The sequence below is a fragment of the Oryctolagus cuniculus genome, chromosome 11, assembly GCF_964237555.1.
Source record: "Oryctolagus cuniculus chromosome 11, mOryCun1.1, whole genome shotgun sequence".
Classification (NCBI taxonomy): domain Eukaryota; kingdom Metazoa; phylum Chordata; class Mammalia; order Lagomorpha; family Leporidae; genus Oryctolagus; species Oryctolagus cuniculus.
In genome coordinates, this window is record NC_091442.1 from 71,848,126 (window position 1) to 71,991,609 (window position 143,484).

The following is a 143,484-nucleotide window of genomic DNA, read 5'->3' on the forward strand; positions in this document are numbered from 1 at the left end:
GTTCTTCAGAGACTTGACTTGGGCAGTATTAGTGTGGTGATGAGAAGAAAGTGATTCAGGTGAATTCAGAAGGGACTGAGGGGGGAGGAAATAGCCTTTCAAAGGAGTATTGTTGTAATCTGTCAGCAGGCCAACAGAACGGTCTTAACCTCTGAGAAATCCTGAAGCCAGTCTTGTACCGCAGGTGAGTCTGAGCCACCTCACTGAAGTCAGGCAGGAACATTCAGAACACTCTGTCAGAGCCTCCTGCTGCCACCACACCCTCTATGCGTGGCATCGTTGGGAGGAAGGCTCCCAACTTTGGTCTTCTCCCTGGGAAGAGAAAGAAGTAGAACACGTGTCCTGCCCTTGGGACTGGTTTGTGTCCTGCTTCAAACCAAACACTGACAGGAACAGGGTGTGAAGTAGTTAAGACAATTCCAGCACACTGAAGCCTGTGGTACCGCAGATGGACATGAGGGGGAGCTCTAGCACAGCAATTACTACAGCACCAGAGAGGCTACCATATCACAAACACCAGGGGGAGCTCCTGAGTACACACTGGCAAATCTCAGTTTGCTCTCAAAGGATGGTAGAGAACGTGCATTCCATGAAAAAGCCTCAGAGGCCTCCAGGGTCTCTAGCCAAGCAGATTGGAGAAATCTTTCTCTGTATAACACCAGGCCATAAAATTGGAGACGTGCTGGAATCCTAACAAAAAATAAGACCTGCAAAACAACTGGACACATGGCACATTTAAAGGGACAAATCTCCAGAAACCACCCCGAATGAAATGGAGTTATATGAGTTGCCAAAGCATTCAAAAGTACAACTATGGAGGTAACAATTGCATTGCATTAGGAATTAGAAATAGGGGCACAAAAGGTGATCAGTATCATTAACCGTTAGAAAAACACATTAAAACTCACCCGAGAGAGCCAGTGCTGTGGGGTAGCAGGCTAAGCCTCCAGCTGCTCCTCTTCCAATCCAGCTCTCTGCTATGGCCTGGGAAAGCAGTGGAAGATGGCCCCAGTGCGTGGGCTCCTGCACCTGTGTGGGAGACCTGCAAGAAGCTCCTGGCTCCTGGCTTCAGACCGGCACAGCTCCAGCTGTTGTGGCCATTTTGGAAGTGAATCAGTGGATGGAAGACCTCTCTTACTCTCTTTAAATTTAAATAAATCTTTTTTAAAAGAAGTAATCTAGAGATGATTTAAAATACATAGAAGTTTGTGCATAGATTATATGTAAATACTGTTTCATAAAAAGAATTTAAGCATCTGGATTTTGGTATCTGCAGGGGGCTTGGAACCAATCCTCCATGGTTATGGACAATTATATAGACATATTGATAAGCAGAGTCCTATAACGGAAGTGGGCCTGAAAATAACTTTTAAATCTTAGGTGGAACTTTTTTCCCTTTTTCTAAAAAAATTATTTGAAAGGCACAGTTAGAGAAGAGAAGGAGAGAGAGATCTTCCATCTGCTGGTTCACTTCCAGTTGGTTGCAATGGTTGAGGCTGTGCCAGGCAGAAGCCAGGAGCCCAGAGCTTCCAAGTTTCCCACATGCTTGGGCCATGTTCCACTGCTTTCCCAGGCACATTAGCAGGGAGCAGGATTGGAAGGGGAGTAGCTGGGTCTTGAACCAGCATTCATATGGGATGCCAGTGCTACAAAGGAGGCTTAATCTGCTATGGCAAAACACTGGCCCCCAGCATAGACTTTCTTTTTCCTCCAGAAACCTTTTATTTAAAGTATAAAAACTTCATGCATTTCAAGAATACACTTTAGAAATACGGTGATTTTTCCCACCATACCTGTGATCCCACCCTTCTTGCTCCTCCCTCTCCTATTCTTCATTCTTATTTTTCACTAAGATCTATTTTTGATTAACTTTATACACATAAAATTACTAAGTAAAGAGTTCAACAAATATTAAAAATAAAACTTCCTCAACAGTCAAGATAAGGGGTGTTCAAAGTTATCACATCTCAAAGTGCCAATTTCACTTCTATAGATTACCTTTTAGGTGCTCTATTAGTTATCACAGAACAGGGAGACCTATGGTGTTTGTCTTTTTGTGACTGGCTTATTTCACTAAGTGCAATGTTTTCCAGTTGCATCCATTTTGTAGCAAATGACATGCTCACTCCCTCCATCCCACCCTCCCTCTCTCCCTCCTTCTCCCCCCTTCCTCCCTCCCTCCCTTCCTTCCTCCCTCCCTTCCTTTGTCTGTCTGTCTGTCAGTATTCCATGGTGTCCATATCCCATAATTTCTTTACCGAATTTTCAGTTGATGGACATTTGGGTTGATTCCATTTCTTAGCTACTGTGAATTGAGCTGAATAAATACGGGAATACAAACAATTCTCATAAGCTGATTACATTTCCCAGTAAATTCCCGGGAGTGGAATGGCTGGGTCGTATGATAGGTCTATATTCAGATTTCCTCCTTGTTGACTTCTGTATGAAAGCCATTCCAACAGGAGTGAGGTGAAACCTCATTGTGGTTTTGATTTGCATTTCCCTGATGACTAGTAATCCTGAGCATTTCTTCATGTGTCTGTTGGCCATTTGGATTTCTTCTTTCAAACAATGCCTGTTTAAGTCCTTTGCCTATTTCTTCACTGTGCTTTTTATTGTTGTTGAGTTTCTTCATCTCTTTATATATTCTGGTAATTTATCAGTTGCATAGTTTGCAAATAATTTCTCCCATTCTGTTGGTTGCCTCTTTCACTGTGCTGAGTGTTTATTTTGCTGTACAGAAGCTTCTCAACTGATGTAATAATCCCACTTGTCAATTTTGGCTTTGATTGCCTGTGCCTCTGGGATCTTTTCCAAGGACTCTTTGCCTATAGCAATGTCTGGCAGGGTTTCCCCAATGTTCTCTAACAATTTGATGGGATTGGGCCATAATTTGGGGTCTTTAAGCGATTTTGGTATAAGGTGTAAGGTAAGGGTCTTGCTTCATACTTCTACATATGGAGATCCAGTTTTCCCAGCACCATTTGTTGAAGAGACTGTCCTTGCTGCAGGGATTGATTTTAGCTCCTTTGTCAAAGGTAAATTGGTTGTAGATGCATGGGTTGATTTCTGGCGTTTCCATCTATTTTTGTAACAGTTTTGATTTTAAGCTGTTTTGATTATAACTGCCTTATAGTATATCTTGAAATGTGGTACTGTAATGCCTCTGGCTTTGTTTTTATTGAATAAGATTGCTTTAGCTATTCGGGGCCTCCTGTGTTTCCATATGAATTTCAGCATCATTTTTTCTAGATCTGAGAAGAATGTCCTTGGTATTTGGATTAGTATTGCATTGAATCTGTAAATTGCTTTTGGAAGTATGGATATTTTGATGATATTGGTTCCATGAACATGGAAGATTTTTCCTGGTTTTTTTTTTTTTTTGGTGTCTTCTATTTCTTTAATGTTTTGTGATTCTCATCATAGAAGTCTTTGATGTCTTTGGTTATATTACTCCAAAGTATTTGATTTTTGTAGCTATTGTGAATGGGATTGATCTTGCAAATTCTTTCTCAGCCATGGCATTGTCTGTGTATTCAAAGGCTATTGATTTTTGTGTGTTGATTTCATATCCTGCCACTTTACCAAACTCTTCTATGAGTTCCAAAAGGCTCTTAATGGAGTCTTTTGGGTCCCCTATTTATAGAATCAGGGTAGTTTTTCTTCTTCCTTCCTAATTTTTATCCCTTTGATTTCTTTTTCTTGCCTAATGGCTCTGGCTAAAACTTCCAGGACTGTATTGAATAGCAGTGGTGAGAGTGGGCATCCTTGTCTGGTTCTCGATCTTAGTAGGAGTGCTTCCAACTTTTCCCCATTCAGTAGGACACTGGCCAAGGGTTTGTCGTAAATTGCCTTGATTTTGTGTTGAGGAATGTTCCTTCTATACTCAATTTGCATAAAGTTTTTATCATGAAAGGATGTTGTATTTTGACAAATGTTTTCTCTGCATCTCTTGAGATAATCATGTGGTTTTTGTCCCTCAATTTGTTAATGTGATGTTAATTGATTTACAAATATTAAACCATCCTTGTGTACCAGGGGTAAATCCCAGTTGATCTGGGTGAATTATCTTTCTGATAGGTTGTTGGCTTCAGTTGGCTAGTATTTTGCTGAGGATTTTTGCATCTATGTTCATCAGGGTAATTGGCCTGTAGTTCTCTTTCTCTGTTGAATCTGTTTCAGTTTTCAGAATTAAGGTGATGCTGAAAGTTTAGGAGGATTCCTTTCCTGTCAATTGTTTGGAATAGCTTGAGAAGAATTGGAGTTAATTCTTCTTTCAATGTCTGGTAGTATTGAGCAGTGAAGCCACTGGTCCTGGGCTTTTCTTTGCTAGGAGGGTCTTTATTACTGATTCAGTTTCCATCTTGATTATTGTTCTGTTCAGGTTTTCTGTGTCTTCATGGCTCAATGTAGCTAGGTTATATGTGTCCAGGAATCTGTCTGTTTCTTCCAGGTGTCCTGAATTGTTGATACACAGCTCTTTGTAGTAATTTCTGATTATTCTCTTTATTTCTGTGGTATCAGTTGTTACCTTGACTTTTTCATCTGTAATTTTATTGATTTAGGGATTTAGGTCTTTGTCCTCTTTTTTTTTTTTTTTTTTTTTTCATTTTTTGGTTAGTTGGGCCAGCGGTGTATCAGTTTTGTTTAAAAACCAGTTCTTCATTTTGCTGATCTTTTATTTTTTTGTTTCAGTTTTGCTTGTTCTCTAATTTTAGATATTTTTTCTCCAACTAATTTTGGGTTTAATTTCCTGTTTTTCTAGATCCTTGAGATGCATTGATAACTCATTTTTTGGTGCCTTTCCAGTTCCTTGATATATCAGGCACCAATTGCTATAAACTTTTCTCTTAACACTTCTTTTGCTGTATCTCATAAATTTTGATATGTTGTTGTTGTCTTCATTCATTTCCAGAATTTTTTTTATTTCTCTTTTGATTTCTTCTGTGAGCCACTTTCTTTCAGGAGCATGTTGTTCAGTCTCCATGAGTTTGCATATGTTCCAGAGATTCTTTTTTATTATTATTATTGATAATCTGTGTCTGTCTTTAAGTTGGTCTGGAATCATTTTGTGTCAAATTAGAATGTTTGGCATGGGGTTAAGTTCCTTTTCTTTTTTTAAAAAACAGGCAGAGTTAGACAATGAGAGAGAGACAGAGAGAAAGGTTTTCCTTCCGTTGGTTCACCCCCAAAATGGCCGCTATGGGCAGCGCACTGCGCCGATCCGAAGCCAGGAACCAGGTGCTTCCTCCTGGTCCCCCATGCAGGTGCAGGGCCCAAGCACTTGGGCCATCCTCCACTGCCCTCCTGAGCCACAGCAGAGAGCTGGACTGGAAGAGGAGCAACCGGGACAGAACCGGCGCCCCAACTGGGACTAGAACCCGGGGAGCTGGCACTGCAGGTGGAGGCTTAGCCAAGTGAGCTGTTGCCCTGGCCCCAGAGATTCTTGAGTTGTTGATTTCCAGTTTCATTCCTTTTGGTTAGAGAAGATGCATGGTATAATTTTGATTTTTTTTGAATTTGCTGAGACTTTCTTTATGGTCTAGCATATGTTCTATCCTAGAGAAAGTTCCATGTGCTTGTAAGAAGAATGTTTATTCTGTGACTGTAGGATGAAAGTTCAGTAAATATCTGTTAGGTCCATTTGGTCTATAGTGTCAATTAACTTGTTTCCTTGCTGATTTTCTGTCTGGTTGATCTATCTGTTGTTGAAAGTGGGGTATTGAAGTCCACCGTTACTATTGTGTTGGAGTCTTTGTCTCCCTTTAGATCCATTAGCATTTCTTTTAAATAGCCAGGTGCCCTGTAATTAGGTACATATATGTTTATAGTCACATCTTCCTGATGAATTGATCCCTTTAATCATTACGTAGTACCCTTCTTTGTCTGTTTTAAAGTTTTTGTGTTAAAGTCTATTTTGTCTGATACATGGAATATCTTTTTCCACTGGGTAGAATTTTTAAAACAAAAGCATCATAAGTAATTATAGGCTTATGTTCATGGGTACTCATAGAAATACATGATTTGTGTCATCAGTAACAAAGTGAAGAGTGGGCAGAGGTATAAGGGAGTGGTTTTATACACAAATGAAGTTTAAATTGTTACCAGTTTAATATTGATTTGTTATAACTTTAAGATGCTTAATGTAATTGCAGTGGTAACTGCAGAATAAGGAAAGGAAAATTAATGGGAAACCAAAGCATGGCTTCTGTTGTGTTTTGTGTAGTGACAGCAAGGGAAGAAAGGAGGAACACAAAAGCTACCACACATACAGAACAGAGCAAAATTGCAATAGTCCACTGTCAGTATTTTAAATGTGCATGGTTTATGTGAACCAACTGGAATTCAAAAATTGGTTAATGAAAAAAAATCTGAGTATTCATAATTGCGTGCCTGGGGGATAAGTTTTGAGAAATACTTCATTAGGCGGTTTTGTAGTTGTGCAAACATAGAGTATGTTCATGAATTAAAGTACAATATAACTAAGTGATAGAAATAATCTTATGAGACTACTGTCACTTATGCATTTGTTAACCAAAACATTATGTAGGGGGCCAGTGCTATGGTTCACTTGGTTAATCCTCCACCTGCAGCGCTAGCATCCCAAATGGGCACTGGGTTCTAGTCCCGGTTGCTCCTCTTCCAGTCCAGCTCTCTGCTGTGGCCCGGGAGGGCAGTGGAGGATGGCCCAAGTGCTTGGTCCCCTGCACCCGCATGGGATACCAGGAAGAAGCATCTGGCTTCCATCTTTAGATCGGCGCATCACCACCTGTAGCAGGCATTTGGGGAGTGAACCAACGGAAGGAAGACCTCTCTCTCTCTCTCCCTCTCACTCTCTGTAGCTCTACCTGTCAAATAAAAAAAAATCTGTTAAAAAAGAAAGCATTATGTAGTGGATGACTAAATATGCTGTCTAGAAGACCACCTGTATCTAAGGACATAACTAAGCTAAATGTGAGAAGTTGGAAAAACAGGCCATGTAAATGGAAACCTAAATAAAGCAAGAGTGGCCGTTCTTAATATCAGATACAATAGAATTTAAGACTGCAACTGACATTATGTAATGATAAAAGGGCCAATTCACTAGGAACACGTTTAGCAATTATATATGCATTTAGCATTAGAGCTCTCAAATATATAAAGGAAATGAAATCAGAAATTAGCTGCAACACCATAGTAGGAGGCATCAGTGTTCCTCTGGGTGTGTACAGAACCAGACAGGATCATTAAGGAATAGAGGACTCCATATGGACCAGTTGGCCAATACAAGCATTTTCACACACACAACACTGCACCCAACAACAGCAGAATCCAGACTCTGCATATGGAGCATTCTCCAAGAGATACCACATGTTAGGCCATAAGGAAAGGCCTCACAAATTTAAGAAGATTGAAATCAGAAAACATCTCGCCAAACGTGAAAACAGAAATCAACAGCAGAAGGAAAAGAGGAAAGTCCACAAACATGTGGGAATTAAACAGTGCACTTTTTTTAAAAAAAGATTTATTTATTGACTTGAAAGTCAGAGTTACACAGAGAGAGAAGGAGAGGCAGAGAGAGAGAGAGGTCTTCCATCTGCTGGTTCACTCCCCAGATGTCCACAACGGCCGGAGCTGTGCCGATCTGAAGCTAGGAGCAAGGAGCTTCTTCCAGGTCTCCCACAAGGAAGCAGGGGCCTAAGCACTTGGGCCATCTTCTACCGCTTTCCCAGGACACAGCAGAGAGCTGGATCAAAATTGGAGCAGCCAAGACTCAAACTGGCACCCTTATGGCATGCTGACACTGAAGACCGCGGCTTTACTCATTATGCCTCAGTGCCAGCCCCTAAACAGTGCACTTTTTTTTTTTTTTTTTTAATTTATTTGACAGGTAGAGTTATAGACAGTGAGAGGGAGAGAGACAGAGAAAGGTCTTCCTGCTGTTGGTTCACTCCTCAAATGGCCGCCACGGCCGGTGCTGCGCCGATCCAAAGAGGGGAGCCACGTGCTTCATCCTGGTCTCCCATGCGGGTGCAAGGGCCCAAGCACTTGGGCCATCCTCCACTGCCTTCCCGGGCCACAGCAGAGAGCTGGACTGGAAGAGAAGCAACTGGGACTAGAACCTGGCATTCATATGGGATACTGGTGCCGCAGGTGGAGGATTAACCAAGTGAGCCACAGTGTCGGCCCAGCAGTGCACTTTTAAACAACCAATGAGCCAAAGGAAAAAACACAAAAGAGAATTGAGAAAATACCTGGAAACAAAAGAAAATAGAACCACAACATACCAAACTTGTGGAATGCATTGAAAGTACAATTCAGGGGGATGTTAATTTAAATAAAAGGTTTTTGTTTTTTTGTTTGTTTGTTTGTTTTTTGTTTTTTTTTTTTTTTTTCCAAATCAGCAACCTAGCTTCACACCTCAAAGAACTAGAAAAGAACAAACCACACTCAACTTCTGAACTAACTCCTAGTATGCCCTGGGAGGCAGCAGATGATGGTTCAAATAGTTGAGTCCCTGTCATATCCTTGGGAGACTTGGATTGAGTTCTTGTCTCCAGGCTTTGGCTTGACCTAGCCCTGGCTATTGCAGGTGTTTAGGGAGTGAAATGCAGATGAAAGATTCTTTCTCTTCGTCTGTGTTTGACTTTCAAATAAAATTAGTAAGACTCCTCCTCAGACTTTTTCACAGAATTGCAGAGGAGGAAACACTACCAAGTGCATTTTACGAGGCCAGCATTACCCTGATCCAAAACCGAAAACATAAGAAAACTATAGACCAGTCTCTCTGATGAATATGGATGCAACAAGTTGGGTATTTGAGGGATTTACTCTAACATAATAAGGGTCAGAACAGTAGAATCATAATCGCGAATAATATACAGTTGTGTATACAAGTGGGTATACGGTTTCAGTTTTGCAAGATAAATGTTTTAGAGATCTATTTCACAACTATGTGAATATACTTAACACTACTGAGCAGTTAAAATTGATTCAGATGATAAAATGCTTTGTGTTCTTACCTGAATGATACGAGTATTATTGTAAAGAAAAACAAGATCAGACGGGGATGTCCCGTTTTAGCAATGATGTTTGGGACATTGCACAAGCCAACTGTCATGATGTTGTAGACATATGCTGTCTAGACGACCTCCTGTATCGAAGGACATAACTAAGCTAAATGTGAGAAGTTGGAAAAACAGGCCATGTAAATGGAAACCTAAGAAAGCAAGAGTGGTCATGACTAAGATGACTAAGCCACAGAATGACTAAGCCACATTTCAAAGGCCATCTTCCCACCTTTACTGATACAAAGTTGAAGCCCTAGGTGGTCATTTGGCCTAGTGGTTACAATGCCTGTGTCCCATATCGTAGTACCCTGAGTTTGATTCCCAGCTCTACCTCCAAATTCCAGACACTGCAGATGCAGACCCTGAGAAGCAGTGGTGACGGCCCAAGCAACTGGGTACCTGCCACATAGGTGGGAGATCTGGAATTAGGTCTCATCTCCAAGGTCCAGCCTCCAAAGCTTTGCAGGCATTTGAGTGAGCTTGCCAAATTACCTCTGTGTTTCAAATTTAAAAAAACTGAAGCCTCAAAAAGTACATATCATTAAAAAATGTTCATCCTCCAGTGAGCCCTTTAGGCAGGGAATTGTAAAAATATAGAGAGTTCTGGAATAGTGACTACATTGAGGTCTTCATGCTTAACAATGTAGAGCCCCATTTTTGTGATACTGCAGTTTGTGTCCTCATATGGAAAGGGAAGGTGTAATGAACTTTTACCATAACTTGGAATGTATCTGTTTACAGTGCCCATTTCTAAGATGCAAACAAGACACAAACTCACAGTAACTCAAAGGCTGTATATATTGAAGAAACAGTGGTGATATGGAGACATTCATTTGGCCGCTTGTGTGAAAATACTCTTTGAATATACTTATCTGTTCGGAATCCTTTGTGTGCAGATGGAATGGAAACCTGTTCCTTATGTGCAATCATGTAGGCGATTCCACTGATAGAATTCTGTGTCAACATGGGAAATAGTGAACAGTGTGAACTTGGTGAGTGTTCAGATCCAAGGTCTCACCTCCCAGAAACCGCATGAAAGCAATAAGGACAGTAAAACAGCTTGTATATTAGTTTCCTAGTGCTGCCATAACAAAGTACACCCCCCCACCCAACAACAACAGGAAGTCCTGGTTTCTCAGATCTGGGACCTAGAAGTTCAAAATCAATATATAAGCAGCAGGTGTTCCCTGTGAAAACTGTAATGAAGTCCTTCCTGTCCTCTTCCTATCTTCAAATGATTGGCTGGCAGTCTTCATATTCTTTGGCTTGAAGTCACCCAATTCCAGTTCTGCCTTTGTCATCAAATGCCCCTCTTGGTCTGTCTCTGACTTCCCATGACTACTTCTTAGAAGGACACTATTCGTATAGCATGAGGGTCCCAGTCCAGTATGACCTCATCCTAAACCAGTTACATCCACCATGAACCTGGTTCCAAATAAGAGATACTAGGTGGTTAGGATGTGAACATGTCTTCCATAGAACTCAAACAAGATTAGGTTTCAAATCAAAATCCTCAAGTGCCCAGATATGTGAGTAGTGTGGAAACCAGGTGTGGACAGAGAGCTGCTGGAGCTGTAGGGAAGGAGAGTTGGGTAGCCGTTCCTGGAAAGACTGTATGGTCTGAAATGCACTGTACCTATACAAAGGCACCAAAGGAAATATGTGTAAGAGCAGTAAAACTTGACATCAAAGTAACCAGAAAAACATTTCGCAGGAAAGATGAGAAGTGTAAGCAAATATCAATGCCCCCTTTTGACCCAGACAAAATGGGGAACTGCTCTGGGTTCTATATTTCAGAGGGATCCAGATGTGTATTACAAACATAGAAATTGATTAACGAGTACTTAGGTAATTCTGTCACTTCTGATCTGCTGTTCAGTGCCAGCACAGGGCAAGTCATAGCTGTAAACGTCTGTTGTAACACCATTCAGGCCCCAGGGAAATCCTCCTTAAATCCTTTGTGTGTCTTCAGAATGAAGGGTAATTATGTCCCAATACCACTCAGCTTTGTAGGTGGTACTTTCACTGACTCAATGTTATGTTTGAGTAGAGCTTGTCTCCCTGAAACTCATGTGGATGTTTAATGTCTTAACAGTTGATAGGTGAAGAGTGGAGACTTGATCTAGTTATAGCATCTAAGAGGTGGCTCTATAAGAGGCCTTTTGGTCACTGAGGTTGTACCTGCAGAGGGTGGTTCTCACAACAAGGCTGATGACTTGAGTTCAAGTCTAGTTGTTCCCTGGGCTTCCTGGCTCACCATGTCATCAATCCTCCACACTGCCATGGCTAGCTTCCACCAGAGATGCTCTATGGGACCACCCCGTCCTGACCTTAATATCCAAACTTGGCTGAAGTAAACCTTTTCCTTCCCAGGAAGCTCCTCTTGGGTATTTTGGGTAAAGTAATGAAAAATGGATGAATACACATGGCTACATAGAGCAAGGAGAATTTAATCTTTATGTTTTAAGAAATGGAAACGGCATTAATGTTTTTATTAATTTGAAAGGCTGAATTACAGAGGGAGGGAAAAGGAGGGAGAGAAGTGTCTGCCATCTGCTGGCAGAATAATACCAATTGCAAAAATACCTTTTAGAGACTAGAATAGGGTTCCCTACCTCGCCTAAAGAAAATGTAGAGGAAGTCCATGTGGGAAGCTAGCCCAGCACGTGGTGGAAGGGTCCACACCTGGTGATGAGGCTGCCTTCACAGGACAGTCATACCAAAGCTGTCAGAGCCCAAAGGGGATGAGGAGGGTCCATGAGGAAGGGTAGCCTGGGCTGGGAGTGAAGTCAGAGTCCAAGTGGGCAGGAGCCCCCGGTATGGACGGAGAACCAGTCTTGTGGTGTAGTGCAGCCCACGTGTCTGGGATTGGGTGCAGGTTGGCATGGATGTCAGAGCCTGGGGAAGGGGAAGAATGAGTGTGAGTTGCCATAGTCTGTTGGGCAAGGAGGGCATCATTACAGGGGGCTGGCCTGGTGTGGGCTGTTAGAGCCCAAGCACGGAGAGAAAGAAGATGATGGTGTTGCAAATGGAGATGACCAAATATGAAAGAGGAAAGTGGAAGTCTGGTTCCTCATTGCCTAACAATGAGAAAAATACAGAAAGGGTGGAAATTAGAATGAGCCCCATAGTTTGAGTTGGGGTTGTAGATATATCAGGGGGCTTCAAAAAGATCTGGAAATGTGTACTACAAAAACTGCACATGGCTTTAACATAATTGGCACCAAAATAAACTACCTTTAATTCCATTTTCCCATGAACTTCTTGGAGTATAATTTTGAAGATAATTTTCCATTTCTTTTTTTTAAAATGATTGATTTATTTATTTGAGAGGCAGAGTTACAGAGGGAGAGACAGATTTTTGCATCTGCTGGTTCTCTCCCCAAATGGCCGCAACGGCCACTGCTGGGCCAATCTGAAGCCTGGACCTGGGGGCTTCTTTGGGTCTTACATGTGGGTGCAGGGACCCAAGAACTTCAGCCATCTTCTTCTGCTTTCCCAGGCCATCTGAAGTGGAGCAGCTGAGACATGAACCAGAGCCCACATGGGATGATGCCAGCACCACAGGTGGAGGCTTGACCTACTATCCCACAGCACTGGCCCTGATAATTTTCCATTTCTTTCCACTTAGACTTAAGGAACCAGTGAAATTTCAAAATCATGAATTTACCTAGCAACAGATCTTGGCTTCTTAATGTCATATCCACTAAAAGGAATCAGGGATCTCTAGAAAAATGGCTGGTTTTGAGGCTCCTTGAGGGAAAGTGAGGGATGAGAATGTAGCATCTTGTGCCAGAAGGCACAGAGTGGGGGAGCAACATCCACAGGACCAGAACTAGCCACATGGGTGCTCCCCTAACCAAATTAAGGGTATTTAGCTAATAAAGGTGTGATCACACACACATATCGATGGGTCAGAATACACAGCCCCCAGAAAACCCTAGCAGACATGGGCAGATGATCTTCCACACTGCCTACACCAGCCTCTTCCAACAAGTGGTGTTGGGAGGGGCCGGTGATCTTTGCAATGCTGACATTCCCCATTGGAGCCCTGGTTCAAATCTCTGCTGCTCTGCTTTCAATCCAGCTTCCTGCTAATCAGCCTGAGAAGGCAGCAGAAGGTGTCCCAAGTGTTTGGGTCCTTTCTAGCCATCTGGGAGACCAGGATGGAGTTCCTGGCTCCTGGATTCAGGCTGTCTCAGACCTGGCTATAACAGCCATTTAGGGAATGAACCAATGGTTGGAAGATTTCTCTCCCACTGTCACTCTGCCTTTCAAATAAGTAAATAACAAATGGTATTGGAAAGACAATATCCACATGCAAAAAATGAAGTTGGTTTCTTAACACCACATAGAAAAATTAATTCAAAACAGATTAAAGGTCTGACTGTAAGAGGTAGATCTCTAAATACCTAAGGAAAAATAGATAGAGGGAAAAGTTTCAGGACACTGAGCGTGGTAAAGACTTTTTGAATGTGGCAAAAGACTCGAACAGACATTATTCCCCAAGAAGGTATCCAGATGGCCAATAAGCACATGGAAAGATGTGCGACATCACCAATCATAAAAGAAATGTGGGTCAAATCCATGGTGAGATATCACCTCACAGCCATCAGCCATCAGTTTTATAAAATGAAGAGTTCTGGAGATGGATGGTGATATGGTTGTACAATATTCGATACCAGTGAGCTGTGCACTTAAAAATGGATAAGATGGGGCCGGTGCTGAACTAGACAACTACTTTCATTTTTTAATTTTTATTTATTTGAAAGGTACAGAGACGGAGAGAACAGGCAGATGGAGAGAGGGCTTTACCCACAACAGCCAGAATTGGACCAGAGCTGAAGCAAGCAGCCAGAAACAAAGCCCAGGTTTCTCATTGGGTATCAAGAAACCAGTCACTTGGGTCATTGCTGTTGCTTCCTAGGGTCTACATAGGCAAGCAGCTGGACTCAGAAGCTGGAGCTAGGAATCAAACCCAGGTGAAGGCATCTTAACTGCAAGGCTAAGTACCCACTCCCTAAGAGACTTGCTGTATCTATTTACCAAGCATATACCAGTTATTCCTCTGATCTGCATATTGTACAGGAATAGAGTCAGGATATGTGGTCTTTTGTGACTGGCTTCTTTATCACTTAGCATAAGGTTTTCAAGGTTTTATATATATATATATATATATATATATATATTTAAAGAAACTTTTTTGACAGGCAGATATATATTTTAAGATTTATTTATTTATTTACTTATTTGAAATTCAGAGTGACAGAGAGATAGACATCTCCCATTTGCTGAATCACTCTCCAAATGGCCACAACAGCTAAGGCTGTTTGTTCTAAACAAAACCAGTAGCCAAGAACTCCATCCTGGTCTCCCACCTGGGTGGCAGGGGTCCTAGTAGATTAACAAGAAGCTGGCCTGGAAGTGGAGCACAGGATCTCAAGCTGGCACTCCTGTATGGGATGCCAGCATTGCAAGTGGCAGCTTCACCCACTGCACCACAAGGCTGGCCCTCAAGGTTTATAGCATGTATCAGCACTTAGTGATTTGTGTCTTCCCTCTTGCTCCTGATTAACCTAGTAGAGGTTTGTCGATCATAGGATCTTTTTCAAGACTAGGTTCTGTTTTCAGTGATTTCTCTCCACTGCTTCGCATTTCCAGTTTCATACATTTAGGCTCTTCGTTTTATTATTTCTTTTCTTCTATTTGCTTTCAACTTAAATTATTCCTGTTACTCTAGTTTCCAAAGGGGAAAGCTTAGATTCCTGATTTTAAAGCTTCTTTTCTTTGAATTTATATATTTAATGCTATGTATTTCTAAATACTGCTTTTGCTAACTCCCACAAAATTTGATGTCGATTTTTAATTTTCATTTCATTCAAAGTATTTTTTCATTGCTCTTGAGATATTATCTTTGATGCAAGTGTTCTGTAGAAGTGTGTTTCATGATCATCTTGAGAGACATTTTTCCAGGTATTGAGTACTAGGTTGGCAGTTTTTGCCTTTAAGCATTTTAAAGATGTTGCTCCAGTGTCTTTATGTTTGTACTGTTTCTGAAAAGAATGCCACTGTCCTCTTTTGTTCCTCTGTATGCATTTTTCTTGGCTGTTTGGAAAAATGTAATAGCTTTATTGAAATTTAATTACTCTGTCACGCAATAGACCCACTTAAACTGTACAGCTCAGTAGAAGTTAATATCTACACAGATGGTAGGTGCAGCCATCACAATTTTAGAACATTTCATCACACTTTAGCAGCCCCTTCCCATTTCTCTCCAACATCCCTAATCTTGGGCAATCGCTAATATATTTCTGTCCCTATAGAATTTCCTGTTTGGCAGGTCATATCAACAGAATCATACAATATGTGATATTTTGTGATTGGCTTCTGTAACTCAGCATAATGTTTCTTTATTTATTTGAAGGGCAGAGTTATAGAGCATCAGAGAGAGAGGGAGCAAGGTCTATCTTCCATCTGCTGGTTCACTCCTCAGATGGCTGCAATAGCCGGAGCTGTGCCAATCTGAAGCCAGGAGCCAGGAGCTTCCTTTAGGTCTCCCACGTGGGTGCAGGGCCCTAAACATTTGGCCCATCCTCTACTGCCCTCCCATGTCACTGCAGAGAGCTGGATCGGAAGTGGAGCAGCCGGGACTTGAACCGGTGCCCATATGGGATGCAGGCACTGCAGGCAGCAGCTTTACCCACTATGCCACAGCTCCAGCCCCCAGCATAATGTTTCAAGCTTTTTTCACACATTGTAGCATGTATCAGTTGTTTGGTTTTTTAATTTTTAAGAGGTAAATAATCTTCCATTGTATGTATTCCATTAAATGCATATACAACATTTTATTTATCCATTTTATTTCCCTCTTAAATCCATTTTTGTTTTCAGTTGATGGATGTTTGAGTTGTTATGGATATTGCTTCTGTGAACATTTGTATGCAAGTTTTTGCGTGACTGTGTTTTCATTTCTCTTTTGAAGTAAAATTTCTGGATCAGGCAATAACTCAGTACCTGACTATTTTCTGAAATAACTGTACCATTGTACATGTGGCCCAGCAGTGTACAAGATTCCAGTTTCTCTACACCCTTACCAGTGCTTGTTAATATCTTTTTAATTCTATGCATCCTAGCCAGTACCTTGATTACTGTTGCACTGTAGAAAGTTTTGAAATTGAGGAGTGTGAATCCTTCAACTTACTCTTTTCCAGGTCCTTTACAATTGCAGGTTCTTGACAATTCCTTCGGGTTTTAGAATTAGCTTGTCAGTTTCCACAAGGAAGCTAGCTGGGATTCGGATTGCAGTTTGGTTGAGTCTGTAGATCAGTTTGGAGAGTATTGCTATTTTTTAAAAAACATGTATTTATTTATTTGAGAGCAGAGTAACAGAGAGACCTTCCATCCACTGGTTCACTCCCCAAATGGCTGCAACAGCTGGAGCTGGGCCAGTCTGAAGCCAGGAGCCAGGAGCTTCTTCTGGGTCTCCCACATGGGTGCAGGGGCCTAAGCACATGGGCCATCTTCTGCTTTCCTAGAACATCAGCCGGGAGGTGGATCAGAAGTGGAGCAGTGGGACTTGAACTGGTGCCCATATGGGATGCTGGCACTGTAGGTGGAGGCTTAACCTGCTATGCCACAGCACCAGCCCTGAGAGAATATTGTTATCTTAATGATGGAAATGACCTATGAACATGTGACAATTTTTAACTATGTATTTTAATTCTACCTATTATGGGCCATTGATGTTTTGATATATATACACATTGTATAATGTTCAAATCAGGGTAAGCATATCTATCTAATCAAACTTTTATCAGTTCTCTGTGGTGAAAACATTGAGAATCCAGCCTCCAGCCTCCTACTTTTTTTTTGCTCAAGAAACATCTTGAGCAAACGCAGGCATGCGAGGTGGCGTGCGTGGGTGTGAGTGTGGGGTGCCCGACGCCTCCTGGCTACTCAGAGTTTTTTGTTTGGTTTTGTTTTTTTTGGGGGTGGCTTAGTGCTTTTTTTTTTTTTTTTTTTTTTTTTGACAGACAGAGTGGTCAGTGAGAGAGAGAGACAGAGAGAAAGCTCTTCCTTTGCTGTTGGTCCACCCTCCAATGGCCGCCGTGGCTGGTGCTCTGCGGCCGGCGCACCGCACTGATTCGAAGCCAGGAGCCAGGTGCTTCTCCTGGTCTCCCATGGGGTGCAGGGTCCAAGTACTTGGGCCATCCTCTACTGCACTCCCAGGCCACAGCAGAGAGCTGGCCTGGAAGAGGGGCAACCGGGACAGAATCCGGCGCCCTGACCGGAACCAGAACCCGGTGTGCTGTCACCGCAAGGTGGATTAGCCTATTGAGCCGCGGCGCTGGCTGCTTAGTGCTTTTTAAAAATGTATTTATTTACTTCTTTAAAAGGCTGAGACAGACAGAGATTTCCCATTCCCTGGTTTACTTCCCAAGTACCAACAAGAGTTAAGGCTGAGCCAAGCCAAATTCAGGAAGTCAAAACTCAAATCTGGGGGCTGGCACTGTGGCTTAGCAATTAAGGCCACCACCTGCAGTGCTGGCATCCCATGTGGGTGCCAGTTTAAGTCCCAGCTGCTCTACTTCCAAACCAGCTCTCTGCTATGGCCTGGGAAAGCAGTAGAAGATGGCCCAAGTGCATGGGCCCCTAGAGCCACATGGGAGACCTGGAGGAAGCGCCTGGCTCCTGGCTTCGGATTGGCACAGCTTCCACCGTGTGGTCAATTGGGAAGTGAACCAGTGGATGGAGGACCCCTCTCTCTCTCTGCCTTTCCTTCTCTCTAAGTGTAACTCTGACTTTCCTATAAATGGGTAAATCTTAAAAAAAAAAAAAAAAAAAAAAAAACAACAACAACAACTCAGTCTAGTCTCCCACACTGGGATGGATCCAGCTACTTAACCGTCACCTGCTGCCAGCCAGAACAGAGTAGGAAGCTGCAACGGAGAGTGGATCAGGGACTTGAACCCAAGACTGCACTATGGGATGTGGACGTCTCAAGCGGTTGCTTCAACCCACTGCAGCTAATGCCTGCCTCAGGGTAGTAGCATTTTTTCTACTCCTGTGAAGAATGTCATTGGGATTTGGATAAGGATTGTACTGAATGTGTAGATGGCTTGGCTGAGTATGGACATTTTATTTATTTATTTATTTATTCTACAGGCAGAGTGGACAGTGAGAGAAAGAGAGAGACAGAGAGAAAGGTCTTCCTTTACCGTTGGTTCACCCTCCAATGGCCGCTGCGGCGGGCGCGCTGTGGCCGGCACGCCGCACTGATCTGAGCCAGGAGCCAGGTGCTTATCCTGGTCTCCCATGGTCTGCAGGGTCCAAGGACTTGGGCCATCCTCCACTGCACTCCCGGGCCACATCAGAGAGCTGGCCTGGAAGAGGGGCAACCGGGACAGAATCTGACGCCCCAACCGGGACTAGAACCCGGTGTGCCAGTGCAGCAAGGCGGAGGATTAGCCTATTGAGTCGCGGCGCCGGCCCAGTATGGACATTTTAATATTGATTCTTCTAATATTTGACACAAGATGTCTCCATTTTTGTGCTTTAATTTTTTTCAGCAATGTTTTAGAGTTTTCAGTTATTTAGATATTTAACTTATTTCAACAATAGTTTGTTGTTTTCAGAGGGCAAGTTTTGAGCTTTTTTAAAAAAATTATTTTATTTATTTGAAAGAATTACAGAGAGGGAGATATATAGAGAGAGGTTTCCCATCCACTGGCAATGGGCAGGGCTGAGCCAGGCTGAAGCCAGGAGCCAGGAGCTTCTTCCAGGTCTCCCACACAGGTGGCAGGGCCCAAGCACTTGGGCCAACCTCTGCTGCTTTCCCAGGTACATTAGCAGGGAGGTGGATAAGAAGTGGAGTAGCCAGGACTTGAACTGTTCCAATATGGGATGCTGGTATTGCAGGCAGCAGCTTTACCCACTGCACCAACAATGCAAGCTCCTGAGCTTTTTTGGTTAACTTATTCCTAAGTGTTTTATTCTTTCTTGTGCTATTGTAAAAGGAATTATTTTCTTATATTTGCTTTTGAATTGCTCATTGGAAATGTATAGAAATATAACTGAATTTTATATATTGATTCTGTGTGCTGCAACTTTGCTGAATTCATTTATAATTCCAAGAGTTTTAAGTGGATTCTCCAGGATTTTCTTCTTTTGATTTTTTTGTTTGCTTTATAGATTTATTCATTTATTTTCAGAGTCAGAATTACAGAGAGACAGAAAGAGGTCTTCCATCTCTTGTTTACTCCCCCAGATGGCTGCAGTGGCCATGGCTGGGCCAGACCAGAGCCAGGAGCTTCATACAGGTCTCCCACATGAGTGCAAGGGCCCAGGCACTTGGACCTCGATCTGCTGCTTTCCCAGGCACATTAGCAGGGAGCTGGATCAGAAGTGGAGCAGCTGGGTCTTGAACCAGCACCCATATGGGAAGCCAGCATTCCAAGGAGCAGCTTAACCCACTACGCCACAACGCTGGCCCCTAGAATTTTCTACATACAAAATCATGCCATTCACGGTTAGAGGTGGTTTTGCTTCTTTCTCTCTAATCTGGATGCCTTTTCTTTCTTTCTCTTGCCTAATTGGGCTGGCTAGCACCTTAGTACAATACTGGCTAGAAGGGGTGAGAAGGAACATCCTTGTTCTGTTCCTGGTCTTGGGGGGAAGCATCTAGTCTTTCTTCATGAAGTGTGACAGTATCTGTGAGTTTTTGTGGGTGTCCTTTATCAGACTGAAGATGTTTCTTTCAATTCCTAGGAAAACCCTTGGATGTTTTCATCATGAAAGTGGTTTGGATTTATTTTTCAAATGCTTTTTCTGAATCTATGGCGTTTACCATGTAATTTTAAAATCTGTACATTTTATTTATATTCTGATATTAACCCAAATTTACATTTCTAGGTTACATCCCACTGGGTCATAGTCTATATTTTTTTTAATTTTTGCATATTTGTTTGCATTGTATTTGAAAGATAGGCAGAGAAAGAAACAGATAGACAGGTCTTTTATCTACTGGTTCACTACCCCAGATGCTCACAACAGCTGTATCTGGGATGACAGGAAGACAAGTGCTTGAGCCGTCACCTACTGCCTCCCAGCGTGCCTTTTAGCAGCAAGCTGGAAGGACCAGCAGAGCCAGAACCTGACCTGGGCACTCCACTGTCGGATACGGGTGTCCCAAGCCGTGTCCTGACTGCTGCACCAAACACTGCCCTGAGATTATTCTTCCTGTGTTGCTGCATTCAGTGTGCTGGTATTTTTAGAGGAATTTTATATCAATTTCTATAAGAAATATTGGTCCGTGGCTTTCTTTTTTTAAAAACTTTTATTTAGTAAATATAAATTTCCAAAGTACAATTTATGGATTACAATGGCTTTCCCCCCCATAACTTCCCTCCCACCCACAACCCTCCCCTCTCCCGCTCCCTCTCCCCTTCCATTCACATCGATTCATTTTCAATTATCTTTATATACAGAAGATTGATTTAGTGTATATTAAGTAAAGATTTCATCAGTTTGCACCCACACAGAACATAAAGTGAAAAATAGTTTCAGTACTAGTTATAGCATTAATTCACATTGAACAACACATTAAGGACAGAGATCCTAATGAGGAGTAAGTGCACAGTGACTCCTGTTGTTGACTTAACAAGTTGACACTCCTGTTTATGGCGTCAGTAATCACCCTAGGCTCTAGTCATGAGTTGCCAAGGCTAAGGAAGCCTTTTGAGTTCACCGACTCCAATCTTAGTTAGACAAGGTCCTAGTCAAAGTGGAAGTTCTCTCCTCCCTTCAGAGAAAGGCTCCCTTCAGAGAAAGGTACCTCCTTCTTTGATGACCCGTTCTTTCCCACTGGGATCTCACTCGCAGAGATCTTTCATTTAAGTTTTTTTGTTTGTTTGTTTTTTGCCAGAGTGTCTTGGCTTTCCATGCCTAAAATACTCTCATGGGCTCTTCAGCCAGATCCGCATGCCTTAAGGGCTGATTCTGAGGCCAGAGTGCTGTTTAGGACATCTGCCATTCTGTGAGTCTGCTGTGTATCCCGCTTCCCATGTTGGATCGTTCTCTCCCTTTCTGATTGTATCAGTTAGTATTAGCAGACACTAGTCTTGTTTTGTGATCCCTTTGACTCTCAGACCTATCATTATGATCAGTTGTGAACTGAAATTGATCGCTTGGACTAGTGAGATGGCATTGGTACATGCCACCTTGATGGGAGTGTATTGGAATCCCCTGGCACATTTCTAACTCCACCATTTGGGACAAGTCCGATTGAGCATGTCCCAAATTGTACATCTCTTCCCTCTCTTATTCCCACTCTTATATTTAACAGGGATCACTTTTCAGTTAAATTTAAACACCTAAGAATAATTGTGTGTTAATTACAGAGTTCAACCAATATATAGTATTAACCAGAACAAAAAAAATACTAAAAGGGATAAAGTATTAAATTGTGCATGAACAATCGAACAAGGGCTGATCAAGTCACTGTTTCTCATAGTGTCCATTTCACTTCAACAGGTTTCCTTTTTGGTGTTTGGTTAGTTGTCGCCGATCAGGGAGAACATATGATATTTGTCCCTTTGGGACTGGCTTAATTTACTCAGCATGATGTTTTCCAGATTCCTCCATTTTGTTGCAGATGACCAGATTTCATTGTTTTTGACTGCTGTATAGTATTCTATAGAGTGCATGTCCCATAATTTCTTTCTCCAGTCTACTGTTGATGGGCATTCTTACATAGCTCTGTCCCACCCCCACTTTGATTTGAGGTATTGTTATAATACATGTTACATCTCATTCAACCCTAATGATGCATAACTAAAACAGTTACTTTACTGTTGAACTTTACCTTTGTTCAGTGAAACTTTGCTCCCACACTTCCTTGCTGTGTCATATGTTTGGCAATTTTTTTGAAATGAGGCATTGTAGACTGTCTATTATACAGGCAGACCTCAGAGACATTGCAGATCTGGTTCCAGACCACTGCAGTGGAGTTAACATCACAATAAAGCAACTGACACAAATTGATTTCTCAAAACATGTAAAGTTACATTTAAATTATACCAAGGTCTACAGCATATGTAAGACCATGTGTGTCTTAATTTGAAAACATTTTATTGATTTAGGATGCTGGCAATCCACAGAGCCTTCAGTGAGTTGTAATCTTGCTGGTGGAGGGTCTTGCTTTGATGGTGATGGATGTTGATTGATCAGAGTAGTATTGTTGAAGCTTGAAGTGGCTGCGACAATGTCTTAAAATAAGAGAGTGGCAGTTTGTGGAATTGGTTGACTCTTCCCTTCATGAAGGATTTCTCTGTAGCATGTGATGCTGTTTGATAGCATCTTATCCAGAGTCGAACTTCTTTCAAAATATGAGTCAGCAGTGAGCACAGCAGTTGTGATGCTGCTTGGAATGCCTGCCTCCCAAATTAGAGCGCCTGGGTTCAAGTGCTGGCTCCACCTCTTATTACAGCTTCCTGCTAATGCACACACTGGGAGACAGCAGGTCAAGTACTTGGGTCCCTGATACCTACTTGGGAGACCCAAATTGAGTTCTCAGCTCCGGCTTCAGCCTGGCCCAGCCCCAGCTGTTATAGGGACGATGATCTAGCAGATGGGAGATCTCTGTCTGTTTCTCTGTCTCTCTGCCTTTCAAATAAGTCAAATAAATAAATATTAAAAGGAAATTTGTGGCAGTTCTCTTAAACTGACACTGTTCTTTTCTTTTCTAAGATTTTATTTATTTATTTGAGAGGTAGAGTTACAGACAGTGAAAGGGAGAGGAGACAGAGAGAGGTCTTCTTTCTGCTGGTTCATGCCCCAAATGGCTGCAACAGCCAGAGCTGGGCTGATCCAAACCAAGGAGTCAGGAGCTTCTTCCAGGTCTCCCACGTGGGTGCAGGGACCCAAGCACTTGGGCCATCTTCTACTGCTTTCCCAGGCCATAGCAGAAAGCTGGATTGGAAGAGGAGCAACTGGGACTCAAACCAGTGCCCGTATGGGATGCCAGTGCCACAGGCAGAGGATTAACCTGCACCACAGTTCCGGCCTCGACACTGCTCTTTAAATATATATATAATGTTCTAAATACTTTGTTGTCATTTCAGCAATATTTGCAGCATCTACACCAGTAGATTCCATTTCAAGAAACCACTTTTTTGCTCATTCATAAGAAGCAACTCCTCATTAAGGTTTTAATCATCAGATTGAAAGTCAAACTTACTCTTTGACCCGTGGACTACAGAATGGGTGTTGTATTAACAACCATGAAAACAATATCAATCTTGTTATACATCTATAACAATTCTTAAGTAACCAGGTACATTATCAAGGACTAGTAATATTTTGGAAGGAATGGTTTTTTTCTCAGCAATAAGTCCCAACAGTAGAGTTAAAATATTCAGGCAACCATGTTGTATACCAGGGATGAGGGATGTGTAGCCCACAGAATGTATAAGGCCTGAGAAATCATTTGGACTGTGTCTCCCAAAGCAACCACAGGTGTGACTCAAAATTCAATAAATCTGTAGCAGGCTAATTTTTTTTTTTTTTTTTTTAACAGGCAGAGTGGACAGTGAGAGAGAGAGACAGAGAGAAAGGTCTTCCTTTTGCCGTTGGTTCACCCTCCAATGGCCGCCGCGGCCGGCGCGCTACGGCCGGCGCACTGCGCTGATCCGATGGCAGGAGCCAGGAGTCAGGTGCTTTTCCTGGTCTCCCATGGGGTGCAGGGCCCAAGCACCTGGGCCATCCTCCACTGCACTCCCTGGCCACAGCAGAGGGCTGGCCTGTAGCAGGCTAATTTTAAAGATTTATTTATTTACTTGAAAGTCAGAATTACACAGAGAGAGAGAATGAGAGGGAGAGAAAGAGAGAGAGCGTCCTCCATCCTCTGGTTCACTCCCTAGTCGGCTACAATGGCTGGAGCTGTTCCAATCTGAAGCCAGGAGCCATGAGCCTCTTTCGGGTCTCCGACATGGGTGCAGGATCTCAAGGGCTTGGGCCACCCTCCACTGCTTTCCCAGGCCATAGCAGAGAGCTGAATGGGAAGTGGAGCAGCCGAGAATCCAACCGGTGCCTATGTGGGATGCCAGCCCTGCAGGCGGCAGCCTTCCCCGCTACGCCACAGCGCTGGACCCCAAGCACGCTAATTTTCAAGTTGATAATTTTATATGGCCGACGACTAATGTTATAAATACGCAAATGGTCCCTGCTGGTAAAAAGGTTCCTCACCTCTGTAAGTAAATGTGCTGTCATACAGGCTCTGTTGTTCCATTTGTATAGCACAAGAATAGAGTTACTGTAATTCTTAAGGACTCTATGACATCTGTAATGGTAGGTGAACATTGACTTTAAGCTAAAGTCACCAACTGCTTTAGCCCCTAACAAGAGAGTCAGTCTGTCCTTGGGAGCCTCCAAGCCAGGTCTGACTTCTCTCCAGCCATGAAAGTCCTAGGTGGCATCTTCTTCCAGTAGAAGGCTGTATCATCAACATTGAGATCTGTTTAAAGCAACCGCTGCCATCAGGGATCTTAGCAAGATCTTGTGCATAACCTGCTGCCTGTGGTACATCAGCACTTGCTGCTTCACTTTGCACTTTGAAGTTGTGAGACGGTATCTTTTCTTAAACCTCATGATTCAAGCTCTGCTAACTTCAGACTTTTCTTCTGCAGCTACCCCCACCTGTCTCAGCCCCCATGAAACTAAGGACAGTCCAAGCCTTGCTCTGGAATCAGCTTTGACTTTAAGGAATGTTGTGGTTGGACTGATTGTCTGTCTAGACCACTAAGACTTTCTTCATATCAGCAGTATGCTTTCATAAGTATGATGCTTTCTTATCATTCCTGTGTTCACTGGGATGGCATCTTTAATTTCTTGAAGAACTTTTCCTTTGCATTGAAAGCTTGCTGTTTGGAACAAGAGGCATAGATTTTAGTCTGTATCAGCTTTCAACATGACTTCTTCACTAAATTTAATCCTTATTTTAAAGATTTATCTTATTTAATTCAGAAGCAGAGTTACAGAGAGAGAGGGAGAGAGAGACAGAGACAGAGAAAGAAAGAGAGGTATTCCATCCTCTGGTTCCCTCCCCAAATGGCTGCAATGGCTGGAGCTGGGCTGATCCAAAGTCAGGAGCCAGGAACTTCTTTCGGGTCTCCCACATTGGTGCAAGGGCCCAAGCACTTGGGCCATCTTCCACTGCTGTCCCAGGCCATTAGCAGGGAGCTAGATTGAAAGTGGAGCAGCTGGGACTTGAGCCAGCACCTATATGGGATGCTGGCACTGCAGGCGACGGCTTTACCCTCTACGCCACAGCACCAGCCCCAGTTTAACCCTTTTTAACTTTAATATTTAAAGCAAGACATGTGTCTTGTGAAATTTACCATCTTCTATGCATGCAGTTCATGGCACCCCAATACAATTACAGTAGGGAAGTCTAATCTCAGATCAGCATAATAAAATGAAAAAGCTTGAAATGATCTGAGAGTTACCTAAATGGGACATGGGACACAGGGACATGAAGTGATCACAAACCATTGGGAAAATGGGACTGGTAGACCTATTCTGTGCAGGATTGCCACATGCCTTCACTTTGTGAAAAAGCAGTAAAATGAAGGGCCATAAAACCTACCTATATATTTTTCCTATACATGTGTACATATCCTAAAGTTTAATTTATAAACTAAGCACAGAACAAGATTAACAACAAATAATAGAATAACTATAACAATATATTGTCATAAAAGTTATGTGAATGTGGTCTCTCTGAAAATATTTAATTGTGCTAAACTCACCTTTCTTCTTCCTGTGATGATGTAAAATGATACAATGCTCACATGATGAAATGAAGGGAGAATAGCAAGCATAATGACGTAACATTAGGCTACTCTGTAAGAATTACTTAAGCACAAGCACTGTGGTATCAAAACATTTGATCTGATAACTGAGTGGACAAAGTGACTAACGGACAGGTAGCATATACAGTGTGGCTACACTGGACAGAGGGACAGGTCACATCCTGGGTAGAATAAACCAAAATAGCATGAGATTTCATCGCATTATTCAGAATGGTACCCAGTTTAAAAGTACTGAATTGTTTATTTCTGGAATCTTCCTTTGAATATTATTGGAACATGATCAACTTTTTTTTTTTTTTTTTTTTTGCTTGAGAGTCAGAGTTACACAGAGAGATGAGAGGCAGAGAGAGAGAGGTCTTCCATCCGATGGTTTACTCCCCAGTTGGCTGCAACGGCCAGAACTGCGCTGATCTGAAGCCAGGAGCCAGGAGCCAGGAGCTTCTTCTGGATCTTCCACACGGGTGCAGGGGCCCAAGGACTTGGGCCATCCTCTACTGCTATCCCAGGCCATAGCAGAGAGCTGGATGGGAAGTGGAGCAGCCAGGACTCAAACTAGTGCCCATATGGGTTGCCAGCTTCACAGGCAGCAGCTTTACCCACTGTGCCACAACATCAGTTCCAAAAAATGACATTTCTATCCTTAGTTCATTGACCAGAACTAGTTACATAGCTCTGCCAGACCACTCAAGACTGAGGAAGTATGGTCCTCTTTGTGCCGGGAAGGACACAGAACCGAACATGCAAGAGTACTTGAAGTTTCTACCATAAGTCTTCTATCTCAGCTGCTCACCAAACAGAATCCTGTTCTGCCTCTAGTTCTCAGTCAGCTGGAAACCTGTGAGGCCTTCACTGTCTCTTCTGAATAGACTTTAGGTTCTCTCTCTGCTCCATCAGCACGCTATGCATCAGCAAAAAGACAGCATCTTACTGCATTACGGTTGTTTGCCTGTCCTTTAGAAGCAAACGGCCGTTCTTTCTGACTTTGGCATACTTCACACCAGTTTAGCACCTCTCCCATTGAAAATATTCAACCAACATTTATTATTTATTGAATTACGAATGGATGCATCCTTAAACTTTATAACCAAATATTACACTGTAGTCTTTTCTATAATAAAATTACACATAATTCCTTGACAGTATAGATTAATGTTTTACCCTTGTGAACTTTACTTTTTTAAAAAAGATTTATTTATTTGGAAGGCAGAATTACAGAGAGCAGAGGCAGAGAGAGAGAGAGAGAAAGAGAGAGAGGTCTTCTATCCACTGGTACACTCCCCAAATGACAGCAATGGCCAGAGCAGAGCCCACGTCTTCATTTTTGTTTTTTTAAGATTTATTTATTAGTGAGAAGACAGAGAGTTACAGAGAGGCAGAGGCAGAGAGAGGTCTTCCATCCACTTGTTCACTCCCCAGATGGCTGCAACAGCCAGAGCTGCGCTGATCTGAAGCCAGGATTCAGGAGCTTCTTCCGGGTCTCCCACACGGGCGCAGGGATGCCCTTGGGCCATCTTCTGCTGCTTTCCCAGGCCATAGCAGAGAGCTGCATTGTAAGAGGAGCATCCGGGACTCGAACCAACACCCATACGGGGTGCCGGCACTGCAGGCGGTAGCTTTACCTGGTATGCCACAGCGTTGGCCCCAGTGATCCACCTCTGATCCAGCTCCTTGCTTATGGCCTTGAAAAGCAGCAGAAGATGGCCCAAGTGATTGGGCCCCTGCCACCCACGTGGGACACCTGGCAAGAGCTCCTGGCTCTAGCCTGTCTCAGCCCTGGCCACTGCAGCCATTTGGAGAGTGAACTAGTGGATAGAAGATCTCTTTCTCTCTATCTGCCTCTATCTCTGTAACTCTGACTTTCAAATAAGTAAATGTCTTTTAAAAATAATAAAATACCTCAGTCTGAGCATAGAAGTTGACTATTACAGGTGGGGAGGAGTGGAAGGAATGGAAAGAGTTTGGAAAAATAGAGATGTGGTTTATTAATTGTGACAAATATACTCTACAAGCTGCTAATAATAGAGGAAGCTCAGTTCTATAAATCAGGCATGGATTACGATCCAGGCCGTAGCAGCAAAGCTCTGGATCATGGTATCCTGCTGGTTGGCTGCTATGGCTTTGAAGGAACACATCGGAATATCACTAAACATTGGCTTGTGAAGAACAGCTGGGGTCCAGAGTGGGGCAGCAATGGCTATGTAAAAATCTTTAAAGACAAAGACAATCACTGTGTCATTTCCAGGAGAGCCAGCTCCCCCACTGAGTAAGTGGAGGGATGGCAGTATGGAGGACTTGAGGATGCATGTCTGGAGGGATTTTTATCTTAAAACAGATAAACCCTTATTGTGCAAGGTGGGACACTTGAATTATTGAGAATCCAACTTGTGATTTGAATTCTGTGACATATTTAAAAAGAGTAAAATGTGAGCACTACTTTACTATTATTAACAGCTTTATGATATTGCAGACTTGTTGCTTAACTCTAAAAAACCAGGAAGCTAGACATGGCTTATTGATTATGGCATATACATCGCATTAATGTATTCATGGGGAGGCTGAGTGTGGGTATATGGGCACTTTGTACTGCTTCACAATTTCTATTTTGTGAATCAAACTATTTTGAAATTAAAAAGTTTCTGAAATTATTCTTTTTTTTTTAAACTCCAGGCTGTCTTTTATAATGAGTAATGATTTTCTAATGTTCAAGAAGGATGTCCTTCAGCAGTTTGTGGTTGGTTTTTGTTTGTTCGTTCATGTTACTTCATTTCATTACTTGTAATGTCCGAATCCTGTTTTTTTTTGTTTTTTGTTTTTTGTTTTTTTTTATTCTTTTGGCAGGCAGAGTGGACAGTGAGAGAGAGAGAGACAGAGAGAAAGGTCTTCCTTTTGCCATTGGTTCACCCTCCAATGGCCACTACAGCTGGCACACTGCGCTGATCCGAAGCCAGGAGCCAGGTGCTTCTCCTGGTCTCCCATGGGGTGCAGGGCCCAAGCACTTGGGCCAGCCTCCACTGCCTTACTGGGCCACAGCAGAGAGCTGGCCTAGAAGAGGGGCAACTGGGACAGAATCCGGTGCCCCAACCGGGAATAGAACCTGGTGTGCCGGCGCCGCTAGGCGGAGGATTACCCTATTGAGCCGCGGCGCCAGCCTGGAATCCTGTTTTAACATATGGTGGTCAGAAGACAAGAGCAACACTTCCATGGCAGGTAGAGTGCATTTTTGATACAGTGACTTTACACAAGTAACTGTGCACCTCAGTGGGAATGCGCAGGACAAGCCTTCAAGGAGTGTAAGTCCTCAAAGAGCACATGGTGGCAGGTATGAATTTGTGATAATAAATGTCAATCACAGATGACGTGTGATTGACGTGTACGTGCTATAAGTGCTGAGTCCTCTGAGCTCAGAGATGGCGTGCTCAGGGAGTAGAGTGGGTCAGAGGGAGAGACTGGAGTTAAGGAGATGAGGTAGAAGGCCATGTTGATGGTCCAGTCAGGAAATTCAGGTCTGAATCAATCCACACTCTGAAGTCCACAGAGGATATTTGACTTGCAGTCTGATTTTGAGAGAGATTTTAATTTTAAGGGAGATATTTTAATTTTAAATGTAATCTTTATGGCTTTAGGTTTGTTGTATTCCCATTGTTTTTCTTTTTTACAAAAATTAGTAGTCATGAATGTATACATGTGTAAACCTTTCTTTTAAAAAATACTTGTTTTAAAGGCAGTTAGAAAGATCTTCCATCCACTGATTAACTACCCAAATAGCCACAATGGCCAGGACAGGACCAGACCAAAACCAAGAGTCCTGAACTCTGTCCTGGTTTCCCATGTGAGTGGCAAGGTCCAAAGACTTGGGCTATCATCCACTGACTTTCCAGGAGCATTAGCAGAGAGCTGGATCAAAAGTAGAGTGGCCAGGACTTGAACCAGTGCTCATATGGGATGCTGGTGTCTCAGGCTAAACCACAACACCAGCCCCAACTTTTCTCTTTTAGAAGATAGTACACTTAGGGGAGCAGCTTAAAAATATCTTTGCTTCCCAGTTGTTAAAAATGTCCATGTTTAGGGGCTGGAGCTGTGGCACAGTGGGCTAAGCCTCTGCCTGCAGCACTGGTATCCCATATGGGCGCCAGTTTGAGTCCCGGCTGCTTCACTTCTGATCCAGCACTCTGTTGTGGCCTGGGAAAGCAGTAGAAGATGGCCCAAGTCCTTGGGCCCCTGCACCCACGTGGGAGACCCAGAAGAAGTTCTTGGCCCAGGCCCAGCCATTGCAGCCATTTGGGGAGAAAACCAACGGATGGAAGCACTTTCTCTTTGTGTCTCCCTCTCTCTCTAACTCTGTCTCTTCAGTAAATACATTTTTTTTTAAAAAATCAATTTTAAAGCAGATTGGAGTTTATCATTCTATACATTTTTAATTTACTGACTTTTTAAAAAAAATTATTTATTTGAAAATCAGAGTTAACACAGAAGGAGAGGCGGTGGGGGCGGGGAAGGAGAGTTCTTCGATCTGCTGGTTCATTCCCCAATTGGCTGCAATGGCTGAAGCTGTGCAGATCTGAAGCCAAGAGTCAAGAGCTTCTTCCTAGTTTCCCACATGGGTGCAGGGGCCCAAGGACTTGGACCGTCTTATACTGCTTTCCCAGGCCACAGCAGAGAGCTGGATTGGAAGTGAAGCAGCCAGGACTCCAACTGGCGCCCACGTGGGATGCCAGCACTGCAGGCGGCGGCTTTTCCCGCTATGCCACAGCACCAGTCCCTACTGATTCTTTAATTGAACATCAGTTTGAGTCATCAAATAAGCTGTTTTCCAAGATAGATGTGTGAGATTCTGTCACCAGCCCTCATCATCTTTACGATAAGCTGACTTTGTTACAAGACCTGTGTGTAAATGCAGTGATGTTGGTGGGTTGGAAACAGACTGTTCCAGTACTTCACCGAGGTGTGCTGTTCGGGGGAGGACTGAAGAGTAAAGTAGTGTAGCTGCCGAGGCCAGCGCTGTGTTGCAGCAGGTTAAGCTACTGTCTGCAATGCCAGCTTCCCATGTGAGTGATAGTTGGAATCCCAGCTGCTCTGCTTCTGACCCAGCTTCTGGCTAATGCACCTGGGAAAGCAGCAAAAGATGGTTCAAGTGCTTGGCTCTTGCCACCCATATGGGAGGCCAAATGGAGCTCCTGGCTTTGGCCTGGCCCATCCCTGGCCATTGCCGCCATTTGGGGAGTGAGCCAGCACATGGAAGATCTTTCCATCTCTCTTATCTTGTAATTCTGCTTTTCAAATAAATGAAGTAAATCTTTTTTTTTAAGATTTATGTATTTATTTAAGAGGCAGAGTTACAGACAGGGAGAGACAGTCAACCATCTGCTGGTTGACTCCCCAAATGGCTGCAATGGCCAGAGCTGGATGGATCCCAAGCCAGGAGCTTCTTCCAGGTCTCCAAAGCACTTGTGCCATCTTGCATGCTTTCCTAGGCCATTAACAGAGAGCTCGATCAGAAGAGGAGCAGCCAGGACGCAAACCAGCACCCACATGGGATGCTGGCATTACAGGTGGAGGCTTAGCCTACTATGCCATAGTGCTGGTCCCCCCGCCATTTTTTTTTTTTTAAATAATGTAGCTGCATCCAGAATAACTTAGAGTGATGCCAAAAGAGGGAACAGCATCATTTTCAATTTAATGTACATATAAATTGTTAACAATACAGTAAGCATTTTATCTGATTGGCTTCTAAGAGTTATATAAAATGCTTGTTTGTCAAGGGATGGAAAAATACAACCCAGTTTATGAGCCCACTCCCCTTTCTTGGTGACAATTTCTTCCCACCTTCCCCTGCCATCTGGATTCTCAGGTCTCCAGCAGTTCTTCCTGCATCCCATCTAGGGTGATTTTTTTTTTTTAAGATTTGATCCAGTTACTTTCCCATTTAAATACTCAGGAATAGTCTCCCTTTGTCTCCATCCTAAAGCTCCCAAGCATCAGGGTCTGGCCCTACCCATCCCCTCGTTTTCTTTGCTATTTTTTTTTTTCACCAGACATCCTAGCTGTTCTTTCAGTGTCTACATCGACTCTTCTTGCCTCGTGGCCTCTGAGTTTTCGAACCTGCTGTTTCAGCCTCTCTCTCCCCCAGTTTCCTTACTCTTATTTGGAGAACCACAGCTCATTCATTCAAGTCTCAGCTGGAAACTTCTACACAAGTTTCTCTCTGCTGAGTTCTCCCATACGCACTGCATTCTCCAGTCTGTCATGCCTGTCACACTTAAAATTATGTGCTGTCAATCAGCATGGCTTACTATGCCATAAATTCTCTGTGGGCAAGGATGAGATCTTCATAGTTCCTCTAACGGCCTAAGTTCCGGTGTTTGCTTAGCAGACAATAAAAACAGCTCTAAAGAATACTGTCAAACAGTGTTTCTCACTCAGCTTGCCACCTGGCAAAGACAACCACAATAAAAGACATGGGGAAAGAAACACAGGAGCTGTGAAGTCACGGTAGCTTTTGCTAAACTGTGTCTACACTTCAAGCACACCTCCACGAGTCTTAACTTTACACAAGTGTTCTCTTTCAAAACTACCTTCAGTGACTTCTCCAGGTGAGGCCCACTCCCCGTGCTCCCTGCCTTTGCTCATCCTGCCTCCTCCGTCTAGGACACTGCCCACCTACCCTCAATGCCCTCCAGGCCCCTGGTTTTCTTTGCACTAACTTTTCAACTACTTAAATGGGCCTGACTCTCATCCAGGACTGCCCCGTCTTCCTTGTTCCCTCTGATGTCTTAGAACCCCCTGCACCTGGCACAGAATGGTCTAGTCAGTGCTTAGTTTTTGTTGAGAAGTGAATGAAGTCAGGATTGGCGAAACACTGAGTCCTCCCTGTTAGGGGATTTGTGCTCTGATGATGAAAATAAGACCCATGATTGCAGTTGTGAGATAGAGTGTTATCCACAGCTTACATTTCCTTACACCTCCAATTCAGCCATGGTAGTCACTCTGATAAGTGCTTATTAGAGACCTACCATGTGCCAAGTACAGGGTTAGGTGTCATGGGAAAGGGAGATACATAAAAAGATCTTCAAGTCTAGTAAGAGAGGGAATTAGGTAACCAACTATATGAGACTTCCAGAAAATGCTGTTTAAAATAAAAAGGATGGGCACCAGGTTCTAGTCCCGGTTGCTCCTCTTCCAGTCCAGCTCTCTGCTATGACCTGGGAAGGCAGTGGAGGATGGCCCAAGTGCTTGGGCCCCTGCACCTGCATGGGAGACCAGGAGGAAGCACCTGGCTCTTGGCTTCAGATCGGCGCAGCGCCAGCTGTAGCGGCCATTTAGGGGTAAGCCAACGGAAAGAAGACCTTTCTCTCTGTCTCTCTCTCTCAATGTCTGTGACTCCACCTGTCAAATTAAAAGAAAATAAAAAATTTAAAAAATGAAAGAATAATTGATCCTGATGGAATTTAGTTGAACTTTATAGAATTGGCAGGGTTTCCCTAGGCAGAGTAGATGAGAGAAGAGCATGCAGACTGAAGAAACAGGAGACAAGGCAGAGGAGAGAGCAAGTGCACAACAAACACCAGGAACAGTGTGTTTTCCTCAGTGGCTGGAGGGAACGCGCACAGCTGGGTCTTACTAGCTAGAGTGTGTGTCAGGCTAAATGAGCAGGTGGTGGGTTTCAAGCTCAGGAGCTTGTGGCTCTTGGTAGAGGCTATTTTAGCAGAGTATTGGCACTACATTAGCAATAATTCCTGTTACTCGGTCCTTTGGGTATGTTGAATAGCATTAGTTTCTCCCAGCATTAACTAGTAATTTGGCTCAAAATTCAACAACAGCAAGACCATAGCATAAATCAAAGTTAGGTGAGCGTTTGAGGTGAGCATAGTGGCGCAGTGGGTTGAGCTGCATTCCATATTGAGTGACAGTTCAACTCATGCATCCTGGGAAGCAGCAGACGATGACTCAAGTATCTAGGTCCCTGCCACCCACATGTGAGACTTGGCCCAATCCTGAATGTTGCAGGAATTTGGGGAAATGAACCAGAGGATGGATGGTCTCTGTGTGTATGTGTGTTTATGTCTTACTCTTTCAAATAGATGAAAATAAACTACATGCACACACACACATTTATATATATGATTTTTGGAGTTTTGATGGCATCAGAGAACTGAGGAAAATAATCTACCTTGGTTGATCTATTTTGCAATGAGCAGGAACATAAATTACGAAGATGTTGAGCACTAAAAGAACAGAAAGTGATCACCCATCCTTGGAAAGAAAATGCACTGGTCTGGATTAAACACACTCAAATCATTTGCATTTTTTCCTGGTGACCAGTGCACCTCAGGGGCCAAGCCCTGCTCCTGAGGCAAGGAAGGTCCCTACAAGAAACCACCCCGACCCTCCGCCAGGCTGCTGCCCTTGCAGGAAGCGGCTGCTTGGGGGGCTGGTTCTGTTCCCAGCCAGGACACAGCCAGGCAAAGGCAGCAGCACCACCTGGCTTCACCTTCAGCTTTCAGCCTGAGGGTGTTGTCCGTCCCCAATCCCAGCATCCATGCTGCTGCAGTGAGACAAGTCTAGGTCCTGTGCACCCACGAGCCAAACCCGGCAGGGCAGCATGAGCTGAGTAAGGAGTCAGGTGCAGCTGGCCTGACTGGGCTCCTAAGGTCCCCAACAGCATCAGGGGGTAGTGCTGCTTCACAGGCAAGTGAGGACTTGGACCCTTTGACAGAAACACATGCACCGCTTCCTTCCCTGAATGTGAGCACTGTTTGCCTCCGTCAGTGGTTTTCTGAGGCATTTTTTTAACAGCGTTTCATGTTTCTCTCCCAGTGGCACAAACAGACGGTAATTATTGAACACCAATAGAGAAAATAGGAATGCAGGAACAACAGCAGCAGCAGCAAAGACACCGAAGTAGTAGTGCTGTAAATTACAGTGAAACAGAATTATGAAAGCAGAGGGGACTGTCCCAACAGTCTGAGTCACTGAAAATCAGAATAGCTGGGACTGCCTGTGGGGTTGATGGTGACCCCATTCATGGGAACACAGAGCCATTTCAGGACAAGAGTTAAGCCCTAGGGATCCTAGGAGCCCTCTCGTTGTCCACTCTGCAGTCTTCATGCTACTCAGACCAAGCAAGTCAAGATAATGTGCTGTAGTGGGTATAAATGGGCTCTACCAAAAATGGGTGCAAGAAACATCACTGCTTTTTTCTTTTTTTAAAGATTTTATTTATTTGAGAAGTAGAGTTACAGACAGTGAGAGGGACAGACAGAGAGAAAGGTCTTCCTTCCGTTGGTTCACTCCCCAAATGGGTGCAACGGCCAGAGCTACGCCAATCCGAAGCCAGGAGCCAGGAGCTTCTTCCCGGTCTCCTATGTGGGTGCAGGGGCCCAAGGTCTTGGGCCATCCTCCACTGCCCTCCCAGGCCACAGCAGAGATCTGGACCAGAAGAGGAGCAGCCAACCGGCACTAGAACCGGTACACATATGGGATGCCGGCGCCGCAGGCAGAAGATTAACCTACTGCACCATGGCGCCAGCCCCCACTGATTTTTCTAAATTAAACAAAACTCATGTCCAAGTTCCACCTCTCCATAAATAGTGAAGCAATAATATTTTTTCTTTGATTTTTGATTTGCTTTTTAAAAAATATTTATTTATTGGATGGACAGAATGATAGCAAGAGAGAGGAGAGAGAATGTGAGAGAGCTTCTCTCCACTGGCTCATTTCCTAAATAGCGACAGTGCCTGGGGCTGGGCCAGGCCAAAACCAGGAACCTGGAACTCTGTCTGGATCTCCCACGTGGGTGGCAGGGGCCCATGCACTTGGGCCACCTTCTGCTGCTTTCCCAGGTGCTTTATCAGGGAGTTGGATCAGAGGCAGAACAGCTAAGACTTGAACAGGTGCTCCAATACAGGATGCTGGTGTCGCAAGCAGCCGCTTAACCTGCCGCACCACAACACCACTTTTCTTTCATGTCTGTAGCTGATCCCCGGTGCAGAAGCTTCTCAAGAAACTACAAAGTCCAGAAAAACCTGGTGAAAACATTGAAGCTTCAGTCTGTCGGGATTACGCTGAGCTGTGCAAACTGTGGTTACTGCCCAGGCAGACGTGGCCATTCAAAGACAGGTGGCTCCTGTTCTCAGCTGTGTGACTCCCAAGGCAGGGCAGTAGTGCCCGTTTGTCCCAGAAGCTCTATGTGCCATCCAAGAGGCCTTTAGCATTGCCTCTGGGCCCCACAATAAGTAGGATCCAGGGCATGTGTTAATTCTTCTATGAAATGGGCTATTAAGGTGGTCATATTTTTAAATGCCAAGGGCTCCTTTTAAGAACTTTTTAAAATTTCTTTATTTTCCTTGTATTTAAAAGGCAGATAGATAGAAATGTAACATCTGCTGGTTCACTCCCCCATATGTCCACAACAGCCAGGTTTGGGCCAGGCAGAAGCCAGGAGCCTGGAACTGCATCCAGGTCTCCCACAGGAGTGCCAGGGAGCCTTGTGATGAGCCTTCGCAAGGATGTGTATTAGCAGGGAATTGGAGCAAAAGCAGAGCTACAACTCAAGCAAGGCACCCTGATAGGGGACACAGGCCTCCCAAAGGGCATTTTAACCACTGCACCAAGTGCTTTCCCATAGTGCTTCTTTCTAAATTCTCTAATTATCTCTTTATTATAACATACTTGCTTGTTCTATGGACATGGTATTTCTCTTGTCTCTCTCTTTTTATTTTTTTTTTATTTTATTTTTTTTTTTTTTGACAGGCAGAGTGGACAGTGAGAGAGAGAGACAGAGAGAAAGGTCTTCCTTTGCCGTTGGTTCACCCTCCAATGGCCGCCGCGGCCGGCGCGCTGCGGCCGGCGCACCGCGCTGATCCGATGGCAGGAGCCAGGAGCCAGGTGCTTTTCCTGGTCTCCCATGGGGTGCAGGGCCCAAGCACCTGGGCCATCCTCCACTGCACTCCCTGGCCACAGCAGAGGGCTGGCCTGGAAGAGGGGCAACCGGGACAGAATCCAGCGCCCCGACCGGGACTAGAACCCGGTGTGCCGGCGCCGCTAGGCGGAGGATTAGCCTAGTGAGCCGCGGCGCCGGCCCGTCTCTCTCTTTTTAAAGATTTATTTTTTTTTTTATTTGCTTGAAAGGCAGAGTTACAGTGAGAGCAGGAGAGACAGAGATCTTCCCTCTGCGCGTTCACTCTCCAAATGGCTGTAACAGCTGGGGCTGGGCAGGGCCAAAGCCAGAAGCCCAGAACTTCTTCCAGGTCTGCCACATGGGTGCAGTACTTGGGCCAAGTACTTGGGCCATCTTCTGCTGCTTTCCCAGGCACATTAGCCAGGAACTGGATGGGAAGTAGAGCAGCTGGGTGTCAAGCCAAGACCCATATGGAATGCAGGCATCACAGGCAGAGGCTTAACCCACTATGCCACAGGGCCGGCCCCTGTCTTTTCTCTTTCATATATCCATTACAGTTTTTATTTTATTTTGTGTTGCCATTGTTTCCTCTTCTCTATTTAATTGGATCTGTCATCCACATTAGCAGTTATCATCAAGTCTGTAGTGTTCAGGGGCCGGCACTGTGGCTCAGTGGGTTAACGCCTTAGTCTGACGCCCCGGCATCCCATGTGGGAGCCAGTTCCGGGTGCTCCTCTTCCAATCCAGCTCTCTGCTATGGCCTGGGATAGCAGTAGAAGATGGCCCAAGTGTTTGGGCCCCTGCACCTGTGTGGGAGACCTGGAAGAAGCTCCTGGCTCCTGGCTTCCAATCGGTGCAGCTCCGGCCGTTGCGGCCAGTTGAGGAGTAAAGCATCGGATGGAAGACCTCTTTCTCTCTCTCTCTCTTTTCCTGCTTTTCTTCTCTATGTGTGACTCTGACTCTCAAGTAAAAAACAAATAAATAAATAAATTTCATTGTGGGCCCTAAATATTTGTACCTAGGGGATGTTTCTTCTGGTTCAGGCAGGCATCCCACAAAGGAGTGCTGCTGGATCCTGCCAGGGAGGTCATTTTGCCAGCCAGTTGTGAAGCTCAGTGGGGGCAGGTGGAGAGCTATGGATGGCTTCCTGCTCAGCATGCAGACTTTCAGTTCATTTGCATGTTTCCTTTGTGGTGTCGTACCCCCGCCTTTGGCTGTGCCTTCATCCATCCCAGAGACTGTGGTTCATCATCTCAGAAGGTCATCTTCCCATCCTTCTTTTGTGGGGTTCAGAGGTTCTGTTATCTCCATCATTCAGACCCTGTGACCTCATTAGAGGTGTGTAGTACTGTTATTTTCTTAGTTTGTATTGTTAACGTTTCTTCAGGCCAAGCCATTCTTTTTTTTTTTTTTTTCAAGATTTGTTTTTGTTTGAAAGCAGAGTTAGTTACACAGAGAGAGGGAGAGACAGAGAAAAAGAGATCCCCCATCTGCTGGTTCACACCCAAAATGGCAGCAATGGCCAGAGCTGGGCCAGGTTGAAGCCAAGAACCAGGAACTTCTGGGTCTCCAACCTGAGTGCAGGGGTCCAAACACTTGATCCATCTTCCACTACTTTCCCAGGCACATGAACAGCAAGCTGGATTGGCAGTGGAAAAGCCAGGACTCAAACCAGTGCCCACATGGGGTGTGGTTATCCCAGGTGGTGGCTTTACCTGCTACACCACAATGCTGACCCTAGGCCAAGCTATTTCTACACTGATTACATCGTGAGGAGGTTTGAGGGTGGTATCTCTAGAAGACATAGAGCATTAATCAAAGGAAATATGTTACTTATGAATATATGATAAAGTTTAAATACAGTTCTAATCATTATCAGAACCCTATAAGAGCATATATCAAGGATCATGCTGGATTTCCAAAGGAAAGTCTTCAGTGGCTAAATTAAGACATTCAGGGTCAGTGGAGATATCATATAACAACATACAGGTAAGAAGTTAAAGTTTGTGGTCATCAGTTATCCTGTTTGGCTCATCTTATGTTTGTAAAAGACGAGTCAGTGATGGCTTTCACAGTCCTCATTGGTTTAGGTGTCGAATCAGGTGCAAGCTTGAAGTGTGGATGTGTGTCCAATGATTGACTCCTTTCCGTTTGGCAGTGCAGGAGTTGGTAAGAAGTGCTTGATAGGGTCCTTTCCATCAAGGATGTGGGGACTCCTTTATCTGGTTTCTTTTCCAAAGCAAAAAATCTCCAGGGATATTTTTTTGGAAAGGCCAAAAGATGGAGATACGGGGGGACATTACATCTGCAGATTCACTCCCCCAAATGCCCACAATAGCCAGGACTGGGCCAGGCTGAAGCCAGGAGCCAGAACTAAACTTCAGATCTCCCACATGGGTGACAGGGACCCAAGTACTTGAGCTGTCACCACTGTGTCCAAGCGTGCACATTAGCTGGAAGCTGGAATCAGAAGTGGTGGAGGAACTCTCACGTCTTAAAGCTACTCTTAAATGGGATGTGGGAGTTCCAAGCAGCCTCTTAACAGCTTAAAATGCCAGCCCCACGAAGCCCCAGGGTTCAGTCTGTGGTCTTTGGTGTCTTCATCTCCCAGGAGCTCACTGTGGAAAGACTCAATTAGCGATTTTTTATTTTTCTAACAGAACTTGTTCCTCCAACCCAGAGGACAGGAGGTAATACACAAGGTGGAAATGTTGGCTTATACATTTACAAAGGGTGCTGTTGTTGAACCACAAGTCCTCCTATTTGCACACATTATTACTATTATAAAAAGTGAATTCATCTGAGAAAGGGAACATTTATTATTATTATAGGCCTATAGAAATGAGCAGATCATGTCAAAGCCCCATAAATCTTCCCATTCAAATGGGGTTAGGGAATTGATGAGTTAGAGTAAATGGAGTGTAACTGGGCACAGCAGTGTGACAGAACGTGACAGGTGCAGAGGTGAAGGGTAAGGAAAGTCCTTAAAGCATGCACCTTGATAAATCATGCCCTCACATCGCATGGTTAAACATGGCTGCAGAAACATCATAGCATGTGTGTCACCTACCGTGATAATGAAGCATAAGGTAACTCTCAGGTCAGTCTGAGTCGATCTGCACAGGCTCTGTTTACAATCTTGGCTGCCACAAATTATGTCTAGTCATATCAGGGGTTCTGGAAAGACATGGCAGCAGATTTTTTCTTAATCCCAAAGTATTATGTTACTGTGCAATAGGTGGGCAAATGACTATTGTCAGCTGTTAGTGTGTTATGCAGTGTTGGGAAGCTTGCTGTCCATGGTTTCATTGGGAGCCACTGAAGTCACCCTCATGCAAGGGCATGTTCTTGACCTATAAGGTCTAATTGTTGTGGGGAATTCAGTCCCCAGCTGGACTTGCTCCAAGTTTTTGCTTCCACGTGAGAAAAGAATTTAGGGAGGAGGGCCTAGCATTGTGGTGCAGTGAGTTAAGCCACTGCCTGCAACACCAGCAGCCCATCTGAGCTGGCCTGAGTTCCATCTGCTCCACTTCTGACCCAGTTCCCTGCTAATGCACCAGGAAAGAGTGGAAGATGGCCCAGGTCCTAGGGCCCCTGCTACTCATGTGGGAGTTGAAGCTCCTGGCTCCTGGTTTTGACTTGGCCTTGTCCTGACCATTGCAGTCATTTGGGAAGTGTAGCAGTGGATGGACAATCTCTCTCTGTCTCTTTCTTTGTCTCTCTGTCTCTGTCTCTGTCACTTTGCCTTTCAAATAAATAAATAAATCTTAAAAAAAAAAAGAAATGGAAGAGAAGATGCAAAGGTATAGAGGAGAGCAGGATTTATTGAAAGACATAGCACATGCTCAGATGTGAGTCCGGGCAACCTCTCTTTAGGAGGAGGGCAGTGCTGCTGCCCCCACCAGCAGGTCATCCTTTTATAGGCTAGGGGATGGTGCCCAGGGCAGGGCAGTATTCAATGGTGGTGGGGTTTGGGTGGGACTTGAACACCACTAGCTTTGATGTCGCTTTATTGGGGATCTCAGAAGTATCATGGTGTCTCCATGCAGGGTTGGAGCACACACTGCTCTCTCTAGGAAGGCGTCATGGCAGCTTATGCACCATGGGAAGTGAGGCTCCAGTGCATGATGGGGAATGGGTGTACTGAACCTGCAGTCATGCTGATACTTCCAGCCTGCAGGTGTCACTCACAAAAGGAGACGGGGTTTGGTCTGCTCAGGTGTGCAGTCCTCAGCTTCTCATTCCCTAGCTACCTGCCTGCCCACATCATAACTGTTGGCTACCATAGCTAACAGGCTTGTCCTAGGGCAGGGGCCTATGTCAAGACTTCTTTTTTTTTTTGGACAGGCAGAGTGGACAGTGAGAGAGAGACAGAGAGAAAGGTCTTCCTTTTGCTGTTGGTTCACCCTCCAATGGCCGCCACGGCTGGCGCGCTGCGGCCGGCGCACTGCGCTGATCTGATGGCAGGAGCCAGGTGCTTCTCCTGGTCTCCCATGGGGTGCAGGGCCCAAGGACTTGGGCCATCCTCCACTGCACTCCCTGGCCACAGCAGAGAGCTGGTCTGGAAGAGGGGCAACCGGGACAGAATCCGGCGCCCTGACCGGGACTAGAACCTGGTGTGCCAGCGCCGCAAGGCAGAGGATTAGCCTATTGAGCCACAGCACCGGGTAAGACTTCTTGAGAGTAATTACTTTGAGAAGTAATTTTAAATTCTTTTATAGATCATAGTATGTCTTGCATTGGATCATGAAATCCTGAGACTAAGGCTTTTAACTCTTTTTGTCCAGGGAACATACGTAGTATGTAGTTCCCCACATCCAGTGGGTTTGGTTCTAAAAGATGCAGTTACAAGATTTGTCCCTTCATGTAGGGTTTCCTTCCTTTCCTTAATTACAGGCAAAGGTTCAGCTGCGGGGAGGTGAGCAAACTTGAGATCTAGTGTATGAGGAAACTAGGGGGAGGAAGGACAGGGAGGAACTGCATGTAGAACAAGTGGGTGTGCAGATTCAATGTGGTTGGTTTTCCTGTTGCAGCTCCAGTGGCCCTTTTAAGTTCTGTGACAGTCCAAAAATTTTCTTACTTGCTTCATGTATTGAGATGAATTTATCATCCTCTTTTTTTAAGCTTCAAAGTACCAGTCAAAATAGCTTTTTTATTCTATAGATTTTGTTCAAGAGTCTACCCTTTCTAAGTTTTTAAGAAAAGATTCATTTATTTGAAAGGCAAATTGCTGGGTGGGGTTCAAGAGGGTTCATTCTCCAAACGCCTATAACAACCAAGGTTAGGCCAGAATTAAGCCAGGAATTCCATCCAGGAATCCCACATGGGCGGCTGGGACCCAAGTACTGGAGCCGTCATCCACTGCCTCCCAGGGGCATTAGCAAGAAGCTGGATTTAAATAAGACGCATGGAGTAGCTGGGATGCAGACTGGGCATGCCCACATGGGGTGCAGTCATCCCAAGTGCCTTTCCAATGTTTACCGAAGAAAAACTAATTTCACAATATTAAACATTTCCCATTTTGGAAATGTAAGACTTAAATCACCTTTAATAAAATGTTTTTATTTACTCAGATATTTCCATGCACACCAGAAAGAAGTTGATCTCCTTGTTGTTTAGTTTTTGAAATAGCCAATAGGTAGGATCAAGAAGGAGAGGCCTCTTACATGTGACTTAAGGTACTGAAAAGTGCTCTGAGCAAGAAGGACAAAAAGAAAAAGGGGAAAATGGGCCAGGAATAAACCCAGGACATCAATGACCAGAAGGGATGTCTGGAGGCCCAGGAGTAGTTAGCATTCCACCCAGGGGAGAAGCTTAGGTCAGAGGGGCGCAGCGTCCCATGCTGGTACCAAGTGCTAATCTGGACCTCCAGGGGTCCTGAGTCTTCTCTGGGTCCCACATTGGGCACCAAAATACTGTTGATGGAAATAAGCAAGATCTGTAAAAGGACACATTTAAGGTGTATTCGGGGCAGAAGCCCAATGTCTTTCAGCGAGACTTGGGAAGTGTTCTGAATGGTCAGTTCTTGCAAGAATTTATGATTCATGGATCACACAGTGAGCACACATTGGCTTGGCCTAAAAAGATGGGACTTAGGTAAAGGGGGAAGAATAAATTTCTTACTGGCTGAAGATTGTTTTCTTCATCTTCAGGGACAATGAGAGTTGGAAAGCAGCTATTGAAAAGGTTACTATTGGCCGGCGCTGTAGCTCCCTAGGCTAATCATCTGCCTTGCGGCGCTGGCACACCGGGTTCTAGTCCCGGTCAGGGCACCAGATTCTGTCCTGGTTGCCGCTCTTCCAGACCAGCTCTCTGCTGTGGCCAGGGAGTGCAGTGGAGGATGGCCCAAGTCCTTGGGCCCTGCACCCCATGGGAGACCAGGAAAAGCACCTGGCTCCTGCCATCGGATCAGCGCAGTGTGCCAGCTGCAGCGCGCAAGCCACGGCGGCCATTGGAGGGTGAACCAACAGCATAAGGAAGACCTTTCTCTCTGTCTCTCTCTCTCACTGTCCACTCTGCCTCTCTAAAAAAAAAAGAAAAAGAAAAGGTCCCTATTAACATTAGGGAGAATATTTCTGAGAATAGATAAGAAATGTATTGTCAAAGAACAAAGGATAGCTCAGGGTTGCTCCAGATGTGCACATCACCCACACCAAACTAAGCTAATCAATAATAGTAATAGCTCAGTGCATCCACTCAGATAAGTCTACTGAGTGTTTCTCTTCCATGGGGTTTAGGCCTTTTAGAGGCCCTATAATCTCAGAGTTAAAGGGACTAAAACACCTCTTTAAATAGTTACATATTATTATGCTCTCAGTTTCCAGATATTTGTTTATTCCACTCTAAGAAATTAGACTATAACTCTCCAACATTTGAAAAGAAGAGCGAATCTCATTGTCAGAGGCTGAAACCAGCTTAGGTAATGACTGGATGTTCTTTGCCCTTGAGTTTAGAAGAATATATAAGAGACTAGAGATGAACTCTTTTAGCTCCTTTTTTGTCTCTTTGCGTCCTGAAAAATCTGTCTCACTGTTTCAAAATTAGGCCTGGCCTAATACATAGAGTTATACTTGGTTTTTGGACAGGGTCCAGCAGTCATAGCCAATACTGACAGTCTGTAAAGGCCAAAGAGAAAGAGACTGTCGCTGATGAAAAATAAGGATAGCTACGAAGTGATGGTATTCTTGTGTGGCTCAGAATCTGTCTTCATAGGTTGATCTGGAAGGACAGTTCCTCTGGAGTGCTGATTGCATCATTTTTAAAAATGTACAGAAGGAGCACTATTTGCTGCAAGCACAGGTGGTAGAGGCCGGGGCCTGGGCTTAGGAGGCAGCATGTTTCTTGGTGCTGGGGTCGGGGAGCTGGCATGTCCTCCTGCTGGAGAACACTGATAGGCAAGTGTAGGGACTGAAGGAGCGCTAGGTTCTCAGGCAATGCTTTGTTGCAAATCCTGGAAGAGTGCCCCTCTTCCTGTCTTCCGTGCATATACTGTATGATTGCATTTGTTTTGGAACTTGACCAGGATTTCAGCAGTAGCTCATTGTAAAACTTGGCACCCTCTTTCAAAATAGCTATTCATCTGGCTCCTGTAGGAACTGGGATCTTGCACCAGCTGTCACATAAACCCCTGGCTCAGCCCCTCCTCCACAGGCCCAGCATCCACCGCATCCAGGATATCCTGGATGTTGCCAAACTTCCATGCCCATGGACTATAATCTTTTCACCCTCAGCAGGTATAACGTGCTGTTTCCTCCAGCGTATCACCCAGGACCCCAGCAACCTTCATGTCCCTTCCCTGAGCCCCCACAGCAGTCTTACTCTCCATAGCAGCAATCTGTCTGCTCAGAAGCTCAGCTGGTTCAGTTTAGAGGGAAAGATACAGCAACAATGCATTAAGTTTACTAAACTCCTTGCGCTTGTTAATATAGTGTACTCTACTGTACTGAATGTGGTATATAATTTCTGTATGTGGCTAAAAGCTAAAAGCTGTGCTCTTGTTCCATGTGAAATCTGCTGCTGTTGCAATATAAACACTAAGTGTAATGGGATTTGAAGTAAACTACATTACACTTCCTAAAATTTGAAAACTAGGAACTAAGCCTGGAAGTGAAACATGTGAGATTACTCTTCTTTTTACATGAGACATGGTTGGATGTCAGATACTTATAAAGATGGCTTCAGTGCTGATAGTCAAAAACTCAACTTTCTTTTGTCTGTTGATGTGCTTTGATTTCCAATATGCTATTTTGAGTAATCAAATCATTATAAATCTTTTTTTTTTTTTTTTGACAGGCAGAGTTAGACAGTGAGAGAGAGAGAGAGAGAGAGACAGAGAGAAAGGTCTTCCTTCCATTGGTTCACCCCCCAAATGGCCGCTATGGCCGGCGTGCTGTGCCGATCCGAAGCCAGGAGCCAGGTGCTTCCTCCTGGTCTCCCATGCGGGTGCAGGACCCAAGCACTTGGGCCATCCTCCATTGCCTTCCCAGGCCACAGCAGACAGCTGGACTGGAAGAGGAGCAACCGGGACAGAAACCCTCGCCCCAACCGGGACTAGAAACCGGGGTGCCGGCGCCGCAAGCGGAGGATTAGTCTAGTATGCTGTGTCACTGGTCTACAAATCTTATAATTTAAAAATAAATTGCTTACAAGCTGGGGCTGGCATCATGGCAGAGTAGGTTAATCCTCCACCTGTGGCACCGGCATCCCATATGGGCACCGGTTCTGGTCCCGGCTGCTCCACTTCCAATCTTGCTCTCTGCTGTGGCCTGAGAAAGCAGTAGAAGATGGTCCAAATGCTTGGGCCCCTGCACCCACGTGGGAGACTTGGAAGAGGCAACTGGCTCCTGGCTTTGGATCGGCACAGCTCCAGTCATTGCAGCTACTTAGGGGGTGAACCGATGGAAGGAAGACCTTTCTCTCTCTCTCCCTCTCACTGTCTGTAACGCTACTTCTCAAATGAATAAATAAAATCTTAAAAAAAAATTACTTACAAGCCAAAAAAATGTGCAAAGCCTCCTCAGATGGGTATTTTAAAAGGTAACACTTAGTTGAATAAAGTCCTATTGCCTTAAAATGACCTCTTTGGGGGCCAGTGCAGTGGTATAGCAAGTAAAGCCGCAGCCTGCAGTGCTGGCATCCCCTATGGGCACTGGTTCGGGTCCTGACTGCTGCACTTCTGATCCAGCTCTCTGCTATGGCCTGGGAAAGCAGTGGAAGATGGCCCAAGTCCTCGGGTCTTGTTGCCCATGTGGGAGACCTGGAAGAAGCTTCTGGCTCCTGGATTTGGATCTACCTAGCCTGGCCATTGCGGCCATCTGGAGAGTGAACCACCAACTGGAAAACCTCTTTCTCTCTCTCTGCTTTTGCCTCTCTGTAACTCTGCCTTTCAAATAAATAAATGAATCTTTTTTTAAAAAAGTGACCTATTCCATTCTGACATAAAACTGGGAGGCCAGTCACTATGGAAAAGGAGTTAGGAAAGTTGTTCATATGACCCTTGTTTGTAACTGTAAAACACTGTTTTATAATAATAAAATATATACAACCAGTCTAAAGTAGAAAACCAGCTGAACATTGGGATGCCATGATTGGACTGGGCTCTCCCTGCCTGCCCCCACAAAAAAAAAAAAAAAAAAAAAAAAAGCTTTGAGTGCAGAGGCTAGATACCATCAGGCCTCACTCAGTCCTCTGGAAATTCTGTCTTGGCTTAACTCACTGAACTGAGGGAGTGGTACAGCTGGCCCTCCAAGATTCCAGTCTCTAAGCTCATGAGGTCATTTGCTTCTTCAGTGGGTAACATGTGGGTGGCCAGTATTTTCTCCAGGGGTTCCATTAGGGGAAATCCCGGATCCGTGCCGGGGAATCCCAGGTCGGGGCACAAAATAACTACCTGCATGTAGCCCCCAGGCTGATTAAAGGCCACTTGACTGCCCTACCAGCAGAGCATCTGGGTGATGCATCGGGCTGGACTCCTGGCTTCCCACTCACCGCTGTCTGAAGCACACATTGCTTTTTTTCCTTACCTCAGTTTCTTCTACAGACAACCAGACAACCAGAGCATTAAACACAAAAGGAGTGTGCAGGCCTTGGTGCCTGGCCAGTGGGCCAACATGCAGCTGGCCCTTTCCTTTGTCCCTCTTATTCCTGACTCCCCTGTAGTTCTTTAAAAGCCCCAAACCCCCTGAAGGAGGGTGGTGGTTGTGGAGACCCTGGGGTCTGCCATGCTTTCATCTGTCAGCAGATTAAATGTTCTCTTCCCTTCATCCCAAACCTCGGCCTCATTATTTTGATTGGCACTGGGGTTAGGGACTGAGTTCTTGCTTGATAACAGGCTATGTACCCATGAGACAAGAGGCCAAGTGCCATGTCTATTCTCTAGAAAAGTATATAGCAAATAATTCTAAGTGGAGATGAATACAAAATAGTGAATTTATATTTACACAGACCATTTAATGGAAATGAAAATATTAGGCAAAAAATCACAGCTCATTTTAAGTTACATAGAACAGTCCTTTTTTTTCTTCACATTTGTTTTACTCCTAATAAAATAGAAGAAAACTTCTATTTTGGAAAAGTGCTACTTCCCAATTCTTCCTGAACAAATCTTTAAGCAATGTCTTTTCATTATTTTACTGAGATTAATGCTTAGGACATGAGACCGTTTCTCTTCAAACATTAAAAAAAAAAAAAAAAAAACCTTTCAAGTCAGTGAATCAGAAAAACAAGCATGTTTTCCACACAAAGGGTGGAGCCCTCACGCCACCTGGGGAAGAAGGAAGTTGAAAGAGGTTAAATACTGGGGCTGCCTCTGTCCTGTCAGCATAGAGGTCTTGCTTCCCAGTCAACATGAAGGCACTCCTGATCCTGGGGCTTCTCCTCCTTTCCACCACTGTCCAGGGCAAGATCTATGAAAGGTGTGAGTTGGCCAGAACTCTGAAAAAACTTGGATTGGATGGCTACAAGGGAGTCAGCTTGGCGAACTGTAAGTCTCCACTCTTTCCAACTTCCCGAGACCATACCCGGCCCATTCCCCAATGCCTTTGATAGAGATCATGTTGGGCCCCAGAATCTCTCCCCTGGCCTGTGAAGAGAGACCAGGAATCATGAAGACTCAAACTGCCCATATTAGCACAGTTAGCATCTTAATGGTAGATTTTACAGTGACTCACAGGCCCACAACAAAGAAAGGAACATCCGATTTGCTGTTAGACTCAGATAGACCTGAGCCTATCAACTCTTGATTTTTCTATTCAAGGCTGCATGTTGCCTGAGCCATGGGAGCAGGGAAAGGGTAAAAGCAAAGAAGAAACTGTTATTTTAATTTTTTTTTTTTTTTGACAGGCATAGTGGACAGTGAGAGAGAGAGACAGAGAGAAAAGTCTTCCTTTGCCGTTGGTTCACCCTCCAATGGCCGCCACGGCCGGCGCACAGCGGCCGGCGCACCGCGCTGATCCAATGGCAGGAGCCAGGAGCCAGGTGCTTTTCCTGGTCTCCCATGGGGTGCAGGGCCCAAGCACCTGGGCCATCCTCCACTGCACTCCCTGGCCACAGCAGAGGGCTGGCCTGGAAGAGGGGCAACCGGGACAGAATCCGGCGCCCCGACCGGGACTAGAACCCGGTGTGCCGGCGCCGCTAGGCGGAGGATTAGCCTATTGAGCCGCGGCGCCGGCCGTTATTTTAATATTTTTAAAGCACCTTCTCTTGCTGCAGTAGTTTCAGAAGTTGGTTTGCATTACAAAAATGGTTCTCTTAAGGGCCTTTCTTCACTAAAGTGTTCAGTTATAAGTTAAACACATCAAGTCATTGGTAAAACAGAGTTAGACACATGGATTGCTTTTTGTTTACACTGTAAGTCATTTTATGTTGCTGTTCATTACAAAAATTACTTTTTCAGGGATGTGTTTGACCAAATGGGAGAGCAGTTATAACACGCAAGCTACAAACTACAACCCTGGAGACAAAAGCACCGATTATGGAATATTTCAGATCAATAGCCGCTACTGGTGTAACGATGGCAAAACCCCACGAGCAGTTAACGCCTGCCATATACCCTGCAGTGGTAAGACAGGATAATACTTGAGTGATGGCACAGGACCCCTCTGGGTATCTTGTAAGAGTAGAGATTCAAGACAAATTCATGAGGGACCTAGGAAAACTCCCATCACAGCTTCCAGAAAGTTTTGTTATCCTCCTCCTAATTCCCCAAGTAAGAAAGTAAAGAGCTGGTATTATGAAAGGTTGGTGCTCTTTCATATGCACATGTTTCTGGAATGATCTGTTAACTGATTGTAAATGGCCTCACTGATGCTTTCCTCCTGCTGACTCAGGGGAGGAGAGGAGTAATTTGGTCTTGGTTCCTTTTTTGATTGTATATATATATTACTATGAAATGTTCTGCATACACAGAAAATTGGAGGTAGTAGTATAACAAACAGCCATAAATGCAGCTTTTTATTTATTTATTATCTTTATTTGAAAGATAGAGTTATGCAGAGAGAGGGAGAGACAGAGAGGTCTTCATCTGCTGTTTCACTCCCTAAATGACTGCAACAGCTGGGGCTGGGCATGCCAGAGCCAGGAGCCAGGAGCTTCATCCAGGTGGGTGTAGGGGCTCAAGCACATGACCATCTTCTGCTTTCCCAGGTGCATTAGCAGGGAGCTGGATCAGAAGTAGAACAGCCACAAATTGAGTAGCAACCATATGGGATCCCAGCATCACAGGCAAGCAGCATAACCCACTGCACCATATTCTGGCCCCCATAAGTCCAACTTCATACTTTATTTATTTATTTTAAATACAGAAGGACACACAGATCTCATATCTACTTCTCATTCCCTAAATACCCACAACAGCTGGGTGTGGGCCAGGCAGAAGCTAGGCGCCCAGAACTCAATCTCAGCCTGCCATGTGTGTGGCAGGGACCCAGCTACTGGAGCCATCACCTGCTCCATCTCCAGATAGCAGGGAGCTAGGATTGGGAGCAGAGTGAGGACTCTGAACCCAGGCAATCCAGTATGGGACGCAGGCTTCCAAGTGGCATCTTTCTTGCTCTGCCTAATGACTGCCCTCAGATATCTGACTTTTAAATTCTTAACTTTTTGCAGTAGTTGCTTCTTCTCTATATATTTTTTGTTGAAGGATTTTGAAATGAATTAAAAACATTATGTCTTTCATTTCTAAATTCTTTAGTTTGTATCTCAACAAACTGCAGTTCATACATAATCATTATACAAGAGCCAGCACTTGGCCAGGCCAAAGCCAGGAGCCAGGAACTCCATTTGGTCTCCCAAATGGGTGGTAAGAACCCAGATATTTAGGCCTCTGTCTGCTGCCTTCCCGGGCACATTGATAGGGAACTGGGTCAGAATGAAGCAGCCAGGACCTAAACAAGTTCTCTAAAAGGGGATGTTGGTGTCTCAAGCAGCAGTTTGACCTGCTGTACCACACAACACTCACATCAAGAAGATTAATTTTAGCATATTCTTTTATAATCTAGTTAATTTACTTTCAAATGTATTTTGCATTGTATAATAGCATGTAGTCATTAAATAAAAATTAGAAAATACAAATTGGAAAAAAATAGCAACCGTAACCTTACTACCAGAGTTGTCTGACCATTGTCACTTTTGGTATATATTCTTCCAGAATGTACATCAATCATGGACATGCAAGTAAAATTACAGGGACTGGCACTGCGGTGTAGCAGGTAAAGCCATCGTCTGCAGTGATGGCATCCCATATGGATGCTGGTTCAAGTCCCAGCTGTTCCACTTCTGATCCAGCTCCCTGCTGATGTGCTGGGAAAGCAGCAGAAGATGGCCCTAGTGCTTGGGCCCTTGCACCCAAGTGGGAGACCTGGAATTAGCTTCTGGCTCCTGGCTTTGGATTGGCCCAGCTTTGGCTGTTGCGACCATTTGGGGAGTGAACCAGTGGATGGAAGCTATCTCTGTCTCTCCCTCTTTTTCTCTCTGTAACTCTACCTTTCAAATAAATAAATAAACCTTAAAATAAAATTATATCATGTATATATGTACCCATATATAAACATGACAGCAATGTAAATTTTTACAAAAACTAAATTGTATTATATAGACTGCTATACGGTTTACTTCTCACACAAAATTATGTCCATATCAACAAATACAAATCTCTATTGTCATTTTAAAGGATGAGTAGAATTCCACTCTATGAATTTTCTGTAATGTGTTTATCTACTTCCTACTATTAAGCACTTAGGTTGTTTCCAGTTTTTCACTTAATAATTGCTGTGAACATCTTCCTGCAAACACCTTTGGATATATGTCTTATTAGTTCTTTATGAGGAAGTTGCAATAGTAGAATTGCCGAGTAAAAAATTACTAGGCATGCTTTTTCCTATAGTGTCTAGTATGCAGTGGACCTTCCATAACGTGGTAATTCCAGAGCTTGCATTGTAAATGAGACAAAATGCTTTACTTGCTGCCAGATGGAAAAGGGTGAAGAGAGTTTTTCCCCACCATTACTGCCTAATGGACTCTTGAAAAATAATTTCTTAATATTCTTTCCTCAGCCCAACAGAATAAAAGTGGCTAACCCCAAATGTAAAAGGAAATCGCTGTGCAATTTGTTTTCATTTCTCACCACCTCTTTTTCAGATTTATTGAAAGATGACATCACTCAAGCTGTAGCTTGTGCAAAGAGGGTCGTCAGCGATCCACAAGGCATCAGAGCATGGTATGTGTTTCATATATACGTGAGAAAAGACTTTCTAAACCCAAAATATGCTGTTGAGAACTGAATGTGGTAGTTTTGAGTCTGTGCTACAGTGTATTGCCTAAATCCTTGAAGAAACAATGTACTTTAATGGACTCAGAATCTCATTCTTTCATTCCCCCTTTTGGGGGATTTCTAGGGTTTCTAAGACTGTCCGCACTCTGCCAGTTCCTTGCCGTGTCTTGAGATTAGGTTTAGAATAAGCGAATGTGGAACGTGCTTTGTGTCTGCTGTTGCACTGAGCACCTCACTCAGTGTTTGCACTTGGCATCCTGTGCTCTCCTGAGGGCAGAAGGGAGGCTGAGGTGCTTTGTGTGCGTATTTCCCTGTAGCAAGTAGCAATGCCTCAGTCTGTCTGTGGTCTTCACTGTATTTATTTACTTGTCTACTTTTCTTTTATAAAAACTGAACTAGATAGTGTAAAATGTCATAACGTCAGATGGAACTGCATAAAACAGTTTGGCTTCCTTTTCTTCGGAGAAAGGTATTATTTGGAAACTTTCCCATCTGATCCACCCAACGCCCATTCTACATCCAAAGTCAAAGGCAGGCTATCTTTCCGGATCCATCACATCTTCTGAATTGTAAAACCACTAATCCTACTTTTTACAAAACTTTATTGAGGTACTAGATTTAAGGGACAGAGAGACAAAGACAGAAAAGATCTTCTATGCACCGATTCAGTCTGACATGGCCACAACAGCCAGGGCTGGGCCAGGCCAAAGACAGGAGGCCAGAACACAGTCTTAGTCTCCCACATGGGTGGCAGACATGCAAGTACTTGAGCCATCAGCTTCTGCCTCCCAGGGTGCGCATTAGCAGGCAGCTGGCATCAGAAGGGAAGACCTGGATTCTCACACCAGCACCATGGTGGATGCAGACATCTGGACAAGCATCTTCATGGCTGCGCTGAAGCCTGCCCCCCCACCCCAGCTTAGGCCACTTTTCTCCCATCTTCAGCAACCCAGAAAACTTGTGATGTGCTGTAGAAGACGCCACAAAAAGCATGGTGCACTTTGTAACATAGCAGCCTCCCATCCTAGGGAGGTGAATAGGCCTCCACCCCAGACACAGAACTCTCTTGTTTTCTTTCCATGTCCTTTTGACTAGACCCAAGCATGCATTCATTGAGCTAGCTGCAGCACAATCTGGTCCCTCCTTAGAGAAATGAAAAACACAAAATACCAGCCATCCAATGACTTCTGAGAAGAAAGTCAGCAAGCTGGAAGAAAAATTCCTCTTTTCAACCAAAAATGTGGATTTACCCAGGTAAATATACATATTTGACAAGAAACTGAAGATTTATTCACATACAAAATTAACCGTGATTTCTTGTCTTTATGCTTTTTTGTCACATCAAAGGTTTAACTGCAACATTGGACCTCAGTTCTTATTCAGTAAATCTGTGTCTCAGGAGGAGTCAAGATTGAAGACATCAATATGTGTCACTTTTTAGCATCTCTCCTCATTTCAAATTAGAACATGTATTTGAAATGTAGTGCCGTGGTCTCAGCTGTGCTGCTGATAGTGGCTGAAACCGGAAGACATTTTTTAAAAGCCCTTAGGTCATCCATCCTTGCTATTTGTGTCGCCTTCTTGTTTGGAACAAGAAGCAAAGAATTCACAGACACCTGTCTCAAACTCACAGGTCTTCAGCTTGCAAAGCCATTTCTTCATAGTGAATCAAACTTGAGGAGAAGGCCCGCTTCAGCTGTTTCTTTCTTCCTGGAGATGTAGGCAGGATAGCTGCATCCCAAGGGCAAAAGCAGAGTGTCCGTTTGCATTCCAAATCCTGGAAGTATGTGGAGAAGACCCCCACCTTTCCAGAACAGGGAGAGAGACTGGATAGGAGTCAGAATTGTGTCTTTTAGATGAACACGAAAGCATGCAGAGGTCAAGGCTAATGTTGTGGAAGCTCGCAGGGTGCAGCAGCTGCACTTGGCCATTGCTCTCCTTTTATATGGTGTTTTTGTTCATGAGGTGTTTTGTTCTCCCAAAATGTTTGAAGTCTGTACTTGTATTTTTCCATGAAGACATATTTTAACCCCTTCACTTGTTTTGCCTTTCTCTACAGGGTGGCGTGGAAAAATCATTGTCAAAACCAAGATCTCACTTCGTATATTCAGGGCTGTGGAGTGTAACTGCAGAATTTTCTTCTTCCGCTCATCTTGTCTCCTTTTCAGTAGCCAGCATTGCCTTTTCAAACAAACTAACATTGTCCCAGAAGCAGGAGCAAAATATGGCCTTTCTTCTTAGCTACCAAATACATCGCCAGTGCACTCAGTTCTTAAACAGAAATAACCCAGACTTACTCTTCCTCAGTTTTGGATGAAAACATTAAAGAGGACAGTCTCATAACACATGTGTCTAGGGCAGAATTCAGCTGCGTGGGCCCCGATGCCTCCTGTCAGGCACCTCCAACACAGGGACAGTGACCCCTCTTCAGTGGGTGATACACAGCTGTTAAAGGAGCAGTTGTACTGCCTGGGTTAAGAATTTTGTTTTCATAAGGTGTATGTGACCTTTGGTTTGCATATTTTCTGGGAAAGATTTCATTTATACATCTTTACAAAAAGAACGTCCAGTTAAATATCGATCTGTTTTAGCCCCTTAAAGAACATTTGGATGCATCTTGCTATTGTGGAGGGGTTAGATGAGCAGTTGCTGTTTCTTAACTTTATTAATTTAGATTTGTGCATTATAACTAAATCTGAGTCAGGTGAGCTCACAGGTATTGAAATGATTGCTGATTAACCACAGGTGTGAGATTATGCATGTTGTAAAAAAGTATATTATCATTAAAGGCTTTGCAGTGCATACCTTTGTCTTTCTTCCTTAAAAAATATTTATTTGCTTATTTTATTTGAAAGGAAAGGGGCAGAGATAGATGAACACACAGAGGGCTCCCATCCACCAGTTCACTCCTCAGATGCCTACAACCACTGGGGTAGGAGCAGGCCAAAGTCGGGAAGCAGTAACTCAGTCCAGGTCTGCATTGTGGGTGGCAGGGACCCAACCACTTGAACCATGACCTGCTGCATCCTAGGATGTGCATAGCAGGAAGCTAGAACTGGGAGTGAGTCTGGGTGTCAAACCCAGGTACGCCACTGTGGCATAAAGGGATTAGAACCGGGATCCACATGGGATGCCAGCGCTGCAAGCTGGGGCTTTACCCTGCTTCACCACAGCCCTGGCCCCTTACACAGTGTGTGTTTCAACTAGTGGACATACAGGTGCAAAAAATAAATCCTGTTTTGCAACCCAGAACTCATTGATCAGTATGAGTTTTGATATATACAAGCATTTATAAAATGAAAAAAAAAAAAAAAAAAAAAAAGATGGAACAGATAGAAGTTCAGTCCCCAACCCTGAGGGCAACAGGTACTGGGTAGCATTGAACAGGGGCCTTCAAATTCCACCAGGCATTTGCCCTGGCCAGGAATCAGCAGTTGGTCTAACAGGGGTAAGCTGTTCCTTAAGGACCAGGTCAAGGAGAAAGAAGGACTGACCGTGATCGGGGTCTAACAGCAGCTGTGGGTTCACCCAGACAAGCTGCCACTACATATCGTGCCACACTCTAAAGGTTGGCTCCCAGTGATCAGAGGAAAAGTACCTGTAGGCGCCATCAAAATGTTGCAGGATGTGACTGATTGAGGCCAGCACCATGGGTGTTCAAAGAATTCACCAGAGCAGTCAGATAGAGTGGAGAGAGTTAAATTCATTGAAGCTGAATGAGAACAACAGGCAGGCAGGCAGGCAGGCAGGCAGAGGCTAATGGCTGCAACATGGACCATAATCTGAGGTATATACTTGTAATAGCAGTCTCTTCTTAGGGAGAGTTTTCTTGTGGTCCAGCAGGTATTTCCAGGAAGGTAATTTGCAAGTCTTGGTGTGGCTGGGAAATCTGCACTACCCTTAGCTAGGGATTTTCCCAGTCTGAGAAGTGCCCTGGAACAATCCTCCATGCCAGAAGCATTAGCAGTGATGTGGGTGAGTGGGGGGATTTATTTGGTTTTTCACTGCAGGTCCTTGTCATGCACAAAGATATGCATTCTAAGTACTGACTCAAATAAGGTAAATTTTATTCAAAAGCCGGCGCCGTGGCTCAATAGGCTAATCCTCCACCTTGCGGCGCCGGCACACCGGGTTCTAGTCCCGGTTGGGGCGCCGGATTCTGTCCCGGTTGCCCCTCTTCCAGGCCAGCTCTCTGCTATGGCCAGGGAGTGCAGTGGAGGATGGCCCAGGTGCTTGGGCCCTGCACCCCATGGGAGACCAGGAAAAGCACCTGGATCCTGGCTCCTGCCATCGGATCAGCGCGGTGCGCCGGCTGCAGCGGCGGCCATTGGAGGGTGAACCAACGGCAAAGGAAGACCTTTCTCTCTCTGTCTCTCTCTCTCACTGTCCACTCTGCCTGTCAAAAAATAAAAAAAATAAAAAAAATAAAAAAAATTTATTAAAAAGGTGAGAAAGCCACCACACACACACACATTAGCATGTGGTGCACCACACAGAAAAACACCCACTGTGGGTAGGCAATGAGCCAAAAGATTTGCCCAAAAGGAGAAGGGGTGGGGACAGAAAGGGCACCTGCCAGTCCCTGCAGTCATGGTCTGCAGTGGAAGAGAGACCCTCTGCCAGTTGTTGGTCTCCTTTATCAGCCTCTCCATGTGGAGCTCCTGGGAATTATATGTTACCTCCACAAGCTTCCAGTGGAGTTCATATCCATATTTTCATGGCATCATCCCCCCTGGTCCCAGATAAAGCAGATGCATCCTGGGAAAGGGGGCATTTTGATTGACAAGTAGGCGGATAGAATCACACATGGGCACAGGGTATGGTGGCTTGCTGGTACCTCTAGCTCAGCAGACCTACCTGTCTGCCTGACTAGCCAGTAACAGCAGGAAACTGGATCAGAACCACAGAGTACCCAGAACTTGAACCAGGCACTCTGACATGGGATAAGGTTGCTCTAAGTGCCTTTCCCAATTTCAACCTAAGAAAAACTAGTTTCAGAGTATCGAATGTTCCCTGTTCTGGAAATATAAAACTTAAATCATCTTTTCTAAGACTTTCCCATCTACTCGAATAACTGCAAGTAAAAAATGCCACAGTTATAAAACATAAAGCCAGCTGATGCACCAGAAAGAAGTTTATCTCCTTGTTTTTTTTTTTTTTTTTTCCCTTGTTCTTTAGTATTTGAAATAGGCAGTGGGTAGGATCAAGGAGGAGAGGCCTCTTAAAGGCACAACACCAGGTGCTGAAAAATGTTTTCCTCAAATGTTCTCAGCAAGAAAGACCAGAAAAATGGGCCAAGAATAAACCTGGGGATCCACTGACCCAACAAGAAATTCTGGAGACCCAGGAGGGCTTAGCATCCCATTCAGGGGAGGATTTCAGGGTTGGAGGACCATAACGGGCTGAGGCTCATACCAAGAGCTGATCTGAGTAAGGCCTCCAAGGAGTCGTGAGTGTTCGCTGAGCCCCACATTTGGCATCCACATATGGTTGGTGGAAACAAACAGGATCTGTAGAAAGGTTACTTTTAAGTTTATTCAGGGCAGAAGATGAGTGACATAAGCGTGGGAGACACAGGCCCAGTGACTTTCAAGGAGTCAGTTCTAGTCAGCATTTACCTATGTCACAGTGAGCACACACTGGCTTTACCCAAGAGGTAGGACTCACTAAGTGCTGAGGGACACAGTTCTTACTGGTTGTAGATCACTTCCCTTACAAACCCCTTCAGAGAGGGACCGGCACTGTGGCGCAGCAGGTTACACCCTGGCCTACAGTGCTGGTATCCTATACAGGTGCCAGTTCAAGTCCTGGCTGTTCCTCTTCTGATTCAGCTCTCTGTTATGGCCTGGGAAAGCAGTAGAAGATGGTCCAAGTCTTTGGCCCCTGCATCCGCGTGGGAGACCCAGAAGAAGCTCCTGGCACCTGGCTTCAGATCAGTGCATCTCCCACCATTGCAGCCATCTGGGGAGTGAACCAGCAGATGGAAGACCTATCTTTCTCTCTATCTGTATCTCTCTCTACCTCTCTCTGTAACCCTTTCAAAGAAACAAAATAAATCTTTCCAAAAAATCATGTGTTGTATTTGATTGCCATATTTTTTAGTCTCTTTCATTCTGGGTCATTTCCTAATGATTATTTCTTTCTTTGCTTTTATGACCTAGACATTCTTGAAGACCACAGACCAGTTATACTGCAGAATTTCTCTAAGGTGCTTCTGATATTCTCTTAATTAGAGTAGGTTTTGCAACTTTGGCGGGAATACCACAGAAGTGATTCCCTTCTCATTGCCTTAAGTGGCATGCAGTTTTGATTTGATGATGTTCACTCAGATTACTTGATTTAAATGAGGTTGTAAGTCATGTCCATTGTAAAGTTTCTGGTAAGGGAGGTACTAGGAGACTGTTGCTCATCAAGTTTCCAGCTTCATTTATGAGATCACTGTGGACCCATGGTTTCTGTCTTAGTGAAATTATAATGAGTTATAATTCATTACCACCATTTACTTTGCTGTCCACACTGTGCCCTATTTAGCCAGTGAGCCCCTGCAAGCTGACTTCTGTTTCATTTTGACTTGTCTATAATTTTTTGAGCACTTAGTTGTTTCCTGGCACAAGGTACTCTAAGGTTTGCCTTGTTCTTTCCTTGCTCCAGCCCTGGAATAGCCGTTTATTCAAGAAACTCTAATTTATTACAGTGGTTAATAATATTTTAAAAACACGATCTGGACATTAGGGTGTTCCTAGGTGACAGTGTCAGTCGAAAGAGCTAGAGAATATATATATATATATATATGTACACACACACACACCATGTTTTTTTAATTTAAACAATGTTTAAAGTTTGGGGGTTTTAAAAAAAGATTTATTTCATAGGCAGAGTAAACAGAGGGAGGGAGAGACAGAGAGATCTATACACTGGTTCACTCCCCAAATAGCCGCAACAGTCAGAGCTGGGGTGATCTGAAGCCAGGAGCCAGGAGCTTCCCTTGGGTCTCCCAAGTGGGTGCAGGGACCCAGGGCTTTGGGTTACTTTGTGCTGTTTTCCCAGGCTCATTAGCAGAGAGCTGGGTAAGAAGTGAAGCAGCTGGAACTCGAATCGGCACCCAAAAGAATGCAGGTGCTGCAGGCAGCGGCAAGACTTATTTACCTGAAAGATTACACAGAGAAGGGGGCGGAGGCGGAGGCGGGGGCGGGGGCAGGGGCGAGGGCCAGGGAGGTCTTCCATCCTCTGGTTCACTCCCCAATTGGCTTCATGGCCAGAGATGAGCCAATGAGGAGCCTGGTGCTTTCCCCAAGTCTCCTACGTGGGAACAGCGGCCAATGGACTTGGGCCATCTTCTACTGCTTTCCCAGGCCATAGCAGGGAGCTGGATCAGACATGAGGCTGGGACACAAACTGGCACCCATATGGGTTGCTGGCAATGCAGGTGGTGGCTTTACCCACACTATGCCACAGTGCCAGCCCCATCCTCTTGGGTTTTTAAAGATTTTATTTATTTATTTGAGAGGTAGAGTTACAGACAGAAGGAGGGAGAGACAGAGTAAGAGCTATTCCTTCTGCAGGGTCATTCCCCAAATGCTGCAACAGAGGAAGGTGAGCCAATCAGAAGCTAGGAGCTTCTTCAAATCTCCCACATGGCTGCAGTGGCCCAAGCACTTGGGCCATCTTCTACTGCTTTCCCAGGCCAAAGCAGAGAACTGGAGCAGAAGTGGAGCATCCAGGACATGAACTGGCAACCCATATGGGATGCTGGTACCACAGGCAGCAGCTTAACTTACTATGCCACAGCGCTGGCGCCCCCTTGAGGTTTTTTTAAAGAACATTTTTGTACTTTTTTTTTTTTTTTTTTGACAGGCAGAGTGGACAGCGAGAGAGAGAGAGAGAAAGGTCTTCCTTTGCCGTTGGTTCACCCCCCAATGGCCGCTGTGGCTGGCGCACCACGCTGAACCGAAGCCAGGAGCCAGGTGGTTCCCCTGGTCTCCCATGGGGTGCAGGGCCCAAGCACTTGGGCCATCCTCCACTGCACTCCCGGGCCACAGCAGAGAGCTAGACTGGAAGGGGAGCAACCGGGACAGAATGCGAGGCCTGACTGGCACTAGAACTCGGGGTGCCTGCACCGCAGGCAGATGATTAGCCTGTTGAGCCGCGGCGCTGGCCCCATTTTTGTATTTTTATTTCTTTGAAAGACAGAGAAACAGAGGGCAGGCAGACACAGAGACTCAGAAAAGAGATACAGAGAGACCGATCTTCGGTCTGCTGGTTCCTTCCCAAATGCCCATAACAGCCAAGCCTGGGCCAGGCCAAAGGCAGGAGCCTGGATTTCAATCTAGGTCTCCCATATGAGTGTTAGGGACCCCACTCCTTGAGCCATTGCCTGCTGCCTCTAAGGGTGCACATTATCAGGAAGCTGGATGGGAAGCAGAGCTGAAACTCGAATTCAGGCACTCCAATATGGGATATGAGTATGCCAAGTGGTATTTCAACTGCTGTGCCAAATGCTCGCCCCAATTATATTTCCCCTATATCTTTATATTTATATCAAAATTCATTAATTCACACCAATACCTGCAATTCTAATCTTACACCATGCCATGGGGTTTGAATTTCTCCTTTTTCATGTTTTATGCTCGATTGTCTGACTGTGGGGAGCAACTCGGACTAAACTGTTACTGGAATTAAGACTTATTCTATGCATCTGCTCTCCCACAATATGGCGCTGGGAGAGGAGGAAACAGCTTCTACACAGCTGCCTCCAGTTCAACCAATAAACAGCAGGACCTGCTCCTGATTGGAGGAGAGCAGCGTACTCGGCGTGTGGGTACCAGAGTTGGGATTGGTGGAGAGGACTATAAAGGAGGAGAGAGACAACATGCACCAGGAACATCTATCCGAATAACACCTGAGCAGCCCCCGAGAGAGCCGGCCGGCGGTGTGCCGCTCCCCCGTGGAAGTGGGGAAAGTGGCAGGGGGAACCGCCCTTCCACGGAGGTGGAAGGGACGGTAGCCAACCTGGGAAGAACCAGCAGCAAACCCGGGGAGGGCCGAGCAGACAAAAGAACAGCGCAGGGTCCTGTGTCGTTCCTCCGCGAAGAGGGGGAGCAACATCTGACAGTGAGAAACATATATCCACCGTGCTTAATAAATAGCCTCAAAATATATCAATCAATCTCTCAACACAGGCACACCATGTAACAGGTGCCTCCACTAAGGCTCTGAAGCCCCTCGGGGGGCTGCTCCTTCTCCACACTGGATGCTCTCTATCTTGTCACATCTCTGACACACCATGCAGAGCCACTGTCCTGATAGGTAAGAGAGACGTGTTTGGCTCTTGGTCACCTCCTTATTTCAAACACCTAGAGCAGTGATTGGAATGAACATAAGTCGACTGAATAGCCATATTGCTCATGTAGTACATTCCTTCTGTGTTGAGCACTCTGAGATTTTCCTTACTCTTTAACCCACAGGATTCCCACGCAATAGTTTCTGCAATCCAGTTTGAACTGTTTATGTAAGTGTAGTTCATAGATCGGCCATGAGAGGGCAGCAGAGGGCCTTTACGCTGGTGTGTGCTTCGGCTTCAATTCTCGTGCCACTCTGATGCCAGTATACTCAGAAAGAATTTGAGTTAATTCAGATCAGTATAGCCCGATGTGTACAAGAATGAGTCAAAGTAGAGTACTGAGACTTGGAGAATGACAGTTCATAAACAAAGATGGGGCCTATATGATAGCCCAATAACGGGCTGACTGGAGAAACGGCCAGAGATCAACGAAAGTCGACTGAAGAAGGCAGGCTGGGGCCCGCCTGTGGGCAGTACGTTAAGCCACTACCTGCCACACCAGCTTCCATATGGGTGCTGGTTCATGTCCCCACTGTTCCACTTCCGATCCAGCTCTGTTGCCAGTGCGCCTGGGAAAACAGTGGAAGATGCACTGCAGCCATGTGGGAGACCTGGAAGAAACTCCTGGCCCCTGGCTGCAGCCTGGCTCAGTCCTGGCTGTTGTGGCCTTAGGGGAGTGAACCAGGAGATAAAAGCTCTCTCTCCCTCTGTCTCTTCTCTCTCTTTGTAACTATGCCCTTCAAATGAATAAATAAATCTTTTTTTAAAATTTGCTGGGATTTCTAAAAATTATCAGTTGTGATTTTCCTCTCTTTTAGCTTACCATGAGGAGTGTTGTAGTTACTTTGATGCCTTTACATATTAGGTTTGGGGGCAGCGCTGTGGTGTAGTGGGTTAAGCCACCGCCTGTGGCGTTGGCATGCCATAAGGCGCCGGTTCTAGTCCTGGCTACTCCGCTTCCCATCCAGCTCTCTGCTATGGCCTGGGAAAGCAGTGGAGGATGGCCCAAGTCCTTGGGCCCCTGCACCTGCATGGGAGACCTGAAGGAAGACCCTGGCTCCTGGCTTCGGATCAGTCCAGCTCCAGCCACTGCGACCAATTGGGGAGTGAACCAATGGATTGAAGACCTCTCTCTCTCTCTCTCTCTCTCTCTCTCTCTCTCTCTCTCTGCCTCTCCTACGCTCTTTGTGTAACTCTGACTTTCAAATAAATGAATAAATCTTTAAAAAATAAATATTAGGTTTATATTATTCTCCCCTCCCCCATTTTAGGATATTGGTTTCTAAACCTATAGGAGTTAAAGATGAAGCTCTATACCCTCCTCTCCTACCTTCATCATGTAGATCACTCTCTCCAAAGCCCGGCCTTCCACGCGTGGGGTTAAATCAATACTCAGTAGTCATAAATACAGCTCCTTCTGTTGCACAGATCTTGTTTTCCCTGAAGCTAGTACCTGCATGATCCTTGAATCTCTTTGGGTTTCTGTGTATCCGTTCAACTCCCAGACTCTAGGTTGAACATTAAATCTCTTCAGGTTCAGGTGCAGCCGGAGTGCTGTCAAATCCATCCTCTGACACAGAATTTCCCAGACATTTCTGACCAAAAGGAAAGCTGGCCGGGGCAGCTGGCTGGCTGCCTGCGCACAGCTGGCATTGCGGGCTCTTTCAGCATCCTCTTGGCATTCACTATGCTCCCCTTACCTTTCGTATCTATTGTGTTTCCTGGGTTTCCCAATGTTCTCCTTCTTGGCTTATTCCCGCATTGTGATGGATCACATCTCTAGCATCTTCCTGAGAAAGGTGACTGAGAGGCACGTTTAGTTTAGATTGCGCATGTCTGAAACTTGGCGGATAGTCGTCCAAGTGTTGACAACTAAGTTGGAAGTAAGTTTCCTTCAGAAAATCGAGGGTAGCACTTCACTGCTCCCTAGACTGCTGCTACTGAGCAATCTGAAGCCGTTCTGATTCCAGAATCTTCATAACTGGCCATGTGGAGGGTCCCCGATGCTCTGCAAAGTTCGCCAGGTGGGTCTGTCTGCATCTTGGCACAGGGTGGACCCTTCCAGTGTGGAAACTCCTATCCTTAAGTTCCGGCAAGCCCTCTGAAACCGTGTATTAATTACGCCCCCCCTCCCACTGTGTTCTCTGAGCGGCCCTCCGGTGTCGGCAGGGCAGCGCTCAGGCGCGTGCGCGGTGTGCCCGGCGTGCGCGCGCCACCCCGGCGCGCCTGCGTACTGCGTCGCCGTCGCCCCTCCTCCCGCTCTGCCCTCCTCCCGCGCCGGGGCTGAATGGCCTTCAGGGACGGCGTCCGCCTGGAAGGGTTGGCGGCAGCTGCGCGCCTCGAGCCGCTGTGACTCGCCTTCCCTTAGCCGGAAAGCCTCCGCCTGCGCCCGCGCGGGAGGAGCGGGCCCTCTGAGGGCAGCGGCGACCCCGCCGGCCCCAGTCTCTTTCCCTGGCGGCGGCGGCGGCGGCGGCTTCTTCCGGGGGACAATATGTTCAAGAGAATGGCCGAATTTGGGCCTGACTCCGGCGGGAGAGTAAAGGTCAGTGCCGGCCCGCGCCGCCCTGCCGGGGGTGGCGCTCTCTCCCGTGTGTTTCCCCTTCGCGCCTTCTCCCCGGGGATTTGAACCGCGAATTCAAGGCGGAGAGCGAGCCAAAGGCGGAGAGCGAAAAAGCAGTGTCTGTTGGTCCCCAGCTTCGGCGCGTCACCGCCCCCACCCACCCCCACCCCCGCCAGAACACAGACACGACCAGCGGGGGCTTGGGGAGCCCCGACGCTGCTGCCCGCCCAGGTCCCCGGTAGGCGGGTGCCCCGCGGAGGCACCCAGGCGTAGGAAGTTCAGGAAATTGGCCGTGGTTCACGAGACGCCAAGGCGGCCGGCAAGAGACGACTGGATGCGTGCGAGGAACAACACTTGTGCCTGCCCGGCATCTAGGAAGCGGTGGACGGCGGCTGCTCCTGATGCTGAGAACCTGTTCCTACCCCCTCCTGGTTCTTAGCGCAGAAAGGAGATTTTTCTCTAAAAAAGAAATCGACCACTTTAAAAAAAAAACTTCTTTACATTTTAAAGACAAGCACAGTCATCTCCCATGTATTGGTTCACTGCCCCCAATACCCGTAAGGGCCAGGCTGGAGCCAGGGACCTGCAACTCCATCCAGGTCTCGCATGTGGGTGGCAGGGACGCAAGTGCTTGAATCATGGCTTGTGCTGCCCCCAGTGTGTGCCTACTTGTGCACCAATCTAGTTAGTCTGTAGATCTTTTTGAGTCCTCCTTGTCATATTATTTTTTGCATTATCTTAATTATAGTGTGTCTAAAATTATTACATTGTGTTTTTTAAAAAGATTTTTATTTATTTGAATGACAGAGTTACAGAGAGGCAGAGGCAGAGGTCTTCCATCCACTGGTTCACCCCCTTGGTGGCCGCATCGGACGGAGCTGCACTATCTGATGCCAGGAACCAGGAGCCAGGAGCTTTTTCCGTGTCTATCAGGCGGGGGCAGGGGCCCAAGGACTTGGGTCAACTTCTACTGCTTTCCCAGCCTACAGCAGAGAGCTGGATTGGAAGTAGAGTAGCCAGGACTAGAACCCACGCCCTAATGGGATGCTGGCACTACAGGCAGCTTTTTAACCTGCAACCACAGCGCCGGCCCCTAGATGCTGTATAAAAATAAATTATTTGAGTTTTTTATATTCAAGTTGTAACTGGACATGGTCAGTCTAGGTGGGAAAAGTTTAAGAGTGTTAAGTGTGCTTTTGGTTAACTTTTTCATGAAACTGCATACACCTTTACTATAAGACTACGCTTTATATGAATTGCCAGTGCCACATTGTGTTTTAATATCCACACATGGTGGAAATTCTTTAAAAATTTCAAAAAAATACTGATTTGTAATATAGAAGGGGAAAGAGATACCAGAGTTCACTATCTCAGACATAAACATACATTTTGCCCAACCTTCTGGACAAGGTTTGGACTGATAGGAAGCTGCTATCGGACAAAGGGTTAAAACATTAGATTTGGAGGAAAAAGAGAACTTTCTCTAGTTGAAATTGTGTTGGGTTCTAAAAGTTTCTAGGTTTCAGTGCAGAGCAATTTGCGAAGTTAAATTTTGCAGTCCTCAAATGCTTTTTCACCAAAAATAATGACACAAAGTTCAAAGTTAGGGGATTTATTACTCTTCCTCACTGATTACTATGTGCTCTTTTAGGCATCTTTTTCCCATTTAGATAAATTTCTTCCAGGTAGCCTCTGGGTGAGCGTTCTCTTCACTGAACTGCAAGTTCCTAGCAACACCGTAGCAGCTATGGGGTCTGTTACGCACTCACCACATCAGGGTGCTTGTACGCAGTCAGGCCTTGAACCCGCATTCCTATCTGCTCACCATAAAAATGTCAGCAGTAGTAGTTACTATGATTATTTAACTTTTTATTCAAACTGCTTGCCTTTTGAACTAACTTTAGATTTTAATGTTGGATTTCATTGTTAATTATCCAACCACAATTAAGTTTTTCCCTTTTGTTCATTTTCCTTTTGTTTTACTAATTTTGTTGGTTGTTTTCCACAAGGTATATCTTGCTCTTTGTCCATCATATACATTCCTACTGTTGAACAGTTGGTCTTACATTCACGTGGAACTGTCACTGTTTTCATTTAAAAATGTTAAACCCTCCGTCTGACTGTGTCAACACTCAACTTCCTTTATAGTTGTCAAATGTGATGAGAAACATGCATCTGCATTTCAGAGCTGAGCACAAATGGAGCAGACATGCATCAGCCGGTGCTGACCAGGCTGCATTATACAGGCACCACTTTACCGTATTTGCCCTGGCTGAATCTTACTGTAACATTTATTGTGACACCTTTAAATTGATCCAGTTTTCCAAAGCTTCCCTAAGCACTAATATTTTAGAAACTGTGGATTTGAAATTCTAGTTACAGTTACGATCTTTCTCATACTGATTAAAGTAAACACAAAGTAATAAAGTGAAAAATGTTCGCCCTTACTCTATCTAAAATCCTCTCACAAACTGCTTTTGATATTTGCCCCATGCTTTGGGAACACTGCCATAGACTAAGGATATTGTCATCAGGGGATGCCAGTCAAAATTGGTGATTTTTATATCGATGCCCAGGGCTTTTTGTGTTCCCTTTAACAAAACTGTCAAAATGGTTTATGTGGCAATTTAAATAACATTTTCAAAGTGGAAACGTTGTAATTAATCCGATGTTACTATAAAATGATGGTAACTGTCTGATATTCATTTAAAAGAAATCCATGTTATAACAACTCTAGATTGTTAGACTGGGATTCTTTAATAAGCTTTCAGAATTTTCATGCTTTCTATTTAGGTAATGGAAAAACTTATGAAAAAAACTTGATGGTTTTTAAATTATTTTTCTTTTAGGGAGTAACTATTGTTAAACCAATAGTTTATGGTAATGTCGCTCGATATTTTGGAAAGAAAAGAGAAGAAGATGGGCACACACATCAGTGGACGGTGTATGTAAAGCCCTATAGAAATGAGGTAGGCACTCATTTTTCCTATAACTTTTTTTTTGAAGCTACAATTTGTTTTGCTTGAAGATAAATTCTATTTTTGTTTAAATGAAAACATGTCTTTTTTTAAATTTTTATTTAGTAAATGTAATTTTCCAAAGTACAGTTTATGGATTACAATGGCTTTTTCCTCACCAGAACTTCCCTCCCACCCGCACCCATCCCATCTCCTGTTCCCTCTCCCATTCCATTCACGTCAAGATTCATTTTCAATTATCTTTATATACAGAAGATCGATTTAGTATATATTAAGTAAAGATTTCATCAGTTTGCACCCACACAGAAACAAAGTGTAAAATACTGTTTCAGTACTAGTTATAACATTACTTCACATTGAACAACACATTAAGGATAGAGATCCCACATAAGGAGTAAGTACACAGTGACTCCTGTTGTTGACTTAACAATTTGACACTCTTGTTTATGGTGTCAGAAATTTCCCTAGGCTCTAGTCATGAGTTTCCAAGGCTATGGAAGCCTCTTGAGTTCACTGACTTCGATCTTATTTAGACAAGGTCATAGTCAAAGTGGAAGTTCTATCCTCCCTTCAGAGAAAGGTACCTCCTTCTTTGATGGCCCATTCTTTCTACTGGGATCTCACTCGCAGAGACCTTCATTTAGGTTGTGTTTTTTTGTTTTGTTCTGTTTTTTTTTGTTTTGTTTTGTTTTTTGCCATAGTGTCTTGGCTTTCCATGCCTAAAATACTCTCATGGGCTCTTCAGCCAGATCCGAGTGCCTTAAGGGCTGATTCTGAGGCCAGAGTGCTGTTTAGGACATCTGCCATTCTACAAGTCGGCTGTGTATCCCACTTCCCATGTTGGATCGTTCTCTCCCTTTTTGATTCTATCAGTTAGTATTGGAAGACTCTAGTCTAGTTTGTGTGATCCCTTTGACTCTTAGACCTATCAGTGTGATCAGTTGTGAATTGAAATTGATCACTTGGACTAGTGAGATCTCATTGGTACATGCAATCTTGATGGGATTGTATTGGAATCCCCTGGCACATTTCTAACTCCACCATTTGGGGCAAGTCCAATTGAGCATGTCCCAAATTGTACATCTCTTCCAGTCCCAAAGGAACAAATATCATATGTTCTCCCTGATCAGTGACAACTAACCAACCACAAAAAAGGAAACCTGTTGAAGGGAAAGGGACACTATGAGAAAAAGTGACTTGATCAGCCCTTGTCCTGACTGTTGATGTACAATTTAATACTTTATCCCTTTTAGTATTTTTTTTTGTTCTAGTTAATACTATTGGTTGAACTCTGTAATCAACACACATTTATTCTTAGGTGTTGAAATTTAACTGAAAAGTGATCCCTGTTAAAAATAAGAGAGGGAAGATGTCTGTTTCCATCTACTTGAAAGGCAGAGTGACAGAGAGAACTCTTCCATCCACTGGTTCACTCCCAGGATGTGTACAACAGCTAGGGCTGGGCCAGGCCAAAGCTGGGAGCCCAAACACTAGAGCCATCTTCTTCCTTCCAGGATGCGTTAGCAGGAAACTGGATTGGAAGTCGAGTAGCTGGGACTCAGACACTGATGTTGATTGCAAGCTTAGTAGCAGCTTAAAGTGCTGTACCACAACGCCCGCCCGCCCTCCATTTTTTTCCTGGGAAGGAAATGGTTTATTTTGACTTACAGTTAGGAGGTTCACAGTTCAGGAATGGGGACCCCATTACTCTGGTGTCTGATAGAGGCTGGCAGTGGCAGAGTTGGGTGCAGAGGAATAATCATATGGTGATGCAAAAAAGCAGAACTATACTATTCTATTAAAGTAATTTGCTGAGTATAAAATAGGCCCTTTGTAAAAATTTCGCCAAGTAAGTTTGAAAGAATTAAGAGCTGTCATCATCATATAATTGTTAGTAGAAATCAATTTCCCAGAAATGTTTTCTAATTAATATTAAGAAAACAAGAACTAGTAGGATATAAATACAAGCAAAGGCATTCCTTCCAAACATCACATCTTAAGTTAACATAGTCGTGAATCAGATGTTTCAGGAATAGCAGCTGATACTTCAAGTGAGAATGCCAGACATCACACCTCAAAGTAGCAGGGTTGAACCAGATATTTCAGGACTGGCAGCTCATACTTAAAATGACAATGTGGTTATAAGACCATCAGAAATTGTGAAAGATCTGCTCTATGAGTTTAATCTGGTTGCTGTTAATTTTGTTTTGCTGATAAATCTTCAGTGCCTGGAACATAGCCAGTAAGCAGTAGGTATTCAACAGGTAGTTATTGAATGAAGAGCTCCTCTATTTAAAACCTCTCAAAGGGGCAGGCATTTGGCGCAGCACTTAAGGTGTCGTTTGAGACATCTGTATCCTGCATCACAGTGCCTGGGTTCAGATCCTCCCTGTGTTTCCTGCAAATGCATCAGGTGATGACTAAGTAGCTAAGTTGTTGCTGCCCATGTGGAAGACCCAGATGGAGTTCCTAGTTCCTGGCTTTTGTCTGGTGCAGCTCAGAGCCGGCTGTGAAAGGCTTTTGGGGAGTGAAAGAGTAGGTGAAAGAGGTCCCCCTCCCCCAAGTAAATAAAAAATAAAACAAAGCCTTCAAATTACACACAAAAACTTGTACATGAATGTTTATAGCAGTATTATTCATAATAGCCAAAAATGGGGAAAAATAATCTCAACCAATGACTGGATAAATAAAATGTGGCAGAATATTATTAGGCAATAAAAAGAAAGAATGATACATGGTAGCACATGGACGAAACTTGGAAACATTTTGCTACGTGAAAAAAATACAAACGAAAAGTCCACATAGGATATAATTTCATTCATATGAAATATCCAGAATAGGTAAATCCATAGACATGGAAAATAAACTAGTGGTTGCCAATAGGTGGGAGGTGGAGAGAATCAAGAGTGAGTGCTAATAGGTATGGAGTTTCTTCTGGTGTGATAAACTTGTTCCAAAATTGATTGTGGTGGGGTGGCGCTGTGGTGTAGCAGGTAAAGCTGCTGCCTGCAGTGCCTGCATCCCAGATGGGCGCTGGTTCATGTCCAAGATGCTTCACTTCCAATCCAGCTCTCTGCTACGGTCTATGAAAGCAGTGGAGATGGCCCAAGTCCTTGGGCCCCTGCACTGGTGTCAGAGACCGGGAAGAAGTTCCTGGCTCCTTCCTTCTAATCTGCGCAGCTCTGGCCGTTGTATCCAGTTGGGAGTGAACCAGTGGATGGAATACCTTGCTCTCTCTCTGCCTTTCCTTCCCTGTGTAACTCTAACTTTCAAATACATATAATAAATCTTTATTTATTTATTTTTAATTTTTTTATTTTTTTTTTATTTTTGACAGGCAGAGTGCACAGTGAGAGAGAGAGAGAGTAAGGTCTTCCTTTTTGCCATTGGTTCACCCTCCAATGGCCGCCGCGGCCAGTGTGCTGCGGCCAGCGCACCACGCTGATCCAAAGCCAGGAGCCAGGTACTTATCCTGGTCTCCCATGGGGTGCAGGGCCCAAGCACTTGGGCCATCCTCCACTGCATTCCCAGGCCACAGCAGAGAGCTGGCCTGGAAAAGGGGCAACCGGGACAGAATCCGGCGCCCCGACTGGGACTAGAACCCGGTGTGCCAGCGCCACAAGGCGGAGGATTAGCCTATTGAGCCGCGGCGCCAGCCATAAATATAATAAATCTTTAAAAAAAATGATTGTAGTAATGGTTTGTACAACTCTGAATATACTAAAAGCCATTGAATTGTATATTTACATAGGTAAATTGTATGGTGTGTGAATTATATCTCGATAAAGCTGTTTCGTTTGTTTGTTTGTTTTTTGACTGGCAGAGTTAGTGAGAGAGACAGAGAGAAACGTCTTCCTTCCATTGGTTCATTCCCCAAATGGCCACTACGGCTGGCGCACTGCGGCGATCTAAAACCAGGAGCCAGGCACTTCCTCCTGGTCTCCCATGCGGGTGCAGGTGCCCAAGCACCTGGGCCATCCTCCACTACCCTCCTGGGCCACAGCAGAGAGCTGGACTGGAAGAGGAGCAACCGGGACTAGAACTCAGCGCCCATATGGAATGCTCGCGCCGCAGTCGGAGGATTCCCAAGTGAGCCACGACGCTGGCCCCGATAAAGCTGTTATTAAAACAATTTGGAGGCCGGTGCCGCGGCTCACTAGGCTAATCCTCCGCCTTTAGCGCCGGCACACCGGGTTCTAGTCCCGGTCGGGGCGCCGGATTCTGTCCCGGTTGCCCCTCTTCCAGGCCAGCTCTCTGCTGTGGCCAGGGAGTGCAGTGGAGGATGGCCCAAGTGCTTGGACCCTGCACCCCATGGGAGACCAGGAGAAGCACCTGGCTCCTGCCATCGAATCAGTGTGGTGCGCCGGCTGCAGCACGCCAGCCACGGCGGCCATTGGAGGGTGAACCAATGGCAAAGGAAGACCTTTCTCTCTGTCTCTCTCTCTCACTGTCCACTCTGCCTGTCAAAAAAAAAAAAAAAAAAACAATTTGGAGCTGGCATTGCTGCATAGCGAATTGTCATCGTGATAAAATTAGAATTCTCCACCACGTTTTAGAAGGCCTGCCATGGTCTTTCCCTCTCCTACCTCACAGCTTTATCGCTTACCTGTGCCTCATCATTTCTTCCTACTCTACATTCTATTAATATTAAATTACTCTCAAATTAACTAGTCTCAAAGGGACTCTTAAACTCCTTAACTCATTGCTCCCCAAACACACTATATGTCTTTATCCCCAGATGGCTGTAATGGCCAGAGCTAGGCCAAAGAAACCAGGAGCCAGGAGCTTCCTCTGGGTCTCCCACGTGGGTGCAGGGGCCCAAGCACTTGGGCCATCTTCTGCTGCTTTCCTAGGTGCATTAGCAGAGGGCTGGATCAGAAGTGAAACAGCGGGGACCAGGTACCAATATGGGATCCTGGCATTGCAGGTGGTGGCTGTACCTGCTACGCCATAGTGCTGGCCACTGGAATTCCTTTTTAACCACCACATCGGGACCCAACTACAGACCTTGTCCCAGTAGACCTCTTCATACTACATTGGGGGTCGGCACTGTGGCACAGAAGGTTAAGCCTCTGCCTGCAGTGCTGGCATCCATATGGGCACCGGTTCAAGTCCCTACTGCTCCACTTTTGATCCAGCTCCCTGCTTAGGTGCCTGGGAAAGAAGCAGAAGATGGTCCAAGTGCTTGGGCCCCTACACTGACATGGGAAACATAGAAGAAGCTCCTGGCTTTGGGTTGGTCCAGCCCTGGCCATTGCAACCTTTTGGAGAGTGAACCAGTGGATGGGAGATCTTTCTCTCTCATTTCTTCTCTCCATTTCTTTGCCTTTCAAATAAATAAATAAATCTTAAAAAGCAAAAGAAAACAAAAAAACACATATTAGACTGAGTGTCCTCTACTCAGCAGTAAGTGCCTTGTGCCTGTGGACAAGACTCTCTAATTACCATTGTATACTTAGCTGGTATAGCAGTATTGGTGGTCACTTAAAGATTTGTAGAAGTAGTGAAATAGTCCCACAAAAAGTCTTCAAAGGTGCATATGAAAATCTACTTCAGAATAAATCATTATGATGCAAGATTTTTTTTTAAAGATTTATTTTATTTATTTGAAAGGCAGAGCCACAGAAAGAGAGAGATTTTAATTCGTTTTAGGTTGTTTTGAATTATTTGTTCTTTTTAAATATTTATTTATTATTTGAAAGGCAGAGTTACAGAGAAACAGAGAAAGAGAAACCGAGACCGACCTTCCATCTGCTGGTTCACTCCTCAAATGGCTGCAATGGCTGCAGCAGAGCTGATGCGAAGCTAGGAGCTTCTTCTGAGTCTCCCACACAGATACAGAGGCCCATGCACTTGGGCCATCTTTGATTGCCTTCCCAGGCCATGGCAGAGAGCTGGATCAGAAATAGAGCAGCTGGGTTTTGAACTGTACTCATATGAGATGCTGGCACTGTAGGTGGTGGCTTTACCTGCTACGCCACAGAACTGGCCCTAGATTTTTTGTTTTTAGCATTATATAATATAGTATCTATTTGATTTATTAGATTTGCCTTGATTTATGTGATTATTTCTTTAAAAATACTAGAAATGTACTGTTAGTGGAAAAATCAAAATTGATTTACAGTATTGTTTATTGTGGTATCTAAAAGCAGAATATGCAAAACAAGTGAATTAGCATAATTTAGTTCTATGTACTATAAATTATGAGAGAATTCACAACAGGCTTGTTTTAAAAAAAAATTGCCTCCAGTATAATTGTTTTTGTTTTTTATTTTAAGATTTTTATTTGTTTTTTTGACAGAGTTACAGACAGAGAGAGAGACAGAGAGAAAGGTCTTCCTTCCGTTGGTTCACTCCCCAAAGGGCCGCCACGGCCGGAGCTCCGCCAATCCGAAACCAGGAGCTAGGTGCTTCTTCCTGGTCTCCCATGTGGGTGCAGGTGCCCAAGCACTTGGGCCATCCTGCACTGCCTTCCCAGGCCACAACAGAGAGCTGGACTGGAAGAGGAGCAACCGGGACTAGAACCCGGCGCCCATATGGTATGCCAGTGCCGCAGGTGGAGTATTAACCTAATGCGACACTTCGGCAGGCCCTCCCCCCCTTTTTTTTTGAGATTGATTTATTTGGAAGGCAGAATTACAGAGAGGGTATAATTTTTTTCAAGATTTATTTGTTTATTTGAATGACAGAGTTACAGAGAGAGCGAGAGACAGAGATCATCCATTCACTAATTCACTCCCCAAGTGGCCACAACAACCAAGGCTGGATGGGGCTGGAACCAGAAGCTAGGAACTTCTGGGTTTCCTACTTGGGTGCAGAGGCCCAAGCAATTGGACCATTTTTTGCTGCTTTCCAGACACATTAGCAGGGACCTGGATTAGAAATGGAGCAGCCAGGACTTGAACTAGTGCCCATATGGGATGCTAGTGTTATAGGTGGAAGCTTTGCCCTCTAAGCCACAATGCTGGCCCTCGTAATTTGTGCTTTTAAAAAAATGGGGTTGCATGGGGCTGGTGTTGTGGTTCAGTGGGTTAAGCCACAGTTTGTGGTGTTGTCATCCTATATTGGAGTGCCAGTTTCACATCCTGACCTCTGCTTCTGATTCAGCTTTCTACTAATGAGCCTGGGAAGTGAGCAGGAGGTAGCTGTAGTGTTTCACCCCTGGCACCCATGTGAGAGACCTAGCATGTGTGTCACCTAACATGACAGTGAAGCACTAGGTAACTCTCGGGTTAGTCTGAGGGGATCTGCACAGGCTCCGTTTACAATCTTGGCTGCCACAAGTTAGGTCTAGTTGTATCAGGGGTTCTGGAAAGACATGGCAGCAGATTTTTTCCTAATCCCAAACAAGTATTACGTTACTGTGCAATATAGGTGGGCAGATGACTATTGTCAGCTGTTAGTGTGTTATGCAGTGTTGGGAAGCTTGCTGTCCATGGTTTCAGTGGGAGCCACTGAGGTCACCCTCATGCAAGGGCATATTCTTGACCTATAAGGTCTAATTGTTGTGAGGAATTCAGTCCCCAGCTGGGCTTGCTCCAAGTTTTTGCTTCCACATGAGAAAAGAATTCAGGGAGCAGGGCCTAGCATTGTGGTGCAGTGAGTTAAGCCACTGCCTGCAACACCAGCAGCCCATCTGAGCTGGCCTGAGTTCCATCTGCTCCACTTCTGACCCAGTTCCCTGCTAATGCACCAGGCAAACAGTGGAAGATGGCCCAGGTCCTAGGGCCCCTGCTACTCATGTGGGAGTTGAAACTCCTGGCTCCTGGTTTTGACTTGGCCTTGTCCTGACCATTGCAGTCATTTGGGGAGTAAACCTTAGGGTGGATGATCTCTCTCTGCCCCTTTCTTTTTCTCCCTTCTCTCTTTCTCTCTCTCTGTCTCTGTAATTTGGTGTTCCTGGTTCCTGGCTCCTGGACCACCTTTCTCTCTGTCACCCTACTCTTCAAATAAAGAAATGAATGAATCTTTTAAAAAATAAAATGTGTTCCATAAATTTGAGAGAAAGTGTGTTGTGGGTCCACCGTTGCGGTACAGTGGGGTCAAGCCGCCAGCTGCAACTCCAGCATCCCAAACTGATGCTATTTCAAGTCCTGACTGCTCCACTTTTAATCCAGCTCCCTGCTAATGTCCCTGGAAAAGCAGCAAAAGATGGCTCAAATGCTTGAGCACCTGCCACCACTTAGGAGACCTGGATGAAACTCCTGGCTCCTGACTTTGGCCTGGCCCAGCCATAGCTGATGAGGCCACTAGGGAGTGAACCAGCAAATGGTTTTTTTTCTCTGTCTCTCCCTCGCCCTCTATAACTCTTTCAAATGAATAAATAAATCTTTTTTTTTTAAAGTGTGTTTTACAAAATTAGGTGTATATGTTCAATGTATTTCCATCCTACTTTTCATTTGTACATGATAGAATAATTTCTGTTTTAGGATATGTCAGCATATGTGAAGAAAATCCAATTTAAATTGCACGAAAGCTATGGCAATCCTTTAAGAGGTACAGAACAGTTTTTTGACTTGTATATAAAGTTAAAAAGATACAGGAAACTAAATCAGTCATTTACAATTTTAATTTTTTTACTCTTTCCAGTTGTTACGAAACCTCCGTATGAAATTACCGAAACAGGATGGGGTGAATTTGAAATAATCATTAAGATATTTTTTATTGACCCTAATGAAAGACCTGTGAGTAATGTTGTTTTGCAAATGTATATTCCAAGCAAATGTTAAAATGTAACAACCATTAATACATATCTAGTGTTCATTCAGATGTACTTTATGTAATCTTATGGTATGGTGTATTTTGCCATGATTTAAGGTTTTCCATTTTTGGGTGAAGTGCCTTTCAAACCACCCCCCATTGTTTTTTCTCAAGCATGGAAATAAAGAATATAATTGCATTGGAAAGAAACCATGGAAATCAGATGATTACTGCAACAACAAAAAAAGCATTCAAAATTCATTAGTGTCATTTGGCTGTTCATATTACACAAGTTGAGTCCATATGCTCTCTGAAAAGGGAGTATTCAGTTTTTATGATGAAAGTCTTAAGAACAATCTTTTTGCCTTTTCAAACTGCCATCAGTACTAACAGCTTTATTTTTTTATGAGTTCTTATTTATAACCATTGACTTTTTCAGTTGTGATCTCTTGTCAGATTGTTCCTTGATAATGTAAAAAAATCTCCCAAAACATTCACTTTGATCCCTCAGCAACTTTGTGAAGTTGAGGAAATTCTCATTTTAGAGATGAGGATACTGAGGTTCAGGTTAAGTCGTGTGCTCAGAAACACTCAGTTTAAGTAATTGTGGCAGGGTTAGTTTTTGAACCCAGGTGTTTGCTTTCAGACCAAACACCCTTTCAGGTACTTTTTCTTGTGACCAGAACTAAGTTGTCTGTTTCCTTTTTAAAAACAAGTGGGGTCCGAAATAATTTATGGCTGTTTCATTGCACATACGTGTGGCTCGGGGTTAACTCTAGTTTCGGGACTTTGACTTTCATCACTATTGATTTTTGTCTTAGAATCAGCTTGGGCTGGCGCCGTGGCTCACTTGGCTAATCCTCTGCCTTCGGCACCGGAATCCCATACGGGCGCCAGGTTCTAGTCCCGGTTGCTTTTCTTCCAGTCCAGCTCTCTGCTGTGGCCTGGGAAGGCAGTGGAGGATGACCCAAGTGCTTGGGTGCCTGCACCCGCATGGGAGACCAGGAGGAGGCACCTGGCTCCTGGCTCCGGATTGGCACAGCGCCAGCCGCAGCAGCCATATTGGGGGTGAACCAACGGAAGGAAGACCTTTCTCTCTGTCTCTCCCTCTCACTGTCCGTAACTCTACCTGTCAAATAAATAAATAAATATTAAAAAAAAAAAATCAGCTCATTCCTTTATCAGATTACATTTTTTGAAAGTTCTGGTTTTTTTGTTTTTTTTGTTTGTTTGTTTTTTGTGTTTTTTTAGATTTATTTATTTATTTGAAAGTCAGAGTTACACAGAGAGAGGAAGGGCAGAGAGAGAGAGAGAGGTCTTACATCCACTGGTTCACTTCTCATTTGGCTGTAACAGCCAGGAGCTTCTTCTGGGTTTCCCACACGAATGCAGGGGCCCAAGGCCTTGGGCCATCCTCTTCTGCTTTCCCAGGCCACAGCTGAGAACGGAATTGGAAGTGGAACAGCCAGGACTCGAACCAACACCTATATGGGATGCCGGCACTGTAGGCGGTAGCTTTATCTGCTATGCCACAGTACTGGTCCCTAAAAGTTCTAATTTTAAGGAAGCTGTACTTTATGTTATGCTTCCTTAAACTTTTCCAACTCTTCATTACATTAGTTTTCTTTTCTCCTGAGTAAACATCTATAGCTTATTAAATATTTTTCATGTGGTGGGATTTCCATATCCCCTGCTATTCTTACTGTCCTTGTAGACCTCTCACAGACATTCTGTTCTGTTTGGCAATAAATTATGAAATGTGCATTATTTGCAAGATGTTGTTCAAGGGATTGTGAAGGATACAGAAATGAAACATGCCTGACATTAATGAGAATAGTTTGAGGGAGAGAAGAGCACAGAATGCGGATGTTGAGAGAGATGGAGGAGCCCATGATGTTCCTAGACCAGACACTTACTTTCACTTTTGAGATTGTCCTGTTTTCATTTTCCTTTTGAGAATTTGCTCTTTACCTTTGCCTACAAATCTGCCCCATGCCAACACAATTGGAAACATTTTCTGTGAAAGGAGTCTCATATAGCCTGTAACCTCTGAGGGCGAGCTCTCAAAGTCATGTATGGAAAGGTAAAGTAATATCACCTGTTGGACTTCTGCAGTGATTAATCTATTGGGTACATTCCCATAGAAGATCTACATAGGCCTAAATTTTGTTTCCTAAAAAAAGTTACAGCGTTCTTTTGATATAATGAAACAGTTATACTTTTTTAGTAGTTGGCTCTTACAGAAAATATGTCATCTATTAAGGTTTATTTAAAACATAAAGACATAGGTAATTTATCGTTAACTTCTGTTATCCAATAATCTGTTATAGGTTAACCCACTGTAAATTTTCTAAAAGCAAAATGCTAAAATTGGGTTTCATTCTTAGAAATAGGAATTTCTAGTAGAGGCGGTTTCATTGCTCTAAGAATTTTCAAATACTACTCAAAATTAGAAACATGTCTTGAAATTGTTTATTGTCTGTATTTGTATGCCTTTGGAAGTCTAAATAATAAATTTAGGGAAGGACAGTTTTATGACATGATTGTAAAAGAATTTTTTTTAATTAGATGTGCACATGGTTTAAAAGACTTTTTAAAATACTATCTGGGAGGGAGCTTAAAGCAGTAAACATTTATTCACACATTCCTGGAGGTCAGGAATATTCCTGTTCTTTTCAAAGCCTCAAGGAAGAATCTTTTTTTTTTTTTTTTTTTTTTTTTTTTTTTTTTTTTTTTTGCCTCTTCCAGCTCCAGATAGCCTCGGGCATTCCTTGGCTTTTGTTAGCATAACTCTTGTCTCTATGTCAGTTGTCATAGGAGCTTGTCTCTCTCCCTGTCAGTATCTCCATTCCTTAAGGGTCCCAGTCAGACTGGATTAGGGCCTGTCTGATGACCTCCTTTTAACTTCTTAACTACATCTGCAAAGACCCTATTTCCAAGTAAGATGACATCCACAGGTGCTAAGATTTAGGATTTCAACGTATCTTTCTGGGTGATACAGTTAAATATGTGAAATCGTGTTTCCCTGTCTCCTACCTGTTCCCCAGGAAAACTACTTTTTAGCAATTAATGTTTTTCAGTTCTTGTAGAAATTGCTCCCGTGGATCTCATATATTTAAACTGTTAATTTTAGATTTCTCAACTTTAGATAGTATCTTTCAGCTGGTAGTGATGACAGATGATTCCTTCTTTTTTTTAAGATTTATTTATTTGAAAGAGTTACAGAGAGAGAGGTCTTCCATCCGCTGGTTCACTCCCCAGATGGCTGCAATGGCTGCAGTGGCTGGAGCTGCGCCAATCCAAAGCTAGGAGCTTCTTCTGGGTCTCACAAGTGGGTGCAGGGGCCCAAGGACTTGGGCCATCTTGTACTGCTTTCCCAGGCCATAGCAGAGAGCTGGGTTGGAAGAGGAGCAGCTGGGACTAGAACTGGCGCCCATATGGGATGCTGGTGCTTCAAGCCAGGGTGTTAACTCACTGTGCCACAGCACCATTCCCCCCCCCCTTTTCTTTTTTCAGGTTTCTTTTTTTCATTTTGCTGAACTAATTTCTTCAGAAAAGATTATTGAGAAATAAACTTTTGTAAACATTGCTCACTGAAAAGGTCTTTATTTTCCCTTCATACTTGATTTGTTGGGGTGAAAAGTTCTAGATATATGCTTTCTAATCTGTTCGAAGGGGGAAGGGAGGGTCAAAAGGCCCGCACTTGATGACATTCTTCATCTTAGTAACTGCCAACTCCGGAGCTCGTGGGCACTCTGGCTCCCACCAACTGATGCAGTTTTCCTCCTTAAGTTTTCAGGTTGTGGTTTTTCTCTGTTATGCTTTGTCACCATTTCACTGTTGTCTCATCTACTTTCTGTCTGTTCTAGAAAATCGCTAAGCTATCTATTTTAAAGATGGCATATGATTCATGCTTTCTTATTTTTAGATTGTTTGTCTTTATTAGTGTGCTTAGAATTCTGTGAATTTCCCTTCTGCCTCCACATTCTTAATGCACCAACTTGAACCTGGAAAATGTCCTTTAAATAGGATACTTCTGGTTGAATCATGTCCAGGGAAGCCCGACATTTCTACAAATTCAGTTAGATTGTCTTTAAAGGGAGTTGATGATACTTTTCAAAATCAGTTGCAAGAATTTTTGTAATTTTCTGATTTCCTTTACTCCGTATTTTGTGTTTAGAAGAATAGCATTCCCTTATTAATGATTTTACGTAACTTTTTGGAAGATTCTTGAGGCTTCTAAATTATCTTCTGTAACTAAAACATGAACTCTGTTGCCAGCTAGGTTTTATTTCACTGAAATGATTAACATTGTACTGCACAACTTTTCCTTTGATGTGTTACTGCACTTATATTTAAGTATTTGAAGATATGCTCTTGCCAAATGAATTACCACTGACCAGCTTTTTTTTTTTTTTTTTTTACTTTTTATATCATTTATGTAGTAATTTTATAGATCCCCGAAGAGGTTATCTTGCCCTCACTGAACATTTTAGTATTGGACATTTCATTTGAAAATACTAATTCTTTTTTCCCCCACAATAAATTTGTAAACTCTAATCTTCACTGATAACTATCACAATCCAGTATTGATTTTGTAAATAAAAAAATTATGTCTTAGTGATTTCCCAGTTTAATTCCGATTACTGAATATTGTGTTATATTTTCTTACAGTTATCTCTAGATGTTCTTGAACATATCCTTATTTATTTTCTTAAAAACATTCATCAAAATAGAATGGATGGATGGTCGTAACCAGTGGGAAAACAGAAGTGCAGAGAGATTGGATGATTGACCTCAATAAGTTGCAATTGAAATAAGATTCTGAAGCTGATAGGTTTCAATCTCTAATTCAGTTTAGGAAGTGACAATGTCTCACAATGGTGGTACAAGCCATTTCACAGATGTGACTCTTTTTATTTCACAGGTAACCCTATATCATTTATTAAAACTGTTTCAATCAGACACTAATGCAATGCTGGGAAAAAAGACAGTGGTTTCAGAGTTCTATGATGAAATGGTAAGAAGATTTAATAATACTAAGAGTTTTTAAAACAAGTTGGTAATCTTTGAAGTTATTGGACTTTTTTTTAAATTCTGTCACCTTAGATATTTCAAGATCCAACAGCAATGATGCAGCAATTATTAACAACATCTCGTCAGCTAACATTAGGAGCCTATAAGCATGAAACAGAATGTAAGTGCCACATTTTCTTAATTCTGAAAAGCAATATAATCCGTAATATGTGTGAAAGGATTGTATTATTGAGCATTAATCTTTTTTAAATAAGTAAATCTTTTTTTAATGATATAAGTAAATTTTTTAGGAGTTAAAATTGGTGTAGAACTTATAAAAAAAGGATGTTTTAAATTGTGCCAGCATTCAAAATAGTGAAAGATTCTCACATTGTCTGAAACATTGGTGGTCTGTTTTGTTCCCTAATTACATTTAAGTCCAGTTTCTATTAGTCTAGCCTGTTACTTAGTCATTTTCTGTTTACTGGTCTTTGCTAACAAAATTTGTGTGAAGGACCTTGCAGAATATATTTTGTGTACTGTGTACTATGAAAGAATCTGTGTCACGTTTTTACCAATGTCATTTTATAGACAGTTTCAAGTGAATGCTTTAATGATGAAAACCTGAATGCCACATTGAAGGTCATGTAATAGTTTCCCCAAGCTGATGTGTCCTCAGAATCCTCTGTACATCACCAGTGCATCGACTGCCAGTGATTTGTGGTTGACATTTAAGATGACACCTATGTGCCATCCCTAAATTATCTGTGATGTTACTATTCATTCAGTCATTCCTTTGATCTTTAATTCATTCATTTACAATTTATACTGAACACAGGTTTTATGCCAGGCAGTATTATGTGCTGAGGATAGAGCAGTGTCCAACTTAGACATAAAGCTCCACCCTCCTGGGTCTTACATTCTATTCTAATAGGAGACAGACAGGTATTAAATAAATAGAACAGTGAAGTATAAGGTAATGATTGGGTGCTGTGGAAAAAAAATAAAGTAGGTCAGAAGCACCTTTGGTAGGAAATGGTTGGAGCTCTGAAAATTAGGTCAAGGAACGCATTTGGTACCTAGAGAGGCATGGTACTGATCTGAGGTAGAAGCCCTGAGGTGAAAGTGTAGCTGGTATGGCTACGGACCAAGAAAGAGGCTAGTGTAGTGAGAAGAATAGAAAGGAAAGAGGAATGGGAGATGAGACTAGAGAAGTTCACAAGAGATGAAGTCATGTTGGGACTGTGGATAACATTTATTTAGGAGTTTAGATTTTTAAGCTGAATGAGATGTGAAGTCATTTGTGGGTTTTGAGCAGGGGAGAGACATTATCAGACTTAACATTTTTAAAAGATCACATAATAGGTACATGTGTTTGACCACAGGGATTAAAACTCCTCTTGGGACACTTACATTTCATGTCAGGATGTGTGGGGTTTGAGTCCTGGCTCTGCTTCCAGTTCCAGCTTCCTGCTAATGCACACGCTGGGAGACTGCAGGTGATTGTTCAAGTACCTGGGTCCCCGCCATCCACATAGGAGATCTGGAATGAGTTCCAAGGTTCAAGGCATTGAGGTGGCCCAGCCCCAGGTGTTGCATATGTTTCAGGAGTGAACCAGCAGATGAGAGAGGTCTCTGTTTCTTTCTCTCTGTATCTCTGCTTTTCAAATAAGTTTTAAGTCTTTTTTTTTTTTAACAGAATAACCTTCAAATTAATTTCCTCTAAATTGAGACTTCTTTAGGAAATTAAAAATAAACTTTTCCTTTTTTATTTATATAAACAATAAATAGGGAGCAGAAACCTGGAACAAGCTAAAAGAAGTTTTAAAATGTTTTCCCCAAAAATCTCATTGCTGATTAGCCCAGGACTTCTTCTAAATACAGCAGGACCCTTGTAATCCTTGAGTTGCCAAAAAAAAAAAAATCACAAATTTAATAACAAGAATTTGTTTTGTCTACTGTGAATGCTATTCTTTTGACAATTAATTAAAATCAGGTGTGCTTGACTAGATTTAAAACTCAGACATACAGACTCCTGTTATTGCTGAAATGTCCCAGAGGGTTTTTTTTTAAAAAGGTTTGTTTGTGTATTAAAAAGAGTTACAGAAAGAGAGGGAGAGACAGTAAGAGATATCTTCCATCCACTGGTTCACTCTGCAAATAGCCACAGTGGCTGGGGTTGAACCAGGCAGAGGTCAGTAGCCTGGAACTCCATCCAGGTCTTCTACTTTGGTGGCATGGCTTAAGCTGTCTTCCACTGCTTTCTCAGGGTCGTTATCAGGCAGCCAGATCAGAAGTAGAGCAACTGGGACTCCAACTAGTGCTCATACTGGATGCTGGCATTGCAGGCAGCAGCTTAATCCCAACTGTGTCACAATGCCATGCCAGAGGAGTCTTCAGAAAGTTCATAGTAAAAGGGAATTAAAAGTAAGTTCATTTTGTTGTAAAAAGTTTGCACCAGATGCACTTTTTTTTTTTTTAAAGATTTATTTATTTGAAATGCAGAGTTACAGAGAGGCTGAGGCAGAGAGAGAGGTCTTCCATCCACTGGTTCACTCCCCAAATGGCCACAATGGCTGGAGCTGAGCTGATCCAAAGCCAGGAGCTAGGAGCTTCTTCTGGGTCTCCCATGAGGGTGCGGGGACCCAAGGTGTTGGGCCATCTTCTACTGCTTTCCCAGGCCATATCACAGAGCTGGATCAGAAATGGAGCAGCCAGCTGGAGCCGTGGCTCACTTGGCTAATCCTCCGCCTGCGACGCTGGCACCCCAGGTTCTAGTCCTGGTCGGGGTGCTGGATTTTGTCCCGGTTGCTCCTCTTCCAGTCCAGCTCTCTGCTGTGGCCCGGGAAGGCAGTGGAGGATGGCCCAAGTGCTTGGACCCTGCACCTGCGTGGGAGACCAGGAGGAAGCACCTGGCTCCTGGCTTCGGATCAGCACAGTGCACCAGCCGTAGAGACCATTTGGGGGGGTGAACCAATGGAAGGAAGACCTTTCTGTCTGTCTCTTTCATTGCCCATATGGAATGCCAGCACTGCAGGCGCTGGCTTTACCCGCTACGCCACAGCCACCGCGGCCTCCAAATGCACATTTTCCATGAACTTTTTTTAAGACCTCTCATACGCATGGATTTCAAAAGAAATTGGTGATGGGGTGTATGTGGCATTGTGTTGCAGATTAAGTCGCAGTAGCTGGGACAGTTTGTGTTCTGGCTGCTACATTCCCAATCTAGCTCCCTGCTAATGGCCTGGGCAAAGCTGCAGAAGATGGCCCAATTATTTGTGTCCCTGCACTCACTTGGGAGACCCAGATGAAGCTCCTGACTTCAGCCTGGCCCAACCCTGGCTGTTGTGGCCATCTCGGGAGTGAACTAGAGGATGGAAGATCTCCCTGTGTCTGTCTGTCTCTAATCTGATTTTCAAACTAAATGAATAAATCTTTTTTTTTTTTTTTTTTTTTTTTTTTTTGATAGGCAGAGTGGACAGTGAGAGAGAGAGAGACAGGTCTTCCCTTGCCGTTGGTTCACCCTCCAATGGCCGCCGCTGCAGCCGGCGCAGCGCGCTGATCCGATGGCAGGAGCCAGGAGCCAGGTGCTTTTTCCTGGTCTCCCATGGGGTGCAGGGCCCAAGCACCTGGGCCATCCTCCACTGCACTCCCTGGCCATAGCAGAGAGCTGGCCTGGAAGAGGGGCAACCGGGACAGAATCCGGCGCCCCGACCGGGACTAGAACCCGGTGTGCCGGCGCCGCAAGGTGGAGGATTAGCCTATTGAGCCACGGCGCCGGCGAATAAATCTTTTTTTTTTTAATTTTTATTTTATTTATTTATTTATTTTTTTTTTTTTTGACAGGCAGAGTTAGACAGTGAAAGAGAAAGAGACAGAGAGAAAGGTCTTCCTTCCGTTGGTTCACCCCCCAAATGGCTGTTACGGCCGGCACGCTGCGCCGATCTGAAGCCAAGAGCCAGGTGCTTCCTCATGGTCTCCCATGCGGGTATAGGACCCAAGCATCCTCCACTGCCCTCCTGGGCCCCAGCAGAGAGCTGGACTGGAAGAGGAGCAACCAGGACAGAATCCAGCACCCCGACCAGGACTAGAACCTGGGGTACCGGCGCCGCAGGCAGAGGATTAGCCAAGTGAGTCACGGCACCGGCCAAATAAATATTTTAAAAAATGAGTGGTTGGGACCAGGGTCCAGTGCAGAGAGCCCTTCATCCCTGGAAACGGGGCACGGCCGGAAAGGGGGCCACCCTCTTGCCCATCACACACCGCACATTTGTGGGGAACCTGGCACTAAACCATTTGTAGACGACCTTCTTCTGGGTCAGGGTTTCATACGTAGCAGAGCAGCTCCCTCGCTGTGATCTATTGAAAGTCAGCCCTCGACACAAAGGTTTGAAATAGAAGAAAAAATATAAAATAAAAAAAAAATGAAAAAGTAAAATAAAAAATAAAAAAGAAGGAAAAAAATGAGTGTCTGGTGCTGTGGTGTAGCGGGTGAAGCCGCCGCCTGCAGTGCTGGCATCTCATATGGACGCCTGTTCAAGTCCTGGCTGCTCCACTTCTGATCCAGCTTTCTGCTATGGCCTGGGAAAGCAGTAGAAGATGGCCAAAGTCCTTGGGCCCCTGCACCCACGTGGGAGACCAGGAAGAAGCTCCTGGCTCCTGGCTTCAGATCAGCATAGTTGCAGCCAATTAGGAAGTGAAGCAGCAGATGGAAGACCTCTTTCTCTACCTCTCCTTCTCTCTCTGTGTAACTCTGATTTTCAAGTAAATAAATAATTCTTTAAAAGAAAAAAAATTAGCAAGGTCAGGGTTGTGACATAACAGGTAAAGCCACTTCATGTGATACTGGCATGCCATCTTCTATTGCTTTCCCAGGCCATAGCAGAGAACTGGACTGGAAGAGGAGCAGCCGGGTCTAGAACTGGCGCCCATATGGGGTGCTGGCACAGCAGACAGAGCATTAACCTACTGCTCCATGGTGCCGGCCCCATAAAAAAAATTTTTTTAATGTATTGTGAACAAACCAAAGACAGACAAGTTGTGGAAACCTGTTGCACTAATGTCACAAGTAAATTAGTTTTCTTAATATACAAATCAATGGTTCCTATAAATTCAGTAAGAAAGGCCAGTAACCCAATAGAAAAATGAACAAGGGGAAAGCAATTCATAGAAAAGAAGGGAGATATGCCTTAAACATAGAAAAAAATTTTAGTTGGCTTCGGTATAATAAGATAAATGCAATTTAAGACCACTTTGAAATAATCTTTTTACAGATGTTATTTATTTATTGATTAGTTTATTTGAAGCACAGAGAGAGGTGGTCTGTCCTCTGGCTCACTCCCCAGATTCCCACAATGGCCAGGGCTGGCCCAGACCAAAGCCAGGAGCCAGGAACTCCATCCAGGTCTCCCACATCGGTGACAGGGACCCAAGTATTCTGGCATCGCCTCCTGCCTTCCCAGCTGCATTAACAGGAACCTGGCTCAGAAAGGGAGCATCCAGGACTCAAACTAACACTGTGATAGGGAATGCTGGCATCCCAAGCTGCAGCTTAACCCACTGCCCCACAAAGCTGGCCCCTGAAATAATGTTTGTTTTTTGTTTTTGTTTTTTTATCTTTTAGGTTTATTTGTAGGGAAACAAATATATAATACTAGTGGAATTAAAACTTGGTAGACCCTCTAAGAGTTACTTGAGTGGCTGGCATTGTGTCATAGCAGGTTAAGCCCTGGCCTGCAATGCCAGTGTCCCATATGAGTGCCAGTTTGAGAACTGGCTGCTCTACTTCAAATCCTGCTGCTTGCTAGTATGCCAGGGAAAGCAGCAAAGGGCAGCCTGGTTACTTCGGCCCATGCATTCACATGAGATACCTGGAAGAAGCTCCTGGGTGCTGGCTCCTGGCTTTGGCCTGGCCCAGCCCCAGCTCTCGACAGCCATCTGGAGAGTGAACCAGCAGAAGGAAGTTCTCTGCTTCTACCTCCCTCTCTGTAACTCTGCCTTACAAATAAAAATTAATCTTAAAAAAAAGTTACTTGAGGGCCCCGCACCGTGGTTCACTTATCCTCCGCCTGTGGCGCCAGCATTCCATATGGGCGCCGGATTCTGTCCCGGTTGCTCCTCTTCCATTCCAGCTCTCTGCTGTGACCCGGGAAGGCAGTGGAGGATGGCCCAAGTGCTTGGGCCTTGTACCCGCGAGGGAGACCAGGAGGAAGCCTGGCTCCTGGCTTCAGATCAATGCGGTGCACCGGCCGTAGTGGCCATTTGGGGAGTGAACCAATGGAAGGAAGACCTTTCTCTCTGTCTCTGTCTCTCTCTCACTGTCTATAATTCTACCTGTCAAATAAAAAAAGTTACTTGACAAGTACATAAATCCTTTTTTTTTTTTTTTTTTTGACAGGCAGAGTGGATAGTGAGAGAGAGAGACAGAGAGAAAGGTCTTCCTTTGCTGTTGGTTCACCCTCCAATGGCCGCCACAGCTGGCGCACTGTGGCCGGCGCACCGTGCTGATCTGAAGGCAGGAGCCAGGTGCTTCTCCTGGTCTCCCATGGGGTGCAGGGCCCAAGCGCTTGGACCATCCTCCACTGCCTTCCCGGGCCACAGCAGAGAGCTGGACTGGAAGGGGGCAACCGGGAAAGAATCTGGCGCCCCGACCAGGACTAGAATGCCGCTAGGTGGAGGATTAGCCTATTGAGCCGCGGCGCCGGCCTACATAAATCCTTTGACTTAGCAATTCCACTTAGAGAAATTTATCCTATAAATATATTGATTATCCAACAAATATAAAGAAATGACTGTATGCAGCATTGTTTGTAGAAAGAAATGGGAATGATGTTGTGGTATAACAGGTTAAGCCGCTGCCTGTGATGCCACCCTCTTGTGTGGGTGCCAGTTTGTGTCCTGGTTACTCCACTTCCTATCCAGCTCCCTGCTAATTGCTTGGGAAAGCAGTTGAAGGTGGCCCAAATACTTGGGCCTCTGCACACATGTAGGAGACTGGAAGAAGCTCCTGGCTTCAACCTGGCCCGGCCCCATGTGTTGTGGCTATTTAGGGTGTGAACCAGTGGATGGAAGATCTGTCTTTCCCTTTTTCTCTGAAACTCTGCCTTTCAAGTAAATAAATAAATCTTAAAAAATGGAAGTACTCAAGTATATAAAAACTTACCTTTAATTCTACTTTTTATTAAAGATTTATTTATTTAAAAGGCAGAGTTACAGAGAGAGAGAGAGATCTTCCACCCACTGGTTCACACCCCAAATGGCTACAATAGCCAGGGCTGGGCCAGATGGAAGCCAAGAGCCAGGAGCTTCTTCTGAGTCTCCCATGATGGGGGACAGGGGCCCAAGCACTTGGGCCATCTTGTGCTGCTTTCCCAAGGAGCCTGATCGGAAGCAGAGCAGCTGGGACTCAAACTGGCACCAATATGGGAAGCCAGCATTGCAAGCGGCATGTTTACCTGCTACACCGCAATACCAGCCTTTTTTGGCCCCAAAGTAGACTTACCTTTTAATTTTTCCTCGTGAACTTGATATACTCTTATACTTTAAAAATCAGCAGCAGCAATTACCTAAAATGTCCACCAGATGGAAATGTTGGATATATACAGGCATTTTTCTTAATGCTACACTATTCAAGTAACATATTTAAATTGGTATTTTGTAGTAATGACATTTTCTTTAGTGATTTGTTATATAGCCAGCTAGGTTATTTCAGATATCATTTAATGTCCTATCATCATAATAGTTCGATAGGACTTTTTATGTACTTTTTATGTACTAGGCAGCATGTGGATATTTTATATACACATTAATTCATTTAAAATTTTAACAATATTATGAATTGTTTCCCATTATAATTTCTGCTTTATAAACGAGAAAATTATCATAGAGAGGTGAAAAACCTTAAGAGTGACACAGCTAATAAACTGTAAAGCTGGAATTCAAATTCAGGCAGTCAGTGCTGCCTCTTTGAGAAAAAAGATATGGGCTTATTTTGATAGTATAATTTTGATTATATAAGTTCACCTGTACATCAATTTAAGAATACTTTTATAAAGTGAGTTCATCTTACTAGCTGAAGTCTCTTGGGTTTGTATGGTCCCTTTTTTCCAACTATAAACTGTGCCTCCGCAACCAGAGTTTCATTCTTAGCTGTAGAAAACGTCTGAGCTTGTCTGTTGGGAAGTCAGACTTTCTTTCCTACCCCACCCGCCACATTTGATGTTTACGATCTTCTGTTGTCCGTATTTTATCAGGGGAACATTGACTGAAGAAAGTGCTGTTTGTGATTCTGTGACATATTTTAAATGTAAGAAAAATTAAATAATTCAGTAAAAGTATGTTTTCCTTAGTTGCAGAACTTGAAGTGAAAACTAGAGAAAAATTAGAAGCTGCCAAGAAAAAAACAAGCTTTGAAATTGCAGAGCTGAAGGAGAGATTAAAAGCAAGTCGTGAAACTATAAATTGTTTAAAAAATGAAATCAGGAAACTTGAGGAAGATGATCAGACAAAAGACATATAAATGGCTTTGAAAAGAACTTGCTAAAAATAAGGTGGACTTTGATGGAGAAAAGGACTTAATGAAAATGCTGTGATGTTTCTTAGAGGAACTGTATATGTAGTTGTTGACTAGATTCTCGGCAATGGAGTCAAAGTATTTGTACTGCTCAAGCAATCTTTAATGGGAAATACGTGTTCATTGAGGATGAATCCTGCATAGGATTTTACCAACCCATTTTGGGGAAATTCTATGATGTTAAGCACAATTTTTAAAATATTTTTATTTTAGTATATGTGTAGGTTATTGTCCTTTGACAGGTATCAAAATTTCATTACGAAGAATAACTTGTACAAATTTTGTGTGTATTTCTTTAGTAGTTAGAATTAGTGGTAAAATTAGCCTGTGTATTTAATTTCTCAAGTTCTTACCTGCCCCCATGTTACCTGTCTTGTATATGGTGTGCCCAGTACATAGTCAATAAATGTAGTTTACAGATCCTGTTTGTGCCTCTTGATGTGTTTCTTCCTCTTTGAAAACTTTCTGGCATTCCTTCAATACAACGAACATACCTTCGTAGTGCTGTGACCTCACATCTTTTAAGAGGTTTTGCAGAGGTCTGTGTGGTTTGAAATTCCTGCCTGGACCCTCTGGAATGGCACTTACTGTTCCAGGCATCATTCAGCTTCCTCCTGCCTCTATGCTTCATGCCTACCAGGCCCGTACTATTGGGGAAGGCATGGGGATAGATCCTAAACTGGAGGGAAAAGTGCCATTATACTAGGGGAGCCTTGACATGAGAAACCATCCTCCTAGCCGGATTAGACCCCAAGAATATACTGGTTTAGAAGACCAAAGTTGGGGGTCAGCATTGTAGCATAGTGGGTAAAACCGCTGCCTACAATGCTGATGTTTCGTATGAGCACCGGTTCAAGTCCCAGCCACTCCACTTCTGATCCAGTTCCCTGCTAATGGCCTAGGAAAAGCAGCATCTTAACCACTAGGCCAAATACCTGCCCCAAGCAGTTCATTTTTATGGCTAAGTAATATTCAGTCATATAGATATACCACATTTATTTATCCATTGGTTAACGAACATCTGTGTTTTTCTTTTGGGGTGGCAATTATACATATTACTACATATTTCCATTTCTCCTGGGTACCTATCTAGGAGAGGAAATGCTGAGTTATTGGGTAACTAAAGTTTTTGAAGAATTGTCAAACTGTTTTTTTTTTTTCTTGTTTTTGTTTTTTTTTTTTTTTTATTTGACAGGTAGAGTTATAGTGAGAGAGAGAGACAGAGAGAAAGGTCTTCCTTCCTTTGGTTCACTCCCCAAACCGCCGCTACGGCCAGCGCTGTGCTGATCCGAAGTCAGGAGCCAGGTGCTTCTCCTGGTCTCCTATGTGGGTGCAGGGCCTAATCACTTGGGCCACCTTCCACTGCCTTCCCCAGCCACAGCAGAGAGTTGGATTGGAAGAGGAGCAGCCGGGACTAGAACCCAGCGTCCATATGGGATGCCGGCGCCACAGGCAGAGGATTAACCAAGTGAGCCACGGCGCCAGCCCCCAAACTGTTTTCAAAAGTAGTTACGTCATTTGATATTCCTACCAGCAGTGTATGGATATTCCACTATTTCCATATCCTCACCAACTTTTTTGTTAAAACTCATGGCCATCCATCCTAGTAGGTGTGAAGTCTCACTGTGGTTCTGATTTGCATTTTCCTAATGATACTGTAAATCTTCTCATCTTATTGGCCATTTCTATATCTTCTTTGGAGAAATGTCTATTCAAATCTTTTGCCCATATTTAAACTGTTTTGTCTTTTTTTTTTAAGATTTATTTATTTATTTGAAAGGCAGAGTTAGAGAGAGGCAGAGACAAAGGGAGAGGCGGAGAGAGAAGTCTTCAATCCACTGGTTCACTCCCCAAATGGCTGCAACAGCTGGAGCTGGGTAGATCCAATGCCAGGAGCCAGGAAACTTCTGGATCTTACACATGGGTGCAGGTGCAGTTTCTGGGTCCCCTACCCTGTTCCAGCTCATGACTGTAGCTAGCTGCTAATGCAGACTCTGAGACACAGCAATGATGGTTCAAGTAATTGGATTTCTGTCACCCATATGGAAGACCTGGATCAAGTTCCTAGCTCTTAGCTTTAGTCATCAGCCCATCCCAGGACAATTGTGGGCTCTTGTGGGCTCTTAGAGGGGGGACCAGCAAATAAGAACTCTGTCTCTGCTTCTCAAATTTTTTTTTTAAAGAAAGTATTGATTCTGCTACAACATGAATGACTGTGCTAAGTGAAAGATGCCAGGCATAAAAAGCTGCATTATTGTATGATTCCATATATGTGACATTCCAGAATATGCAAACCTGTTGGATCAGTTGATTGCCAAGGTATGAGGAGAATGGAGGGTGCTTCATCTGCTGATCGAGTGTTTTGGAATTAGTGGTGATAGTTGTACAGTTCTGTGATTTTACTAAAAGCACTGAATTGTGCTCTTCGAAAAGGTGAATATTATGTAAATTTTAATCTCAATAAAAATTTTGAAACATTTCAAAAAGAGCCAGGAGGTGACCAAAGCTACATAATGGCAATGGCTCATTCATCTGTCTATGCCAGATGAATCATTGGAAAAGTGATTGTGACAAAAATCTGCTAAAGTGAGCAGGCTTGTTCAGGATCTGTTCATATTATTTAAATAGACAGCTACTTGGCTCATGTGCTCCCTTCAGCAGTGCACTGGTGGGGATGTTATGCTTCTCAAAACTTCACTTGCCCACCAATGAAGCATATGAAGTGTGAACCAGGTGAAATCATTTTCAGAGTTGTAAAGTCAGGAAAACCTTGTGCAGGAACTCCCTACCTGGATAATCCCAGTCAGTTTGGAAACCACCCACCTATCCAAAAATCTGAAAGAACTTGGTATCTCTTCAACACAGTGAAGCAAAGTTGGAAGGGACCCGAGGGAAAGAATTATGTTTTTGCTTTATGGAAAAAGAATTTTCCTAAATTTCATCACAAACTCCCAATTTCTCCTGTCACATTTACGAAATAGCTAAGAGTAAATGAAGTAAAAGGATTTCCAATTTTTTAAAATAAAAATTGCTATTTTTTAAAGATGTGTTGATTAATTTGAAAAGCAGAGTGACAGATTTTCCATCTGCTGGATTGTTCCCCAAAGGGCTGCAACAGCTGGAGCTGATCCAGGCTAAAGCCAGGAGCCAGGAACTTCATCTGGGTCTTCCACGTGGGTACAGGGATGCAAGCACTTGGGCCATCTGCTTCTGCTTTTTCAGGTGCATTAGCAGGGACCTGGAATCAGAAGTGGAGCAACCAGGACTTGAACCAGTGCTTCGATATGGGATGAGCACAAGGTTGTGGGCAGCTTAATTCAAGCACCGCAATTCCAGCCTCTATTAGAATTTTTCATAAAGTAAACATACTTTCCTGTTACACTAGGAAAAAATATTTCAGTGACAAATTTTGCTTAGGATGATAAAAATCTCTACAATGTTCCGAAGGTCTTGATTTCTGTTTCCTCATTCTACCAGTGGAAGAGAGTATTTATTTACCAAGGAATCATTCCTTCATCTCCACAAGAGCTAGAACAATCAAACACTCAGCTAATTAGACAGTTTACTTCTTTAAAGAAGATCAAAGTTTCATTTTTCTAAGCAATGTAGGTGGTTACTGTCGTTATCCATACTTTACAAATAGGAGATTAAGAGACTATAGCTTGCTGTTGCATCAACCACCGGGTCTCAGATGAGTAATCCACAGCTACAGGCTTCTCTGCCTCTATAATACTTAATTCTCATGTTCAAAGCATTAAAACATTTTTAATTTTCTGTTGCTCATGTCCAAATACTTCTTAAACCTCCCTCCTTTGGAGTAATTTAAAACTATCAAAAATGAACGTCAAGTGGCACAAAGGCAAAACACTATAGATGTGAATCTTGCAAGCCATTAGTACGATGTAAGGAAATTCTGTTGAGGACTGCTGGGTGGAATTCTAAAGAAAAGGTATTTGAAATTTCTTATAAAGACACTTCAAGGGGCTGGTGTTGTGGCATAATGGGTTAAGCCACAGCCTACAATGCTGGCATCCCATATAGGCACCTGTTCAAGTCCCAGCTGCTCCACTTCTGATCCAGCTCCCTGCTAATGCATCTGGGAAAATGGCAGAAGCGCCTGAGTGCTTGGGCCCCTGCACCCACATGGGAGACCCTGATGAAACTCCTGGCTCCTGACCCAACCCCAGCTGTTGCAGGTGTATGGGGAGGGAAACAGTGGATAGATCTCTCTCCCTGTCTCTGCAACCCTGCCTTTCAAATAAAATAAATACATCTTTTTTAAAATTTTTTTCAAGTTCCTATTCCTTGTGCATTACTTTCAGTGTCTCCAGTTTGCTTACTAATTATAGATTTCAACTGTGTGTGTTTGTTTTTAAAAGATTGAAGTATTTATTTGAAAGAATTACAGAGAAGGAAAGGCAGAGAGAAAGATCTTCCATCCACTGTTTCACTCCCCAAATGGCCACAATGGTCAGGGGTAGGCCAGGGGAAAGCCAGGAAGCAGGAGCTTCTTCCAGGTCTCCACCATGAGTACAGGGGCCCAAGCACGTGGGCCATCTTCTGCTTTCCCAGCCCTTCAGCAGGGAGCTGGATCGGAAGTGGAGCAACCAAGACTTGAACCACCACCCATATGGGATGCCAGCATCACAAGTGGTGGCTTTACTCACTACACCAATTTCAAACTCTTGAGACTAAAATAAAAGGTGTTCCAACAGGTACTGGCTAGAAAAAAAAATGAATAAATATTATTTTCTTGAAATTGGAAAGAATTTCAAATTTGAGCTTAGGAATCTCCTAAAATTTGCTTTAAATTTCTCTGGAAAATGGAAGATGGTAGAGAAAAATAGGGAAGACTAATGAAACAGGATTTCCTATGTGTCAATGAATGTAGAAGTGGAGTAACGAGTGGATAGGAACTTACATTATTTTCTCTATTTTTGTAAATGCTTAAGATTTTCCATAATAGAAGTTTGTCAGTTTCAGAGCTAACCATTATGATTCCTTTTTTCTTTTCACTAAAGTCAATAACTGATAAAGTTGTGTTGATACTTGATCAGAGCAACACTTTCCAGTTGCAAAGTTAGCATGTCTATATTTTAATAATTCCAGCAAATTCTTCCATACTGATTACTGAATATAAGAAAACTCTAGAAAGATAGAAGGGAGGAGAGAAAACAAGGGAGATAAGAGAAAGAAAATCCCCTGGGGAGCTTTTTTTTAACAAGTACAGAGTTCTGACGTGGACATTTGCGTGGACATTTGCGTAGGGTTAAGATGCACAGGTTCCATATAAAAAGTGCCTGCTCCTGACTCAAACTGTATGCCGATACAGACCCTGAGAAGCAGTGGTAATGGCTCAAATAATTCAGTTCTCGACACCCACGTGGGACACTTGGATTGAGTTCCTGGCTACTTGCTTCAGCTGTTGTGGGCATTTGAGGAATGAACCAGGTGATAGATTTCTCTCCCTGTAACTCCCATTAAATTAAAAGAAAAAAAAAGTACAGAACCCTAAATTTCACTCCCAAAGATCTGATTAACTAGATGTGGAATAGAGCATATTTAACAAATACGCATTTGCTAAAGGTATCTGGATGATTTGAGAAACTGTTATGTTGACACAAGTTGATAAGTTGGACTACATAGAAATGCAACCCTTCTGGATGAGAGAAAAACAATAAAAGTATTATAAAGGAAAACAGACAGATAACAGTGTCTTACTCACTGAGATAAAAAAAAATGCTTGTAGTTCATTAAGGAAGAGGAATGAACCACTGGCCAAAGACTTAAATAGTTCATTAAAGAAGATATTTAAATAAGTATGCTTGACCCTACTAAATCTTAAGGATATGCAAATTTAAATAGCAAGTGTTTCTTATCCATGTTGGTGAAGATAAATGGTGATGACAAATACTGGTGACAGAGAAGACACCACTGAAACCAGAAACAGACCAGCTGGCAGTTGGAGATGGGTGATCTTTATGTTTTGTCTGAAATTCAGACTTACTTAAATATTGAAGTGTTTTTCCTACTCTGTATCTAGGAAAGCAAAACAAACAAACAAAAAAAAAAGTCACCCAGTGCTAGCAAGAGAGTGGGAGAACAAGTCCTCTGGTACAACGGTGGGATTGTAGATTGGCTCAATGTTCTTGAAGGACAATTTGCTAATATTTACTAAAATACTCTGGCTCAGCAACTTCACCTTTTAAATTTACACTTTTTAAAGATTATTTATTTGAGAGAATTATAAAGAGAGGGAGAGACAGAGAGAGAGAGATCTTTCCCTCTGCTGGTTTACTTCCCAAATGGCCACAAGAGCCAAGGCTGAGCCAGGCTGAAGCCAGGAGCCGGGAGCTTCCTCCAGGTCTCTCATGTGGGTGCAGGGGCCCAAGGACTTGGGCCATCCTCCGCTGCTTTCGCATGCTCCTTAGCAGGGAGCTGGATCGGAAGTAGAATAGCAGGGACTCAAACCGGCGGCCGTATAGGATGCTGGCACTGCAGTCGAAAGTTTTACCCACTATGACACAGTTCCAGCCCCGTAAATTTACATTTTTAAACTTTTTGTTGGAAGCAATTAGACTTTTAAGAATGTATTATTTAGGGGCTGGTGCTGTGGTGTAGTGAGTAAATCGGCCACCTGCAGTGCCAGCATCCCATATGGGTGCCAGTTTGAGTCCCGGCTCCTCCACTTCCTATCCAGCTCTCTGCTATGGCCTGGGAAAGCAGTGGAAGATGGCCGAAGTGTTTGGGCTCCTGCACCCATATAGGAGACCTGGAAGAAGCTGTAGGCTCCTGGCTTTGGATCGGTGCAGCTCCAACCATTGTTGCCATCTGGGGAGTGAACCAGCGGATGGAAGACCTCTCTCTCTGCCTTTGCCTCCGCCTCTCTGTAATTCTGCCTTTCAAATAAATAAATACATTTTTTAAATGTATTATTTAGAAAAATCCAAATATGCAAGATATATACAGGATGTTCATTGCAACACTGTTCACTTTAAGCAATGGAAAAAAATTGAAAGCAAGGCAAATGTCTTATTAACTGTTATGGCATACAGTGATACAATGGAATCCTCTGTGATTGTCAAAATGAATAGAACAGATCTGTATGCCCTACTGTGAAAGCAATATCTGGATTAGGCTGGTGAGTGAGAGTGGGGGAAGGTAGTTTTAAAAGCTATGTCTGTGATCCCATTTTTGTAAATATATTACAGCATGCAGAGAAAAATGACTTGGAATCTTCACCAATCTTAAAAGGAAAAAAAAAAATCTCACTGCACTATGTATCTAAATGTTTGGATTTGTTACAATAAGAGTGGATTTCATTTGAGTGAAGGAATAGAAATAAAGAGTTAGGAACAACAGATGTCTTGATTATCAGAACCTTGCCTTCCATTAACCAGATCGTGATGAAGTGTCATGTGCTAGTTCAGAGACATAAAACGTGACTTGCAAATGATGTGAGGGACTGAGGGGCCAGGATATCTTCAGGGATTTATGGATAAGGTGCTTGTTGTGCAGGGCATCATGCAGCAAATAACATCATGATCCTGATAGAAAAATAGGTGATGAAAGTTGGGTCTTACCCATATTCTGACTCATCTTGGGCTCTCAAGTCAGGTCAGCCTTTGATTCCCTTTAGTTGCTTTTAATTAGTAAACTGATTATTGACCACCGAAGTTCCAGGAGCCTTATATGTGTTTGATATGTCTCATGCCAATCCCCAACTCTTAGTAGCCCTCCCCTACTCCCACTGCATTGTTTACTCATTCTCACTTTCACTGGTTAAATGCTCTCTGTCTTCAGTCAGGCTCCATTGCTCTTTAGTAAGTCCTTAGTCTGTCTTCAGGGAATTCCTCATCATTGCTGTTTAAAAATTTCCAGTCAACTGAATCATCTGTCCCCTTATGCACTGAGTGAATAGGGCCATCAAAATAGAAGGGAGCTTAGGAAGCATCTAATTCAGTTCCCTCATTTGATAAGGGAATAAGGCCTTGAAGAAATTAAATGACTTTCATCATCACCCACTCCACTGAATTCAGCATTCCCTCCCTGGGCAGTCATGGGTACTTGAGTATCAAAGTACAGCTTCACCAAGGCTTAGAGAAGGGTGTTGTGAGCTGGAAATCAACTTGGAAACTAACTTTTGAAGACACCAACTTTCAAAAAAGACTCTGGAAACTGGGGTTTATTGTGACCGATAGTCAAATCCTTATCATCAAAAATTTTGTCTATTCTTCCTGTAGCTGATCTGGTCAAATCATGTTCTCAAAATTAATGAGAATTGTCATCTCTACTTGGTCTAATTACATGCATGAATTAAAACCACAAATCTATTTGATCTTATTCTGCACATCAGCAGATGACCTCAGTTCTTACATCACTGAGATCATTGATGCCATTCAAAATGGCTGTGTAGACTTCCACCCTACAAAGTTGCTCTTTGTCCTCACTAAATCCTGCTTTCTTCATCTGCCTAAATGTTTTCCTCCTCTGTAATTTCACTTCCAATTAGTACTATGTGCTGCTGAAAATCTATAATTCGGAAATCAACTTTCCCGAGCCTTACTTACTGTGGTGAATGAGAGTGCTACCCACTTCATGGGATTCTGTTTAAGGGTAAGTGAAATAGCACTGTGAATGATAGGAATAAAGAATATAATAAAGCTAGATGTTTGCAAAAATGCTCCACAAAATAAAATCCAGCAATTACAAAAAGGACTAAGTGCATTATCAAGTGGGATTAATTTCAGGAATGCAAGGTTGGTTCCACATATAAAAATCAATCTATGTGATACACTACTATGAATTGGATTGTGTCCTCTCACTGCCCAAATTTATATATTGAAGTTCTAACCCCTAGTACCTTAGAATGTGACTGTATTTGGAGATAGTGTCTCTAAAGAGGTTATTAAGTTTACATGAGGTCATTAGAGTGGGCCCTAATCGAATCTGACTGGTGTCCATGTAAGAGATTATGACACAGACATGTATCACCATGGGGAAACACGAGGAGATGGCCCTCAACAAAGGCTTCAGAAGATACCAACTCTGCCCACACCTTGATCTCAGACTTCTAGACTCCAGAATTGGGGAAAATAAGTTTCTGCTGTTTAAACTTCCCAGTACGTAGTACTGTGTTAGGGCACCCCTAAAATTTAATACAGATAGCATATTAATAGAATAAAGGACTAAAAAAAAAAGCCACAGATGATCATCTCAATAGATGCAGAAAAAGCATTTAACAATATTCAACATTCATTTATGATAAACACTCAACAAATGAAAAACATACGGAACTTTTTCAACCTGAAACATACATAACAGTGACAGATGGGTATTTTGCCAATTAGATGTAAAGAACAAGACAAGATGTTCAATCTCTTTGTATCTATTCAACAATGTGGTGGAGGTTCTAGCCAGGGCAATTAGTGAAGAAAAATGAAGGGGCCAGCCTGTGGCATAGCTTGTAAGCACACCTGCAATGCTGGCATCCCATATGGGCACCGGTTCAAGACCTGGCTGCTCCACTTCCAATCCAACTCCCTGCTATGGCCTGGGAAAGCAGTAGAAGATGGCCCAAGTCCTTCCACCCCTGCACCCATGTGGGAGACCTGGAAGAAGCTCCTGGCTCCTGGCTTCGGATCGGCACAGCTCCAGCCGTTGCGGCCAATTGGGGAGTGAACCATCAGATGGAAGACCTCTCTCTCTCTCTCTCTGCCTCTCCTCTGTGTAACTCTGACTTTCAAATAAAATAAATAACTCTTTAAAAAAAAATAGGAGCCAATATTCTGTAAAACCTGGAAAGATCCTGTGTGGGGCATGGCTGGAAGGACTTTGATGGTAAATTAAAAATAAATGTATAAGTTAAAGAATTAGTGTATACATGCCCTTGACTTCAACCAGTAGGCTCTTCACTCTGTTCCTTGAATGTACCCTGAACTTGTCTGACGCACTTGCTATCTCCTTCCTTTGCTGAAATATGTCCTTCCCACAGGGCTGGAATCCTCTACCCCCAAGCAAGCTCACCTTCCTCTAAACTGACAGAGCACCTTGCTGGCCTCTCTTTTTTGTTATCCTTGCTCGCAGTTTACTGTTTTCTGCCACTAGTTACTCTCAGTGCCTGCACTGGGTCTGTTCCATGCCAAGGCACAAAATCTAGTGTAATTTGGCTTTCCCTTCTAACCTTATCCTGTCCTAATGCTGGGCACAGAGTCTTGTCCAGCTGTATGCCAACATATTAAAAATAAATACTGGGCTGGCGCCACGGCTCACTAGGCTAATCCTCCACCTAGCGGCGCCGGCACACTGGGTTCTAGTCCCGGTTGGGGCGCCGGATTCTGTCCCAGTTGCCCCTCTTCCAGGCCAGCTCTCTGCTGTGGCCAGGGAGTGCAGTGGAGGATGGCCCAGGTGCTTGGGCCCTGCACCCCATGGGAGACCAGGAAAAAGCACCTGGCTCCTGGCTCCTGCCATCGGATCAGCGCGGTGCGCCGGCCGCAGCGCGCTGGCCGCGGTGGCCATTGGAGGGTGAACCAACAGCAAAGGAAGACCTTTCTCTCTGTCTCTCTCTCTCACTGTCCACTCTGCCTGTCAAAAAATAAAAAATAAAAAAATAATAATATAAAAAAATAAATACTTAGCTAACTACATGTTAAAAGTGAAAACCCTTGAATTTGGCCTAAAATGAGACCAAAGTGACCATTATTATGATTAATTATAGTTTAAGAAACGACGTTATGGGGCAGACGCTCGACCTAGCTGTTAAAATGCCTACATCCCACATTGAAATGCCTGGGTTTAAATCTCAGCTCCAGTTCCTGATTTCTGCTTCCTGATAATGGAGACCCTAGGAGGCAGTGGTGATGGCTGAAGTAATGGGGTTCCTGCTGCTCAGGAGACCTGGACTGAGTTCCCAGCTTCCAGCAGACCCAGCCCTGGGCCTTGCAGGCATTTGGGGAATGAACCAGTGAATGGGAAAGCTTGCTGGTGTGCTCCCGCTCCCACCCTCCCTCCCCTCCCCCTCTCTCCTTCCCCTCTCCCCCTCCCTCTCTCCCCCTCCCTCTCTCCCCCTCCCTCTCTCCCCCTCCCCCTCCGCATCCCTCTGCCTCCTCTCCCCCTCTCCCCCTCTCCCCCCTCCCCCTCTCCCTCTCTCCCAGTCTCCTTCCCCTCCCTCTCCCCCTCCCTCTCCCCCTCCCCCTTCCCCTCTCTCTCTCTCCCCTTTCCCTTTTCTCTCTCTCTCTTCTCCTCCCCTCTCCCATTCTCTCCCTTCCCCTCCCCTCCTTCCCCTCTTTCTTTCTCTTTTTCTGTGGAGACAGAAAGAGAGAGAGTGCTAGAGGGAACAAATGACACTTTATTTTTACCAATAAATATGGGAAAAGTTTAATGAACAAGACTGTGAGGAAGTGTGTTGTTTTGAACTGCCTGAGGACAGGGTCAGCCCAAGAAGAATTTCAATAGAACTGCAAATGAAAAACTGTTTCTGTAGGGAGAGACCTGAACTGACATGCTGTTCCCCAGAGCTGCTCAGGCACATCTGATAACTAATCGGGACATTCCATCAAGACCACATGTGCAGGGCCATAGCCTAGATGTCAAAGCATTCAAATTGCCAAAGGAAGTGTTGAAGCTACACAAAGAAGGGGCTTTGTGCAACACCCTTTTTGTTGAAAAGATCCATTTAAATGAAGTCTTTCTAGGGCATTATGTCCAAACCACAACCAGAGAAGTCTCTGCTTTTCCTGTGTTAGTATTTTAGGAGGGAAAGTCAGCAAATAAACAATACACAAAATAATGAATAGGTCAACTATAATTAGTTAAGTTAGAAGGTGTTAGGTGATATGAGAAAAAGAAAATTAGAACAGGGTAAGAGAGTTGGGAGTTACTGGGGGAGAATGTGGATAATGTGGCAACTTTAAATAGGGTTGTATATCTAGGACTTATGGGAAAAGTGGCATTTAAGCAAGACAGGAAGGAGATAGAAGAGTGAGAGGCCACATATCTCAGAAATAATGGTCCAGGCAGAAGGAACAGGCTGGACAAACTTCATGAAGCAAAAGCATTCCTGGTGTGTTTGAGTAACATCCAATGGCCAGAGGCTGGAGCTCAGTGAGCAAGATGAGATCAGGGTGGATATCAGTAGCCAAACCATGTAGGGTCTTGGAATCCATTGCAAGGACTTGAGTTTTTATTCCAAGTGAGACAGGAAGCCAGAGGAGCAACATGAGTTGACTTTAGTTTGGGAAGGATCCCCCTGGCTGGTCTAGATGGAAGCAAAGGTAGAAGCCGGGGTTATCGGGACCCTGTTGCAGACAGGAATCCAGACAGGAGATACAGTGGTGGTAAGCTTGGGAACAGTGGATGTGCTGTTTGTGCAAATGGACATTCCTTTTTCGGCAAGTATTCATAGGCTCTAGGCCTGAAACACTGAAGCAACCATGCTGTCAAGACCCTCCCCATCACTTTAAACCACCTAAGAGTTAACATTGTTGGAAGGTTTGCAGCATGTCAAGTTGGCTCTAGGCACTTGAAGGATCTTTCCTCAGTGAACTTGATCCTATATCAAGGTTTCAGGTACCACGATTGCCCCCCCCGTTTTGAGCTGAAGAAGATCCAACACCGAGAGAGTTAACTGCCAAAGATGTACAAAGTTGGGATTCAATGCACAGGGTTGGGCCACAGAGCACCTCTCTAAAGAGAGCAGGTGGGATGAGGGTTATAGAAGGATGACGTGAAAGAGAACAGAGGGAGGGCCACCTGAAGGAGGTGACACTGGAGCAGAGGCTTAACAGGAGTTAGCCAGGGCTAGAGTGGATGCAGGGAGATTGGAAGGCAGAGGGAAAGACGTGCACAGAAAAGACCCAGAAATGAGAAAGCAGAATGAGGGACAGGCTGCAGAAAACCCACAGGGTTTGCTCCCCAAGAGTGCAAGTGGTGGTGACAGACATTGCACCAGAAAAACAGGCAAAGGCTAGAACTTCGAGTTAATAAATCCTTTGGTCAAAAATCTACTAATAAAACAGATTTGGCTGTAACATTTTCTTTTTGGGACTTCATGTTGTAAAATATATGAACTAGGGACCAGCGCCATGGCTCACTTGGTTAATCCTCCACCTGCAGTGCCAGCATCCCATATGGGTGCTGGGTTCTAGTCCCGGTTGTTCCTCTTCCAGTCCAGCTCTCTGCTGTGGCCCAGGAGGGCAGTGGAGGATGGCCCAGGTGCTTGGGCCCCTGCACCTGCATGGGGGACCAGGAGGAAGCACCTGGCTCCTGGCTTCAGATTGGCGCAGCTCTAGCTGTAGCAGCCATTAGGGGAGTGAACCAACGGAAGGAAGACCTTTCTGTCTGTCTCTCTCTCTCTCACTAACTCTATCTGTCAAATAAAAAAAAAAAAAATGAACTAAAAGAAAGTGGATCTTGGAATCAGAGAAGCAATAAGAGCCCCAGAAGTAGCTTGCATGATGTGGGGGAGGGGGCAGTAAAAAGTCTCCCTGATCACTTCTCCCCCCTCAATCTAACCCAAATAAATGTGCTATATAAAGCAACCAGCTGGCTAAGCAAATACAGTGTCAAGACAAGTCACCTGCACACATTCCCACCAAATGCTGCCCCAGCCCTTCTCATGTGAAAATCCTGGAGCCACTGTCACAGGCAATCCTGCTCTCCCACTTATGAACTGTGAAGCAACACAAGTTATTTCACATCTACCAGCTACATTTGTCTACACTGTAAAATTAACATGATATTGTTCGTCGTGTAAGATCATCACCACTTTCAACTAAGCCAATGTGTATAAATTGCATTTTTGGCACTTTTGACCATTTGTAAAACTCAAATATATAAACAATGACTGTATATTCTGGTAGAGGGTGCATTTTTATTATTCCACACATTGAACAAATAATTTACTCTTAAGTGATACAGGAATACAAAAAGATTCAGATGTTTGGTTTTACAAGCTCTATCTGCACAGAACTTTCTGTTCAGTTTACTTTAAAATTAGATGGAAAATTTCATGGCATATGATATCTGGGAGTTGGACAGCACTTTTTTTTTTAACAGGAATCAAAATTTATTATTGATGATTAAGGAGCGCAGGAGACTGAAGCCCTCATGAGCAGAGGCCCGCCACTTGTCTAAGGACCACAGTTGGGGATATCTTTGACCCCACAGTCACCCAGGATGAGCCACTTCTCAGCCACCATGTCTTCAAATTCATCCACATTACACTCAGTAAAGCCCCACTTCTTTGAGATGTGGATCTTCTGGCGGCTAGGGAACTTGGACTTGGTCCTGCATAGGGCCTCAACCATGTACGTGGACAATATTTTTTAAAATATTTATTTAGTTAGTTATTTGAAAAGCGGAGTGACAGAATGGGGTGGGGGGAGAGAGGGATGAAGGGAGGGATATCTTTGATCCATTGGTTCACTCGCCAAATACCCACAACAACTAGAGTTGTCCAGGAGCCAGGAACTCCATCCCCGTCTCTCAGATAGGTGACTGGGACTCAAGTACTTGGGCCATCATCTTCTGCCTTCTTGGGTACATCAGCATCAAGAAGCTGGATAAGAAGTGGAGGAGCAGCCAGCGCCTTGGCTCACTTGGCTAATCCTCCACCTGTGGCGCCAGCACCCCGGGTACTAGTCCCGGTTGTTCCTCTTCCAGTCCAGCTCTCTGCTGTGGCTCGGGAGGGCAGTGGAGGATGGCCCAAGTGCTTGGGTCCCTGCACCCGCATGGGAGACCAGAAGGAAGTGCCTGGCTCCTGGTTTTGGATCAGCGTAGTGCCAGCTGCAGTGGCCATTAGGGGAGTGAACCAACGGAAGGAAGACCTTTCTCTCTATCTCTCTCTCACTGTCTATAACTCTCTCTCTCTCTGTCTCTCTCTCTCACTGTCTAACTCTGCTTGGACAAAAAAAAAAAAAAAAAAAAAAAAAAAAAAAAAAAGTGGAAGAGCCAGGACTCCAACTAGCACTCTAGTATGGTATGTGGGCATCCCAAGCAGTGGCTTGACCCTCAGTACTACAATACCTACCCTGGGATGATACTTCTTACATAATAATGAATCACCTAGACTTTCAGGGTGATTGCTGGTTTGGCTGCTAGGAGGTGCCCAGACTTTTAAACCAAACCAATTTGCGAGTGATGTAGTTGAATGCTTATCTATGCTATTGGGATGAATTTGCTCTATTACATGACTTTATTTCTCAGAGTAAACATACCATGCTTTATGGGTTATCAGTAAGGAAGAAAGTCTTCAGCAAAGTATTGTCGTCAGGGCAGACATTTGGCACAGTGGTTAAGACACCACGTGGGATGCCCACATCCCATACTGTGTTGCCGGGGTTTGAGTTCTGGCTCCTCTGCTTCTGATGCCCACTTCTGCTCCTGCACACCCTGGGAGGCAGGAGGTGCTGGCTCAAGTACCTGGGTCCCTACCATTCATATGGGAGACTCAGAGGGAGTTCTAGGTCCTGACTTCAGCCTGGCCCAGCTGGCTATTACAGCCATTTAGAGAGTGAAACAGAGAATGGAAGATCTCTGTCTCTCTGTATGTCTTTCTCTGTCTTTTAAATCAATATAAAAACCTTTATTTTTTTTTTTTAAAAATTGCAGGGTACACATAGGCATTCACGGAATACAGAAATGGAGTTCGGAAGCTGTGGAATCGTCCATGGTGCTCAGCACACAGAAGGAGCAGCCCTTTGGCCTGGAAGCCAGAGACCAAGAAGGCCGCGAGAGAGGAGCAGGGAAGCTTGTTTTCCCAGCTGGCCTCTAACTTAAGCTGTTAAATAGGCACAGCCAGTGTACTCCATGGTTTTTCAACCAGCATTTGGTTACTTTGGAGCTAGTAATAGACCTGGTGACAGGGGCATTGTCAAAGCGAGTATGGATTCAATGGCAAAAATGGCAGAGGAGGGGCTGGTGTTGTGGTACAGTGGGTTAAGTCACTGCAGGTCCTGGCCGTTCTGCTTCCAGTCCAGCTCACTGCTGATGTGCATAGGAAGCAAAAGATGCTCCAGTGCTTGGGCCCCTGAAGCCCATGCGGGAGCTGGGTGTTTCTGGCTCCTAGTTTCATCCTGGCCCAGCCTTGGCTGTTGTGGGCATTTGGGGAGTGAACCAGAAGATGGATGAACTCTCCTTCTCTCTCTCTCTCTCTCTCTCTCTCTCTCTGCATTTTAATTAAATAAAAAGAATAAACAAATTTTTTTGAATGAGAGAGGAGCAGTCTCTGTGCTTAGAATAGGTAACTACAGCTATGAAAGACACGGTTGTGTGTTCGTGGGTGAGGGGAGGTGACCACGTGTGAGATAGAAGCCGAGGGAAAGGCTCGTGCGAGCACAAGGGCCTGGTCAGGTCATCACAGACATCAACACCAGCCCTTGAGGGTGCCATGAGCATTGCCGCCTGAAGGTGGCATCTCTCCCCCTGAAGGGTTCCTAGGGAGAATCAGAAGCCTTGGAACACATTTTTGGAAGGTCAGTTCACATCTGTTTTCTATTTGTCATGTTCTGTCAGCACTTCTGTGAGAACAGAACCATTACACCAGCCGGCAAAGCCAGGGGCGGCTGATCCTGAGGCCTGGCATCTCCCGGGGCCTAAGTCCCTCCTTGGTGGAAGAGGAGTGGAAAATCCTGCTGTGCCTCTGCTTCTATTCTGCTGCTGCCCTGCCACTAACTCTCCTCCTCAGACTGGGCTTCAGAGAGCAAACAGGTACCAAGGATTCAGCCTGGTTAATGAGTGGCTGCACTCCCCCCTCTGCCCCCTGACACACACACTCCCCTTAAAAAACACAACATCAACGCCCACAAACACTGGGGAGGCTTTTTAACCTCGGCTGTGTTTCATTAGCTATTTAGCAAGCAGCACAGGAAAAATGAAATTCCCCTGAATTGCGTACTGCGTACAGTCCTCTAGCTGGGCAACTGGCGTCTGCCCAAGAGCCACACTGCAAAGTGATTGGCCCCAGGGAAAAACCCAGAAGGCACTCACACTCACTGTGGCCTAGCCATGGTTATCAGGACAGTGGGGATTTCCCCAGGGTGCTTATCAGTGGGTGGGGGGCAGTTATCACAGGTAAGGAGAGATGGCCATGGGTTGGGTCAAAGGGCAGCCCAAGAAGCACACTGGGTCACATTCCATGCCCACCTCTTTACAAACCTCCCGGTGCCACCTGGTTACCCAGGCTGGTTTCACCTGGATTTGAGTTTGGAATGACAAGGCAAGGCTGCCAGCTCACATCCCTGTCAGTCGGCGTGTAATCCTCCACCTCCCAGGAGGGCAGTGCCCCAGACTGGCTCAGGCCAAGGATCAGGATCTGGAGTGAATACTCCTGAGTTTCTGGGCAGAGGGAAGGGATGAAGGGCTACTGCCCAGGTGGAAGACTGCCCAGGTGGGAGGCTAAAGCTCCCACAGCGAGAAAACCCATGGCCTGTGTTCTCCTCCAGTCATTCACTGGTGTTTCCAAGCTAGCTTTAAGATAGAGAAATACGTAATATTACTGATCACTATGCAAGGGCCGTGTTTCTAGGGCTGTTTTCTTCCTGGTGTTTCCACACACACAATAGCCACCACTTGTTACTGTGGTCACAGTCCCCCTGTAAATCAGCAGGATGTACGTGATGTTTGCATTCTTGTTGCACACCTCACCAGAAGTGCTTGACAATATTTTTACAATAGGGAAAAAAAGCAATCAAAACGTTTGAAGCCAGCTGTCCCTTAAAAACTAAAGAAAAAAGAAAAAGAAAGAAAGAAGGAAAAAAACCTGCTGATGGAGAGCTCTGCTCTCATGTAAAAAGAGATTTCAGTTCAGATGATCAAATGAAGTAAGTTATATTTAAAGTTGCTGGGTTTTTTGCTTATCTTAGTCAAATAAGGCTGTGTATTTTACAGATGAAATCAAAGGTCATTCTCCTGGCTGAGGCAGATTCTGGGAATTGTCTTATATTAGGGAAGCCATTTTAGCAGTGACTTAAGCTTTGGCAGGTGGCTGTACTACTCAAGTCATGTTCAGTGAATGGAAGAGTTCCAATATCAAAGCTGTTTTTGGTCTGCAAGAACCGTATTGCAATGGGTGTGTGGGTGTGTGTGTGGGTGTGTGTGTATGACATTTTTTACTGGTTTTCTGGTCAGCACCAGATCTTTTTTTTTTTTTTTTTTAAGATTTATATATTTATTTGAAAGGCAGAGTTACAGAGAGGCAGAGAGAGAGAGAGAGAAAGTCTTCCACCTGCTGGTTCACTCCCCAAATGGCTGCAATGGCTGGAGCTGGGAAGATCCGAAGCCAGGAGCCAGGAGCTTCTTCCGGTCTCCCACATGGGTTGACACCAGATCTTGATTATCAACTCTGTATTCCTCTTTTTAAAAATGTCTGCAATGTAAAAATGCTCATCTAAAATAATCACCTGCCAACAAAGTGAAGTAGGCACTGGAGGGAATCAACAACCCAGAAGTAGAGTGACTCAAGTTTTCTCCCTACATACTTAACTTGGTAGAATTCATCCCTCTGTGATAGGGCTAAGCTTTATTTATCTGTTTCATACCAAACTAAAACCTACATAATCTAAATAAACTCGGGTTAATCCTTCAACTGGGGTACCTTATCATCCTCACAATGGCCAATAAGTTATATAAGCATCGCTGGCTTTAGTTTCACTTCAATCATTACCTCTGCTCACCTCTCTGATCAGTCTTCCTTTAATGCCTGATTGAAGTGTCACATCCTCTACACCCTAACTTTTCCACTCTCCATCTCCCCCCATGAGTAAAGTTTCCCTATATTTTCTACATACTTCTATGTTTATCATGCTTTAGTGTCAGTCTCACCAGTCTGAATGAGAACCCCATCAGGACAGGAACTATGCCTCTCCCATGTATGTATGCTAGGACCTGACTCAGTGCCCACTGTTACAGGAAGCTTACACAGAAGCTTGTTGAAGGAAAGAATGGTATGTATTGGATGCTCTGATGGGATAAAAGGTAGAGGAATTAGTCCCTACATAATATAGTGGGCCAAAGAAAATCCAGCTATAAAAGAATGCCAGAATGTCCAAGGGATCTCCAAAAGTTCAGGAAAATAAGCATTGTCTTCTTTTTTTAAAATTTATTTATTTATTTGAAAATCAGATTTATACAGAAAGAGGGAGGGACAAAGAGAGAGATCTTCCATCTGCTGGTTCTCTCCCCAAATGGCTGCAACAGCTAGGGCTGGGCCAGGCCCAAGTCAGGAGCCAGGCTTCTTCTAGGTTTCCCACTTGGGGACAGGAGCCCAAGGACTTGAGCCATCTTCTGCTGCCTTCCTTGGTGCATTTAGCAGGGAGATGGGTGGGAAGTGGAGCAGCTGGGACTCAAACCCATATGGGATGCCGGTGTCACAGGTGGCAGCTTTTCCTCCTGTGCCACAACATCAGCCCCTGGGAGGACCTTCTTAACAATGGGCCTGCATCAACAAAGGGAGCAGCATGGTGCAACTTCAAGTTGTCTGGTGAACATACAGTCATCCAGGTGATGTTAGGTGGATATCAGAAAGCAATAGGTTGGGTCTGGATGGTTGAAGGTCGTAAGTTTTGGATTTTCTTTTTCAAGTGATGGGGAAAACTAAAAGTATCTTAAATACCAAGAACGGTATAGGAAAGGTGGGCTGTCATTCTGTTGAAGTCGAAATATAACTGGATTGCCAAGAAGGAAGTGGACGAAAATCCTGACAAATCGCCATGTCTCATTCCCTCAGCTACCAAATGTAAAGTAGTAGAAGAAAGACAGGATCACAGCAGTGTTTTACAAAGATGGTTTTGCCAGGGTGCAAGGAATGAGATTTGGATGAGGGACAGGAAGCAAGGGGAGCGGTTGAAAGGAGTTATGAGAGTGGACACTTCCAAAGCTGAAACATAAGGACAAAACCCACAAGTCTAGGGGACTGCAAACTCAGATGCTTCCCAGGCCCTTACAGGTAACAAAAGTGAGCATAGAGGGCCAGAAGCTGTTCTGACCACCTGGTGGTCACACGTCCTGCTCAAAGGTCCCACACCATTGTTGCCATGTGGAAATGTGGCCCCGAGCAGCCAGACCATTAGGGAAAAGACTGAAATCTTGATTTTTAAGTGAAATTTCCAAATTTTAAAAACACCGTGAGGGTCAAGTGAAACACCTCTATGGGTCATGTTACCTCATATTTGAGCCACCAGTTGTAGAACCCCTGCCACAGGGCTTGGCTGTGTCATTGACACGGGGCAGAAATCTGAGATGTGAGACATTGCGAGGGTGACCAGTGTGACGGGTGTCTAAGGACTGGAAGGAGACAAGAGTTCTAGCAGGTATCAAAGGGAAGACAGAAGATTCTGGAGCGAGAGGTCCAAGGCCATTAAATTCTTAGGCAGAAGACACTTTTTCCTTGTAGATGGGTGATGAAGACAGTGAGCAATCAAGAAACATCAGGCGTTGAGAATGAAGGTTGAGTTGAGAATGAAGATCAATGAAGAAAGATTAAGAGCCTTGATATTAGTGTCATCATTGAACTCTAAGCAGAAGTCCAGCTCACTGGAGTCCTCATTTTCAAGATGACAAAGGAAAAGGGATCAATGGTTGTGCCAAAAAGGGCTAAGGCCACATGCAGCCTGCCCACATGAACTGAACCCAATGTGTACCCAAGGATGAGGCCACTAAGTTCATCATATTTAAAAATATTTATTTTATTTTATTTTATTTTATTTTATTTTATTTGGAAGAGTTACAGAGAGAGGTAGGAAGGTGGGGGCAGGAGGTGTCTTCCATCCACTGGTTCACTCCCCAAATGGCTGTAACAGCCAGAGCTGAGCTGATCTGAAACCAGGAGCCAGGAGCTTCTTCAGGGTCTCCCACATGGGTGCAGAGGGACTTGGGCCATCTTCTACTGCTTTCCCAGGCTGGATTTAGCAGGGAGCTGGATTGGAAGTAGAGCAGCCAGGACTTGAACCGGCACCCATATGAGATGCCAGTGATGCAGGCTGGGGCTTTAAACCTGCTGTGCCAAAACACTGGCCCCTAAGTTCATCTTTTGAAGCACAGTGGAGGCTGTGGTTTTCTGGGACATTTCTGAAGGGAGTCCGTTTGACAACCGTGTGCTTCCCAGGCAACCTGGAGTTGTGGCATCCACAGCAAGGTAGTCTGAAGTAACCCTCAGGAAGTCCAAAACACCCTCACCCTGAATTTAGACCGTGGGTGTTGTCACACAACCTCCACCAAAGCCCATGCAAGGAGTTGAGCCTTAAGGACTGAAAACAAAACAAAAAAAAAAAAAAAAAGAGAGAGAGAAATTTTACTTTAAAATAAAAGAAGTTGAGGTTGAGATCACCCGCTGAGGATGAGGGAGGCAGACTGGACTGGAGGCTGTCGGAGGATGGGGAATGTTTGGAAAGTCCTTGAGGTGGCATTCAGCTAGTGACAAATCAAACAAATGAAAACCTGGTGGGGTTGGAGTTGAAAGCACACATCTGTAGAGATTTTTCATCTCATCAGCACTTTTAAAGTGGCTTCTGAATTCTGGGTACCGGGCTAAGCCCTGGGAATTTCCAGTCTGGTGAAGGAGATAAATGAAAAAGTAAGTAGCTACCACAAGCTGTAAATGCCATAAAAGGAATGTTAGCAGAGCACTCTTTCAGAAAACAGAGAACTTTCTGGAAGATTTTCTGAGTAGAAAGTATTTAAGTTTGAAATGTAAGTTGCAGTTGTTAGGAAGATGATGCAGGAAACCAGTAGAGGCAGGAGAGTATCTCCCCTTACCCAAGGTCTTGTTTTCTACAGTTTCAATTACCTGTCTGAAAATATTAAATAGAGAATTCCAGAAGTAGAAAATAATTCATAAGTTTTAGACTCTATGCCATTCTGAGTAGCATGATGAAAGCTCACACTGTCCTGCTCTGTCCCACTCAGGACAGGGATCATCCCTGTGTCCTGCGTATCCATGCTGTATCTGCTACCTTCCTGTTAGTCTCTTAGTAGCCATCTTTCTTATCAGAGCAACTGTGGTATCGCACTGCTTCAAAAAATTTTTTTTATTTATTTATTTGAAAGTCAGAGTTACAGAGAGAGAGAGAGAGGAGACACAGAGAAAGAGAGAGAGAGACAGAGACAGAGACAGAGATCTTCCATCCTCTAATTCACTCCCTAAATGGTCGCAATAGCCAGGGCTGGGCCAGGCTGAAGTCAGGAGCTTCTTCTGGGTCTCCTGTGTGGGTGCAGGGACCCAAGGACTTGGGCCATCTTCCACTGCTTTCCCAGGCCATTAGTAGGGAGGTGGATCAGAAGTGGAGCAGCCAGAACTTGAACCGGCGCCCATATGAAATGTCGGCACTGCAGACAGCGGCTTAACCAGCTGCACCACAGCACTGGTCCCCACATTGCTTCTGAGCAAGTAATCCTTACATTATGCCTAATGCTATGTCATAATTCCTATGTCATTCACTTCACTTCACCTCATCTCATCAACACAAGAAAGGTGAGGACAATACAGTAAGACATTTGGAGAGGTCACTCACATAACTTTTATTGCAATATATTGCTTTAATTTTTAGTTTTTTAAAAAAGATTTATTTATTGATCTATCTATTTATTTAATTATTTACTCTGAAAGGCAGACTGACAGAGAGGGAGAGACAAGAGAGACAGAGAGATTTTCCATCGGCTGGCTCACTCCCCAAATGGCTTCAATGACTGGGGCTGGGCCAGGTCGAAGCCAGGAGCCTCAAACTCCATCCAGGTCTCCTATATGGGTGACAGGGGCCCAAGCACTCAGTTGTCTTTCACTGCCTTCCCAGGTGCATTAGTGGGGAGCTGAATAGGAAGTGGAGCAGCTGGAACTTGAATTGGCGCCAACATGAGATGCCAGCATCCCTGGCAGGAGCTTAGCCTGCTATGCCACTTTACCAGCCCCTAGTTGTTATTTATTTTGTTATATCATTTAATTCTCAGTTATTATTGCTAATCTTTAATTGTATCTAACTTATAAATTAAACTTGATTATTATTATGTATGTATAGGAAAAAACACAGCAAATAGAGAGCTCAATACTATTTGTCTTTTCTACCATTTCCAGGGGATCTGGGAACTTATCCCCATAAATGAGGGGACCTGTTGTATTTATAAACCACCAGAGGTTACAACCAGAATGATGCATTCTGGGAATCTCAGCTAATTGCACATATCTGCAACAGAGTGCCTGCCACAGAGTGAGAGGGGATAAAACTGAAGAGAAGGCCGGCGCCGCGGCTCACTAGGCTAATCCTCCGCCTAGCGGCGCCGGCACACCGGGTTCTAGTCCCGGTCAGGGCACCGGATTCTGTCCCGGTTGCCCCTCTTCCAGGCCAGCCCTCTGCTGTGGCCAGGGAGTGCAGTGGAGGATGGCCCAGGTGCTTGGGCCCTGCACCTGCATGGGAGACCAGGATAAGCACCTGGCTCCTGGCTCCTGCCATCGGATCAGCGCGGTGCGCCGGCCACAACGCGCCGGCCGCGGCGGCCATTGGAGGGTGAACCAACGGCAAAGGAAGACCTTTCTCTCTGTCTCTCTCTCTCTCACTGTCCACTCTGCCTGTCAAAAAAAAAAAAAAAAAAAAAACTGAAGAGATCACATGAAGAAGCATTAATAGTCACATGTGGTGGAATGAGGTGAAAAGTTCATGCCAAGATGGCCACTGAGGTGAAAAGGTCATGCCAAGATGGCCACTGACAACAGAAACTGCCTGGCAACAGGCCGTGATTGGATGACTTCGGAAACCACATGACAACAGAGGAAACCACATGACAACAGAGCCTGAGTGACCGCAGGCCGTGATTGGATGGTTTCAGAAACTGCCTGGCGGCAAGAGCCTGACTGGCAACAGGCTGTGACTGGATGGCTTTGGAAACTGCCTGGCAACAGGCTGTGATTGGTTGGGGCATAGACCGCCCCTTGACTGGATTGGCTGGTCTTGGTTATATAAGCTGTTGTACTAACTCAAATAAATGAGCCTGCCGGCTGCAGGCCTGACTCTGGGCCTCTTGCCCCCACCACGCTCCACCTCTCAGAAACGAATCCACTGCAACACTGTTGAGAAATCAACTGCAACAGTCACAGAACTTGGACTCGCCCTATAGACAAGGAAGAGGTATTTCCAGTGTAACATTGACATCATCGGGTTGTTAGAATGAGTGCACTGACCAGGAGGAAGGAAATCGAGGAGGCTAATTATAAGCTCTCATTCACCGTTTCACTCCTGAAATGCCTACAAGGATCCCCAGGCAATCTTTTTTATATTTATTTATTTCTCATCTGCTTGAAGAGAGAGAGCAAGAGGGAGGGAGACAGAGACAGAGATCTTTCATCCTCTAGTTCACTCCCCAAATGTCTGCAACAGCCAGACCTGGGTCAGATTGAAGCCAGGAGCCCAGAACTCCTCCCAGGTTGCCCATGTGGCTGGCAGGGACCCAGGTACTTGGGCCATCATCCTTTGTCTCCCAGGATACATTACAGGAAGCTGGATCAGAAGCAGGCCGTTATCTGGCACTCTTCTATGGAAAATCTCTCATATGGGACACAGGCATCACAAGCAGTGGTTAACCTGCTGCACCACGATGCCTGCTCTGCATCACAGCAGTCTTCATCTCTTTATCCTCGCCTGTTTTGACCTATTTTGTTGGGGCTTGCAGCCCAGTTCAGGTCCATAGGGTGTGAAAGAACATCTACAGGGGCCTCTGAGAACGTTCTTTGGGAAAAAAAAAAAAAAAAAAAAAAAAAAAAAAAAAAAGGCAACTCTTTCTGCCGCCTTGCTTCCTTCTTTTTCTGTGAAGATGTAGTGTTTGGAGCGGAAGCAATCATTTTGGGATTCGGAAGGAATAAGATTATGGGTGCAAGTCAAAGGTGGCAGAATAGGAAAAAGACCCTTTGTTCTTGGTTACACTTTTGGTTTCCAAAACAACTCTGGGATGACTTGCCTTGAACTAAGTAAATAATATATTTATGGATTAGATTATGGTTATTGGATTTTTTTTCCTTAATTGCCAGAATGCCTTATATGTGGCCATAATGGCAGAAAGTTTAGGGAGCACAAGACCACCATCTGCTACCAGGGATCACTCACGTATAGTCCTCTTTCCATGCTCAGGAGACAGGATGCATATTCTTGGCTAATTTTCCTCGTGTCTTGCAGTCTATCCTCTTCTGTATGTCTCACCCACATTAGACAAAGCTGCCCTACTCACCCATGTTCTCTTCCTTGCCGCTTTCCTTGCTCTCTCCCAGACAGAATTCATGTTTCTCATTTGGAGCTCCAGGGTCGTGGTATTTAGTATATTAAATTACAGTTTATCATGAAGCTAAGGCCTTGTTTTATTATCTTTGTACCCATGGCAAAAAGGCTGGCAAATAACAGGCGCTCAAAAAGTGTGTTTTACAGGGAATTTGGAGATAGGGCATTTGAATATAACAGTATTGGACTTTTCTTTGTGTTCCCCAAGATCTGCCTCCCCGGCTTCCCAGCTGCTTTCTAACTGGAGGGGCTGGTGGTGCTTCCTTCCCTGGGCACAGGGACCATCACGGCCTTGGCCTCCACTGCACCCACACATGAGAGCTGCAGCAGAACCAGTTCTCAAGCTAGCCCAACCTGACTGGTGGAGTCTGGCTGCTGCTGCCACTTACAGACTCAGAGGCAGCTCTGGGCCTCAGGCTGTAGCTTCCAAAGTGGTTGCCTGGAGGAGTCTTAGATTGCACAGCCCAGGAACACCAGGAAGTTAGCTACCTGTGGGGTCTACTTTGACCAGCTAGAGACAGGAGGTGCCAAGGAGCCAACACGTTAACTTATGTCCCTTACTCCATGAGGAGCCACTCTGTGTACAGGATTCCAGGTACCTGACCATGCGGCCCATCGTATGTCCTTGTGAAGCTGTGGCCACCTTCTTAAGGCACCACTTTCTACTCCTATTTGCTCCCCCCCCCCACCAGGACACTTTCCACATTTTATTTACATTTTATGACTAACTTTAATCTCAAAATCACATCTCCATACACCTATTTTCTTTTTTTGTTGACTTCACTTGAACTTAAATGCATGGTTTGTTAAACAAAGAATGTAAACAAATATTTACCATGTCTGTTACATGTAACACACAGGAACAGCTTTTAACAGAAATTCATCAACCCCCCCAATGTTTTTTTTATTATAAATACAGGTATCAAAACAATCCTGAACATATTTTTATACTGCTGGTAGTCAGCACCCACACTGCTTTAAAATTTAACACAATTTGTGACAATATTCATTGTACCTGCTACTTTAAACAATTTCAACTGCAGCTCTTTCACTAAGCAAGATGGATAAAGCATGCCATTTCTGTTTGTCCTTCTCGGGATTTTTACTTTTCAGAAACACACGTTTCCACTGCCATCTCACACATCTTGCCACGCTTGCGTCTTGTAAACCCGAATCCTACTTGGAGCACTCCAGGTTTATGTTTAAATGACAGTGCCTCAACAAGAGAAAGAAAAATTGTGCTGCATTTTTCCTCCCGTTACCTGAAAACATAATGGGTGTACATATATTAAATATATTACAAATGTCCGGGTCACATATACCAGCTGGAATTCTTTACTGAATGTGTGGGTATTCTGCATTGTGATATTTAATCAAGACATTAATATGAGTAGAAGGTTGTTGATTTAAGACAAGTTTGAGATCCATTAAAATTAATTGTTGTATGTTTGTCCTTCTGGTGGCTGTGGAAGCTTCATATTTTCTTTGGGCATCATTAGACGTCTTAGCTCTTGAAGTACAACTTTAATGCTACATGAATTTTTCCATTTTGCTACTACTGGTATGCTCCGTGCATCCACCATTCCACTGGAATTATTTATCCCATTCATATTAATTTTTGTTAAAAATCTAACTGATGGAGGAGCTTCTGGGTATTTAGGTCCACATTCTACTTTCAGGCTATATATTCTGTTCTCATAATTTGTCCTTGGTGGCCCAATAATCATGCCTGTCCACCTTGTAAGTGTCATATCTTCATCATCTTCAAGGCCCCAGCTAACCGTAGCATCGCCTACTCCTTTTTGTCCTTCTTCAAGTTCTTCCAACAAGCGAAAATTATGAGGAACTTTAACTCCTGTGGAGACCGCCATAATCTCCTGCAGCCAGATGCAGCCTGCTTTTTTTTTTTTTTTAATATTTATTTTATTTGAAAGTAAGAGTTACACACGCAGAGAGAGAGAGAGAGAGAGAGAGAGAGAGCGCTCTCCCATCCATGGACTCATTCCCCAAAATGCCTACAACAACTGTGGCTAGACCAGGCTGAAGTTGGGAGCTGGAAGACCAGAACTCAATCTGGGATTCCCATGTGAGTAGCAGGGACCTAACCACCTGAACCTTCACCTCTGCCTCACAGGGTACACATTAGCAGGAAGCTGGAGTCAGGAGTAGACCTGAGACCTAATCCCAGGTCTCCTATCTGCTGTGTCAAATGTCTGTCCACCTCCCTCCTAATAAAATATGAGCATATAACTTGCCTCATCCTTTGTCTTCTAGGCTAAGACAAAAAGTTACAGCAATTGTTCAAAATCAGTTTTCTTGTTTTGTATTCGTAGAAGCTACTTCAGTTTAAATTTTCTATCAAACATAGGCAGTCAAGGATGCTAGAACAGCACAGGATTTTTAAACATTCTATTTGTTCAAGTAAAGCATTACCTACATGGGGCCTTTCTTAAAAAATCAGTCTGTCTTTTTAAAACACTTAAAGGAGGTGAAACAAGATCTCAAGGGTGGTAAATTAACTCTGAGGATAAGCAAAAGTTTAATTGTCCTTGATTTTCAACATTGAGTTGTCAGTTTGAGCTTCATAATGGTTCCTTTAAAGTAGCATTATTTATTTCTCAATGCATCAAGCCTGTGTTGACAAGTTTCTTGAAAGCGAGTGGGAAGAATAATTGAAAGATATGTAATTATTCTCCATGTGATGTTTGGTTATCTTAATCCCATCTAATATCAATAAAGTTACAGCAAATGATGAGTATGAGTTATTTTCTTTTGACAGATGTGGAATATTGCATTATTTTGAGCATTATTCTGTTTATCAGAGAGATCTTTTTTAGAAAGATTTATTTATTATTTATTTGAAAGTCAGAGTTACACAGAGAGAAGAGAGGCAGAGATAGAGAGAGAGAGAGAGAGAGAGAGGTCTTCCATCTGATGGTTCACTCCTCAGTTAGGCGCAGTGACCATAGCTATGCCCATCCGAAGCCAGGAGCTAGGAGCTTCTTCCAGGTCTCCCATGTGGGTGCAGGAGCTGAAGGACTTGGGCCATCTTCTACTGCTTTCCCAGGCCATAGCAGAGAGCTGGATCGGAAGTGGAGCAGCCGGGTCTCAAACCGGCACTCATATGGATGCCTGCGCTTCAGGCCAGGGCATTAACACACTGCACTACAGCACCGGCCCCACAGGGATATCGTCTTGATGTAGTTAAATTTGTGTTATATTGAATTCATGTAGAAGTAATATATAATATGAATGGAAATAGCCTCAGGAGAAAAGGGAGGCTGGATTCTCAGGAGCAGAGAAATCATCTTGAATTTGTGGATGTTCCTGCCTGCAGAGGTCTGGAATCATTAACCAAAATAAATGGAAAACATAATATGCAGTGAAGATATTAACCTACATAATCTTGTTTGACATAGGAAACAAAGTCCTAAGATTTTAGCATATTGCTAAACCACCCTGAACAGAAGCACATGAGTAAACTGAGAGAGAAATAAAGACAATATAAATATTGGGTATGCCTGGGAAAGACAAATAGAAGAACTGCAAATTTTAACAGGGATCCACTGGAAAAAAAAGAAAAGAAATCTGGCAAAGATGGTATTCTTGATTGTATTTCAAATTATTCAACTAGACTTTGTTGAGAATAGAGAACCTTCAAAACATTCCCAAATGAGTTTGGGAGATAACACTGTTCTACTGAAGTAAGTACGTGTCCAACTTGGCTAACTCGAAACCATCCTGCTAATGCGTGACAGTACAGTTGGGTCCCAATCAATCAGCAGAATTTTGTTAAATGTTAGATAGGAACTGAGAAGGAGCACGTGTGCCTGCAGCCCAGGGCCCCGGCTTCTGTCACTCTGTTCCCTGGACACACCGAATACTACCAGTGTCAGTCAGCACCTACTCCGCAGTGAGCTTGCCCAGTGCCCAGGTTCTCCGGAGAAGAAAAGACGATAACAGGCAAGGAAGGAGTAGTCAAGGGGAGTAGGAGGGCTCAAGGGAGGAGGGTTTAAGAGGGCAATGACCGGTGACTCACAGGAGCCCCATGACAAGAGAAATAAGGAAAAAGCTTTGGATTTATCTTGAAGCAGTTGCAGATACTCCAACTTCTGGCCATAATGAAATAATCAGAACTGGAATCAACCTTGTACAACTAGAAAAACAGACATAATACATGAAAATATGAACTCTTGGCGCTGCGGCTCAATAGGCTAATCCTCCCCCTGCAGTGCCGGCACCCCGGGTTCTAGTCCCGCTTGGGGCACCGGATTCTGTCCCGGTTGCTCCTCTTCCAGTCCAGCTCTCTGCTGTGGCCCAGCAGGGCAGTGGAGGATGGCCCAAGTGCCTGAGCCCTGCACCCCATGGGAGACCAGGAGAAGCACCTGGCTCCTGGCTTCGGATCAGCGCGATGCGCCGGCTGCAGCGGCCATTGTGGGGGTGAACCAACGGAAAAAGGAAGACCTTTCTCTCTGTCTCTCTCTCTCTCTCACTGTCCACTCTGCCTGTCAAAAAATAAAAATAAAAAAAAATAAAAGATGAACTCTTTTCAGACCTTGGACAATGGGTGGATTGGTTGGGTGACCCTAGAGAGGAGTGATCTTACAATCACTTTCTGCCTATGAAAGACCCATGTAGGGACTAGAGCTGGGAAGGGAATCAAGATGTTGAATGTCTTGGGGCTGGCATTATGGTATAGTGGGTTAAGCCTCTGCTTAAGGGGCCTCCATCACATGCTGGAACTCGGATTCAAGTCTCAGTTGCTCTGCTTCCTATCCAGCTCCCTTCTAATGCACTTGGGAAGGCAACAGAGGATAGCCCAAACACTTGGGCTCCTGCCATGCATGTGGGAAATCCAGATGGAGTTCCTGGCCCAGCCCTGGCCACTGTGGTCATTTGGGGAGAAAACCAGCAGATGGAAGATGTCTCTTTCTCCATCTTTCCCTCTCTCTGCCTTTCAAATAAATAAATACATAAATACATTTTTAAAAAAGAGATGCCAATGTCTTGATGTCAGGCTTCGAGCCTCCAGAACTGGGAGAAAACACATTTCTGTCATTCCAAGCCACCCAGTGGAAACGAGCACCAGTAGCACAGTAAGAGAATTTACCTCAGAATTGCTCTCATCAAGCTTTGTTGCCATGGAAAGGGTTAGATTCCACACTGAGGAGAAATCCTTGAAGCCAAGGATACATACACCTTGAGCAATGTGTAGAGAGCCTGCAGGCCCGCAGCCCCTCTCTGAGAAGCAGGCCCCTGGTGATTTGTTGTCTGTTGTCTGGTTTCATAACACGTGAAACCAACCCTGCTACCCCCGCCACACTTGGTTGCAGCCAACGTGCTTGGGGAATGAGTTAGTTTCAAAGGTCAGAGAGAACTCGGTGTCAAACTGCCCAAAAAGGACACGGTAGATTGGACAATAGCAAATCAACACAACCAGGAAACAGAAATAGTAAATAAAAACAAACAAACAAACAAACTAGGCAGCATGCCTGAGCCTTTGCTTCATTTCCCCATGAGCCTGTAAATGCTCCCGTCTGAGAAGCTCTGGGACACAGAGGGGCTGCCCAGCTTAGGACGCCAAAGCCGAAGACATCTTATGCTGCCTCATGGATCCTAGCAACAAATCCCATTATCCAGGCTCAACTGGGCACGCATCTTGTTTCAGCCTGTTGTAATCAGTTCGAGCTGCCATATCAAAATGCCGTAGATTGGGTGGCTTAAACAGCACAAACGTTTCGCACAGGATCAAGGTGCCTGCCAATCCTGTTGAGGCTCTTTGCCTGGCCTGCAAGTAACCACCTTCTCACCCTGTCCTCACATGACCCTCCCTCGGGTGGACAAAAAGTGGGAGGGGATCACTCTCTCTTCTTAGAGGACCGCTGATTCTATCGGATTGTGATCCCATCCTTAGGACTCCATTTAACCTTAACTACCTCCTAAAAGCCCTGCCGCCAAATAGAACCACATTGATGGTTAGGACTTCAACACGTGAAGTGGGGTGGGAAAGTGCTTAGCAAACCTTAAAGGATCTGAGTCTGGCTAGGCCAAAGGCACCCAATCACCTGATATCTAAGAGGTATTTTGAGGGGCAGAGGTGGGGGAAGCAACTAGAAGCTGTCATAAATTTGGCCACTGTTTGCACCTCCTCCAGGCCCTGGTGGCATCACTTGTAATACCCCAGCTTCTGAGGTCTTCTTTCCAGAATGTATGCCGGGAGCTTGTTTCATGAGATTGAGAAGACCAAGTGTATTCTGGGAATGTGTGCACAAATTTATTTTTTCCCCCTTACCATCTTAGAATCTTTTCACTAAACAAAGGCCAGCTCATTCATTATTCCAAAGAAGGGGTCATAATGAAAGACAATCTTAGATAAAAATTTCTGTGACCCAGGGACCAACACTGTGATGTACTGAGTGAAGCCATAGCCTACAATGCTAGCACCCCATATGGGTGCCAGTTCTAGTTCCAGTTATTACACTTGCAGTCCAACTACTGCTGCTGCTGCTTGGAAAGCAATGGAAGATGGCCCAAGTGCTTGGGCTCTGGCCACCCACATGGGAGACCTGGATGGCATTCCAGGTTCCTGGCTTAACCTGGGCCAGTCCTGGCTGTTGTGGTCATTTGGAGAGCGAACTAGCAGATGGACAATCTCTCCCCTCCACCCTTTCTCTCTGTAACTCTCTCTTTCAAATAAATCTTTTTAAAAAATTGTTACATCAAAAAGTTCTTATAATTATATAAACAAGAAAGCACACACGTAGACACATGGGGCCTTCAAAAGTTCATGGAAAATGAAAATAAAAAATAAGTTTTTTATTTTATTTACTTATCTTCATTTTGTTTGAAAGGCAGAGAGACAGAGGTCTTCCACACGCTGACACTCCCCAAATCCCACAGCAATCAGAGTGGGGCCTGACTAAAGTCAGGATCTCAGAACTCAATCTGGGATCCCCACACAGGTGGCAGGGACCCAGGTGTCTGCTTCATCATCTGCTGGGTCACAGGGTGCACATTAGAAGAGGAGCGGGGACTTGAACTAGGCATTCTGAAGTGGGATGTCGATGTCCCAAGCAACAGCTTCACCAGTGCTCCACAACACCTGTCTAGTAAGTTTATTTTGGCTTAAAAAGTTTTAAAAACCCATGCATGCAAAAAATTCTGTCTGGATTTAAAAATATTTTGCACCAAAATAAATTTATCTTTGAATCTATTTTTCCATGAGCTTTGTGGAATATATATATATAAAATATGTATGTAAATATATATATATATACATTCAATGTGTTAGACACTGTGCTAATTTCTAATTCACTTTATCCTTATAGCAAACTCACAATACAGTAATATTATCCTTATTTAACAGCACAGAAAATTGAGACAGAGGTTAAATAACTTTCCCAAGATTATACTGCTAGTAAGTGCTAATGCTGGTGTCTGACCCATATGCTTTGGCTTTTTAGCCCATGCCTTTAACAATCACACCCAGCTATGAGAAACTGTTAGTGTGGTGGTTGGGGCAAGGGATGAGCAAGGGGTATACATGGTAAGGTCAAAATGTGAACAAACAACTACAGTGCAAAATATGGAAAATACTACAGTCAAGATTATGTGCAAAGAAACAAAGAATCAAGAAATTATTATGGGAAATATGTTCTTTTGGACAGACCATCTCTCAGTCAGTTTAGTCTCTGTAGTCTTTTATTGACCATATAGGAACCCACTATGCCAGAAATAAAGCTGGCTTGCCTTAGAATAAATGCATATCATTGCGTAGCACCATGAGTTAACTTCATCTGTGTTTGGACAGTGGGCAAGCTACTTGGCATATGTGGAAAGAGATGTAAAGTCTTACTGCCTGCCCTGAGCTGTTCACTCTGAAGTTTTGTCCCCAGGGCAGAAAGGGAAGAGGATTGTGTTCCTTCCCATTGCTCTTACTAATCAAGTGCCCCTGTGTGCTCCAACAAGAGGTTCTTCTTAGCTGGATGAATGGATGTGTAGAGAGGCAGGAGGCCAGGACTTATGGGCTCAAGAATGTGTAAGATTTATTGGAGCTGCTGGTTAGAACACTGCTGTTTTCGTGAACTGGACCAAAATGCTCTCACACCAAGCTTTCACCAATAAAATAAATAGCCTCAGGTGTCCATCGACCTAAGAGGACCTGCTTGTAGTTGATATAAATGCCAAACCACTTGCTGGGAGCTTGACAGATGAGTCCTTTAGCTTTCAATCCAGGGTGAGAATTTGTACCCAAAAAGGAGACTAACACTTTTTAAACCGAAATACAAATCCCTCTTTTTTTGAACTTTCATTCATTCAACAAATATTTATTGAATGTCTATTATGTGATAGGATTGTTCTTGGAGATTGGAATACATCAGTGAGCAAGGGGAAAATTCATACATACTACAAAGGATCTTCAAGAGTTTCACAGAAAATGTATATTATGAAAAATTTATGCATGGATTTCAAAAGTGTATGCAAGAAAATTAGCTTTATCTTTTAATTCTATTTCTCCACAAATTTTTTGAAGTATCTTCATAGAAAATTAGCAATAAGCATACTAAATAAGTAAGTAATATAGTGTGTGCTGGGAGACTCTAAGTGTTATAGAAAAACTGTAGCACAGAATAAGGGGGATTGAAAGCATGAGGGACTGGTTGCAATTTTAAACCGAATTGTCAGCATAGGACTCATTGAGAAGATGATACTGGAACAAAGACTTGAAGATGTTGAGAGGATTAGCCAGGTGGCTCTCTGGGGGACAAGAATTCCAGACAAAGGAGTGTCTTGGTATGTTGGAGAAGGTGGCTAGAACAGAGGGAGGGATGGGGGACCATGATAATGGAAGAGGTCAGACCAACCCAGTTATGTGTGGGCCCATGGGTCATTACTTGGATTTCTTACTTTTATTTTGTAGGACTTTTACTTGGAATGAGATGAAACTCTACTAGAGAGTTCTGAGCAGAGGAGTGACATATTCTCCTTTACATTACAACCAGATCACTCTGACTGCTATAGTGTGAGTTGACTTTATGAGAACAAGGTTGGAAACAAGGAAACCAGAAAGAATGTAATTGCAATTATCGAGAAGGAAGATGGTGCTGGATTGGATCAGGTTGCAAATGGCGGAGTTGGTGGGAAGAAGTTGTATTTGGGGTAGAACCTGAAGGTAAAGTCGGCTGGAGTTGCTATGGATTGGATGTAGTGTGTGAGAAAAACAACAACAAAAAAGACAATTCAGAGGATGATGACCACTAGGGTGGAGAAGGCTACAGGTGAGGCACATTGTGGGATGCACAAGTCTGGAGTTAGGGGAAGATTCCGGGTGGAGATTTAAATGTGATAAATGAGGGGCTGGCACTGTGGCATAGTAGGTAATGCTGCTGCCTGCAGTGCTGTCATCCCATGTGGGCGAGTGTTTGAGACCCAGCTACTCCACTTCCGATCCATTTCTCTGTATGGCTTGGGAAAGCAGTAGAAGATGGCCCAAGTCCTTGGGCCCCTGCACCTGCATGGTAGACCTGGAAGAAGCTCCTGTGTCCTGGCTTCAGATTGGCCTAGCTCCAGCCGCTATGGCCATTTGGGGAGTGAACCAGTAGATAGAACTCTCTCTCTCTCTCTCTCTCTCTCTGCCTCTCTGTAACTGCCTTTCAAATAAATATATATTTTAAAAATAAAAATTAAAAAAATAAAAATAGGGGCTAGCACTGTGGCATGGCAGGTAAAGTCGCCGCCTATAGTGCCAGCATCCCATATGGGCACCAGTTCAAGTCTCAGCTGCTCCACCTCTGATCCAGCTCTCTTCTGCCTGGGAAGCAGTGGAGGATGGCCCAAGTCTTGGGCTCCTGCACCCATGTGGGAGACCTGGAAGAAGCTCCTGGCTCCTGGTTTTGGATCAGCCCAGTTCCAGCCATTACGGCCATCTGCTGAGTGAACCAGCAGATGGAACACCTTTCTCTGTCTCTCCCTCTCACTGTCTGTAATTCTACCTGTTAAATAAATAAATAAAAATCCTTAAAAAATAAAAAAAATGTGATTAATGATAAAGGTTGGTTTAGATCACAAGGAAGTGAGTGTGGATAGAGAAGAGGACCAAGGACTGAGCCTTTGAGCACCACAGCATTAAAGGGTTGAGAGAAGAGGAGGGATCAGCAAAGGAGACTGTCGCTCCCCGTCTTCGTGGAGGAACGACACAGAACCCTGCGTTGCTCTTTCGTCTGCTCGGCCCTTCCCGGGTTTGCTGCTGGTTCTTTCCGGGTTGGCTACCGACCCTTCCACCTCCGTGGAAGGGCGGTTCCCCCTAGCCACTTTCCCCACTTCCGCGGGGGAGCGCACACCGCCGGCCGGCTCTCTCGGGGGCTGCACAGGTGTTCCTTCAGATAGATGTTCCCCTTAGATGTTCCTGGTGCATGTTGTCTCTCTCCTCCTTTATAGTCCTCTTCCACCAATCCCAACTCTGCTACCCACAACGCCGAGTACGCTGCTCTCCTGCAATCAGGAGCAGGTCCTGCAGCTTGTCAAGTTGGTGAGAGGCAGCTGGGTAGAAGCTGTTTGCTCCTCTCCCAGCGCCATATTGTGGGAGAGCAGATGCATAGAATAAGTCTTAATTCCAGTAACTTAGTCTAATCCGAGTTGCTCCCAGTTGCTCCCCACAGGAGACCAAGAAGGAGTAACAGGTAGGAGGAAAATCCAAATGGTAAGTTCTGGAAACCAAGTGAAGAAAGTGTATCAAGGAGGAGGTACATATCAAATATCTCTGTAAAGTCAAATAAAATGAGGATTGAATATACATTATTGGATTTAGCAATATAGAGACTGCTGGTGATTTTGCTAACAAAAGTTTTGTTGGAATGAAGGAGGTAATCCAAATTGGAATAGATTTACAAGTAAATGGGTGCATTGTATTATATGTAAATTACAACCCAACAAAGTTTACTTAAAAACTCAAAAAGAAGAGAAGTTTAGGATAACCAAAACCTGGAAATAACAATGTCCACCAATTTAGAATGAATTAAAAAAAAAAAAAATCTATAGCATATTCGCTTGATAGAATTCTAGAGACTAAGTCTGAGTTGGCAAATATGGCCTGAGAGTCAAATTTGTAAAGTTTTACCTGGACATAGCCTCGGCCAGCTGTTTTAAGGAAGTGTTATCTATGAATATTTTAGAGAGCTACGGCCAGAGATGAGTAGTTGTGATAGACTTTATGACCCACAAAGCCTGAAATATTTACTATACAGTCTTTTTGCTTACCAATCCCTGGACTAAGGCAATCAAAATGAGAGCTATTTATAAGAAAAAAGATAAAGTTCCCAAATATAATGGTGGGAGACTGAAGCCAGGTGAAAAAGAATATATATCTTTATGCAAATGAATTCATTTGTTCATTGTCTAAAAACAAGACAACTAATCTACAGTGCTAAAAGTTCAAACAGTGGCTCTCTTGGGGTTAATGACTGAGAGGGGTCAGGAGGTAAGCTTGATAAGGTGCTGATAAGATTCTATTTCTTGATCTGGGTGCTAGTTACCAGAAGTGTTTACTTTGTGAAAATTAACTCAGAACATAGGATTTTGTGTGCATTTCTAAATGTCTAATATAAAGTTTACTAAACATTAAAAATGGTAAGAGGAGGAACAGGAGAGAAGGTTCAGAGCAATGGTTTCATGAAGTTTTGCTGCAGAGGGGAGGAAAGAAATGAGGGAAGAAAGGGTCAAGCGGTTTTCTTTAAGAGTAGGAAATCTAATAGCATGTTGATGTGCTGATGGGAGGAGAAAATGGAAGATTTACTGAGAAGGCGAACAAGGCTGGAGTGATGTCCTCAAGTCAGGGAGGAGGGATGTGTTCCCTTGCATGGGGAGAGACTGGCTTTGGACAGGAGCACAGGGAGTGAGCACACTGACGGCAGGAACTGAAGGCACCTACAACCTGGCCCCTATCTTTCTACATGTAAAGAATAACCCTTGGTTACCAGGGAATTCCTTTATGATCTTCTCAAAGCAGTTTCCTGCTGGCCACAAGGTAAATAATATTTTAATAATAGCGAACACTTCACAAGTGTGCTAAAGACATCTCCTACAATACTTATCTTCCAAGGAATGCAGTATATGAGGGTACTTTAAAGAGTTCATGGGAAAATGGAATTAAAAGATGAGTTTTGGGGGCCAGTGCTATGGCACAGTGAATTAAAGCCCCAGCCTGCTGTGCCGGCATCCTATATGGGCACCCATTTGAGTCCACTGCTCCACTTCTGATCCAGCTCTCTGCTACGGCCTGGGAAAGCAGTAGAAGATGGCCCAAGTCTTTGGGCGCCTGCACTTGCGTGCAAAACTCAGAAGAAGCTCCTAGCTCCTGGCTTCCTATCAGCTCAGCTCTGGACATTATGATCATTTAGGGAGTAAACTAATGGAATGGAAGACCTTTCTCTCTCTCTCTCTGGCTGTACCTCACTCTGTAACTCTGTCTTTCAAATAAATAAAATAAATCTTTTTTTTTTTTAATGAGTTTTGGAGTGGGCATTTGGTGCACTGGTTAGGATGTTGCATGGTTGGGCCTATGTGGTGATGCAATTGGTTAAGCCACTGCTTGCGATGGCTGCACCCCATTTAGGAGTGCTGTTTGGAGTCCTGGCTGCTCCACTTCAATCTTGCTCCCTGCTAATGCACCTCGGAAGGCAGTAGAGCATGGCCTCAAGTACTTGGGCCCCTGCCACCCACAGGGGAGACTTGGATGGAGTTCGGGACTCCTGGCTTCAATGTGGCCCAGCTGAAGCCATTTGTGAAATGAACCAGCAGATGGAAGATCTCTCTCTCTGAGGACTGTGAAGAAGAATCTGTTCCATGCCCCTGTCCTAGTGTCTGATGCTTTGCTGGTGGATTTTCATTTTCCTTGACTTGTAGATACAATCTCTGCCTTCATGTTCACATGGTATTCTCCATATACATGACTGATCACATCTCAACAATCTTATTTATAGAGAAGATCGTATTCTGAGGTACTGGCGATTGAGGCTTCAACACGTGAATTTTGGGAGAACACTTTTAACCCATAACCTTCTCCTAAAGCCACACTGTCAGCCTAAATCATAGTAGATTCGGCAAACGCAGACCCAGTAGGATTTGAGAGCCAGTGGGATTGCAGAGGTCTTCCTTGTATATTGCTCTAATGCCTAATCTCCTATCATTTGAACCCATTTTTTTATGTGATTTCAATGTGACGTTTTGGGCCTGTTATGGAAGCAGAATCTTGAAGAGTGGGAGGTAAGACTGGAAAGATGAAGACAAAAGGGACTGGCAGGGTGTTCCTCTAAGGCAGCCTTTCAGCCTGTTTGGCCCAGGACCACAAGTGTTAGATACATGTTTTCCTCTTATCAAATGCAGTTTCCTCAGTCTACACTCCTGAGATTTTGATTCTGTAGGCATAGGGCCCAGGAGTCTGCATGTTTACACATATTCAAGTGATTCAGATACTGCACTTTGACAAAAATTTCCCAAGGAGCCGCTGGTCATGGTATGAGGAAATTGAAGCAACCAGACACTGAGTTGGAACAAGACTGGGCTTTGTCATTCAGTGAGAGTGGACAGAATCATAGAACCCAGGAGGTCAGAGCTGGACGGGCTCTGAGAGACTGTCAAGATGACCTTCACGTCTTCTAGACAAAATAAAGTCCCGAAATGGTGAATCCAGGGCACTTTGAGCTCTTAAGAGAAGAGAGAGAAGCAAAAACAGGACTTAAATATACTAAGAAGATTACAATGGATCAAATGAAAAGAGAGAAGAGAAATGTGAGCTGTCCCTTAAGCCAGTGTCTAGACTGGATAATGTCTCCTTTCTCCTGTGGGGTCACAAACCTTGTCATGCTTCAAGAGTGGACCACTTCCATGTTTCTGGAGCAAGCCTGAGGTCTTGACACTTGCATTAGCTCACAGGACAAAGAATATGTTTGTTCGGAATGATTATTTGTTAGAGTTCACTGCTTCTCATGGGGTCACACTATTTTTTGCAGGCAAAGCTTAAATAACAACCTCAGGAAAACATTTTAGCATACAAAGAACTCAAGAGAAACACTTTGCATGTGTGTGAGTGTGTGATTAAACCAACAGATAATGAATTCATTATGATTCCTTCATAGTTAGAATTTCTTTTTTTTCTTTTTTCTTTTTTTTTTTTTTTGACAGGCAAAGTGGACAGTGAGAGAGAGAGACAGAGAGAAAGGTCTTCCTTTGCCGTTGGTTCACCCTCCAATGGCCGCCGCGGCCGGCGCGCTGCGGCCGGCGCACCGCGCTGATCTGGTGGCAGGAGCCAGGAGCCAGGTGCTTTTCCTGGTCTCCCATGGGGTGCAGGGCCCAAGCACCTGGGCCATCCTCCACTGCACTCCCTGGCCACAGCAGAGAGCTGGCCTGGAAGAGGGGCAACCGGGACAGAATCCGGCGCCCCAACTGGGACTAGAACCCGGTGTGCCGGCGCCGCTAGGCGGAGGATTAGCCTAGTGAGCCGCGGCGCCGGACCCATAGTTAGAATTTCTAACCACAGTCTGTGTCTATGAATCTGTATCTGCATAGTGCTTTTTAAAGATTTATTTATTTATTTATTTATGTGAAAGGCAGAGTTACAGAGAGGCAGAGAGAGAGAGAAGTCTTCCATCCACTGGTTTACTCCCCAAATGACCATGATGGCCAGAGCTGGGCTGATCCGAAACCAGGAGCCAGGAGCTTCCTATGGGTCTCCCACACAGGTGTAGGGGCCCAAGGAGTTGGGCCATCTTCTACTGTTTTCCCAGACCATAGCAGAGAGCTGGATTGGAATAGGAGCAGCTGGGACTCGAACTGGCACCCATCTGGGATGCCAGCATTACAGGTGGCGGCTTTACCCACTCTCCACAGCGCTGGCCCTCCTGCATAATTCTTAATGATGCTATCACCTTCTTGACCTCATTTAGTGTTCACAAGAACTCCGTGACAAATATTGCCCTCATTGGACATGCTTTTTAAAAAAATTTCATCATTTTGAAAGGGAGACAGAAAAAGAGAGATTGTTGGTCTGTTTCCCAAATGCCAACAACACCTGGGGTTGGGCCAGGCTGAAGCTAAGGAGCCAGGAACTCCAAATGGATGTCTCCTATGGGTGTCAGGGATTCAACACTTGCTGTCCCTCAGGGTGCACATTAGCAGGAAGATGGAGTTGGGAGAGAACTGGAACTCACATTGGGCACTCCGCTATGTGATATGAGCATCGCAAATAGGTCTCAGCTGCTGCACCCAGAGCCTACACCGGACAGATATTTTCTAGGTGAAAATCTGATCCGCCCTCTCCCTACTTGTCATCCTGCACTGATTCCTGTCTATCCATCCAGTGGCTCAGTAATACTTCCTTGACAAAAACTCAAACGTTCCAAGGTAAAAACCTAGGAGGAAAAAAATGCAATTTGTACAAGCATATATGTAGCAGCATTAGTCATGATATTAAAAAAATTGGAAACAAATCAAAATCCAGCCATGAAGGGCAAGGCTAAGCAAATCCCACTCTGCCATTCTCTGAAATACTGTGTGCCTCCTTTAAGTGATGTGAATCTGATCTACACTGAGGCATGAGTGTGTGTCTACACGTTATGTTTGAAGGTGTTTTAAGTGTGAAATAAGCTTAAAAAGAAGGCTAATGAATAACTTGATTTCAACTATGTCAAAACTTACATACACACTGACAAGGACTATTTGGTATCAAAGAGTGACAAAATATTTGACACTGAATGTGAATCAGATCTCCTGTTAGTGTGACCGAAACGTCAATGAGAAAGACAATGCCTTGGAAATTTTGTTCTGAGGACACTCATGTAGGATTTCATTCTGAGAGAAGAAAACTAGATGTGGCCTCAAAACTTCAAGACCTCAGTAGAGCAGGGTGGGCTGGGGGTGTGGTGACAGTTCATGTTGGGGTGTCAGTGCTTAGGTCAAGTCAAGTCTGGACAGGGGTGGCCATGGCAGCCTTTGGCACTTGTCTAGGCATGCTCAGATACTCATATACATGCTTGGCCTGAACTTAACCTCGGTCACTGCTGCCACAGCAGTTCAAGGCCAGTGAGAAGTCCCGGGGCAGGAAATGGTTTGCCCTGTTAACTGAGCGAGAAAAACTGTCCAGACTTGATGAAGCAGAACATGAATTTTGATGTCAAGTTGACCTTAGCGATGGTGGTGTCAATGAGCTCCCAAAACAGTTTGCCCAGTTCTTGTCTCTTTATGGGTAATTTTTGTGGTTGAAGCCATAGAAGCATAGCAGGAAGGAAAGCTCACTCCTGGTGCACACAAATGGCTGAAGGACCTGAACTTCGACATCTGTTCACATGGGCTCATTAAGTTCTTCCAGTCCTCTTTCAAGGTTAGTCCACACCCACGACACACACATGTGAGTCCAAGAGGATCTGACTTTTGTACCTCTTGGTGAGCCGTGTGACTGTGCTCAAGTCCTGTTTAGATCTACTGTTCCACTGGGTACAGATGAGGAAGAGGTCAGGGAAGATGCTGCCCTTCTGCATGCATTCAGCAGGTGTTCTGCCTTTTGTAGGTCTGGAACCTCAACCTTGGCTTCATCTGTCTGGGTTGATCAGACCCTATTAAAAACTAGCTCCTGCACCCAAACTCATGTGAGTCTGATTTGTACAAAAAATAAATTTAGGGGCCAGCACCGTGGCTCAGCGGGTTAAAGCCCGGGCCTAAAGTGCCGGCATCCCATATGGACGCTGGTTTGAGTCCCAGCTGCTCCTCTTCTGATCCAGCTCTCTGCTATGGCCTGGGAAAGCAGTAGAAGATGGCCCAAGTCCCTGGGCCCCTGCACCCACATGGGAGACCTGGAAGAAGCTCCTGGCTCCTGGCTTCAGATCGGCGCAGCTCCAGCCATCGCGGCCATCTAGGGAGTGAACCAGAGGATGGAAGACCTATCTCTCTGTCTCTGCCTCTCTCTGTAACTCTGTCTTTCAAATAAATAAAACAAATCTTTAAAGAAATCAATTTAATCATTTACCATGAGAAACAGAACAGCAATTGGAATGATATATACGTCAGCCAGTCTGTGAGTACCCTTCCCATGGAGGATTCCAAACTACGAAAAATGCCTGTGACAGCTGAGGCTGGGCCAGGTCAAAGCCAGGAGCATGGAACTCCATCTAGGTTTCCCAAGTGGGTGTCAGGAACCTAAGTTCTTGGGCCAGCACCTGCTGCTTTCCAGGTACATTAGCAGTGAGCTGGATCAGAAATGGCGGTAGGACTGCATACCAGGCACCCTGATATGGGATGCATGATATGGGTGTCACAAGTATTGGCCTATTCTGCTGCACCACAACACCCACCCCCAAAGTGGTTCTTGATGAACCTGTTTCCCCTGCTGTCTTGGTAATTGGGGCAGAGGCTCTCTTATCCACGTTTGTTTCCCCATTGCCTCGCACATAATAGGCTCTCAGTAAAGGATTGCTAAATTGATGAATGAATGAATGAATGGAGTTATTTCTCCATCGACCTTAATGGCCTTTTCTAAATCAGATTTTTATTAAATGGATGTAGATATTAAGAGTATGTGAAGGGGACAGCACTGTGGCACAGTGGGTTAAGGCCCTGGACTTAAGCGCCGGCATTCCATGTGGGCGCCAGTTCTAATCCCAACTGCTCCTTTCTGATCCGGCTCTCTGCTGTGGCCTGGAAGGGCAGTGGAATATGGCCTAGGACCTTGGGCCCTGCGCCCACGCAGGAGACCCAGAGGAGGCTCCTGGCTCCTGGCTTCGGATCAGCTCAGCTCCAGCCGTTGCAGGCATCTGGGGAGTGAAACAGTGTATGGCAGACCTCTCTCTCTGTCTCTACCTCTCTCTCTGTAACTCTGTCTTTCAAATAAATAAATAAATCTTTTTATTTTTTTATTTTTTGACAGGCAGAGTGGACAGTGAGAGAGAGAGACAGAGAGAAAGGTCTTCCTTTTGCCGTTGGTTCACCCTCCTATGGCTGCCGCGGCCAGCGCGCTACGGCCGGCGCACCGCGCTGATCCGATGGCAGGAGCCAGGAGCCAGGAGCCAGGTGCTTTTCCTGGTCTCCCATGGGGTGCAGGGCCCAAGCACCTGGGCCATCCTCCACTGCACTCCCTGGCCACAGCAGAGAGCTGGCCTGGAAGAGGGGCAACCGGGACAGAATCTGGTGCCCCGAGCGGGACTAGAACCCGGTGTGCTGGCGCCGCTAGGCGGAGGATTAGCCTAGTGAGCCGCAGCGCCGGCCTAAATAAATAAATCTTAAAAAAAAAAAAAAAAAAAAAGAGTATGTGAAGACAGAGAGAGACAGACAGACAGACAGAGACAGAGAATATCTGTCTCCTAACCATGAAAGTCCTGCTCAAACGTTATCCTGCGAGGAACCCATAAAAGTCAGTTGTAGGCAACCCCCAGTGCTTTAATTTTCATCCAGTTTTACTTGTTGCATCTATCCTCACCATGGGCCTTCGCATTCCTTGTTTTAGTAATCAAGTTCACTCCCTGCTCAAGCATATTGACTGGGATTCTCTTAACTCACCTTTACCCATCTCCTCTGCTAATGTTCAGGGAGCTTTAAATCCCTTTACTTCTCAAAGGAGCAGCAGCATCAGCCTCCCCCGTGAATTGTCAGAAATGCAGAACCTTAGGCCCCGGAACCACTGCACTGGAATCTGTCTTCTAACAAGACCCCCAAGTGATCTGATTGACCTTAATGTAGAGAAACTCTGCTTTAAATCTTAAAGGATCTGCTCCTGAATTGTGGTTTCCCTCTGTACCTTGTCTCCTGCTACTTTCAATGCACCAGCATCCATTGTATTAGTTATCTATGAGTATGTGTCAAATCACCCCAACTTAGCGGCTTAAAACAACAAACATGGATTATCTCCGAGTCCCATCTGGACAAGACTGCTCTGGATCCTCCGCTCAGGTCTCTCCCAAGGCAGCCGTGAGCGTATCAGCCGGGGCTGCCATCATCTAAGGCCCAATGGGGAGAGTCTGTTTCCAGGGGTGTTGGCAGCCCATGTCCTCGTGGGTTGCTGGATGGCCTCAGTTCCACACTGGCCATTAGCCAGAGGCCTCTCCCAGTTCTTTTCCTGGTTGGTCTCTCCGTCTGGCAGCTTGCCATGTGGCAGCTGGTGTTGTCAGAGCAAACTCGTGAACAAACAAGGGAAGGTGAACAAGACGGAAGCCAGTCTTCATGTACGTAATTTCAGAAGTAACAGACCATTATTGTTGCGGTATTGTATTTCTGTTTTTTTTTTTCTTTCTTTCTTTTTCAGATTTATTTATTTATTTATTTTTTATTTTACTTGAAAGGCAGAGCTATGGGGGGAGAGAGAGAGAGAGAGAGAGCGAGAGCGAGAGAGAGCAAGAAAGCCTGCCTCCATCTGCTGGTTCACTCCCCAAATAGCCACATCAGCAGGGACTGAACCAGGCTGAAGACAAGAGCCAGGAGCTTCTTCTGGGTCTCCCACGTGGGTGCAGGGACCCAAGCACTTGGGCCATCCTCTGCTACTTTCTCAGGAGCACTAGCAGGGAGCTGGCTGGGACTTGAACGGGCACCCATATGGGATGCCAGCATTGTAGGCGAGGGCTTTACCTGCTAAGCCACAACACTGGCCCCTGATGTATTTATCTCCTAGTTCAGTTACCAGGAGCTGGCATTGTGTCACTGTGGATTAAGCCATCACGCACTATGCAGTCATCCTATATTAGTGCTAGTTCAAGTCCTGGCTACTCCACTTCCTGTCCAGCTCCCTGCTAATACCCCTGGGACGGAAGCAGATCATAGCCCAAGGACTTAAGTCCCTGCCACTCATGTGAAAGACCTGGAAGGTATTCCTGGATCCTGACTTCAGCCTGGCCCAGCCCTGGCTGTTGCTGGCATTTGGGGAATGCACTGTCTCTCCTTCTCTCTGTCAGTCTGCCTTTCAAATCAGCCAGTCTTTTTAAAAATACTATTATTGGGAAAAAAAAAAAAGCTGCACACAGAAGGCTTCCTGTGGTTGGCTAATTATTTATGGCCTTTCTATAAACCTAGCCACATTCATAGTCACCTATTTGATTTGTGGGGTTAACGTCTTCCCTTCTACTTAAGTGAAAGGTCTAGGATTTTCTGGCTTTTCTTCCTTTTCAGGTTGATGAACACGCCTGAAGGAAAGGATAGAGTTGTGCTGATTGGATTCACCATGAATATACGCTAGCTTCATCTAGGTACTGCTGTTTTTCAGGAATGCATCCCTACAGAATTTACTCAGCAGTAGGTCCAGAACTTTCTCCTGCTCCTCAAGTTCCCAAACTCAACTGCACTATTCTTGGTCTATCCAAAACCTTCGTCCAGTGGAAAACCATTCTCCACTTCGGCTGTCTTCATCTTAGAATGCTTTCAGCTCTCCAATTATTATTTTTTGGCCCTCTATAAAATTTTTAAAATTTTATTTATTTGAGAGTCAGAGAGAGAGGTAAAGAGAGACAGATACTGAGAGAGACAAAGCTCCTGCCTGCCAGTTCACTCTGCAAATATCAGCAATGGCCAAGGGTGGACCCAGGCCAAAGCCAGGGCCCAGACCTTAGTCCAGGTCTCCTATATGGGTGGCAGGGCCCATTACTGAACCATCACTGCTGCCTCCTAGGAGCTACACTAGCAGGAAGCTGGAAACAGGGCCAGAGCTGGGAGTTAAACCCAGGTACTCTGATCTGGGACTCATCCTAATCAGGGGTTTTACCCCAGGGCGAATGTCTCCCCCTTTTTTCCTCTTAGGGAACAAGGTACTGATGATCGGAACACTTACGTCCTTATAGCCCATCCTTTCCCACTTCTTTGACTTAGCTCCACCAGTCCCGCCTTTTCTCTCCTGTATTGCTTCCTTCCCTTCAGCTTACAAACATGCCCCCATAAAAACAATGTTGACAGGGCCCGTGCACAGCAGGTTAAGCCTACAGTGCCAGCATCCCAATGTTGGTTGAGTCCCAGCCACTCCACTTCCAATTCGGCTCGCTGCTAATGTGCCTGGGAAAGCAGCAGAAGATGGTCCAAGTCCTTGGGCTCCTGTACCCATGTGAGAGACCCAGATAAAGCTTCTGGCTCCTGAATCCTGGCTTTGGCCTGGCCCAGCCCTGACTGTTGCAGCCATCTGGGGAGTGAACCAGCACATGGAAGACCTCTCTCTCTTTGCCTCTCCTCTTCTCTCTGTATTACTCTGACTTTCAAATAAATAAATAAATAAATCTTTAAAAAAAAAAAAACAGTTTTGACTCAGTTACCCCCTTCAAGCTACTACTTTATTGCTTTCTTTCCACAACTAAACTAATTTTTATTTTACTATACTTTTCAAATATACAGAGAATACCATAATAGAGGCCACTATATCTGTGCCTACATTTAATGGTTGGTTGTGTTTGCTTCATCCTTCTTTTCCTGAAGTATTTTAAATTAAATTATAGGCATTGTTATATTTTATTTCTGAATATTTTAGAATGCATCTCTATCAGTATACTTATCACAACTAGTAAAACTAATACTTTAATATTATATAATAGACCATTTAGAAATTTTCCTAATGATCTAAATAAAGGCTTTTATAGCTGTGTTTTACAAGACAGAATTAAATTAAAGGAATGTGTTGCATAGGTATTGCTTACTTCTCTTTTAATTTCAACAGTGCCTCCCCTCTCTTTTTTTATGTCACTGAATTGAAGAGACTGAGCCCCTGTCTAACGTCCCATCTTCTGAGCTTGTTAATGTCTGTGTTTGTGTTTTGACTTGTTGGTCTATCCCCTGCATTTCCTATAAATTGGAGGGGAGATTTAAAGGCTGGTTGCAATTCAGGTTCAACATTTTGGTCAAGAATGCGCATAGCTGGTGCTATATACTTCACATTGTGTCCCATTTGGGGCACATTCCTTCTGATTTTCCTACTTTTTGTAATGCTAACATTGAGGATTGAGTTAAGGAAGCAAGAGCCAGATCTTCCCTTACAAACAGCATATATATGTGGGGCATATAACCAGGTAAGGTCAAGAATTTTTGCTGCCTTATACTCCATTCACTGTTTCTTCTTCTGCCACTATTACGAAACTCTTATGTAGCTGGTCACTAGGGACTTTCTTATCGTTAAAAGCAAAAGGCTTTGCTCATCCTTCTTGAGTATTCTGAAGTGTTTTCTATTATTTCATCTTTTTCGAGAGTTTCTTTTCCCCTGTATTCCATGAAGGATTCTATTTCAAGGGCTTCTGCTTCTCTAACTACTTATTTGCATCTTTATTGAATGTTTTTCTTTCTCTGACCCTGCAGAGGGTCAAGGTTCTCTGTACTTTGTCTTCAACCTGATCTCTACACTGCTCCCTTTAGTAACCTTATCCATTTGCATAGCTCAAGCAGATCACTGAAAAATATGTGTCTCTAGCTTGACCTTCTCTACCTTGTTGACATTTCTACTTGGAGGTCCATCAGGTAGAACTTAAACTCGACTATCATAAAAATGACATCTTTCCAAAAAACTATTGTTCATGATTCTTCATCTGTCTTAATGGTAGCAAAATCCTCCTATTCATTCAGACCTTGGCATCTCCTTTGCCTGTATTTCTATCTTATTCTCTATTCAATCATTTCTAAGGTCTTTTATTTTCTATTTAACTTTATTGAGTTAACGTTAATTTTTATGTAGTAGTACATATACTACTATCAACAAGTTGAATAGTTCTACAAAGTTCATCTTTTTTTTTTTTTTAAAGATTGTATTTATTTATTTGAGAGGAGGAGTTACAGACACTGAGAGGGAGAGACAGAGAGAGAGATCTTCATTCTGCTGGTTCACTCCCCAGATGGCTGCAACAGCCAAAGCTGCGCCGATCTGAAGCCAGGAGCCAGGAGCTTCTTCTGGGTCTACCATTTGGGTGCAAGGGCCCAAGGACTTGGGCCATGTTCTACTGCTTTCCCAGGCCATAGCAGAGAGCTGGATTGGAAGAAGAGCAGCTGGGACTTGAACCAGCACCCATATGGGATGCTGGCACTGCAGGTGGAGGAGGATTAATCTACTATGCCACAGCGCTGGGTCCCAAAGCTCATCTTAAAAACAAATACAGGGGGCCAGCACCGTAGCTCACTAGGCTAACCGTTCACCTATGGCGCCGGCACCGCGGGTTCTAGTCCCAGTTGGGGCTCCAGATTCTGTCCCGATTGCCAAATGGTAGCAGCCAAATGGTAGCAGCCATTTGGGGAGTGAACCAATGGGAGGAAGACCTTTCTCTCTCTCTCTCTCTCTCACTGTCTAACTCTGCCTGTCCAAAAAAAAAAAAAAAACAGGGCATGGGAGAGGGAGGAGGAGGAGGTGAAGTGGGAGTGTGGGTGGGAGGGTGGGTATAGTGGGAAGAATCACTATGTTCCTAAAGTTGAACTTACGAAATGCATGAAGTTTGTATTCCTTAAATAAAAGGTTTTTTAGGGGAAGAAAAAAGGAGGAAAGAAAAAAAAAAAAACCAAATACAAGGAGCAGTCTCTTGGTTCAGCTTTGTTCATTGAGCAGTACTCTATAAACATGATTATTTTCAACTCTAGTGCTTTCTTCCTTTTACTCTTATATTTCTTTTTTTTTCTTTTCTTTTATTTATTTATTTTTTTTTTTGACATGCAGAGTGGACAGTAAGAGAGAGAAACAGAGAGAAAGGTCTTCCTTTGCCATTGGTTCACCCTCCAGTCACCACCACGGCCGGCGTGCTGTGACCGGTGCACCGCGCTGATCTGATGGCAGGAGCCAGGTACTTCTCCTGGTCTCCCATGGGGTGCAGGGCCCAAGCACTTGGGCCATCCTCCACTGCACTCCCAGGCCATAGCAGAGAGCTGGCCTGGAAGAGGGGCAACCGGGACAGAATCCGGCGCCCCGACCGGGACTAGAACCTGGTGTGCCGGCGCCGCAAGGTGGAGGATTAGCCTAGTGAGCCGTGGCGCCGGCTCATATTTCTTTTTTTTTAAAAGCCTAAACTATTTCCTAAGTTTTAAATTTTTTTTTATTTTTAGCCTTATTTATTGTTTGCTGAATGAATTAGACTTTAGGTCCTTATACCAGCCCACAACGATACATACACTTGCTTTCTACTATGGTTAGTCATGTACCAAGATCTATACTCTCCCTTCTAGACTGTAGAACAGTGCTGGGAAGGAATACCTACCCAGAAATGATTTGTCAGCTGTCTTCCATCTGAGTGTGCCCACTGGCTGAAGTCTAGTCAGTACAATGCAAGCATAGTGATATGTACTGCTTCTAGGCCTGGGCCACCTACTGAAGATGGAAGACGGCAGAGCTATCATCAGCTAGCTTAGACCATTATAGATGTTGAGATCTTTTTGTTTCAATAGTTAGTCTGGGGGCTGGTGTTGTCACGTAGCAGATAAAGCCACTGCCTGTGACACCAGCTTCCCATATGGGTGTCAGTTTGAGTCCTGGCTGCTCCACTTCTGATCCAGTTCCCTGTTAATGCATCTGGGAAAGCAGTGGAAGATGGCCCAAGTGCTTGGGCTCCTACACCCATGTGGGAGACCTGCAAGAAGCTCCTGGCTCCTGGCTTCAGCCTGGCCAAGCCCTTGCCGTTGCGGCCATTTGGGGAGTAAACCAGTGGATGGAAGATCTCTCTCTCTCTCTCTCTGTCTCTTCCTTTCTCTGTGTAACTTTCAAATAAATAAATAAATATTTTAAAAAGCCTTCTCTAACTAATAAATCCTATCTCCGTCCTCCCAATGTAAAAATTTTTATGAAATCAATGTTCATGTTTATATTATAAGGTTCATATTAGGTATTACTCACTGCTGAGACATAATTGATGACATCTCCTTTATTCTAAGAATAACTATAATCATAATTTCCTAGTTTTTTTTTTTGTTTTCTATGTACTTGTCACAATTTATACTTTTCCTCTCCCAGAGCTGTACAAGTCCTCTTTGTACAGCCAGATATATCAGATACTCTATGATTTTCATGGAATTTTTTCCTCCACTTAGAAATAGCCTTTCTGGAGATTTCCATCATTTTGCTGTGATTGTGACTCTAGGCCTGCCGCACAGCTGGCTCCCCAAGCCTGCTGGTTCTTGTTCTCATGCTTAGGTAAGACTTTCTTTTTCTTGGATTGGATGGAGGCCTCTTTCTTGGTTTCCTCCATTGTTTTGAATGAACACTTTCTCCAAAACCTTCCTGAGAAGTGAATGCCTAAAGGTAAATTTTTTGAGACCTTGAATATCCAAAGTGTTTTCTATCCTACCCCGATACCGGGTTGACAGTTTGTACACAATTCAAGGTGGTAAATTCATGTTGATGGCCGGCACTGTGGCTCACTTGGCTAATCCTCCACCTGCGGCGCCGGCACCCCAGGTTCTAGTCCTGGCTGGGGTGCTGGGTACTAGTCCCGGTTGCTCCTCTTCCAGTTCAGCTCTCTGCTGTGGCCCAGCAGGGCAGTGGAAGATGGCCCAAGTGCTTGGGTCCCTGCACCCACATGGGAGATGGGGAGGAAGCACCTGGCTCCTGGCTTCAGATCGGCACAGCGCCCGCCATAATGGCCATTAGGGGAGTGAACCAATGGAAGGAAGACCTTTCTCTCTATCTCTCTCTCACTGTCTATAACTCTGTCAAATTAAAAAATAAATAAAAATAAATACATAAATAAAAATAAAAAATAAAAAAATTCATGTTGATGACCCTTTTGGAGTCATTGTTGATTGTCTTGTAACTTCTAGTATTGCTTTGAGAAGTCTGACCCCATTCTGTTCCTCCTTTCTGCATGACTTGTTTTGTTTCTAAAATACTATAGGATTTTATGTCGATTACTTCTTGTAGATTTCCCTTGATTATTTCATTGGCTTTTATCTCAATTTTTCTGTCTTTTTTTTTAAAGATTTATTTATTTATTTGAAAGTCAGAGTTACAAAGAGAGAAAAAGAAATGCAGAGAAAAAAAGAGTTCTTCCATCCACCGGTTCACTTCCTAATTGGGCACAATGGCTAGAGCTGTGCCGATCCGAAGCCAGGAACCAGGAGCTTCTTCCTGGTCTCCTAGACAGGTGCAGGGGCCAAAGGATTTGGGCCATCTTCTACTGCTTTCTCAGGCCACAGCAGAAAGCTAGATTGGAAGTGGAGCAGCTGAAACTAAAACCAGTGCCCATATGGGATGCCGGCACCGCAGGCGGCTTTATCCATTATGCCAAAGCACCAGCCCTCTGTTCTGTTTTTGAAAGTCGAATTAGCAGGGTGCTAAATATTCATGAGTTTTCTCATTTTATCATCCTTTTTTCTTCTTTCTTAACTTTATTTTTCAACATTTTTATTGAATTGTCTATTTCTGCTCTAACACTCTTTTTTATTATTTTATTATTTATTTATTTATTTTTTGACAGGCAGCGTGGACAGTGAGAGAGGGAGACAGAGAGAAAGGTCTTCCTTTACTGTTGGTTCACCCTCCAATGGCCGCTGCGGCCAGCGCACCACGCTGATCCGAAGCCAGGAGCCAGGTGCTTCTCCTGGTCTCCCATGCGGGTGCAGGGCCCAAGTACTTGGGCCATCCTCCGCTGCACTCCTGGGCCATAGCAGAGAGCTGGCCTGGAAGAGAGGCAACCGGGGCGGAATCCGGCGCCTGGACCGGGACTAGAACCCGGTGTGCCAGAGCCGCAGGTGGAGGATTAGCCTATTGAGCCACGGTGCCGGCCTTCTAACATTCTTAATATTTACAAAATTTTATAATGCTCGGAATGTTCCCTTTTAATAGAATCTTATTGTTGCTTCAAAGATACATGGGTCCGGCATTTGGCACAGAAATTAAATTACACTTGGGAAACCTACATCTCATACTGGAATGCCTGGGTTCAAGTCCTGGCTCCTCCACTTCCTTCATGGCTTCCTGCTGGAAGGTAGCAGATGACAGCTCAAGTGCTTGGGTCCCTGCCATCCACAGGGAAGATGTGGCTAGAGTTCTACACTCCTGGTTTCAAATGTGTGGCCATTTGGGGAATGAACCAGGAGATGGAAGCTATCTCTCTATCTCTCCCTCTCCCTCTCAGTCACTCTGCCTTTCAAATAAGTAAAGAAATAAAAATCTTGGTGCTGATGCTATGGTATAGCAGATTAAACTGCTGGCTGGGGTGCTGGCATCCCATAAGGGCACCAGTTCAAGTCTGGCCGTTCTACTTCTGATCCAGCTCCCTGCCGATTTACCTGGAAAACAGCAGAAGATGACCCTAGTACTTAGAGCCCTGCACCCATATGGGAGACCTGGAAGAAGCTCCTGGCTCCTGGCTTTGGCCTGACTCTTCCCTGGCTGTTGTGGTCATTTGGTGAGTGAACCAGCAGATATAAGATCTTTCTCGACTCCCTCTGTCTCTCCTCCTTTCTCTCTGTGGCTCTGCCTTTCAAATAAATCCCTTACCTCTGTCACCTTAGGTCAAATGTATAGCATCTTCTCCTTGGAGATGAATGGACTGAGAGTATTTTAATAGAAGGTAATATAGTGGAGAGTTAAAGTACAGTCTTTGGGGTCAGAAAGACCTGACTTTGAGGACTGATTATACAATTTCCACACTGTGTGAATTCAAGGAATTACACATCCTCTCTGCACTTCAGGTTTTATTTATTTATTTATTTATTTATTATTATTTTGACAGGCAGAGTGGACAGTGAGAGAGAGAGACAGAGAGAAAGGTCTTCCTTTGCCGTTGGTTCACCCCCCAATGGCCGCTGCGGCCGGCGCACCACGCTGATCCGATGGCAGGAGCCAAGTACTTCTCCTGGTCTCCCATGGGGTACAGGGCCCAAGCACCTGGGCCATCCTCCACTGCACTCCCTGGCCACAGCAGAGAGCTGGCCTGGAAGAGGGGCAACCGGGACAGAATCCGGCGCCCTGACCAGGACTAGAACCCGGTGTGCCAGCGCCACAAGTGAGCTGCGGCGCTGGCCAGTTTTTTTTTTTTTTTTAAAGACTTATTTATTTATTTGAAAGGCAGAGTTATATATATATATATATATAGAGAGAGAGAGAGAGAGAGAGAGAGAATCTTCCACTCACTGGTTCATTCCCTAAATGGTCAAAATGGCTGGGTCTGGGCCAGGTTGAAGACAGGAGCCTCGAACTCCATCCAGATCTCCCATATGGGTGGCAGAGGCCCAAGCACTTGGGCAGTCATTCACTGCTTTCCAAGGCTCGTTAGCAGGGAGCTGGATTGGAAGTGGAGCGGAAAGAGAGAGAGAGAGAGAGAGAGAGAGAGAGAGATCTATCCGCCGGTTAACTCTCCAGATGCATGCAATGGCCAGGGGTAGGCCAGGCTGAAGCCAGGAGCCAGGAGCTTCTTCCCATGTGAGTGGCAGAGGTTCAAGCTCTTGGGCCATCTTCTGCTGCTTCTCCCAGGCAATTAACAGGGAGCTGGATCGGAAGTGGAGCAGCTGAGACACGGACCACTGCCCATATGGGAAGCTGGCATAACAGGAGGTACTTTATCCACTAAGCCATGACGCCAGCCCCTGAACTTCAGTTTTTGATCTTGAAAAATGAATATAATAAGATTTACCTTATTATTATAAGGATTCAGTGGGATGATGCATATGAAGCAGTGACCATTTTGACCAAATGATTTCCACATCAAAATCTATTAAGTTAAAACTCCGTAGCATGTCTTTGACAGTTCTTCAGTGTTCCGTCTCCACCTTCTCACTCACCCTCCCCTTCCTCTTCCCTGCATTTATCATGTGTTTCAGGTCACCTCGACTGGATGCCCTTCTGTGAACCTCATTTATGCTCTCTGCCACTGTGAGTTCTTATTCATGAGCTTTCCCCAACATGTGCCAATGAAACCTGAGCCAGCTTCTAAAATATAATTGAAATTCCAGATTTCTCCTATAAATCTTGTCTACCTCAATCAACAGCCATCCTCTCTGGTCTGAGTTGCCAGGATGATTGGTATACAACCGTATGGTACTTGTTTCTTCTTTAATGAGAAGCTAAGTATGGCCCTTCACATCATCAACTGTTGTCTTTGAAACTATATACCGAACTCGCAGAGCACAAGAGCCATGGCTTCTGCTTCCTTTTGTCCTCTGTAGCACCTAAAACATTGCTCAATAAATGAAGGAATGATCAATGAAGTCGATGACTACAGAGGGTGAAAAGTACACAGGAAATGTGTTATGGAATGACAAGCAGCAGCATCAAAAGTGATTCCAGGGACTCCTCTTCAGTTGTCTAGAAATGGGCCTGCTAGACCAGCCTTCCTTCCATCTTGCCAGCAAGAGGAGCAGCACTCAACCCTGACTACCCCTGTGCCCATCATTTCCCTGTCTGCCCGCAGAACTGTTTTTCCCTGCTCTGCACAGCTGCATCTTCTAGTCTCCCTTGCCCTTTGGCTTTCAGGTAGTTTCAGGTTGCTTTTTTTTTATTTTTAAGATTTATTTATTTATTTGAAAGGCAGAGTTACAAAGAGGCAGGGGCAGAGAGAGAGAGGAAGAGAGAAAGTCTT

General features: G+C 44.3%; 2 protein-coding genes, 2 long non-coding RNA genes and 2 pseudogenes across 6 annotated transcripts; 3 read left to right on the forward strand and 3 right to left on the reverse strand.

Annotated features, from left to right (window-relative positions):
* Positions 1-23,859: 23,859 nt before the first annotated feature.
* LOC103348325 (uncharacterized) lies at positions 23,860-63,140 on the reverse strand. 2 transcript variants are annotated; one of them, XR_007919735.2, is made up of 3 exons: positions 62,253-63,111; positions 39,886-39,992; positions 23,860-24,967 (listed from the first exon to the last, which is right to left on the reverse strand). It is a non-coding gene; the product is annotated as an uncharacterized lncRNA (long non-coding RNA). The 2 variants fall into 2 exon arrangements; XR_011380157.1 differs by lacking the exon at positions 23,860-24,967 and adding an exon at positions 38,212-39,433 and having other exon boundaries at positions 62,253-63,140.
* Positions 47,590-54,384, forward strand: LOC108175363 (lysozyme C-like). The gene is made up of 4 exons (XM_002711324.5): positions 47,590-47,796; positions 48,709-48,873; positions 51,450-51,528; positions 53,642-54,384. The coding sequence occupies exons 1-4, from the start codon at positions 47,661-47,663 to the stop codon at positions 53,706-53,708; spliced, it is 447 nt and encodes a 148-aa protein (XP_002711370.2). The 5' UTR covers positions 47,590-47,660; the 3' UTR covers positions 53,709-54,384.
* Positions 49,263-55,978, reverse strand: LOC138844392 (uncharacterized). The gene is made up of 2 exons (XR_011380158.1): positions 55,181-55,978; positions 49,263-49,473 (listed from the first exon to the last, which is right to left on the reverse strand). It is a non-coding gene; the product is annotated as an uncharacterized lncRNA (long non-coding RNA).
* On the forward strand, positions 54,767-54,878 carry LOC127491235 (small nucleolar RNA SNORA40; annotated as a pseudogene).
* Positions 63,141-63,152: 12 nt separating the features above from the next.
* YEATS4 (YEATS domain containing 4) lies at positions 63,153-89,173 on the forward strand. Of its 2 annotated transcripts, XM_008256771.4 has the most exons (7): positions 63,153-63,464; positions 66,332-66,451; positions 74,890-74,956; positions 75,050-75,144; positions 80,088-80,180; positions 80,270-80,357; positions 88,525-89,173. In XM_008256771.4, exons 1-7 carry the CDS (start codon positions 63,414-63,416, stop codon positions 88,692-88,694), a joined length of 684 nt encoding a protein of 227 aa, XP_008254993.1. In that variant the 5' UTR covers positions 63,153-63,413; the 3' UTR covers positions 88,695-89,173. The 2 variants fall into 2 exon arrangements, with proteins under 2 accessions (XP_008254993.1, XP_069908713.1); XM_070052612.1 differs by lacking the exons at positions 74,890-74,956; positions 75,050-75,144.
* Positions 89,174-115,289: 26,116 nt separating this feature from the next.
* On the reverse strand, positions 115,290-115,869 carry LOC127485605 (ubiquitin-conjugating enzyme E2 variant 2 pseudogene; annotated as a pseudogene).
* Between the last annotated feature and the right edge of the window lie 27,615 nt (positions 115,870-143,484).

Bases quoted from the DNA above. Each gene is read 5' to 3' on its own strand.
- YEATS4 (XM_008256771.4), top strand. From the start codon at position 63,414: ATGTTCAAGAGAATGGCCGAATTTGGGCCTGACTCCGGCGGGAGAGTA. The intron at 80,181-80,269 runs GTAAGAAGATTT...CTGTCACCTTAG, and splicing joins CAGAGTTCTATGATGAAATG to ATATTTCAAGATCCAACAGC. The intron at 80,358-88,524 runs GTAAGTGCCACA...TGTTTTCCTTAG, and splicing joins CTATAAGCATGAAACAGAAT to TTGCAGAACTTGAAGTGAAA.
- LOC108175363 (XM_002711324.5), top strand. From the start codon at position 47,661: ATGAAGGCACTCCTGATCCTGGGGCTTCTCCTCCTTTCCACCACTGTC. The intron at 47,797-48,708 runs GTAAGTCTCCAC...TTACTTTTTCAG, and splicing joins GGGAGTCAGCTTGGCGAACT to GGATGTGTTTGACCAAATGG. The intron at 48,874-51,449 runs GTAAGACAGGAT...CCTCTTTTTCAG, and splicing joins CTGCCATATACCCTGCAGTG to ATTTATTGAAAGATGACATC.